This window comes from Pristiophorus japonicus, chromosome 3 (assembly GCF_044704955.1).
Source record: "Pristiophorus japonicus isolate sPriJap1 chromosome 3, sPriJap1.hap1, whole genome shotgun sequence".
Classification (NCBI taxonomy): Eukaryota; Metazoa; Chordata; class Chondrichthyes; family Pristiophoridae; genus Pristiophorus; species Pristiophorus japonicus.
The window spans coordinates 294,646,708-294,790,886 of NC_091979.1; the positions used below are offsets into that span (position 1 = coordinate 294,646,708).

The 144,179-nt window shown below is 42.8% G+C and overlaps 2 protein-coding genes across 3 annotated transcripts; both read left to right on the top strand.

Moving 5' to 3' along the window:
- Window positions 1–9,662: 9,662 nt before the first annotated feature.
- kif11 (kinesin family member 11) lies at window positions 9,663–87,342 on the top strand. Its single transcript, XM_070875046.1, has 25 exons — window positions 9,663–9,757; window positions 12,743–12,821; window positions 35,246–35,341; window positions 37,909–38,041; window positions 38,130–38,227; window positions 39,356–39,434; window positions 40,918–41,103; window positions 41,242–41,366; window positions 41,838–41,928; window positions 43,379–43,524; window positions 44,229–44,325; window positions 44,796–44,891; window positions 46,029–46,117; window positions 46,819–46,906; window positions 59,082–59,270; window positions 62,703–62,910; window positions 64,571–64,743; window positions 67,351–67,476; window positions 67,886–68,044; window positions 68,151–68,290; window positions 73,363–73,642; window positions 78,994–79,213; window positions 79,949–80,106; window positions 84,380–84,493; window positions 86,980–87,342. Exons 3-25 carry the CDS (start codon window positions 35,271–35,273, stop codon window positions 87,097–87,099), a joined length of 3,186 nt encoding a protein of 1,061 aa, XP_070731147.1. The 5' UTR covers window positions 9,663–9,757; window positions 12,743–12,821; window positions 35,246–35,270; the 3' UTR covers window positions 87,100–87,342.
- Window positions 87,343–98,654: 11,312 nt separating this feature from the next.
- LOC139259553 (hematopoietically-expressed homeobox protein hhex-like) lies at window positions 98,655–106,368 on the top strand. Of its 2 annotated transcripts, none has more exons than XM_070875048.1 (4): window positions 98,655–99,179; window positions 101,302–101,480; window positions 102,017–102,067; window positions 105,608–106,368. In XM_070875048.1, the coding sequence occupies exons 1-4, from the start codon at window positions 98,822–98,824 to the stop codon at window positions 105,845–105,847; spliced, it is 828 nt and encodes a 275-aa protein (XP_070731149.1). In that variant the 5' UTR covers window positions 98,655–98,821; the 3' UTR covers window positions 105,848–106,368. The 2 variants fall into 2 exon arrangements, with proteins under 2 accessions (XP_070731149.1, XP_070731150.1); XM_070875049.1 differs by lacking the exon at window positions 105,608–106,368 and adding an exon at window positions 105,072–105,251.
- The last annotated feature ends 37,811 nt before the right edge of the window (window positions 106,369–144,179 follow it).

The window sequence follows — 144,179 nt, forward strand, 5'->3', positions numbered from 1 at the left end:
TTCATTGGCATTGATGTACTCTACGATATCATGAAGACATGTAAGGTACTACATCAATGCAAATTGATTCTTTCTATTAAATTAGCAAAAAACAGATCTTTAAAAAAATATTCAGAATGATTATGGTAGAATCAAAGATGTTAGCAGAATTCAGGATGCAGTTGTATACTAGCCTAAAACAAAAAAGCAAAATACTGCGGATACTGGAAATCTGAATACTAGCGGTTGTAAGGCTGTCTTGCTCTTTTCGCTTTGTTGCTTTAAACGTCAAATTACATACACACTTAGTTGTACTAAAGGTAGGATCAGGTCTTTTATTTCGACATTCATACTAAACAAACCCAGTATGAAAGTGTTATGTGTGGAGAAAGAGTCAGACTGAACACTGTGAACTTAAAGTAAAGTGTGACCGTAGTCTTTTATTGCAGGTCTCCAGAGTGCCTCTCCAACCTGTGAGGCCTCCTTAAATACCTGTGCTCCCAAGGGATTATGGAATCCCTTGGGACTCCAGGGGATGAGCCCTCTGGTGGCTGTATAGAGTATATACAAGTATACATATATAACAACACTCCCCGCCCCCCCCACCCAAAGTCAATAGTGTAACTATTTACAATGTGAGGCGATCTGGGGCCCTTCTTGCCCTGGTTGATCGTCTTGGTGTGAACGCTGGTATTGGAGAATCATTTGTTGGGCCCTCGCTAGGCTGCTATGCAGCTGGCCTTGCTGGGCTGCCTGATGTGGAGGGTCCTGCTGGGCTGCTGTGGATGATGGGTTCTGCTTCGTGGCGAATTGTGGTGCCGGTTGCCACTGGTGTGTATGTTGGGGGGTCAAAGAAGGTAGGGTCCAAGGTGTGTTGCTCAAGATAGTCCGTGAATCTGAGTTTGATTTAATCCAAGTGTTTCCGGTGAATGAGTCCATTTGAAAGTTTGACCCGAAACACCCTGCTCCCCTCTTTGGCCACGACAGTGCCGGGAAGCCATTTGGGACCTTATCCATAATTCAATACAAATACAGGATCATTTATTTTAGTTCGCGTGCCAGGAAAACGCACTTTGAGCGTTTTAACCTGAGCCCCATGTGGTTGAGTCGACTAAGAACCTCCTCCAGGTTCTGCAGATGCTCGACTGTGTCCCGACCTGTGAACAAGATGTCATCCTGGAAGACCACGGTGTGTGGGACCGACTTCAGTAAGCTTTCCATGTTTCTCTGGAATATTGCTGCCTTTGATCGAATTCCAAACGGGCATCTGTTATAAATAAAAAGACCTTTGTGCATGTTGATGTAGGTGAGGCCCTTCCTTGATTCCTCCAGTTCCTGCATCCTGAAGGCTGAAGTCAGATCCAGCTTTGTGAACGTCTTTCCTCCCGCCAGCGTTGCAAAGATGTTGTCGGCCTTTGGTAGTGGGTATTGGTCCTACAGGGAGAAATGATTGATAGTTACTTTGTAATCGCCACAGATTCTGACAGTGCCGTCTCCCTTGAAGACTGGGACAATAGGATTGGCCCACTTGTTGAACTCGATTGGTGAAATGATGCCCTCTCTTTGCAGCCGGTCTAGCTTGATCTCTACCCTTTCTCTCATCATGTACGGTATTGCTCTCGTGTTGTGATGGATGGGTCGCGCCCCCAGAATTAGGTGGATCTGCACTTTTGCTCCTTGGAATTTCCCGATGCCTAGTTCGAACAGCGAAGGGAACATGTTTAAGACCTGTGCACATGAAGTGTCGTCAGCGGGCGATAGCGCTCGGACGTCATCCCAGTTCCAGCGTATCTTTCCCAGCCAGCTCCTGGGGAGCAGTGTGGGACCATCGCCCGGTACCACCCAGAGTGGTAGCTTGTGCACCGCTCCATCGTAGGTAGCATTGCCGATTACAGGAATCAGTTCTTTTGTGTAAGTTCTTACTTTCGTGCGAACTGGAGTTAAGACTGGCTTTGAGGCCTTGCTGCACCACAATCTTTCAAAAGTCTTTTTGCCCATGATGGACTGGCTCGCACCCGTGTCCAGCTCCATTGACACCGGGAGTCCATTTAGTTCAACATTCAGCATTATCGGGGGACATTTTGTGGTGAATGTGTGCATTCCATGTACCTCTGCCCCCTCGGTCTGAGGCTCTGGTTCGTCGTGATCCTCCATGGATCTGTCCTCCTCTGCAACATGGTGGTTTGCAGGATTAACGGGATTTGCAGCCCACCTGCACACTCGTTGGAGGAGTCCCATTGTTCTACAGCCCATGCAAACGTACCCTTTGAATCGGCATGAATGGAAACGATGATCACCCCCGCAGCGCCAACAAGGTGTTAATGGCCTTGCATTCATCACCCTTGATGGTGATCTCTGAGACATTTGTGGACGTGCAGCTGCAGGCATGTGTGACCTGCCCTGTACATTGCAATTTGAAAACAACATCACTTTGTTCACAGTACTTGTAGCAGCACTTGTGTTCTGAGAGATTTGCTTAGTATTGTCACTGGTGGCAATGAACACCTGGGCTATCGCTATGGCCTTACTCAAGGTTGGGGTCTCGACAGTCAAAAGTTTGTGAAGTATGGTTTCGTGGCCAATGCCAAGCACAAACATTCTCTGAGCACGTGCTCCAAATGTCCTTCAAATTCGCAATGTCCTGCAAGGCATCTTAGCTAGGCGACATAACTCGCCACTTCCTGACCTTCAGACCTTTTGTAGGTGTAGAATCGGTACCTTGCCATCAGAACGCTTTCCTTCGGGTTCAAATGCTCTCGGACCACTGTGCACAAATCATTGTACGATTTCTCCGTGGGTTTCACTGGAGTGAGCAGATTTTTCACAAGGACACACGTTGGTGCCCCACAGACGGTGAGGAGGATCGCACTTCGTTTGGCAGCATTCTCTTCTCCATCTAGCTCATTGGCTATGAAGTATTGATCGAGTCGCTCCACAAAAGTTTCCCAATCATCTCCCTCCGAGAATTTCTGCAGGATGCCCACTGTTCTCTGCATCTTTGGGTTCGCTATCTGTATCTCGTCGCCAGTTGTTATGTATGGAGAAAGAGTCAGACTGAATACTGTGAGCTTAGAGTGTGACCTTAGTCTTTTATTGCAGGTCTCCAGAGTGTCTCTCCAACCTGTGATGCCTCCTTAAATACCTGTGCTTCCCAAGAGATTATGGGATCCCTTGGGACTCCAGGGGATGAGCCCTCTGGTGGCTGTACAGAGTATATATCAGTATACATATATAACAGAAAGTTACTGAGATACTTCACAAAGGCAGCTCTCTGCTTGCTCCGATTTCCGTGGCTGCTTGTGAGTCCCACACCTTCCGAAATTCCAATGTCTGAACAGTCCGATGGCAAACTCTCATCTTTATACTGAAAAAGCCTTTGAACTAGTACATTTAGACAATTAACATCTAGACGATGTAAAATTGTCCTGAAATCACGGCTAACTGCTTTCTGAATTACTATACACAAACCAGATCGTTTAACATACAGATGATGTCATCAAATTATTATTCGCATAATAACAAGGTACACTCAAATACAGACAATGTCATGAGTTACTATTATTAATCACATAGTAACAAGTTACACTCAAATACTCAACATACAGATAAATGACCCCATATCGTCTAGCAGCCTGCTTTAATCCAATCTTGGATCTTCCAGTGGCCGAAGCAAGGCGTTTCAGAAATGCGTGCTTGTGCTCCCACATTCCCCCACTTTTCTTTGCCTCTCTGCAGGTCTTATCTGGGTAACATTTTCCAAAGTTGTGCGAACATTCTCACTTTCCGCAGTGTGATGGTTAATGTCCACAATTGCTTGATTCAAACTCCGTAGCTGTTGAAATCCTGTACACCATTTCCGCATTTCCTTCTTCCGAATAGTAGCACGATTAGGGTCAAAGTAGGGTTGCTGCAGACTCAGATTCTCAGGATGCCATTTTAAAGTCGGTTGGTCTGTGATCACCATATCCATTTTTACTCAAGTCAACTTTCAATTTTTCATGTTTTCTACTGAATTCTGTTTTCTGCTGTTTACATTCAGAAATGTAAACTCGCAATCGGTGTCTTTGACCAAGTCTGTTGCCCTCTGCACAGTTTTTAACAATTTCCTCTTCTTTGTGGGAGAAGTGTAACAACATAGAATAAAGGATGACAGAAATGCTGAATAGTCAGTCGAAAGCCCCAGTCGTTCTCTTTCCTCTCTCGACATTTGCAACGATCCAACTTCTATTTCGCATCCTTTAAAATCATGTTTGTAACTCCCACCTTTAAGCTCGTCACTGAACATCTCATCAGTTCTGAGACAGCCCGTTCCTACAGAAACTTTAAATGCTTCTGAAAAGGTTCTCCCACTGCTTTCATCTCTGACTGTTCAATAACTGCTCCTCGTGCATCTGGGGTGTTGGGGTACTGTCTCTGAAGAGGCGAATCCCCTTTCTCCAGGAGCACCTCAACCTTCATTTGTCCGGAAGAAACTGTGTCAATTTTCCGCTGCCCTTCCACACAAGCCTCGATAAGGATATGGCCACTCCTATCCTGAAGTAAGGGTCCAAAAGAAATGACATGTGTGGTTGAGGTACGGCATCCCTATAGGAATCCTCCCTCACCAGCGGAATCTACCCCCGACCTCACCAACTGAACCGAGGTATCATTCCTGTCTGTGACTCTAGCTTTTCTTTCCTGATTCTTCAGCTTTTCTTTTAACTTTTCTAATTCCTTAGCCCTGTCCTCTATCAACTGACCGGTTGGGATCCAGGCACCACCTGGTCCTGCTCCTTTTATGCGACTCCTCATGGGATTCATCCACTCAGGCCCTTCTGCCTTCCATTGCTGTAACCCCTGTCTCACTTCCATGACTTAAATTCCTGCAGCTGATACAAGCTTTCTACCCTTGCCGACCATTTATCAAAACTATCGTCCCCGCCCCATGCATCTAATTCCAGAACTACTGAAGGGGGTAGGAGAGTCAAAATGATCTCTCTATGTGTACCATACCCGCAATGACTGATATCAATCCAATTAATTCCCAAACTTTTACACAACTGGAATATACGTTCCCTCGCTTCCCTGGGTCCTTCCCCTGGTAGATTGCAGTTATTATTCTACCAAGCAGAGACCTGGAAATTGTTTCAAAACCTACTACCTTTCCCCAGTGATTCCCTAAAGCTTGCAGAATCATGTGAACCCTGTTCTTTCAATATGTCCCCTGACTGCCACCATCCCAGAATATGACACCACCATTGGGCAAACTTATTAAGATCCTGAAGCGGTGCAGGTCCCACTCACTAAGGATAGCTCTCATGTCCTGTAGCTTTACCACCCCTCACTCATACCAGGAATTCCCCCAAACCACTTAAGGTAGTGTTCCCTTCATGAGCTCCATAGGGAGCAGAGGAATCGTGATCCTGCTCTCGCCTCGTCCGCCCGAACGTGTTTCTCCCATTCTCCGCATTACCGGAAGGTCATGTGTAATGTTGCGGGGTGTTAAGCGTCTGAGGAACCGAAGAGGTATCTTACTGTTCCGCCTCAGTACCTAACGTTGCCACGCGAACCACATGGGTTCGAGTATCCGAAGTTGGAGAAGGCAACGGAGCTGCGGAAGGGAATGGTGGGCATTCTCCCTGTCCCTTAATCCCCTTTGCAACTCTCAGACCCGGGGAATCCTCCAAATACCACCCAGCTTTATCAATTTCTGTCTCCACTGGGCAACCTAATACCACCATCTGCTGCAGCTTAGATATTCTTTTCTCTAGATCATGATTACGGTTCTGTTCATCAGCAAGATGCTGATCCAGTGTCAGAACAGTCTTGGCTGCCCCAAATGCCTGAAATCGCCAGTTCTATATTTCTTTCTTGGCTATGTTAGCTGCTCTGTGAGTTCTGAAACTTCTCTATCTCTAGCCTCAGCCTCTTCTCCTAACTTTTGAACCCCCAGCATTAGACACTGCAACACTAACTCTTTTTACCACTTTTTAACCCAAACACTTTACTCTTTTTTAACTGGACACTCTCCACTAAAGACTGCCGTGTCTCTCTCCATCCTCCTGTCATTGTTTCCTGCCTTATCCCATAAGGTTGCCCTTTCGACTCAATCCACTCATTAAGAAATGACAGGACCTCATCTGGAATATTCCCTGATCCTCCCATTACTAACTGGAGATCCCTATAAGTTATGACCACTGAAAGAATATTCACCCCTCGAACTGATGTGTGGAACACTTCTTTGAACGACTCAGCCAACAAACTTTTGAAAATCTTCGAACAACTCAGCCAACTTTCTGCTTCACGTCGGGGTCTTCGAATAAGCCAACGAACTTTTGAAAATCACGTCGGGGTCACCAATATGTTGTAAGGCTGTCTTGCTCTTTTTGCTTTGTTGCTTTAAACATCGAATTACACTCACACTCAGTTGTAGTAAAGTTAGGATCTGGTCTTTTATTTAGACATTCATACTAAACAAACCCAGTTTGAAAGTTACTGAGATACTTCATAAAGGCAGCTCTCTGCTTGCTCCAATTTCCGTGGCTGCTTGTGAGGCCCACACTGTCCGAAATTCCAGTGTCTGAACAGCCCGATGTCAAACTCTCACCTTTATACTGAAAAAGCCTTTGAATTAGTACATTTAGACAATTCACATGTAGATGATATAAAATTGTCCTGAAATCACAGCTAACTACTTTCTGAATTAGTATTCACAAACCAGATCGTTTAACATACAGATGATGTCATCAAATTATTATTCGCATAGTAACAAGGTACACACAAATACAGACAATGACATGAATTACTATTATTATTCGCATAGTAACAAGTTACACTCAAATACTCAACATACAGAGAAATGACCTCATATCGTCCAGCAGCTTGTTTTAATCCAATCTTGCAGGCCAGGACCGCGCCCTTATCACCAGCAGGTCGGAGCCAATAGAGGTGCAGCGTGTGGCAGCCCGGCCCAGAAATCGGCACAATCCCGGCTTGCAAGACCATCGACAGGCCGGGGCCATTAGAGGGAGCAGCGTGTGGCAGCCCGGCCCGGAAATCGGCACAATCCCGGCTTGCAAGACCATCAGCAGGCTGGGGCCATTAGAGGGAGCAGCGTGCGGTCGCATGCCACTTCAGGGAGCAGCACGTGTTGCCGCAGGAGGGCTATGGCTGACTGCAGTGCAGGCACGTACAGCAGAGGTGGCGAAGTCGGGGCAAAGGAGTGGCAAGAATTCGTAGAGGGATGTGATCGGGGCCCAGGAGAGGCGAGAGTTCAGGGCCCAGACAAGGAAAGGGTCCGGGGGCAGCACGGGCCAGCCCACACTGCGATATGTGTGTGCACTAGGTCCGTGCAACAAAGCTGATCTCCAGTCATCTTGGTTAATACTTGTTACTGGACCAAGACCTTGCTCTGGCAAGCCCGTGTGGTGGCTGGGGTGCAAAGACCACCACACGTTAAAAAAATCCATGCACAGGCATCCTCCACCCTTCAAGATATAGTTCTGGATCTGGAATATTAGGTCCTTCATTGAAACACCTGTGAACTCATCCCTTTTTGGTGTGGAAGCAAGTCATCCTCGTTTCGAGGGACTGCCTACGATGATTATCCACAGACATGGAATCAGCTTCCACGTGTATGCTCATGTCACTCAGCTCTACCTCCACATCTCTCTTGACCACTCCACTGCGGCTATGTTGTCAAGACTACATTCAGTCTGGAATGAGCCACAATTTCCTCCAGTAAAACATTAGGAAGACAAAACAAATTCTGCACCCTTACTTCCGATTCCGTGAACAAAACTGTTCGCAGCCTTGGTGTCTTATTTGACCCGAGCTGTGTGTTCAACCGCATATCCTATTCATCACGAAGATCTATTACTTTCACAATCATAACATTGTTTGCCTCCACCCCATCTGCTTCGAAAATCCATCCATGCCACTGTAACCTTCAGACGTGACTATTCCAATGCTCTCCTGGCTAACCTCCCATTTTCCTCCCTCCATAAACTTCAGATTATCCAACACTCTGCTGCATCATGTCCTGCTCACCCATCACTCCTGAGCTCATTGATCTACATTGTCTCCCGGTCCCTCAACGCCTCCAATTTAATATTCTCATCCTCATGTTTCATTCCCTTCATGGCCTTGACCCTCCCTATCTGTAACCAACAGGGTCCAATAACCCTCTGAGAACTCCACATATCTCCAACTCTGGCCTCTTGTGCATCCCCCTCTCACTTTGCTCTGCCATTGCAGGCCATACCTTCATCTGTCTTGCTTTTTATTCATTCATGGGATGTGGGTGTCAAAGCAAGGCCAACATTTATTGCCCATTCCTAACTGCTCGAGGTCAAAAGGTGGTGATGAACTGTCTTCTGGAACCACTGCAGTCCGTGAGGTGAAGGTAATCCCACAGTGCTAATCCATGCTAATATATTACCCCCAATCAGGTGAGCCCTAATTTTGCATCATAATCTCTTGTGTGGCACCTTATCGAATGCTTTCTGAAAATCCAAATACACTACATCCCCATGGATGCAGAGAAGATGTTTCCACTGATGGGGGAGACTAGAACTAGAGGGCATGATCTTAGAATAAGGGGCGCCCATTTAAAACAGAGATGAGGATAAATTTCTTCTCTCAAAGGGTTGTAAATCTGTGGAATTCGCTGCCTCAGAGAGCTGTGGAAGCTGGGACATTGAATAAATTTAAGACAGAAAGAGACAGTTTCTTAAACGAAAAGGGAATAAGGGGTTATGGGGAGTGGACAGGGAAGTGGAGCTGAGTCCATGATCAGATCAGCTATGATCTTATTGAATGGCGAAGCAGGCTCAATGGGCCGAATGGTGTTCTCCTTTCTTATGTTCTTATCCCCCTTATAACCCTGCTTGTTACAACTTCAACTTCTATTAGATTTGTCAAACACGATTTCCTTTCATAAATCTGTGTTGACTCTACCCAACCATTTTCTAAGTGCCCTGTTACCATGTCCCTAATAATTGATTCTTGCATTTTCCCTACTACTTCAGAATTTTGTCTCGGCCTTGCGCTTTGGAATTATCTTCCAAAACCCCCACCTCTTCTTCCTCCTTTCAGGCCTTCCTTAAAACCCAACTTTGTTGAAGCTTTTGGCCACCCCTTCGCTCCTTCTTTTGCTTGGCACCCATTTCTGTCTGATTACGCCTCAATAAAGCAAGTTGGGATGTTGTTCTACCTTAAAACTGAATACAAGGTATTGTTTACCTTTTGCTTATATTTCTATGTGACACTAGATGCAAAAGTCCCTCAACTTAATGCAGACACAAAAAAATCCTCTTCTACGTGAGAAAGTGAACAAAAATGCCGCTTATATCCCATGGGGATGATATAAAACGTAAGGAGTATTAACAAATAAATGCAACGTTGCATCTTACGGCCTAACCTCCTGCGGGATAATGCTTAGACCCGTTCGGTTTTTCTTTTAAAATTTCGGGGGCAATGTCCCAGATACTACGCCGGATAAATGTGCCCTCATCAACATGGCTGCCGGAGTGCCCGGCCTTTCATTTCGGCTCTGAATGCAGTACCAAATCTCCCGGCGCGCCTCGCGACTGAAGGGAACACGGACCAATCGTATGGGCGAGCGAGGCACTGGCGTGTTCTGATTGGACGTAGCTTATGGAAGCGCAACGTTTGAATGTACAGCTGAGGCCAGCCACGGGATAGACGGAGCCTGCTGGCAGCTGGGACTGGTCTGCGTGAATTCGGGCGGCTGGCAAATACTTTCTGCCAAAGAACTGATAACTTTCTTTCCGTTTTGGTAAGTTACATTTTGGCACGTACCTAAAAACGTTTGATGCGAAGCCTCCAAGTCTGAAATGATTAATTGAGGATTGGTTTCCGCGACCGCCTTTTGTGTTGTTTTCAAGTAATTACTGTTAAACTTGTTCGGAACACAGGAGTGACTTTCATAAACTGTAATGTGGACGTTTCCCCACACCACTGCCCGCGTTGACATAAAGTGACAAAATTGTAGTCATCTCTTATTAAAGTCTGTGTCTTAAAAGGCTGAAGTTTCGTTCTTGGAAAATGTTCAATTTCCCCACCTTTTTATTGCGGAAGCCTTAGCGCCAAATATGATGGATTAGTGATCGATAGCTTGTTCATAAACATCACTTGTGATTGTCTGAACAGATTAGCATCAAGGACAGATTATCTGCAACTGGAATCTGAGGGATTTTAAATTTGGCAGCAACGTTTTCCTTTCCCCATGCTGGTATACGTCCATTTTAAAAACAATATTGAGATTACTTTATAGTAAAATGCTAATTGCCATATTTTGGCAGCTTACGGAGACGTGGATATTTCAACATTTTTGTGTTGTTCGCTAGCTAACTAATTACAGAAAAATCCGGAGTATCTACATGGCATTTCAGATTAAACAATCTACTCTTCAGATCTTTTACATCCCTGAAGAAACTGAGATTCCAGTTTCTTAAAAGCTTCTTCGATTCTATCAAACATATTGTTTTTCCTCAAGTGAAATTAATGAAAACACTAAATTGACTGGGAAGGAAGTAAATTTTCTAGAGTATACCATGTAATCCTTGCTCAAACGACATATCTGTGCATTAAAGGTTCTGGTTGATAGTGCTATAACAATTCATATTTAAGAATGAGGAACTTGTTTAAAAACTTTTTAATAACAAATGAAACTCATCAATATAATTTAATGTAAAATTAGTTTTAATTTTTAAAATTTCACTTACCTAGATGTTGAAAGCGTAAGCAATTTTGAGTGTTTGTCAGGAGACACACACATGCTGAGATGGAGCCCAGAATTGTCAGGTGCTCATATTGACATATTTTGGATGTTCTCATTTTTGAGAGATTTCCAGCAATTGAGTAACTGATCTTTGCAGCGTGACAGCTGCAGGAAAAATGCAGGGAGCAGCGCCAGCCATTATGCATGACCGCCTTCGACCTTACAAAGGCCTTTGACACTGTCAACCGTGATCTATGGAGCATCCTCCTCCATTTCGGATGCCCCCAAAAGTTTGTCAACATGCTCCGCCTGCTCCACGGCGGCATGCAGGCCGTGATCCTTGCCAACGGATCCATTACAGACCCAATCCACGTCCGGACCGGGGCCAAATAGGGCTGCGTCATCGTCCCAACCCGCTTCTCAATCTTCCTCGCTGCAATGCTCCACCTCGCAGTCACCAAGCTCCCCGCTGGAATGGAACTAAAATACGGAACCAATGGGAACCTGTCAACCTTTGCCGTCTCCAGGCCAGGTCCAAGACCACTCCAACCTCTGTCGTCGAGCTACAGTATGCGGACGATGCCTGCGTCTGCGCACATTCAGAGGCTGAACTCCAGGACACAGTCGACTTGTTTGCTGGGGCATATGAAAGCATCGTCCTTAGGCTAAATATCCGTAAGACAAAGGTCCTCCACCATCCTGTCCTCTCTGCCCCCCCCCAGATCCACGGTGCGGCCCTGGACAATGTGGACCATTACGCATACCTCGGGAGCCTAACAAAAGCAGACATTGATGAGATTCAACACTGCCTCCACTGTGCCAGCGCAGCCTTTGGCCGCCTGAGGAAAAGAGTGTTCGAAGACCAGGCCCTCAAATCTACCACCAAGCTCATGGTTTACAGGGCTGTAGTAATACCCGCTCTCCTGTATGGCTCAGAAACATGGACCATGTACAATAGACACCTCAAGTCGTTGGAGAAATACCACCAACAATGCCTCTGCAAGATCCTACAAATCCCCTGGGAGGACAGACGCACCAACATCAGCACCCTCGACCAGGCCAACATCCCCAGCATTGAAGCACTGTGACTGCACTTGATCAGCTCCGCTGGGCAGACCACATTGTCCACATGCCAAACACGAGACTTCCAAAGCAAGTGCTCCACTCGGAACTCCTTCATGGCAAACAAGCCAAAGGTGGACAGAGGAAACATTACAAGGACACCCTCAAAGCCTACCTGATAAAATGCAACATCCCCACTAACAACTGGGAGTCCCTGGCCAAAGACTGCTCTAAGTGGAGGAATTGCATCCGGGAGGGCGCTGAGCACCTCGAGTCTCATCGCTGAGTGCATGCAGAAAACAAGTGCAGGCAGCAGAGAGAATGTGTGGCAAACCTGTCCCACCCTCCCTTGCCCTCAATGACTGTTTGTCCCACCTGTGGCAGGGACTGTGGCTCTTGTATTGGACTGTTCAGCCACCTAAGGACTCATTCTAAGTGGAGGCAAGTTTTCCTCGATTCCGAAGGACAACCTATGATGAATCGTCTTCAAAAACAGACCATTCCAAATCGGCAGGTTCTCCAAAATTAAAACAGAAGGAACCAGTAAATAAGAAATATAGGGCTGAATTGTCTTGGTGCAAGTTGGATTGGATGTATCAAAATTAAGTTTTTTTTTAATATCCACATTAAATGTAGGTGCGTTTGCTATAAACCTTGTTGAATTATATTATTGTGATGAGGTTTGGATGAAAATACTGTATGCATTAATCTCTCAAAGGAGGCGTCTATAGAAATAACACACACATGCAGAGGATGAACATTTACTGGTAAATTGGTTGTCTTGTGATGTTTTCCCTTAAACCGTAGAAAAGCATTCTTGATTTGATGAAGGAGTACCAGCACGTTGTGGAATGATTGAATTATTGTAAATCCAGTGGGGCTAGATAAAATGCAAATGTGTGAGTTTAGAAAACATACAGATGACGATTGTATTTATTTTTATCTGTTGAAATTTTAATTTGCATTTTGTATTGACAGAAACAACATCTAAGGAACAAGCTGAGACCAGACAACTTGGTTGTAATAGAAACAGAAAATACTGGAAAACACTCAACAGGTTAGACAGCATCTGTTGAGATAAAAACAGCATTAAAGGTCATTGATCAGAAACATGATCGAAATTGGTTGTAATGTGCTTGAAGGTGCGAATTGCTTAGGCAAGCACAGTGGGATTTCTAAGGTGTGAATTGCTGGAGCCATTACATTCAATCATGGACACTCGTCATTGTCAAATATTAGCTATCTACTCAGTATTGATGAGAGAAATGCAGCTGAGAGTTGATCTGAGATACAGTACAACAACTTGTATTTAAATAGGATGTGTTTATTTGTAACACTTCAAAGCTATGATTTGGGTCTCCTTGATCACATGGCTGGTTGCTGATTGATCTCCTTGGAGGGTAAGAGACACCCAGCAATTTCTCTGGAATGTGTGATTCGAACCGCAAAGCCCACATAAACAGTAACTTTGCAAAGTATGATTCGTGTCATTTCGACTGACTCCAGACAGAATAGAGCCCACTCACAGGTTAAGACCTTTTCCCACCTCCCCTGTGATATTTTACAGAGCACAGCACACACAGCTTTCTAACATGGCAGGCAGCTCTGTCAGAAACCTCCGGAACATGCCTGGTTCTGTTTATTATTAACTGAGGTTGCAGTACACAATACGTCCACATCCACAGTGTGGCGCTACAAACATTACAAGCTTACAGACATTACACTTCTCCCTCCTTAATGAAGACATTATTATAACAAACATCATACATAACTTGCATGTTTATACATAACATAGGATATAGACTCTTTTTTTCCATATTTACAAATTTAACTTAACCACTTGTTTTCTGTTTCGAAGAGGATACCTTCGCTCTCGAACAGACCCTTCCAAACCTGGTGTCGAATCTAAACTCCTTTTGAGGCTCATCCAGAGGAATGTTTTCCTCCACTGCATTTCCATGATTTTCATTTGAACACACTCTACCTTCAGGCTGTTTGTTTTCCTGACTCGGACTCAGACTTATATTCTGATTTTCTCTTGGATTTGTTTCCAGTACATTGGATTTAGGATTTGCTACTGGTATATCAAAACTATCTGAGTCAAAAATAATTGAATCATTCCCACCTTCAACTCCTTCCATGTCTGTAGGTAAAATATGATCAATGTGAACAAACCTAACCTGCCCATTATCAAACATCTTTACCAAATATGTGCGAGGACCACATATCTTCACCAGTCTTCCTGGTAACCACTAACCATTTATGGTGATTGTTCTTCACTCTCACCACCTGGTTTAATTTTACACTTCTTTCTTTTACTCTTTCTCTATCATGATTCTCTTTTTCTGTCTTAATCATGTCTCTTCTACAGACTGTGCCAAATTTGGTTTGAACAATGCGAATCAGGTTCGTGGCTGTGTTGAGAAACAACTCTGCTGGTGTTCTGCCAGTAGTTGTATGAGGAGTATTACGACATGTAATTAGAAAATTTGCCAATTTGTGATCCAATGACAACTGTCGTTTCCTTGGATTTGGATCTAACATTTGTTTTATGAGGGCATGTTTTACTACTTGTACAGTGCGCTCTGCTGCACCATTCGAAACAGGGTGGTATGGTGGAACCTTGGTATGTTTCATACCATTTTTGCTCGTGAATTGTGCAAATTCTTCGCAACGAAATTGTGGTCCATTATCCAAAACAATTTCTTCTGGGAGGCCAAATGGAGAAAATAACCTTCGCAGAATATCTAATGTTTTACTTGTTATTTTCCACATTGGAAACACCTCAACCCACTTCGAATGACTATCAATCACAATGAACAATTGTTGTCCTCCTAACTCAGCAAAATCAATATGTAGCCTTTGCCACACCCTGGGAGGCCAGTTCCATGACTGTAATGGTACCGGTGGTGGTTGCTTGCTTACCGATTGACATGTTGTACACTGACTCACAATGTACTCTATATCTTTATCAAGACCTGGCCACCATAAATAACTGCGTGCAAAACTCTTGGTCAAGCACATTCCCAGGTGCTTGGAGCATGGAGGTCTCCTAATAATTTGGACCTGAATTTATTTGGTATAACCACTCTTGAACCCCACATGATACAATCTTTATCGGCTGATAATTCATTCCTTCGAATGAAGAATGGATGAATATCTTTGTTACCTGGTTTGGCCATCCATTTGCAATATAATCATACACCTTTGACATTACTGGATCATGTTTGGTTGCTGTACCAATCTCTTCAGCTGTGACTGGCAGCTCATCAATGTATGAAAAATAAAATGCTTGTTCTCTATCGGGTGTAACTTGTGATGGGGAAGGCAATCTAGACATTGCATCAACATTACTGTGATCAGCTGATCGTCTGTATTCAATATCATATGTATATGCTGACATTCAAAGCCCGTCTCTGCATTCGGGCTGCAGCTAATGTTGGAACTTGGGACTTTGGATGGAGAATTGCTGTTAGGGGCTTATGGTCCGTAACAATGGTAAACATATGACCATACAAGTATTTGTGAAACTTCTTGACCCCAAAAATTAATGCCAAAGCTTCCCTTTCAATTTGCGCATAATTATTCTCACTGGCACTGAGTGCGTGAAGCAAAAGCAATTGGTCTCTCCTCCCCACTACTTAATCCATGAGAGATTACTGACCCAACTCCATACGGAGAGGCATCACACGCTAGCTTAATCTCCTTAGATATGTCATAGTGAACTAACATGGTGCGCTCTCCCAATTTGCTTTTACACTCCTTGAATGCGGTATTGCATTCTTTTGACCACTTCCAATGGACATGTTTTTTCAAGAGTTCATTCAGTGGATGTAATGCTGTAGCCAAATTTGGTAGGAACTTCCCATAATAGTTCAAAAGACCCAAGAATGAACGAAATTCAGTGACATTCCTGAGAGTGGTTGCATTTCTGATTGCATCCAGCTTTCCCCTGGTTGGATGTAAACCATCTTTGACTACTCTGCCTAAGTACTCCATTGAGTTTTGAAATAACTCATACTTACGAGTAGACACTCGTAATCTGTGCTTCTCTAGCCGTTTGAGGATTTCATTCAGTATGTTCTGAATTTGCCTATTTGGTGCTGAAATTAGTATGTCATTTAAATAACATACTACCCCTTCAATGCCTTGCAAAATCTGGTTCATCATGATTTAGCTGAAGGAATTGAGTGTAATATCTCCAAGTTTGCAGATGACGCTAAGCTGGGTGGCGGTGTGAGCTGCGAGGAGGAAGGGTGACTTGGACAGGTTGGGTGAGTGGTCAAATGCATGTCAGATGCACTCTAATGTGGATAAGTGTGAGGTTATCCACTTTGGGGGCAGAATATTATCTGACTGGTGGCAGATTAGGAAAGGGGGAGGTGCAACGAGACCTGGGTGTCATGGTTCATCAGTCATTGAAAGTTGACATGCAGGTACAGCAGGCGGTGAAGAAGGCAAATGGTATATTGGCCTTCATAGCTAGGGGGTTTGAGTATAGGAGCAGGGAGGTCTTACTGCAGTTGTACAGGGCCTTGGTGAGGCCTCATCTGGAATATTGTGTTCAGTTTTGGTCTCTTAATCTGAGGAAGGACGTTCTTGCTATTGAGAGTGCAGCGAAGGTTCACCAGACTGATTCCCGGGATGGTGGGACTGACATATGACGAGAGACTGGATCAATTGGGCCTTTATTCACTGGAGTTTAGAAGGATGAGAGGGGATCTCATAGAAAATATAAGATTCTGACGGGACTGGACAGGTTAGATGTGGGAAGAATGTTCCCGATGATAGGGAAGTCCAGAACCAGGGGACACAGTCTTCGGATAAGGGGTAAGCCATTTAGGACTGAGATGAGGAGAAACTTCTTCACCCAGAGAGTTGTTAACCTGTGGAATTCCCTACCGCAGAGAGTTGTTGATGCCAGTTCATTGGATATATTCAAGAGGGAGTTAGATATGGCCCTTACGGCTAAAGGGATCAAGAGGTATGGAGAGAAAGCAGGAAAGGGGTACTAAGATCAGCCATGATCTTATTGAATTGCGGTGCAGGCTCGACGGGCTGAATGGCCTACTCCTGCACCTATTTTATATGTTTCTATCACCCCTTGGAATATAGCAGGGGTGGAAGACACTCCAAATGGTAACCTATTAAATTGATACAGGCCTGGATGAGAATTTATAGTCAAGCATGACTTGGATTCCTCATCTAGTTGAAGCTGTAAGTAGGCATTTGTAAGATCCAGTTTTGAGAAGATCTGATCACCTGTCAGTGTTGTGAACAAATCTTCTATATTTGGCAATGTATTGGGGACATTACTCTCTAGAACCTGGTTTACGGTTACTTTATAATCACCACACAATCTTAGCTTACCATCAGACTTGGGTACAAGAACAATGGATGTAGTCCAATTACATCGATCTATCTTACAAATAATGTTCTCAGTCTCTAGTTTTTTTGAGTTCTTGCTCAGCTTTCTCCTTGAGTGCATATGGTATGAACATGGCTTGTAGTAAACCGATCCAGCGTCCTTCTGTATCCTGACACTTGCCTTGAAGCCTTGGATCGGACTGCCCGTTTCGCAGAACACCTTCGGATAATTTTTGATAACATCATCCATTGATGCAAATCTCACTTCCACACAGAAAATCACACTCCAATCCAGTGAACTCAACCAATTTCTTCCTCGTAAAGCAGGCTTGTCTCCTTTCACTACTATCAGGCAAGTTCTGAAATTGATCCTTGTATTTCACCAGTACGGTGATACGACCTACCACAGGAATTTTCTCTCCCGAGTAGCCTCGCAGCTTTATCTTGGCTTTCTCCAATGGGAAATCCCGCAATTTGTCTAGATATAGCGGCTCCGGTACTACACTCACGATGCACCCATGTCGATTTCCATTGGTATCTTGAATCCCGCAACCTCTATGTGGATTTTGATACTTTCCGAATCGCTGTCCATTAACCTCGTGCTCCTGATAATGTGTAACTCTAACATGTCCTCGTCCTGCTGCTGTTCTTCTATGCTATGTAGTCTCTGGGGATTTCTACTCATAGCTTTGAAAGCTGGTTTACCCTTCAGTCGGCATGCCTTCGCAAGATGCCCAGTCTTTCTGCAGAAGAAACACTTTGCTCAAAGTTGTCCATATGTGAAGGCAATGTGTTGTCCCAGGCACCTATAACACGACTTTGACGCTCTTAGAATTTCCAATTTCTGAGACTTTGGGCCCCCACTTACTTTTATTTTGAATCTTCAGGCGATTTACCTCAGTTGACTGACAACCGTAATTATTATGAAATTCTCGGGAATATTGTTCGGCCATGCCCATCGACCTTGCTGTCTGACAAGCAAGCTCAAAAGTCAAGTCATCCGTCGTCAATAACTTTCTTCTGATCGCATCATTTTTCACCCCACAAACAAAACGATCCTGCAATGCTTGGTTTTGAAAGTTTCTGAAATTACAGACAATAGATAGCTTTTTTAATGCTACAATGTAGTCACTGATACTTTCATCATCTTTTAGATTTCATATACCGAAATGATAGCATTCAGCAATTTCTAACAGTTTGGGGTTATAGTGTTGCTCCAGCTTTGTTAAAATCTCTTTAAGCGTTGTGTCCTTTGGTTAGGCAGGCACAAGCAGATTTATCAGTGTTTCATACAATGCCGGTCCAGCTGCAGATAAGATAACTCGCTTCTGTTCCAATATCATCTGATTCTGGACTGCATTCTCTGGAACTTTGACTATGTTATTTGAAGTGAAATACATTTCTAGCCAATCCACGTATGCTTTAAAACGTTCCTGGTCGTGTCTATATTCACCCAAATGTCCCATTACACATGCGGGCGCTGCCATTTTAATTTCTAGCTGTTCACACAGTGTGCTGTATTTTACCTCGGATTTTGTAGCTTTTTCCAAAGACAGAAGCTTCCAAAGTCTCTCTGTCGGCTGGCTGAATCCTTCACCAACAAAATTTCAGCGTTAAATCATCCGAAAAATCCCATCTCTCCACCAAATGTGATATTTCACAGAGCATAGCACACACAGCTTTCTAACATGGCAGGCAGCTCTGTTGGACACGTCCGGAACATGCCCTGGTTCTGTTTATTGTTAACTCTGTAGTTGCAGTACACAATACGTCCACATCCAGTGTGTAGCTACAAACATTATAAGCTCACAGATATTACACTCCAACACGTTCCTGCCAAACCCCCTCGCCCAAGATCATGACCTAATTCCTTCCCCCCCCCCCCCCCCCCCCAAGCCCAAGTTGCTGACATACACTCCCTCCCCCAAGCCCAGAGTTCGTGACCTAGTAATCCCCCCTCCAGCCCAAATTCCTGACTTAATCTCCGCACACGTTTCACTCGTTCGCGCGTGCCACACACACACACACACACACACACACACACACACACACACACACACACACACACACACACACACACACACACACACACACACACACACACCACACGTGCCACATTATGGTCGATGGGTGTTTTTGTGACTGGAAGGCAGTGTGGTTCTGCAGGCTCGGTACGAGGTCCCTTGCTTTTTGTGATCTTAATCAAGTCCAAATCATTGATATATAAGTTTGCAGATGATACGAAAATTGACTGATGAAAAAGAAAGCTGTAGACTGCAGGAAGCTATCAATGGACAGAACAGTGGCAAATGGAATTCAATCTGACGAAGTGTGAGGTAATGCATTTGGGGAGGGCTAACAAGACAAGGGAATACACAATAAATGGTAGGACACTGAAGTGTAGAGAAACAGGGGGACCTTGGAGTGCAGGTCCACAGAAGATAGCAGGACAGGGAGATAAGGTGGTTAAGAAGGCATACAGGCTACTTGCCTTTATTAGATGAAGCATAGACTATAAGAATGGGAGGTTATGCTTCAACTGTATAAAACGCTAGTTAGGCCACAGCTAGAGTACTGCGTGTAGTTCTGGTCACCACTTTACAGGAAAGATGTGATTGCACTAGAGAGGGTACAGAGGAAATTTACAAGGATGTTGCCTGGACTGGAGAATTTTAGCTGTGAGGAAAGGTTGGATAGGCTGGGTTTGTTTTCTTTGAAACAGATGAGGCTGAGGGGAGACCTAATTGAGGTGTATAAAATTATGAGGGGCTGAGATAAAGAGGACAAGAAGGACCTATTCTCCTTAGCAGAGTCAATAACTAGGGGGAATTTGAAGTAATTGGTAGGAGGTTTAGAAGGGATTTGTGGAGAAATTCTTTTCATCCAGAGGGTGGTGGGGCTCTGGGACTCGCTGCCTGAAAGGGTGGTCGAGGCAGAAACCCTCATAGCATTTAAAAACTACTTAAATATGCACTTGAAGTGCTGTAACCTACAAGGCTACAGTCCTGGAGCTGGAAAGTGGGATTAGGCTGGATTGCTCTTTGTTGGCCGGTACAAACACGATAGGCCGAAATGACCTCCTTCCGTGCTGTAAATTTCTATGATTTTGTAAGGAGAAATTAGGGAGGGTGACCAAAAGCTTGGTCAGAGGTAAGTTTAAAGGAGCATCTTGAAGGAGGAAAGAGAGGTTTAGGCAGGGAACTCCAGAGCTTGGGACCGAGGCAACAGAAGGCATGGCTGCCAATGGTTGAGCGATTTATAATCAGGGATGCTCAAACAGTTCTCCTTTTGCTTTCTTTCAATTTAACTTTCGGTTAACTTGCTTGAGAAGGTTGTCTACATTCAGTCCAAATGCAAAATACTATGGATGCTTGAGATCTGAAATAGAAACAGAAAATGCTGGGAGTACTCCGCAGGCCAGAGGAGAGGAAAAGAGTTAACATTTTAGGTCGATGACCTTTCGTTAGAACTGGAAAATGTATCCGATTTTAAGCAAGTACAGAGGCAGGGGAGGAGAGGAAAGAACAAAAGGAAAGGTCTGTGATAGGGTGGAAGGCAGGAGTTAGTTTATACAAGATAGTTTTTTTGATCTGTATGTTGAGGAACCAACGAGGGCATAGGCTATTTTAGATCTAGTATTATGCAATGAGAAAGGGTTAATTAATAACATTTGTAGTAAAGGGGCATTTAAGGAAGAGTGACCATAATATGATAGAATTTTATATTAAGTTTGAAAATTATTTATTTAAGTCGAAACTAGGGTCTTAAATCTAAACAAAGGAAACTATGTAGGTATGAGGGGCAAGTTGGCTAAGGTAGATTGGGAAACTACATTAAAAGTTATGACGGTAGACAAGCACTTAAAGAATTAAAACATAATTTGCAACAAATATATATTCGTTTAATTCACAAAAATCCCACAGGAAATGTGGTCCAACTGTGGCTAACCAGAGAAGTAAAAAATAGTATTGGATCAAAGGAAGAGGTTTATAATGTTGCCAAAAAGAGCAGTAAGCCTGAGGAATGGGAGGATTTTGGAATTCAACAAAGGAGGACCAAGAAGTTGATAAGAAAAGAGAAAAAAGAATGAGTAAATTAGCAAGAGACATTAAAAACAAATTGTAAATGTTTCTATAGCTATGCAAATAGGAAGAAATTAGTGAAAGTAAATGTGGGGCCATTAGAGGCAGAGACCAGAGAAATTATGGGTAATAAGGAAATGGCAGAGACATTAAACAAATAATTTGTATCCGTCTTCATGGTAGAGGACACGAGACATTCTGAAAATAATGGGGAAACATGCGTCTAGAGAGAATGAGGGACTTAAAGAAATCAGTATAAGTAAAGACATAGTATTGGAGAAATTAATGGGATTAAATGACGACAAATCCCCTGGACCTGATGACATGCAACTTTTGGTTTTAAGAGGTAGCTGCAGAGATAATGGATGCACTGGTATTAATCTTCCAGAATTCCCTAGATTCTGGAACAGTTTCCAAGGATTATAAGGAAACAAACCTAACCCTGCTATTTAAGACAGGAGGAAGAGAAAAAAACGGGGAACTATAGGCCAGTTAGCCTGACATCAATACAGGTTGAACCTCAGATCCGACACTCTTTGGTCCGGCAACCTCCCTGGTCAGACATCATTCCAGCAGAACGCGGCCGAGTTGTTGTCAGCAGTACTTGGTAAGGTACTGGTAAATTTAAATTGTTATTTAGTTACTCATCATGAGACTGCAAGGCTGAGATGAGAGTAACATCACAGGGACAAGGAAGAGGATTTCTGAATGAGAACAAATTAACAGCCTTTTACTGTGAAATGTGTACAGGTATAATGGACAGAAGACTGTCGGATGAACACATTATGCTTTCATCTGCCAGTCTCACGAGTGATTCTGGACCAAGTGCTGCGCAGTAGTCTTCTGCGCAGCGCATGCGCAAATCCAGCTTCGGGATTGGGACGCCATCTTGTCAGCCAACGTTCAACAAAGCAGCACTGAGAAGGAGCCTGAGCGTGGCAGAGGCCGTGCTCTTGCCCCCGACTGTCATCAGTAAGTCAAGGGTCGGCATGACCTCCCGTGGTCTAGCAAATTCTCTAGTCTGGCACAGGCCAGGTTCTGAGGGTGCCAGATTGAGAAGTTCAACCTGTAGTAGGCAAAATGCTAGAATCTATTATTAGGGGCATGGGAACAGGGCACTTATTTTTTTTTTAAACTGTAATATGATTAGGCAGAGTTAACATGGTTTTATGAAGGGGAAATAGTGTTTAACAAATCTCATTTGAAGATGTAACTAGTAGGATGGATAAGGGGGAACCAGTGTAGTGTATTTGGATTTTCAAAAAACATTCGATAAAGTGCCACACAAGAGGTTATTACACCAAATCAGGACTCTGGCGATTGGGTTCAAAATATTAGCATGGATTGAGGATTGGACAGAAAACTAAGTGTAGGAATAAATGGGACTTTTTCGGGTTGGCAGGCTGTAATTAGCAGGGTACCGCAAGGATCAGTGCTTGGACCTCGGCTATTTGCAATCTATATTAATGATTTGGATGAAGGGATTGAGTGTAATCTATCCAAGTTTGCTGATGCAAAGTTAGGTTGGAAAGTAAGCTGTGAGGAGGATGCCAAGAGGCTGCAGAGAGAAATAGACTGGTTGACAGAGTGGGAAAGAACATGGCAAATGGAATACAGGACCCAAGTTTCGAGCCGCGCCTAGAACGGCGCAGTCCCGACCTGGACGCCCGTTTTTCGCACCACAAAGTGCGCCTAAAAAAAGCCTCCAGATTCTCCAGCTCCCTGCAGGTCTTCTGGCCCTCGGCGCAGCACAGCACGAGCTGTAGGGGGCGGAGCCAGGTCCCTGTGCTGAAAACAGTGCCGGGACCTCGGCACATGCACGCTACAGTGGGCGCGCAAGTGCAGTAGCTCCAGGCGCCCGAAACTGTGTGGGAGGGGCCCGAATGGCCTCACTGGGGCTGCGTGAATAAGGCTCCTCCCACGGCCAGCTCCTGCTTCCTCCCGACTCGACTCTCGCTTCCCGCCCCCCGCCTCCAGACCCGACCCGACTCCTGCTTCCCCCCCGCCCCTGACCTGACATCCCCCCGCCTCCGGACCGAACCCGACCCGACTCTTTTTCCCCCCCCCCCCCCCCCACCAGACTGGATCCGATCTGACCTCCCTCCCCCCGACCTGACCTCCCTCTTCCTCCCTTCCCCCGACCCGAACCGAACCGACCGACCTCCCACTACCCCCCCGACCCGCGCTCCCCCCGACCTGACCCAACGCCACCTACCTGTAAATCTGGTGCTGGGGACGGGCCCTGCCCGAAGTCTCGGAGCCCGGCCCGTTCAGCCTCCCTCCCCCTTCTCCTTTCCCCCCCCTCCCGCCCCATCTCCTTCCCCCCCTCCCGCCCCCCCCCCCCCATCTTCCATCTCCCTTCTCCCCCTCCCCTCGCTGTCAGAAACACAGACACTGACAGACAGAGAATGAGACACACACAGACAGACAGAGTGATAGAGACACAGACAGAGTGATAGAGACACAGACAGAGACACACTGGGGGGGGGGGGCATCCCAGCACGCTGTTGGACGGCTCCCGGTGCTGCAGTCGGTAAGTAGAAAATGTTTTGTTTTATTTATTGATTTAAAAAAAAATTATTTCTTATTAATTTTTTTTGATTGATTTATTGGTTGATTTATTGATGTATTTATCATTTATTATTGATGATGGCTCTTTATTTGTAAAACTGAAGTGTTTAATGTTTGTAAACTTCCCTTTAAACCCCCCCACCCATTCCCTACGCCTGATTTGTAACCTACGCCTGATTTTCTCAAGTGTAGACAATGTTTTTTCGAGCGTACAAAAATCTTCACTTACTCCATTCTAAGTTAGTTTGGAGTAAGTTTTCACTGACAAAACTTTGAAAACAGGCGTAAGTGGCCGGACACGCCCCCTTTTGAAAAAAAAATTCTGTTCCAAAGTGAAACTGTTCTAACTGACTAGAACTGGAGCAAACTAAATGACGAGAATTCCGATTTCTAAGATACTCCGTTCTACACCAGTTGCTCCTAAAAATCAGAAGCAAATCATGTGGAAACTTGGGGCCACAATGTGGGGAAGTGTGAAGTTATCCACTTTGGTAGGAAAAATAAAAAAGCAGAATGTATTTTGAATGGTGAGAGACTGGAAAATGTTTGCAATTCAGAGGGATGTCCTTGCACATGAATCACAAAGTTAGCATGCAGCTACAGCAAGCAATTAGGAAAGCAAATGGTATGTTAGCTTTTGTTACAAAGGGATTCGATTATAAGAGTGAACAAGACTTACTACAATTTTACAGGGCATTGGTGAGGCCACACCCTGGAGTACGTGTACAGTTCTGGTCTCCTTACCTAGGCAAAGACATACTTGCCTTAGAGGGAGTGCAACAAAGGTTCACTAGACTGATTCCTGGGAATAAAGGTATTGCCATATGAGGAGAAATTGAGTAGACTCTGTCTATAGTCCCCAGAGTTTAGAAGTATTTGGGAGGGGAGGGGAGTGGAGTGTTTGTGGTTTGTTTACCTGTTTTATTTAAATAAAACCATTTGTTGGTTCAGAGCTTGACCTTCAATATGGTCAAAGAGAGAAGGATTGTATGGCATATGATGCCAGTATAGTTCCCTTATGATCCTTGGGTCTTGTTATTTACATATATCATCATAGGCAGCCCCTCAGAATTGAGGAAGACTTGCTTCCACTCTAAAAATGAGTTGTTGGGTGACTGAACAGTCCAATATGGGAATTATAGTCTGTCACAGATGGGACAGTAGTTGAAGGAAAGGGTGGGTGGGACTGGTTTGCCGCACGCTCTTTCCGCTGCTTGTACTTGTTTTCTGCATGTTCTCGACGACGAGACTCTAGGTGCTCAGCACCCTCCCGGATGCACTTCCTCCACTTAGGGCGGTCTTTGGCCAGGGACTCCCAGGTGTCGGTGGGGTTGTTGCATTTTATTAAGGAGGCTTCGAGGGTGTCCTTGAAACGTTTTCTCTGCCACCTGGGGCTCGCTTGCCGCGTAGGAGTTCCGAGTCGAGCGCTTGCTTTAGGAGTCTTGTGTCAGGCATGCGAACAATGTGGCCCACCAAACGGAGCTAGTTGAGTTGGTCAGTGTTTCGATGTTGACCTGATCGAGGACGCTAACATCAGTGCGTCTATCCTCCCAGGAGATTTGCAGGATCTTGCGGAGACATTGTTGGTGGTATTTCTCCAGCGATTTGAGGTTTCTACTGTACATGGTCCACGTCTCTGAGCCATGCAGGAGGGTGGGTATCACTACAGCCCTGTAGACCATGAACTTAGTGGCAGATTTGAGGATCTGATCTTCAAACACACTCTTCCTCAGGCGGCCGAAGTCTGCGCTGGCGCACTGGAGGTGGTGGTGAATCACGTCGTCTAGAAACACAGAAAATAGGTGCAGGAGTAGGCCATTCGGCCCTTCGAGCCTGCACCACCATTCAATAAGGTCATGGCTGATCATTCACCTCGGTACCCCATTCCTGCTTTCTCTTCCTACCTCTTGATCCCTTTAACCGTAAGGGCCATATCGAACTCCCTCTTAAATATATCCAACGAACTGGCATCAACAACTCTCTGCGTAGAGAATTCCACAGGTTGACAACTCTGAGTGAAGAAGTTTCTCCTCATCTCCGTCCTAAATGTCTTGCCCCTTATCTTAGACTGTGACCCCTGGTTCTGGACTTCCCCCAACATCGGGAACATTCTTCCTGCATCTAACCTGTCCAGTCCCATCAGAATTTTATATGTTTCTATGAGATCCCCTTTCATTCTTCTAAACTTCAGTGAATACAGACCCAGTCGATCCAGTGTCTCCTCCTATGTCAGTCCTGCCATCCTGGGAATCAGTCTGGTGAACCTTCGCTGCAGTCCCTCAATAGCAAGAATGTCCTTCCTCAGATTAGGAGATCAAAACTGAACACAATATTCCAGGTGAGGCTTCACCTAGGCCCTGTACAACTGCAGTAAGACCTCCCTGTTCCTATACTCAAATCCCCTAGCAATGAAGACCACATGCCATTTGCCGCCTTTACCGCCTGCTGTACCTGCATGCCAATTTTCAATGACTTTGTCTGCCCTTGCTGATACTAGGCTCCCAAGGTATGGAAAGTGGTCCACATTGTCCAGGGCTACGTCGTGAATCTTGATGACTGGGGGTGGGGGGGGGCAGTGTTGTGTGGTGGGGTCAGGTTGGTGGAGGACCTTTGCCTTATGGATGTTTAGTGTAAGGCCCATGCTTTCATATGCCTTAATGAAGATGTTGACTATGACTTGGAGTTCAGTCTCTGAATGTGATGTTACATAGATAATGAGGCATTAAACAATGCTCTGGATTGCTTACAGGAGTTCATTTCCCTGTCCTTTCCTCATATCCGTTTATATTTTTCCACTTTCCCTTTTTAAAAGTGATCATGAATTCTACTTCCGCCACTGGAACATCCATGTCCCAGCATCCCTCTGTGTATTACCAAAAAAAAAAATTGTCCTAATCCCTCCGTTTGTTTGGTGGGGATCTTCAATTCATGCCTTTAATTACATACACTCAGATTAGTGGAAATAGTTTTCCCATATGTACCCTATTGAAAGCAAAAGGATCTAGGGTTACAGATACACAAATCATTAAAAGTAAGACCAATTAATTATTAAAAGAAAGCAAACCAAGCACTAGGATTAATTTCTAGAGGGATATAATTAAAAAGCTAAGAAGGTATGTTAAACTTGTATGGAGCTTTGGGTAGACTGTACTTGGAGTACTGTGAACAGTTCAGACTAGAAAGGCACTGGAGAGGGTGCAAAAAGATTCAAAACTAATGCTACCAATATTTTTACTATCTCTTTTTCATCCGTTTTCAATTTTTCTAGTACCTCCTTTACTGTGACATTGGCAGCATCATCTTTAGTGGAGACCGATGCAAAGTGCTCATTTAGTATCTCAGTCATTCTCTCTGCCGCCACTAAGCTATGGGAAAAATAACTTGCGGACATTCATTGTCTAAGCTCATGTATGAAGCATGATCCCTCGGCTGAAGTACCAGGAGGTATCACTTACGTTCTAAATAAACTGGTCATGTTGGCAACAGTAATTATTTCTGAAAACCAAGTCTAAGTTAGAAAACATAGGATCCAGTTAATCAGAAATTGATTGTTGTTTGGTCAGCGAACTTTTATTTTATTCATTCCTGGGGTGTGGGCGTTGCTGGTGAGCCCAGCGTTTATTGCCAGTCGCTAATTGTGCTTGAGACGGTGGTGGTGTGCCGTGCCTTGAATCGCTGCAATCAGTGTGGGGAAGGTATTCCCACAGTGCTGTTAGGGAAGGAGTTTGACCCTGTGACGATGAAGGAATGCTGATATATTTTCACGTCAGGATGGTGTGTGTGTGAAGAACAACATGGAGGTGATGTTTCCATGTGTCTGCTGCCCTTGTCTTTCTAGGTGGTAGAGGTAATGGGTTTTGGAGGTGCTGTCGAAGAAATCTTGGCGAGTTGCTGCAGTGCGTTTTGTTGAAGCACATGATGCGGTCGTGGAGGGAAGGAATGCTTAAGGTGCTGGATGGGGTGGCAGTCAAGCGAGCTGCTTTGTCCTGGATGGTGTCCAGCTTCTTGAGTGTTGTTGAAGCTGCACTCATCCAGGCAAGTGGAGCGTATTCCATCTCGCTCCTGACTTGTGCCTTGTAGATGGTGAAAAAGCTTTGCGGAGTCAGGAGGTGAGACATTCATCGTAGAATACCCAGCCTCTGACCCGCTCTTGTAGCCACAGTTTTTATGTGGCTGGTCCATTTACGTTTCTGGTCAATGGTGATCCCCAGGATGTTGATGGTGTATATTTGGTGATGCTGTTGAATGTGAAGTGGCGGTGGTTCAATTCTTGCTTGTTGCCGATAGTCATTGCCTGGCACTGTGTGGCATGAATGTTGTTAGCCCACGCCTGAATGTCATCCAGGTCTTGCTGCGTTTGAGCACGGACTTCATCAACTGAGTAGTTGCGAATGGAAATGAACACTGCAATCACTAGCGAACATCCCCACTTCTGACCTTATGATGGAGGGAAGGTCATTGATGACGCAGCTGAAGATGGTTGGACCGAGGCCCTGAGGAACTCCTGCAGTGATATCCTGGGGCTGTGATGATTGGCCTTCAACAACCACAACCATCTTCCTTTGTGCTAGGTATGACTCCAGCCAGTGGAGAATTTTCACCCTGATGTCCATTGACTTCAGTTTTACTAGGGCTCCTTGATGCCACACTCAGTTAAATGCTGCCTTGCTGCCAAGGGCAGTCCCTCTCGCCTCACCTCTTCAGCTCTTTTGCCCATGTTTGGACTAAGACTGTAATGAGGTCTGGAGCCGAGTGGTCCTGGCGGAACCCAAATTGAGCATCAGTGAGCAGGTTATTAGTGAATAACCTGGTCCCCTGGAGGATGAGACTGGGGAATTAATAATGGAGATCAGGGAAATAGCAGGGACGTTGAACAAATATTTTGTATCGGTCTTCACGGTAGAAGACACTAAAAACATCCCATTATTGGATAATCAAGGGGCTTATATGTAGGGAGGAACTTAATACAATCATTATCAGTAGTACTAGGTAAAATAATGGGACTAAAGGCTTACGCACTAGGGTCTTGAAGTGGCTGCAGAGATAATGGATGCATTGGTTGTATGTAATCTACCAAAATTCCCTGGATTCTGGGGCGGTCCCAGCGGATTGGAAAACCGCAAATGTAACACAGAAAATAGGTGCAGGAGTAGGCCATTCGGCCCTTCTAGCCTGCACCGCCATTCAATGAGTTCATGGCTGAACATGCAACTTCAGTACCCCATTCCTGCTTTCTCACCATACCCCTTGATCCCCTTAGTAGTAAGGACTTCATCTAACTCCTTTTTGAATATATTTAGTGAATTGGCCTCAACAACTTTCTGTGGTAGAGAATTCCACAGGTTCACCCCTCTCTGGGTGAAGAAATTCCTCCTCATCTCGGTCCTAAATGGCTTACCCCTTATCCTTAGACTGTGTCCCCTGGTTCTGGACTTCCCCAACATTGGGAACATTCTTCCTGCATCGAACCTGTCTAACCCTGTCAGAATTTTAAACGTTTCTATGAAGTCCCCTCTCATTCTTCTGAACTCCAGTGAATACAAGCCCAGTTGATCCAGTCTTTCTTCATAGGTCAGTCCCGCCATCCCGGGAATCAGTCTGGTGAAACTTCGCTGCACTCCCTCAACAGCAAGAATGTCCTTCCTCAGGTTAGGCGACCAAAACTGTACACAATACTTCAGGTGTGGCCTCACCAAGGCCCTGTACAACTGTAGCAACACCTCCCTGCCCCTGTACGCAAATCCCCTCGCTATGAAGGCCAACATACCATTTGCTTTCTTAACCGCCTGCTGTACCTGCATGCCAACCTTCAATGACTGACGTACCATGACACCCAGGTCTCTTTGCACCTCCCCTTTTCCTAATCTGTCACCATTCAGATAATAGTCTGTCTCTCTGTTTTTACCACCAAAGTGGATAACCTCACATTTATCCACATTATACTTCATCTGCCATGCATTTGCCCACTCACCTAACCTATCCAAGTCGCTCTGCAGCCTCATAGCATCCTCCTCGCAGCTCACACTGCCACCCAACTTAGTGTCATGCGCAAATTTGGAGATACTACATTTAATCCCCTCGTCTAAATCATTAATGTACAGTGTAACCAGCTGGGGCCCCAGCACAGAATCTTGCGGTACCCCACTAGTCACTGCCTGCCATTCTGAAAAGTCCCCATTTACTCCTACTCTTTGCTTCCTGTCTGACAACCAGTTCTCAATCCATGTCAGCACACTACCCCCAATCCCATGTGCTTTAACTTTGCACATAACTCCTTATTTCAAAAAAGAGGCAGACAAAAAGCAGGAAACTATAGATCAGTTAGCCTAACGTCTGTTATTGGGAAAATGCTGGAGTCCATTATTAAGGAAGCAGTAGCGGGACATTTGGAAAAGCATGATTCAATCAAGCAGAGTCAACATGGTTTTATGAAAGGGAAATCATGTTTGACAAATTTGCTGGAGTTATTTGAGGATGTAACGAGCAGGGTGAATAATGGGGAACCAGTGGATGTGGTGTATTTGGATTTCCAGAAGGCATTCGATAAGGTGGCACCAAAAAGGTTACTGCGCAAGATAAAAGCTCACTGGGTTGGGGGTAATATATTAGCATGGATAGAGGGTTGGCTAATTAACAGAAAACAGAATTGGGATAAATGGGTCATTTTCCGGTTGGCAAACAGTGACTAGTGGGGTGCCGCAGGGATCAGTGCTGGGTCCTCAACTATTTACAATCTATATTACTGACTTGGATGAAAGGACCGAATGTAATGTAGCCAAGTTTTCTGATGATACAAAGATGGATGGGAAAGCAAATTGTGAGGATGCAAAAAATCTGCAAAGGGATATAGACAGGCTAAGTGAGTGGGCAAAAATTTGGCAGATGGAGTATAATGTGGGAAAATTTGAAATTATCCACTTTGGCAGAAATAATAAAAGCAAATTATAATTTTAATGGAGAAAAATTGCAAAATGCTGCAGTACAGAGACCTGGGGATCCTTGTGCATGAAACACAGTTAGTATGCAGGTACAGCAAGGAATCAGGAAGGCAAATGGAATGTTGGCCTTTATTGCAAGGGGATAGAGTATAAAAGCAGAGCAGTCCTGCTACAACTGTACAGAGTATTAGTAAGGCCACACCTGGAGAACTGCGTACAGTTTTGGTCTCCGTATTTAAGGAATGATATACTTGCATTGGAGGCTGTTCAGAGAAGGTTCACTAGGTTGATTCTGGAGGTGATGGGGTTGACTTATGAAGGTAGGTTGGGCCTATACACACGAGTTCAGAAGAATGAGAGGTGATCTTATTGAAACATATAAGATAATGAGGGAGCTCAATAAGGTGGATACAGAGAGGATATTTCCACTCATAGGGGAAACTAAAACTAGGGGACATAGTCTCAGACTAAGAGGCCACCCATTTAAAACTGAGATGAGGAGGAATTTCTTCTGAGGGTTGTAAATCTATGAAATTCTCTGCCCCAGAGAGCTGTGGAGGCTGGGTCATTGAATATATTTTAAGGCGGAGATCGACAGATTTTTGAGTGAGAAGGGAATAAAGGGTTATCGGGAGCGGGCAGGGAAGTGGAACGGAGTCTATGATTAGATCAGCCATAATCTTATTGAATGGAGGAGAACGCTCCAAGGGCCAAATGGCCGCCTCCTCCTATTTCTTATGTTCTTCTGAATAGCACTGTCGCAGACACCTTCCATCACTTTGCTGATTGAGAATAGATGGAGAGAGCGGTAATTGGCCGGATTGGATTTGTCCTGCTTTTTGTGGACAGGGCATACCTGGGCATTTTACCACATTGTCAGGTAGATTCCAGTGTTGTAGCTGTACTGGAACAGTTTGGCTAGAGATGCAGCTTGTTCTGGAGCAGAAGACAGGATGTTGTGGGGACCCATAGCCTTTGCGATATCCAGTGCGTTTAGCCGTTTCTTTATCACGTGGAGTGAATCGAATTGGCTGAAGACTGGCTTCTGTGATGGTGGGGACCTCAGGAGGGAGACTGAGATGCATCATTCACTCAGCACTTCTGGCTGATTTATGGTAGCAAGTGCTTCAGCCTTGTCTTGCACACTCGTGTTGGAGTTGGACTCCACCATCATTGATGGGGAGATTCATGGAGCCTCCTGCTGTTGTTTAATTGCCCCCCACCATTGATTGGATGTGGCAGGATTGTGGAACTTTGATCTGATCTGTTGATTGTGGGATTGTTTAGCTTGGTCTATAGCATACTACTTATTTTTTTATCATGCATGTCGTCTTGTGTTGCAGCTTTCCCAGGTTGGCACCTCATTTTTAGGTTTGCCAGGTGCAGCTCCTAGCATGTTATTCTACACTCATTGAAGCATGGTTGGGCCCCTGGCTTGATGGTACTGATAGAGTAAGGGATATGCCGGGCCATGAGGTTGCAGATTGTGGTGGAATACAATTCTGCTGCAGCTGATGGCCCACAGTACCTTATCGATGCTCAGTTTTGAGTTACTAGATCTGTTCTGAATATATCCCATTTAGCACGGTGGTCGTGCCAGACAACACGATGGAGGGTGTCCTCGGTGTGAAAGGACTTCGTCTCTACAAAGACTGTGTGGAGGTCACTGCTACCAATACTGTCATGGACAGATGCATCTGTGACAAGTAGATTGGTGACAACGAAGTTACGTAGGTTTTTCTCTCCACCTGCTGCAGGCTCAGTCTGGCAGCTATGTCCTTCAGGGCTCGGTCAGTCGTGGTGCTACCGGATCACTCTTAGTGATGGACATTGAAGTCCCCCACCCAGAGTACATTCTGTGCCCTTGCCACCCTTTTCCAAGTGGTGTTCAACATGGAGGAGTACTGATTCATCAGCTGAGGGAGGGCAGTAGATGGTAATCGGCAGGAGGTTTCTTTGCCCATGTTTGACCTGAAGCTATGAGACTGTAATGTGCTCATTGGGATCAGGCTGAAGCTCAGTTTATAAAAAAAATTAACAATATTTTAACACTGTTTTATGTGTGGCATTTGGAGTATGATGTCTGCACATGCAAGATGTCTTTTTTTAATGTTTTAATTAGTTAAATATATAATAAAACATCTTGCATATGTTTGCACTTTCCTTCTACAAATCTTGCCCTCTGTTGTGAACTTTTAAATTTATAGATTCCTATGACCACATGCAAAGGAAAAGGCCTATGTTAACTTGCAGCATTGTAATTGCACCCTCTGGCCAGTGATGGCATTGTAGCACCCCCATTTCACATCTCCCTGCTCCTGAGCCTGTACTGCAGTCAACTTTGCAAATTGTGATTATGTTCTGCTATTTAACTATAAGGATGTAGCTGCACTGGAGAAGGTGCGAGCATTATTTACCAGGATGATACCAGAACAGAGAGGTTATAATGATCAGGAAAGACTGCACAGGCTGGCTCCTTCCTCCAGAAAAGAGATGGCTCCGGGGTAGGGTAACCTGAGAGGGTTTTAAGATTATGAAACAGTTTGATAGAATAGATGTCGAGAAAATGTTTCCACTTGGAGTCCAAAACTAGAAGCCACAAATATAAGATGGTCATTAATCAATCCAATAAGAAATTTGGGAGATTTTTTTTTTACGCAGAGTAGTTAGAATGTGGAACTTGCTACCATACAAGGTAGTGGAGGCAAATAGCACAGATGCATTTAAGGGGAAGCTAGATTGGTACCCGAGAGAGAAAGGAATAGGAGAACTTGCAGATAGCGTTAGATGAAGTCTGGTTGGAGGAGGCTTGTGTGGAGCAGTTGGAACAAATTACCTCTTTCTGTACAGTAGCCTCGATGGCCTGTTGCTGTGCTGTTAATTCTATTAAAAACCTAAAATCAAAATATCGTACAACAATTGGGTCAGAGTGTGTGCCTTTTAAAATGGGGACTAAGTTAAATCTGCATGCCCAGGTCCTTTTCATCAGAAAGAGTACAGTTGGCCGTGACTGTGCAACATCTTGAAAGACTGATGTATAAATAAATCTCCAATGACTGCCCATGGTGAGTCGAGGCTGAATCCTGAATTTTATTCTTGACGTCGCCCACTTTTTTTGAAGGCCTGTAAGAAATCTAAATTCTGCACACATTCTGGAAATCTGTCCGAGGTTGGTAATTCTCTCTGACAAGAAATAGTTCTTGGCATCTATAATCCCTTAATTTGGACAATGTCTGCAGTCATCCTCCTCGACCTTTTATAGCTCCAACTCTACTCAAACAGAATCAATTTCCTTTGTTATTTTACAAACCTCAATCATATCAGTTTCTAAGTCTACCTTTATCTAGTGAAAAAATGTCCTCGTTCCTTCAGCCAGTCTGATTAATAAAGAGCTGTACCAAGGCTTTGTATAAAGCAATGTATTTCTAATTTTTCTATTTTTAACTGTTATAGTAATATGCCCCAGCGCCATATTCATTTTCCTTATAACTTTGTGACATGTGTCATGGGCCTTCAATGTTTCATGAACCGTGACACCCAGGCTCCTTTCTACTCCGCAGCCATAAACTGATAATCCTAACTTGGTGTTTAGACCAGCTGAAATGCATCAGCCTGAAATGTATCTGCACTGAAGGACACCTGCCACACGGTGCATTCCCCAATGTATCACCGTCAGCTTTCAGTCTAAAGTACTCGCTACCGCACACTGTCATCAGAAAACTTGAGAGTATTCCCCCAATGTCTTTATTCAAATCAAATATCAAGGTAAAGAGCAGCGGTTCTGACATGGATCCCTGTGGGGCTCTACTCGTGACTGGACCCTCAGCAGATCTGTTACCATTAATAACTACCCTCTGACTAGACAAATGTAACCACCAATTTCTAAACGCTCTCCATCAGATTTCCTCTCCCTTTGTACTCGTGTCCCTCTGCTACCTGTACTTTGCTGCTTACCCCTATGGTTGTTGAAACAGGAGGAGGCCATTCAGCCCCTCGAGCCTGCTCCACCATTCAATCAGATCATGGCTGATTGACACATCAACTCCATTTTACCTGCCTTTGATCCATATACTTGATACCCTTGGCTAATAAAAATCTATTGATCACTGTCCTGAAAGCTGCTGTTGCCCCAGAATCCACAGCCTTTTGGGGGAGAGAATTCCAGATTTCTATTGCCATTTGTGTGGGAAAAAGTGCTTCCTGATTTCCCTCCTAAATGGCCTGGCTCTAGTTTTAAGCATACAATCCCCTCATTCTTGATTTTCCCCCCCACCCCCCCCCCCCAACCAGATGAAATTGTTTCTTTGCATCTACTCTATCAAATCCGTTTAACATTTTAAACATCTCTGTGGGGGAGAATTGTATTAAGGAAGTGCTCTTTAACTCCTCTAGAGATGTGAAAAATAATACTGTGCAACTTGCAGTCGTAATCGATGCATAAAGAATACGTGCGTGTTCTTGGGAATGGCCCAACTTTGTACATGAGAAATGTGAACTTGCAAATATGAATTTCTCTCACGCAGGTACTCTCATAAACCAAAACTAAAAATGGCATTACAAAACTCGGGCAGTAAAAAAGAAGAAAAGGGCAAGAACATACAAGTGGTTATACGATGCAGGTAAGGAGATAATCATGATGTGTTACCCACTGTTTGCTTAGTAGGACTCCAGATCCCAAAGGAAACAAAGTGTGTAGACAAATCACTGAGTGGATAACTGGAGAAGGCATTCAGCAGGGGTTCCACCATGTTTTGTTTCAGCATCCTCTGTTTTAAGGTGCTGTATCATCGAAGTGGCTGGGCTCCTGTCTCACCTGAATCTAGGCTGATCGGCTGTGAATGGGACTAATTTTTAAGATACTGTCCTTCTAAGAAACTTGACCAGTGCAGATACTAAAATGTCACATGACCATAATATGGTGGAATTCTGCATTAGGATGGAGAATGAAACAGTTAATTCAGAGACCATGGTCCAGAACTTAAAGAAGGGTAACTTTGAAGGTATGAGGCGTGAATTGGCTAGGATAGATTGGCGAATGATACTGAAGGGGTTGACTGTGGATGGGCAATGGCAGACATTTAGAGACCGCATGGATGAACTACAACAATTGTACATTCCTGTCTGTCGTAAAAATAAAAAAGGGAAGGTGGCTCAACCGTGGCTATCAAGGGAAATCAGGGATAGCATTAAAGCCAAGGAAGTGGCATACAAATTGGCCAGAAATAGCAGCGAACCCGGGGACTGGGAGAAATTTAAAACTCAGCAGAGGAGGACAAAGGGTTTGATTTGGGCAGGGAAAATAGAGTACGAGAAGAAGCTTGCAGGGAACATTAAGACGGATTGCAAAAGTTTCTATAGATATGTAAAGAGAAAAAGGTTAGTAAAGACAAATGTAGGTCCCCTGCAGTCAGAATCAGGGGAAGTCATAACGGGGAACAAAGAAATGGCAGACCAATTGACAAGTACTTTGGTTCGGTATTCACTAAGGAGGACACAAACAAACTTCCGGATATAAAAGAGGTCAGAGGGTCTAGTAAGGAGGAGGAACTGAGGGCAATCCTTATTAGTCGGGAAATTGTGTTGGGGAAATTGATGGGATTGAAGGCCGATAAATCCCCAGGGCCTGATGGACTGCATCCCAGAGTACTTAAGGAGGTGGCCTTGGAAATAGCGGATGCAATGACAGTCATTTTCCAACATTCCATAGACTCTGGATCAGTTCCTATGGCTACCCTCCACTCCAATGTAACCCCACTTTTTAAAAAAGGAGGGAGAGAGAAAACAGGGAATTATAGACCGGTCAGCCTGACCTCAGTAGTGGGTAATATGATGGAATCAATTATTAAGGATGTCATAGCAGTGCATTTGGAAAGAGGTGACATGATAGGTCCAAGTCAGCATGGATTTGTGAAGGGGAAATCATGCTTGACAAATCTTCTGGAATTTTTTGAGGATGTTTCCAGTAGAGTGGACAAGGGAGAACCAGTTGATGTGGTATATTTGGACTTTCAGAAGGCTTTCGACAAGGTCCCACACAAGAGATTGATGTGCAAAGTTAAAGCACATGGGATTGGGAGTAGTGTGCTGACATGGATTGAGAACTGGTTGTCAAATGGGTACTTTTCAGAATGGCAGGCAGTGACTAGTGGGGTACCGCAAGGTTCTGTGCTGGGGCCCCAGTTGTTTACACTGTACATTAATGATTTAGACGAGGGGATTAAATGTTGTATCTCCAAATTTGCGCATGACACTAAGTTGGGTGGCAGTGTGAGCTGCGAGGAGGATGCTATGAGGCTGCAGAGTGACTTGGATAGGTTGGGTGAGTGGGCAAATGCATGGCAGATGAAGTATAATGTGGATAAATGTGAGGTTATCCACTTTGGTGGTAAAAACAGAGAGACAGACTATTATCTGAATGGTGACAGATTAGGAAAAGGGGAGGTGCAATGAGACCTGGGTGTCATGGTACATCAGTCATTGAAGGTTGGCATGCTGGTACAGCAGGCGGTTAAGAAAGCAAATGGCATGTTGGCCTTCATAGCGAGGGGATTTGAGTACAGGGGCAGGGAGGTGTTGCTACAGTTGTACAGGGCCTTGGTGAGGCCACACCTGGAGTATTGTGTACAGTTTTGGTCTCCTAACTTGAGGAAGGACATTCTTGCTGTTGAGGGAGTGCAGCGAAGGTTCACCAGACTGATTCCCGGGATGGCGGGACTGACCTTTCAAGAAAGGCTGGATCAACTGGGCTTGTATTCACTGGAGTTCAGAAGAATGAGAGGGGACCTCATAGAAACGTTTAAAATTCTGATGGGTTCAGACAGGTTAGATGCAGGAAGAATGTTCCCGATGTTGGGGTAGTCCAGAACCAGGGGACACAGTCTAAGGATAAGGGGTAAGCCATTTTGGACAGAGATGAGGAGAAACTTCTTCCCCCAGAGAGTGGTGAACCTGTGGAATTCTCTACCACAGAAAGTTGTTGAGGCCAATTCACTAAATATATTCAAAAAGGAGTTAGATTGAAGTCCTTACTACTAAGGGGATCAAGGGGTATGGCGAGAAAGCAGGAATGGGGTACTGAAGTTGCATGTTCAGCCATGAATTCATTGAATGGCGGTGCAGGCTAGAAGGGCCGAATGACCTACTCCTGTACCTATTTTCTATGTTTCTATGACATGCTGTTTTTCAGACCTTTCAGTTTAACGGAGCGCAAGTCAAACTCTCCCTGTGTGGTTGACTGTGACCCTATAAAAAAAGAAGTCGCTATGCATACTTCCGGACCAGGAAGTGAAAAAGGAGTTAAAAAGTATACATTTGACATGGTAAGAACCTTGGTGTTTGCCTCAAGTACAGAGATCATCATGAAAATATCTAAATGTGAATGCTTAACATATTTGTTTTTAATTCCAGGTATTTGGACCCTCTGCAAAGCAAATTGATGTGTACAAAAGTGTGGTGTATCCCATCCTGGATGAAGTAATCATGGGATATAACTGTACCATTTTTGCGTAAGTTGAGTCATTTTCCAACACCAAAAAGTGGAAAATGTGAAATGAAATTTCTCTGCTTCAGATGTTACCATGAGCTATTTTTAACGTTTCAAATAAATAGGATTCTTTATTCTTAGTTAATCTCATCATCTCAGCCAAAAAATGTTTCAATATAATATTTAGATGTTATTATTTGCTCAGTTATTACTGTGTTCCAAATTCATATAATGCAAAGTTGTGAATCTAGGTTACCTCTGCATTCTCATTTTAAGGGAACGTGTTTCCCTTAGCAGAGGGGTCAATAACCAGGGGAATAGATTTTAATTTTAAAGTAGTCGGTAGAAGGATTAGAGGGGAGACGAGGAAACATCTCTTCACCCAGAGTGTGGTGCGAGTCTGGAACACTCTGCCTGAAAAGGTGGTCGGGGCAGAAACCCTCATCACATTTAAAAAGTACTTGGATGTGCACTTAAAGAGCCGTAATTAGCAGGGCTACGGACCTAGGTATGGACATAATGGGCCAAATGGCCTCCTGTGTCGTAATTTTTCTGATTTTCGCAACTTTAAGGTGTCGCTCCTCAAGAATCCACCAGTCTCCAGGACAACAGTTAGTGATCAGTAGAAATGAGGACTTATCTGCTGACTGACTAAACATAAATTAATCCGAAGTAGTATCATTCAGTTGATATCTACCAATGAGAGCGCACCAGAATACTGACAAGTGAAAGCTCTTTTTTTTTTCCTTTCCAAAGGTACTGTTCATTCAGTACCCAGAATACTGAGCCGCTCAAATAACTTCAGTTTTCATCTGCCAATTTGCTCAGTTGCGAGTATACTGTTGGAAACTATGCTTTTATAACAGCCAAGCCTAATCCTGTCCTCACCAGGAGTCTCTATACAGACTTTCCAAGTAGCGGTTGCTGTTCAGGAGCAGGGACCCTTGCCAGCTTTCCCCTCCCTGACCTCGGTGACTGGGCACTTGTACCGCTGCTCCAACTGAGATCAGCTAGCTTGGCTCAAACCTGGGACGACCTCCTGGACTATGTTGTCCGCAGACCAATCACTGTGAGGGCTTTTGAATGTGTGTTTCTAAACGCCTGTCGGGAAACTTCCTAAATTAATTTCTCCATTTTGAATTTGCCTCAGATATGGACAAACTGGCACCGGGAAAACCTTTACTATGGAAGGTGAAAGATCGCAAAAGGAACAATACTCCTGGGAAGAAGTAAGTGACAGAATAGTCATTATAGTTTCACTGATAAATGTATGGATTTATTTTGTATTCTGTTCCTTCTAATTGTGAAATACTGGGCATTTGCCAGTTAATAATTGTTTTACCTAAAGTATTTTTTGTAAATGAATATACATGCAGCTGACTTTTTTCCCTGAAGTAGTGGTGACATGTGATTTGAGGTAATTTATGCTGCCATCATACTCAAAGTTAGAACTTGCTTCACTTGAATAACATGGTTAGTAGAAATGTAATTGTTTTTTTTTACAGTAACCTGAGAATATCTGCTATTAGAGCATAGAATACAATTTATTTATTAGTGGATTGATGGACTTAAACATCAGAAAATCTCCATGTCGCTGCTGGAAGGAATCTTGTATAAATTAATACAGGAACTAAAGAAAGAACTTGAGTTATATAGCGCCTTTCACAACCTCAGAACACCGAGCACTTTACAGTCACTGTTGTAATGTAGGAAACATGGCAGCCAATTTCAGGAGATTGAAGGTCAAGATTATCAAGCGATCATGTAACATGGAAGAAATGCCAGTACTGTGAAGAATAGAGCAGAATTAAAGATTTAAAAATGTGAAAGTTGCCTTTTATGGACCAAAGAAATTGACAAATTTTGGACTTCTCGAAATTCATCTAGTCATGGGGCAAGAGGACCTCCTGTGGTGTTTCTAATTGCACAATGCTGTATGCCATGGGATGACCGGACGTGGGTTTGTGCACTTAATTAACTCTTAATCTCATGGGGAGGGGGCAGGGCCTTGGTCGCATCTGGGTAAATGATCCCTGACTACTTTTACTTTGGTGCTGAGTGTTCACTGATATAGCCGTAAGTTATTTTTGGCACACTCTGGCTAATTGATTTCAGAGGAGAGGTACTAATTTATTTAAGGGTACCGATATTCCTACCTATTTTAAACATTCATGTGGCTGGAGGTTTGCCAAAAGCAGTAAAGGAAATGTAACTTTTAAACAGTGACCTTTCTTCACGCACCAGTGTGTGCCGTTGATTCAGTCAGACTGGATAATCTATTCGAGAGATTCTGGGGTACCTTTTTTTTTGCATACCAGGAAATTGCTGATGTGTTGACCCACAGATAAAATATTTTATCTTGAGGCCTTGTGGAAAATGAAGTCAAGCTGTTAAATTCAAGAGCTACTGATGGATAAGCAGAGCAATTCACCCTGTTTGGTCACAGACCACTGCCTCCTCATTTCCTAAGCTCGCTCTCTTTTAGAGATAGCAATCCTTGATTTGTTAAAATAAGATTTTGTGGGAATATTGTGGCATCATGGTCCCTTAAGTGCAACAGTAACTACCTTCAAAAATACTTAATTGACTAAAGCATCTGGTAGGACCCGAGGTCATGAAAGGCGCTATATAAATGCAAAAATTTTTCCCCCTAAGTGTCTCTCTTTATCCTCTGCCATTAACATGTTTCTCCAATTTTTCTTCTCTCCGTAGGATCCTTTGGCGGGAGTTATTCCACGTACACTGCATCAGATTTTTGAGAAGCTGGCATCACAAGGTATTGAGTTCTCGGTGAAAGTCTCTTTGTTGGAAATCTATAACGAGGAACTCTTTGATCTTCTGAGCCCCTCTTCTGATGTTAGCGAGAGACTGCAGATGTTTGACGATCCCCGCAATAAGGTAACGTCCATTTGATTTTAGTAATTGGGCTATAAAAAGTGCAGTAACCTGATGCTCTTTAAGAAGATTGCTTTTCTCTGGAATATAGAACTTGATGAAATACTGCTTTGTTTTTGTTCTTTCCTTGTGGCATGGCAGAGGGGAGTTATAATTAAAGGACTTGAAGAAATTTCTGTCCATAACAAAGATGAAGTTTATCAGATTCTGGAGAGGGGAGCAGCAAGGAGGACGACTGCAGCGACTCTGATGAATGCGTACTCGAGGTATGGGTGGCTGGCTGGCTGGTTGAGTCTTGTCTGAAATTCATAAAACTGGTTGCAAAATAAACTATGTACACAAGGGGCCGAGTTAAATACTCCAGGGTGAGGCCTTGCAATAGAAATGTCTGCATATTCTTTAACAAAATAAAACCTGACATTTTAACTGTTTTTAGTTTCATATGTAGTTGGCTTTACAATTGGTATTGCTGAATCTTGGGTTTAGGGCATTTGGAAAGACTTATCTGCAGCAACCCTGCAATGTACTGCTAATACCTTTAATATTGTCCTTCACAACAAACTGGTTTCAAATGGCAACACCCAGATTAAATAAACCAAGATCATCTACTCCAAAGATGATTCGCTGTTGAATTTAAGGCAACAATAATTCTAGATTTGAGAACTTGCTCCAAAGTGAAGTGAAGTGTTATTTATAGAGGCTTATTTATATTTTGTAATTTACTATTTTTTTCCCAGTCGTTCCCATTCAGTCTTTTCTATTACAATCCATATGAAGGAGACTACACTTGATGGGGAGGAACTAGTAAAGATTGGCAAACTGAATTTGGTGAGTATCATTTTATGCAAACGTGTCTTAAATAATGCATCTCCTTTTGTTCGGGCCGAGAGCTGGTGTTGGAGCTGCAAATCCTGCCCCCCAATCTGTTGGCTTTGTATAAACCTTGATCGCTTAATATTTTAAGTTGGTTTGAAAAAATATGCTCCAAGCAAGGCCTTGGTGGAACCATAGCCCTGTAAACTGACCTGTCGGAGGTTGGCCATTTCTTTCTGGTTGAATTCTATCTGTAGAATAGGTAACCTATAATGGCGGTGGGGCATTCTGTCACTTTTTACTTCCAGGGAATGTTCGATTCCTTTTTGTTACTTTCCGTTTCCTTCACACCGGCTACTTTGTAAGCACGCTTCATTTCCTAGCTTGTGCTGGCAGTGATCCAGTAACTGCATGGAAACATTCCATCAGGGTGGTGTTAGGCAGCATCAGATTAGAAACTGGAAACTGAAAAGACCAAGGACATTCATTTAGTGATCTGAAGTACTGCAGTGAGAACGTAGATAAATTAATCTTCTGGTTTTCAATATTTGACTTCATCTTAGATTTTGTTTAATTTCTTTTCTCCATTTCTTATCTATCCAGTTAATATGATTTGCACATTTTCCCAATTTGAATTCCAACTAATGATATTACTGGTTTCCTTATTACTACTGAAGTAACAAACTTAGCACGTTTAACTTATTTTTAAACATGGCTTCTTTGATGGTTCCCCAGGTTTATTCAGTGAGTATCTGAGCTGTACAGGTCCCACGTTCCATCCCTTGTCTTTGCCAAATTCGCTGATCTCTGGTGGGACTTCATAATTTGGTTTCAAGTCTTGAGTTCAGAAGTGCATAATATGCAGAATCCATATTCTCTTTCAGCCCTAATGCAACGGTGAGTTAATGAGTGACATCCTGTCAGGATTAGATCGGACTTGGTTGCAATGGCTTCTTGGGTCAACTAATCTATGATGCCTTTTGAAGCTTGCATGAAAAATGGCTGCTCGGGTGAGATGCTGTAGGATACCTATGGAACTAGGGGAACGGGATAAAATTGGTGGGGATAAAAACTTTAGAAAAAGTATTCTTGATACAATATTTTAACTCTTGAAGCTGCATTGCAGTACATTTCAAATGTAATGTTATTTAAATACACCCTTTGAAAATATTGACCAATAATTGACTATTAAAGCTATCAAATGTCACTTATTTGCTCAGTTCACAACATGCAACTCTCCATCAAAAACAGAACACACGGCAATGTTGTATACAGTTTTATTCTAGAATATGTAACCAAACAAATCATCTTGGCAGTTGAAAGCATATTATGCCTTAAGATCCTGTAAATTGTGCCCAACCAAATATAAAAGTAGAAACCAGTGTCTCAAAACTACTGTTGGTCTGCAGCCATTGAGAATGGGCAAGGCCATAACTGGATCCAATTGTTTCCTGATTCTGCAAAGGTGGATCTTGCTGGGAGTGAGAATATTGGCCGATCCGGAGCTGTTGATAAAAGAGCTCGTGAAGCTGGCAATATCAATATGTCACTGCTTACTCTGGGCAGAGTAATCACTGCGCTGGTGGAGAGAACCCCTCATGTGCCATACAGGTAAATACTTAAATTGTCATTCAATGGCTTTTATTCCTCTACTAAAGGCTCATTAGAATTTACTGTCTAGGAAACCTGCTCAATCAGAAATGTTCTAATATGTGTGCATGAAAGCTGATGGCTGGGATATTTTTGAAGTAAGCTATTGATGATTGGCCTTTGGTTGTAATTTTATGAAATGATTGATGAGTAATAATATCCATTGACCACTATCTTAATCGATAAGGGCAACTGCACAGAAGAATGAACATGTCCAACATTACTGCAGTATCCTAGATCCAGGTTATGTGTACGGGCTCCAGACACTTGTGAAGAATGACTTTCTATGGTGGGAAGATAATGGGATCCAACTTCTATTCCTGGGATTCCTGTCCACCACTAGTCCAAGCATTTCACTGTTTTGTGACTGAATTGTAAACTTTGAGTGCACTAAAACTAGCTTCATAAACCTTTTTTAGAATGGATCTTACTCGAACTTTTCAATTTGAAGTGAAGATGGGCAATTTGGAATAAGATACAGAAACTATCAATTCCAGTATGTTGCTGCTTGTTGGAAATACAAGCATCTTTCTACAAACTCTCGGTATCTGTTTAAGCTTGGCCATTTTCTGTGATCGATCACCATATAATATTGGGCAGGGAATACTTGGACCAATTCAAGTTTTCTCCAATCATTGACTCGCTTTCTTTCTGTACATTTTCAGGGAATCAAAGCTAACTAGGATCCTCCAGGACTCTCTGGGAGGACGGACTAAAACTTCCATCATCGCCACCATCTCCCCTGCTTCTGTGAATCTTGAGGTTAGTATAACCTAATTTGTTGAAGTAGTAGAGTGACAATTATCCCAGATAGGGCAAGTTTTAAATCCTGTTGTTCTCATGTACTGTTTGCCACTAAAAGTAGTTTTCAAAACTGTTAACGAACTGGTTATCTGATTTTATAAACACAAAATGTTGGAAATACTCAGCAGGCCAAGCAGCATTTATGGAAAGAGAAACAGAGTTAACATTTCAGGTCAATCATCTTTCGTCAACTGGAAAATGTTAGAGTTGTAAGCAGTTTTAAGCAAGTACAGGAGCATGGGAAGGGGGCAGGAGGGATGAAAGAATAAAAGGGGTAAGGTCTTTGATGGGATGCAAGACAGGAATGATTAAATGACAAAAGGATGATTTTACAAAGCAATTGCATGATTGTTCATGATGCACGCTTGAGTGGAACTGACAAGTTTGTGCTTAGTTCAGTAATCCAGTCCAATGTCTCTAAATGATAGGAAACCATCAGCACTCTGGATTATGCTTATCGAGCAAAGAACATTTTGAATAAGCCTGAAGTCAACCAGAAGCTCACAAAGAGGGCCTTGATTAAGGTATTCAACATGATGATTCAATCAAAGTAAACATTGATGTGCAGCCTTAGTATATTCATTCGTGAAGGTAACCATACAAAAGAAACACCAGAAATATCTCTACAACCATCATTTTGAAGTGATTTTTAATGCTGGTTGGAGGGTATATCCTGATCGCCATTCCTTGATACTGAAAATTCTAATTTGTGAACAAAAAGTGTAGACTCTTTGAGCACCCTAGCTAAGTTATACCAGCTTTTCTGTCCGCAACATAATTGTTGCTGTGGTACAACTGCTGACCTCTGCACTATCTCGATGAAATTCTAGTGACTCTCCACAATTCCATTCCAGAAGCTGTGTGGACGCATAGCAGAACCACACAACTGTCTTTAAAGAAATTGTAGCACTGAGTATAAATGCGATAATTCGGATATCCCGTCAATCAAATTATAAATTCACTTAGAGCATTAGAATTTGACACACTGGGTGATTACAAAGTACTTAATGTCAAATATCAATAGTAATTAATGTTTTTGCAAAGCATAGAATTAAAACTCATTCATTGATGTGCTTTCTCCTGGTAGTCTTATTTTTAAAAGCAAATGTACACGTATGGCCACAATTTTCCTTTTAATGTTACTTTCCAACTGGGGGTACGGTAACCAGTAATCTGGAGGCCAGGACTAATAATCCGGGTACGAGCTAGTATCAGTAATGGTGACCATGAAACTACCAGATTGTCAGAAAAACCCAACTGGTTCATTAATGTCCTTTTAGGGAAGGAAATCTACTGCCTTACCTGGTCTGGGCTATAGGTAACTCCAGACCCACAGCAGTGTGGTTGACTTTTAATTGCCCTCTGAACTGGCCTAGCAAGCCACTCCAACAGTCACTGGGAGTACCTTCACCACACGGACTGCAGTAGTTCAAGAAGGCGGCTCCCCACCACCTTTTCAAGGGCATTTGGAGACTGGCTATAAATCCTGGCATTGCCAGCAACACCTACATCCCATGAACGAATTAAAAAAAATTAAACTGGCCATAATATAGATGTGCAGGTTAACAAACCATTCCCTTTGCTGTACTTTCAACTCATATTTCCTTTTGAGTCCCAATTACTGTGTACCTGGTGCAATCGGATAACTGCATTCATTTCAGGAGTACACTGAAGAGATTGAAAGACTGAAGCGGGATCTTGCTGCATCACGTGAGAAAAATGGAGTGTACATGTCTGCAGAAAACTACGGGTGAGTATATCATTTGTAAGAACAAATGGAGTCTGAATTGCCATGGAAACCAGGCAAGCACTTGAGTTTTAACTTTTTATTATCATATTTTGTTTTATATTTATATACTCGGGTAATTTTTGCACACTGTGCAGAACTTTGCTCAGTCCGAATGTGGATTGGAGAATTGGGTATGGAGATCTGCAATCTCCATTTACAGTGACCCCAATTTCCTGGTGATTTCATCTCTCTCAATCCAATGACTCGTGCAATGTTTCGCTACTGAAATACAAGTTGTGGTTGATGACTTTGCATATTGTCATATTGAATAATGCATTATGACTGATCTGACAAATACCACTTCCATACAGATGAAGTTTTCATTACGCACAACCTTGCATCTCGACGCTGTTATATGTACAGTCAATGACTGGTGTGCTGTAACTGGCCAGGGCAAGTTGCAATTCAAGTAGGCTGGGTGACCATCACTTTCTCCGTCTTGTACAAGAATTAAAATGTTGAGCTTGATCTTGTTCCCTCCTGGATGGGATTGAATTGCTCAAACTGTTTGCGCTGCCACACTGCTTATCTTCAAACTATAAAAAGTAATAAAAGTATCCGACAAAGCAAGTGGTGCATTGGGGCACAGTTTAAATATTTGATATGGAGCAGCTGCTCCTGATTCTGTAAACCAACTACATAGAATGTTTTTTTCCTTTTAGATTTATGCAAAGCAAGGTGGCGGTTCAGGAAGAGCTGATTGGTAACTATGAAGAAAGGATTGCTGCTATGGAGGAGGAGCTGAAACGGGTAAGGTGGTGTCATAGAATATTCCCAGCTTGCGGTTATATAGCACATTTAACATAGCAAAACGGTTCAAGGCATTTCACAAGAACATTATCAATCAAAATTTGACACTGAGCCACAAAAGGAGGTATCTGGACAGATGACCAGAAGTTTGGTCAAAAAGGTAGATTTTAAGGAGCATTGTCAAGGAGGAGAGAGAGAGCGCCATAAGTGGTTAGGAAGCAAATTTCAGAGCTTGGAACCAAGATGGCTGAAAGCACGGCCTGCAATGGTGGATGATTTAAAATCAGGGATGCACAAAATGCCAGAATTCGAGGAGCACAGAGATCTCAATGACTTGTTGGACTAGAGGAGGTTACAGAGATGGAGAGGAGTGAGGCAATGGAGAGATGTAAAAACGAGTATCAGAATTTTAAAATTGAGGCATTGCCAGACTGGGAGCCAATGTAAGTCAGCAAACACAGGTGATGAAAGGAACTTTGGACGAGTTAGGATATGGGCAGCAGAGTTTTGGATGAACTCAAGTGGGGAAGATGGGAGGCAGGCGGGAAAGAATTAGAATAGTCAAGTTCAGAGGTAACAAAGGCATGGATGAGGGTTTCAGCAGCAGATGAGCTGAGGCAGGGGCGGAGTCGAGTTATGTTGTGGACTTCGGTCTTCCAATATTTAGTTGGAGGAAATTAGGATGTCGGAAAGCTGAGTGACAAATCGGAGACAGCCAAGGCATCACGAGGTGCTGGTAAGGTAGAGCTGAGAGTTGGTGTACATGTGAAACCTGACCGTGTGTTTTTGGATAATGTCGCCGAGGGGCAGCATGCAAATGAGAAACAGGAGGGGGTTAAGGATCGATTGGGGTGGGGGGGGTATCTCCAGCGTATGGCAATGAGCAAGGTCTAATTATTTTGCTATTACAGGTCCGACCTCCGAAATCCAGAATTCCAAAATCCGGAATGTTCCGAAATCCGGACATCGCGCAGACGGTGGAGGGGCCGTCCGAAATCCGGAAATATGTTCTGAAACCAGACTTTTTTTTTTGAGGCGCCAGCTGCTCCCCTTCTCCCCGCTGCCTCCGATGTTTTCTCCACGGTCAGGTCGCATTGTGTCCTGGGGCTAGCTGCTCCCCTTCTCCCCGCTGCCTCCGGTGTTCTCTCCACGGTCAGGTCGCATTGTGTCCTGGGGCTAGCTGCTCCCCTTCTCCCCGCTGCCTCCGGTGTTCTCTCCACGGTCAGGTCGCATTGTGTCCTGGGGCTAGCTGCTCCCCTTCTCCCCGCTGCCTCCGGTGTTCTCTTCACGGTCAGGTCGCATTGTGTCCTGGGGCTAGCTGCTCCCCTTCTCCCCGCTGCCTCCGGTGTTCTCTCCACGGTCAGGTCGCATTGTGTCCTGGGGCTAGCTTCTCCCCACTGCCTCAGGTGTTCTCTCCGATGTCGGGTCGGCGCGTGGACCTGGGGCTAGTTGCTCCCCTTCTCCCTGCTGCCTCAGGTGTTCTCTCCATGGTCAGGTCAGCGCTGTGTTCTGGGGCTAGCTGCTCCCCTTCTCCCCACTGCCTCAGGTGTTCTCTCCTAGGTTGGGTCAGCGCTGTGTCCTGGGGCTAGCTGCTCCCCTTCTCCCCGCTGCCTCAGGTGTTCTCTCCACGGTCAGGTCGCATTGTGTCCTGGGGCTAGCTGCTCCCCTTCTCCCCACTGCCTCCGGTGTTCTCTCCACGGTCAGGTCGCATTGTGTCCTGGGGCTAGCTGCTACCCTTCTCCCCATTGCCTCAGGTGTTCTCTCCTAGGTCGGGTCAGCGCTGTGTCCTGGGGCTAGCTACTCCCCTTCTCCCTGCTGCCTCAGGTGTTCTCTCCTAGGTCGGGTCAGCGCTGTGTCCTGGGGCTAGTTGCTCCCCTTCTCCCCGCTGCCTCAGGTGTTCTCTCCTAGGTCGGGTCAGCGCTGTGTCCTGGGGCTAGCTGCTCCCCTTCTCCCCACTGCCTCAGGTGTTCTCTCCGATGTCTGGTCGGCGCGTGGACCTGGGGCTAGCTGCTCCCCTTCTCCCCTCTGCCTCAGGTGTTCTCTCCACGGTCGGGTCAGCGCTGTGTCCTGGTGTTAGCTGCTCCCCTTCTCCACACTGCCTCCGGTGTTCTCTCGCTGGCGGATCTCTCGGGCTCTGAGGGAGGGAAATGCAGGCCGGCAGCTCCAGCTCTTATTTATTTGAGCATTGAATGGTGCTTTAAACATTATCGAAGCGAGCAGGTAAACCCACGAGGATTTCAAGCCCAACGCATTAACCCTTCGGCCATCGCAACTGCGAACAGTTGATGCTACATGGCCATAGAGCAGACTGGTGCGGTTTTGCTGCAAAATTTCACTTTCCAGTGTCTGAACCAATGTATCATGTCCTAGAAGTGGACTTTGGTGGGACTCCAATCGATAATCTTTGAATAGAATTCGCGAGAGGTCCAATGCGCGAGTCATTGTGCCACTGATCACAAAAGTCTCCAACATGTTCAAGAGAATCCTTGTTTCTGTTGAACATGGTGTAGGTAACCTGAGTGTTTACACATCTTCCCTTTTGTGATACACTTATTTTCAGTGTTGGAATTGAGTCTGTTTCTAGCATATAATACTTTACAATAGAGTTACTGGTTCTACTGCCTCTACTCACGATCAAATGCATGAGCTGCTCTAGGTGAGGCTCGAGCTCTCAACCGTAGCATTTCCTGAGTCTGCACTATCATATAAGTATCGCGCGCTCCTCTTCTCGCTGTCTCCGATGTTCTCTCCGATGTTCCCTCCGAACGAGGCCCGGGTTTTCTGTCCCAAAATCCAAAAAATACTCGAACCTCGGCCCAGGCGTTTCCAAATTCCGGACGTCGGATTTCATCTCCAAAATCCAGAAATACCCAAACCTCGGCCCAGGCGTTTCTGGATTCGGGACATCGGAAATACGTTCCGAAATACCCGTAATCCGGAATGGCCTTGGTCCCGAGGTTTCTGGATTTGGGAGGTCGTACTTGTATTGTAACCCTTTACATATTTTAAAAAGGTTAGAGGAACATTTTTTTTGTTTGAAGTGGGTGGTTCGGTAGGTTACGCCACTCGGCAGCATGTTGAAATAAGAACGTAAGAAATAGGAGTAGGCCATTTAGTCCCTTGAGCCTGCTCTGCCATTTAATAAGATCATGGCTCAGCTCCACTTCCCTGCCCGCTCCCCATAACTCATCACTCCCTCATCGTTCAAAAATGTGTCTGTCTCCATCTTAAATATGTTCAATATGTTCTGTGGCCGCAACCAAGACTCCAGGATGGTATGTTGCCTCCCTGGTGCAAGGGTCAAGGATGTCTCTGGGTGGGTGCTGGACATTCTGAAAAGGGAGGGTGAACAGCCAGTTGTCGTGGTGCACATTGGGACCAACGATATAGGTAAAAAAAAGGATGAGTTCCTACGAGACGAATTTAAGGAGCTAGGAGCTAAATTAAAAAGTAGGACCTCAAAAGTAGTAATCTCGGGGTTGCTACCAGTGCCACGAGCTAGTCAGAGTAGGAATCGCAGGATAGCTCTGATGAATACGTAGCTTGAGCAGTGGTGCAGCAGGGAGGGATTCAAATTCCTGGGGCATTGGAACCGATTCTGGGGGAGGTGGGACCAGTACAAACCGGACGGTCTGCACCGAGGCAGGACCAGAACCAATGTCCTAGGGGGAGTGTTTGCCAGTGCTGTTGGGGAGGAGTTAAACTAATATGGCAGGGGAATGGGAACCAATGCAGGGAGACAGAGGGAAACAAAATGGAGACAGAAGCAAAAGACAGAAAGGAGATGAGCAAAAGAGGAGGGCAGAGAAACCCAAGGCAAAAAACAAAAAGGGCCACTGTACAGCAAAATTCTAGAGGGTCAAAGTGTAATAAAAAGGCAAGCCTGAAAGCTCGGTGCCGCAATGCGAGGTGTATTCGGAACCCAGGAGAGGGCTCTGAGCTAGTTCGAGTGGGTGAGAGATCAGATGAACAGGACCCCAAGAAAGAATGCAAAAGGCAGGAGGCAACAGAGCAGAGTAGCACTGGGGTAAGTGTAAACCACAAGGTGATAGGAAGGGACAATATGTATGAATATAAAGGGACTGCAGGAGGGGTCAAAACTAAAAAGTATGGTTTAAAAACTAATATTAAAACGCTCTACCGAAACGCACGCAGCATTCGAAATAAAGTAAATGAGTTGACGTCACAAATCATTACAAATGGGTATGATTTGGTGGCCATTACAGAAACGTGGTTGCAGGGTGGCCAAGACTGGGAATTAAACATACACAATTTGGAAAGATAGACAAGAAAGGAAAGGAGGTGGGGTAGCTCTGTTAATAAAGGATGATATCCGGGCAGTTGATGAACAAAATGTTGAATCATTGTGGGTGGAGATTAGAGATAGTAAAGGGAAAAAGTCACTGGTGGGCATAGTTTATAGGCCCCCAAATAATAACTTCACGGTGGGGCGGACAATAATCAAGGGAATAATGGCGGCATGTGAAAAAGGAACGGCAGTAATCATGAGGGATTTTAACCTACATATCGATTGGTCAAATCAAATCGCACGGGGTAGCCTTGAGGAGGAATTCATAGAATGCATACGGGATTGTTTCTTAGAACAGTATGTTACAGAACCTACAAGGGAGCAAGCTATCTTAGATCTAGTCCTGTGTAACGAGACAGGAATAATAAACAATCTCCTAGTAAAAGATCCTCTCGGAATGAGTGATCACAGTATGGTTGAATTTGTAATACAGATTGAGGGTGAGGAAGTAGTGTCTTAAACGAGCGTACTATGCTTAAACAAAGGGGACTACAGTGGGATGAGGGCAGAGTTGTAGACTGGGAACACAGACTAAACAGTGGCACAATTGAGGAACAGTGGAGGACTTTTAAGGAGCTCTTTCATAGTGCTCAACAAAAATATATTCCAGTGAAAAAGAAGGGCGGTAAGAGAAGGGATAACCAGCCTCGATAACCAAGGAAATAACGGAGAGTATCAAATTAAAAACCAATGCGTATAAGGTGGCCAAGGTTAGTGGGAAACTAGAAGATTGGGAAAATTTTAAAGGACAGCAAAGAATTACTAAGAAAGCAATAAAGATAGATTACGCAAGTAAACTTGCGCAAAAAATAAAAACAGATAGTAAAAGCTTTTACCGATATATAAAACGGAAAAGAGTGACTAAAGTAAATGTTGGTCTCTTAAAAACTGAGAAGGGGGATTTAATAATGGGAAATGTGGAAATGGCTGAGACCTTAAACAATTATTTTGCTTCGGTCTTCACAGTGGAAGACACAAAAACCATGCCAAAAATTGCTGGTCACGGAAATGTGGGAAGGGAGGACCTTGAGATAATCACGATCACTAGGGGGGGGGGTAATGCTGGACAGGCTAATGGGACTCGAGGTAGACAAGTCCCCTGGTCCTGATGAAATGCATTCCAGGGTATTAAGAGATGGTGGAAGTTATAGCAGATGCATTCGTTATAATCTACCAAAATTCTCTGGACTCTGGGGAGGTACCAACGGATTGGAAAGCAGCTAATGTAACGCCGCTGTTTAAAAAAGGGGGGCAGACAAAAGGCAGGTAACTATAGGCCGGTTAGTTTAACATCTGTAGTGGGGAAAATGCTTGAAGCTATCATTAAAGAAGAAATAGCGGGACATCGAGATAGGAATAGTGCAATCAAGCAGATGCAACATGGATTCATGAAGGGGAAATCATGTTTAACTAATTTACTGGAATTCTTTGACGATATAACGAGCATGGTGGATAGAGGTGTACCGATGGATGTGGTGTATTTGGATTTCCAAAAGGCATTCGATAAGGTGCCACACAAAAGGTTACTGCAGAAGATAAAGGTACGCGGAGTCAGAGGAAATGTATTGGCATGGATTGAGAATTGGCTGGCTAACCGAAAGCAGAGAGTCGAGATAAATGGGTCCTTTTCGGTTTGGAAATCGGTGGTTAGTGGTGTGCCACAGGGATCGGTGCTGGGACCACAACTGTTTACAATATACATAGATGACCTGGAAGAGGGGACAGAGTGTAGTGTAACAAAATTTACAGATGACACAAAGATTAGTGGGAAAGCGGGTTGTGTAGAGGACACAGAGGCTGCAAAGAGATTTACATAGGTTAAACGAATGGGCTAAGGTTTGGCAGATGTAATACAATGTCGGAAAATGTGAGGTCATCCACCTGGGGGGGGGGGGGGGGGGGGCGGGAAAAAACAGTAAAAGGGAATATTATTTGAATGGGGAGAAATTACAACATGCTGCGGTGCAGAGGGACCTGGGGGTCCTTGTGCATGAATCCCAAAAAGTTAGTTTGCAGGTGCAGCAGGTAATCGGGAAGACGAATGGAATGTTGGCCTTCATTGCGAGAGGGATGGAGTACAAAAGCAGGGAGGTCCTGCTGCAACTGTATAGGGTATTGGCGAGGCCGCACCTAGAGTACTGTGTGCAGTTTTGGTCACCTTACTTAAGGAAGGATATACTAGCTTTGGAGGGGGTACAGAGACGATTCACTAGGATGATTCTGGAGTTGAGGAGGTTACCTTATGATAAATTGAGTAGACTGGGTCTTTACTCGTTGGAGTTCAGAAGGATGAGGGATGATCTTATAGAAACATTTAAAATAATGAAAGGGATAGACAAGATAGAGGCAGAGAGGTTGTTTCCACTGGTAGGGGAGACTAGAACTAGGGGGCACAGCCTCAAAATACGGGGGAGCCAATTTAAAACCAAGTTGAGAAGGAATTTCTTCTCCCAGAGGATTGTGAATCCGTGTAATTCTCTGCCCAAGGAAGCAGTTGAGGCTAGCTCATTGAATGTATTCAAATCACAGATAGACAGATTTTTAACCAATAAGGGAATTAAGGGTTATGGGGAGTGGGCGGGTAAGTGGAGCTGAGTCCACGGCCAGATCAGCCATGATCTTGTTGAATGGCGGAGCAGGCTCGAGCGGCTAGATAGCCTACTCCTGTTCCTAATTCTTATGTTCTTATAACCCAGCCTCCACAGCTCTCTGGGGCAGAGAATTCCACAGATTTACGACCCTCTGAGAAAAATTCTTCTTCCTCTCAGTTCTAAATGTATGACCCCTTATTCTGAAACTGTGCCCCCTAGTTCTAGATTCGCCCCCGAGTTCTACATTCCCCCACGAATGAAAACATCCTCTCTGCATCTACCTTGTGAAGCCCCCTCAGTATCTTGTAATAGTAGGGATCTTAATTATCCTAATATTGATTGGGACAAATATAGTGTGAAGGATATAGAGGGTGCGGAATTCTTAAAATGCATTCAAGAGAACTTTATTAGTCGGTATGTAACAAGCCCATCATGAGGGATTTTGGATTTAGTTTTGGGGAATGAAGCTGGGCAGGTGGAAGGGGTATCAGTGGGAGAGCACTTGGGTGCCAGTGACCATAATTCAATCAGATTCAAGTTAGTTATGGATAAGGACAAGGACAGACCAGGAATAAAAGTCCCAAATTGGGGGAAAGCTAATTTTGCTAAGTTGAGTAGTGATTTGGCCACAGTGGACTGGAAACAGCTACTTGTGGGTAAATCAGTGTCGGAACAGTGGGAGGCATTCAAGGAGGAGATCCGAAGGGCTCGGGCCAAACATGTGCCCTTAAAGAAAAAGGATGGGAATAACCATTTTAGAGCCTCCTGGATGTCTAGGGAGGATAATGAAAAAAAGGGAAGCTTGTGTCACATTCTGACGGCTAAATACTGTAGAATCTTTTGGAGGAATATAGAAAGTTCAGAGGTAAAATTAAAAAGGATATTGGGAATGCTAAGAGACAGCATGAAAAATTCTTGGCAAGTAAAATTGAGGAAAGATATTAAGAGCAAGGAGATAACGAAAGAAAAGGTCGGGCCTATTCGAGACCATGAGGGTAATCTTTGTGTGGAGGTGGAAGATGTTGGTATGGTTGTTAATGAATACTTTGTGTCTGTTTTCACAAAGGAAAGGGGCAATGTAGATACTGCTATCGAGGAGTGTAAAAGAGGAAATAGCAGAGGCCTTGCTGGAGGACTGCTAATGTTTAAGAAGGGAGAAAGGCATAGGCTGAGTAATTACAGGTTTGTCAACCTAACCTCAGTGGTGAGATAATTATTGGAAAAAATCCTGAAAGACAGGATAAATCTACATTTAGAAAGGCAAGGATTAATTAGGGACAGTCAGCGCGGATTTGTTATGGGAAGATAGTGTTTGGCTAACCTGAGAATATTTTGAGGTGGTAACCAGGAGGGTTGATGAGGGTAGGTCACAGGATGTAGTGTATATGGACTTTAGCAAAGCTTTTAATAAGGTCCCACATGGTAGACTGGTCACGAAGGTTAAAGCCCATGGGATCCAGGACAAAGTGGCAAGTTGAATCCAAAATTGGCTTGGAGGTAGGAAGCAAAGGGTAATGGTTGATGGATGTTTTTGTGACTGGAAGGATGTTTCCAGTGGGGTTCTGCAGGGCTCAGTACCAGGTCCCTTGCTTTTTGTGGTATACATCAATGATCTAGATTTGAATATAGAGAGTATGATTAAAATGTTTGCAGATGACACTAAAATTGACTGTGGGGTTGATAATGAAGAGGGAAGTCATGGACTAGGAGGATATCAATCTACTGGTAAGGTGGGCAGAACAGTGACAAATGGAATTTAATTTGGAGTGGTGCACTTGGGGAGGGCTAATAAGGAAAGGGTATACACATTAAGCGATAGACCACTTAATAGTGTAGATGAACAAAGGGACCTTTAGAGTGCTTGTCCACAGATCCCTGAAAGTAGCAGGCCAGGTGGATAAGAAGGTATACGGAATGCTTGCCTTTATTGGCCGAGGCATAGAATACAAGAGCAGGGAGGTTATGCTTAAATTGTATAATACTCTGGTTAGGCCACAGCTGGAGTACTGCGTGCAGTTCTGGTCGCTGTATTATAGGAAGGACGTGATTGCACTAGAGAGGGTACAGAGGAGATTTACGAGGATGTTGCCAGGAGTGGAGAACCTTAAGCTATGAAGACAGATTGGATAGGCTGGGTTTGTTCTCATTGGAACAGAGAAGGCTGAGAGTATACCTCATTGAGGTGTATAACATTTTGAGGGGCCTGGATATAGTAGATAGCAAGGGCCTATTTTCCCTTGGTGGAGGTATCAGTTCCGAAGGGGCATAGTTTTAAGGTGGTTGGTGGAAGGTTTAAAGGGGATTTGAGGGGAAGCTTCTTTGCGCAGAGGGTTGTGGGGGTCTGGAACTCACTGCCTGGAAGTGTGGTGGATGCAGAAACCCTCACCACATTTAAAAGGTGCTTGGACAGGCACGTGAAGTGCCATAACCTGCAGGGTTATGGACCTAGAGCTGGTAAGTGGGATTAGACTGGATAACCTCTTGGCTTGCGCAGATACAATGGTAAGTACTGCAGGGAATCCAGTACGGCCAGAGTAATCTGGACTAGTTTCAATCGCCTGGATGGGTCGGAGAGGAATTTTCCCAGATTTTATTTCCCCAATTGGCCTGGGTTTTTTATCTTTGTGTCTCCCAGGAGATCGCATTTCTCCGGTTGGGGTGGAGTGTAGAATGTTGCGGTGCAGGGGGTGTTGCATTTGTGTGGGGTGGACTGGTTGGGCCGGATGCTCTTTACCTTTCCGTCATTGTTCGTAGGTTTATATATAACCTTCAGGGCTGCTGACCGAGGGCCATGTGGCTCGTTGTTGGCCGGCGTGAGCACGATGGGCCGAAATGGCCGCCTTCTGCGCTGTAGATTTCTATGTTTCAATAAGATCGCGTCTCATTCTTCTAAACTCCAAAGAGTATAGGCCGAACCTGCCCATCCTTTCTTTATAAGTCAACCTCTTCATCTCAGGAATCAACCTAGTGTACCTTCTCTGAACTGCCTCCAATGCAAGTATATCCCTCCTTAAATAAGGAGACCAAAACTGTACACAGTACTCTAGGTGTGGCCTCACCAATAAGCCTGTACAGTTATAGCAGAACTTCCCTGCTTTTATACTCTTCCCCCTTTCAATAAAGGCCAACATTCATTTGCTTTCCTGATTACTTGCTGTACCTGCATACTAACTTTGTGTTTCATGTAGGAGTTAGATGTAGTCCTTACTACTCGGGGGATCAAGGGGTATGGCGAGAAAGCAGGAATGGGGTACTGAAGTTGCATGTTCAGCTTGAAGGGCCGAATAGCCTACTCCTGCATCTATGTTTCTATGTACAAGGCAGCCCAGGTCCATGTCAAAGTGGCTTTCCCACATTATGCTCCATCTGCCATATGTTTGCCCACTCACTTAGCCTGTCTATGTCCCTTTGCAGATTCTTTGTGTCCTCCTCACAATTTGCTTTCCCACCCATCTTTGTGTCATCAGCAAACTTGGCAACATTACACTCGGTCCCTTCATCCAAGTCATTAATATAAATTGTAAATAGTTGACCCAGCACCGACCCCTGCGGCACCCCACTAGTCACTGTTTGCCGACTGGAAAATTACCCATTTATCCTGACTTTGTTAGTTAGCCGATCCTCTCCATGCTAATATACTACCCCAATTCCGTGAACTTCTATCTTCTGCAGTGACCTTTTATGTGGCACCTTTATTGATTGCCTTCTGGAAATCCAAATACACCACATCCACCGGTTCCCCCTCATCCACCCTGCTCATTACATCCTCAAAGAACTCCAGCAAAGTTGTCAAGCATGATTTCCCTTTCATAAAACCATGCCAATCTGCTTGACTGCATTATGATTTTCCAAATGTCCTGCTACTGCTTCCTTAATAATGATGGACTGCAGCATTTTCCCAACGACAGATGTTAGGCTAACTGGTCTATAGTTTGCTGTTTTCTGTCTCACTCGTATGATGGCATTCTCTTCCTTCAGCTGCCTGGGCCATAAATTCTGGAATTCCCTCCCTAAACCCCTCTCTCTTTCTTGCTCTCCCTTTCTTTTTCTTTTTTCTCTTCCCCTCTTTCTTTCTCGCTCTGTTGCTCTCGCCCTCCTAGCACGCTCTCCCTTTATTTTAAGACGCTCTTTAAAACCTACCTCTTTGACCAAGCTTTTGGTCATGTGTCCTAATATTTCCTTTGTGGCTTGCTTGATGTCAACATTTGTCGGATCATGCTCCTGGGAAGCGCCTTGGGATGTTTTGCTGTGTTAAAGATGCTATCTACAAGCAAGTTGTTGTATGGATTCTGTATGAATTGTTCAGGCCATAAGCACCATTACTATTGCCTACAGTACAAAAAGGATCAAAAGCCTTTCTTTAGGGGTTTCCAAAAGCTGTCTCGTGGGGGGCAGTGGAGAAGGCACAAGATGTTCTCAAAGTGCTACTGGGACACACGGTGGCTGTAAAAAGGAACTGCACAAAATTCTCATCACTTTGGAAAAGCTAATCTTGATGACTGATGATAAATGTTAAAGGGCGATGCTGGTCGGGATGCGCATTCTCCCTTTATTAATATGTAGGGTTATGTATGTTTCAGAGGAATACACTTCATGCCATAGTTGTTTAAAAGAAAAACAATGGAATGTTAATCACTTGGATTTTTATTATTCTGCTTTGTCATGTTGCAGCATAATATGTTATGTACAGTTCACTATAGTCACGATTATTACCTGATTATTAAATTGAGAATTCACCAACTTGCTATCAATTCCAGTGCATTATCGTATCTGATAACTGCATGGAGAGTTAGTATTTTGCTGAGCCGCACAATCCCAGTTTCATTGCTGAAGTGGCTTATTTCAGCGGGAATGAGGATGAATGTAATTAGCCTCGGTATTCCTGTTTTTAAAAGGAATAGTTGTTTTCCATCATCGTTCACTACTTTCAGAAAATGGAGGCGCAAATGGGTTTGGAGGGGAGATGAGGGTAAAGTTAATGCATAATCAATAGGCTAAAGAAGAAATTGCATTTATATAGCACCTTAATTTTGGGATGTCTCAAACCACTTCACAGCCAATGAATTCCTCTTTGAAATATAGTCACTGTTGTAATGTAGGGAAATGTGCAACATACCTCAGATCATCCAACCATAAGATCAGAGATCTGGGCCTGACTTTTATATAAAAAGGGCTGGCTAATATATTTTAATATTTCTATATATTTGACCATTTATCTGATCCTACTGTAGAATTTCTTGAATGTAGATGTCATTTTTTCCTTTTTTTATTCCAGGCCAATGAGCTATTTATGGATGGTAAGAAAGAGCTTGGACATTATGTGTCTGAACTGCAGCAGCGAGAGGAAGTGCTTCAGGAGACTCAGCAAGATTTGGAGCTGACCAAGGGAAAGCTGTCTGAAGAAGAATTTGTTTGCGGTGCCCACGCTCTCACTGAAGAAAAGCTCTACAGTACAGCCACTGAGGTAGGAGGCAGTTCGATTCCTAGTGTAACTTTGACCAGGCCGACCGCTACAGGTTCTTCCTTCCCTCCTGTTCCCAACCCCCCCACCCGCTCCCTCCACAGTAGAAGGTTCCACTCTCACTGCAAGCTCGCCTCATGGCAGAACTGAGTGATGAGTTGCTCCAAATGACGCCAGGTGGCTGTGGAATCTCTTGCTTCCTGTAGTAGTTGTGTATTTTGCAAAAATAAAAAAAATATTCGATCAGGGATGTGGGCGTCGCTGGCAAAGCCAGCATTTATTGCCCTTCCCAAATTGCCCATGAGAAGGTGGTGGTGAGCCTTGAACTGCTACAGTCCTTGTAGTGAAGGTACTCCCACAGTGCTGTTAAGGAGGGAGTTCCAAGATTTTGACCCCGTGACTGTGAAGGAATGACTTATATACTTCCAAGTCTAGATAGTGTGTGACTGTGAGGGGAACTTGCAGGTGATGTGTTCCCATGCACCCGCTGCCCTTGTCCTTCTAGGTGGTTGAGGTGCTGCCAAAGAAGCAGTGCATCTTGTAGGTGGTATACACTGTAGTCATGGTGCATTGGTGGTGGAGGAAGTGAATGTTGAAGATGGTGGATGGGGTGCCAATCAAGCGGGCTGCTTTGTCCTGGATGGTGTCGAGCTTCTTGTGTTGTTGGAGCTGCACTCATCCAGGCAAATGGAAAGTATTCCATCATACTCCTGACCTGTGCCTTGTAGATGGTGGAAAGGCTTTGGGGAGAAAGGAGGTGAGACACTCGCTGCAGAATACCCAGCCTCTGACCCATCTCTGGTCCAGTTATGTTTCTGGTCAATAATGACCCCCCTCCCAGGATGTTGATGGTGGGGGATTCGGCGATGGCAATGCTGTTGAATGTCAAGGGGCAGTGGTTAGACTCTTGCTTGTTGGCGACAGTGGTTGCCTGGCACTTGGGTGGCATGAATGTTGCTTACCACTTATCAGCCCAAGCATGACTGTTGTCCAGGCCTTGCTGCATGTGGGCATGGACTGCTTTATTATCTGTGGAATTGCGAATGGAACTGAACACACTGCAATCAACAGCAAACATCTCCAATTCTGACCTTATGATGGAGGGAAGGTCATTGGTGAAGCAGCTCAAGATAGTGGGTCGAGGACATTGCCCTGAGGAACTCTTGCAGTGATGTCCTGGGGCTGTGGTGATTGACCTCCAATGACCACAACCATCTTCCTTTGTGCTAGGTATGACCCCAGCCAGTGGAGAGTTTTCCCCCTGATTCCCATTGACTTCAGTTTTGCTAGGGCTCCTTGATGTCAAGGGCAGTCACTCTTGCCTCACCTTTGGAATTCAGCTCTTTTGTCCATGTTTGGACCAAGGCTATAATGAGGTCTGGAGCCGAGTGGTCTTAGCAAAACTCAAACCATCATTTTGCTGATGATTGAGAGTAGACTGATGGCGTGCTAATTGGCCGGATTGGATTTGTCCTGCTTTTTGTGGATAGGATATACTTGGGCACTTTTCCCACATTGGTGGGTAGATACCAGTGTTGCAGCTGTACTGGAACAGCTTGATCCTATTTCTGCTCTGGTTTCATCTTGATTAACAGCACACCGTTTGCTTGCAATAATCTTGTGTTGAGGTAGATGTGCCTCAGTTATTTTTTTTAAATCCTGTTTTTTTTCTAAACTAGATTTCTTAAGCTGACTAGCTCCATTGGTGCCTGTATCTGTCTGACTTTGAATGCCACCCACCGCACTTTCCATTTTTCTTGACTGCCAGTAGAAACTCTTTAGTTTAGAACCTATTCATATCCTACATTTTATTAACTTTCTTTCAGTCCTTGGGCCCATTTGGATAGCACTAGCTTTAATTTTATTTAAATGTTAGATTTTATTTTTTTAAACTTGACGACAAAAAATGGATTTCAACCTGTCAAATTTTTAACTTGCTCTTATTGCTGGAAGCAACACGTGGGGGGGTTGAAAACCCAGTCATGGGTGGCTTTTCCTTTGAGAAGTCCCATGAGCTCAGGGACCAGGCAGGCTGGCTGAAGTCGGCTTCACGAGTAGCAAATTGATGAGGCAAGCACAAGAGGAAGACCAGGTTGCTAATTTTGTGATAAAAACAGAAAATGCCATTCAACTGATCGGGCAGCATCTGTGGAGAGAAGCAGAGTTAATGTTTCGGGTTGATGACCTTTCCCCTTCACTGTTGTTAAATGGCCCCCGATTTTTGCATTGCATGGTGAGCATCATATGCCATTGATTATGCATTTAATATTGATGGTCGAAAGGCAGTCTTTTGTTTCAATAGATCTTTGCTGGATGTTGAATGATGTCGAGGGATGGGTAATAAATGCTGGCTTTGCCAGCGATGCTCACATCCCTGAACAATTTTTTAAAAATGTGTCTGCGTTGACAACCTAATAGCTAATATTTGGCTTTTCATCCAGCAAAAAGGTTCAGCCTTTAAATTTGTGTGGACTGGCAGAGAAATTTAGCCAGTTTGAAACTATAGTATGTTCCATGGCATCAGCAGTGAGCTTTTGTATAGAGACAAAGAGTGGTGGCTTTATTTTATGCATCAGAGGACTCAAGTGCATGGTTGACTGTATTGTACTACATACTGTTCTCTTGCCTGTTCTATTTAAATAAACACTGCTGGTTTAGTATATAAGCCTTGATCTGTTGGTGTCTATTCAGTTTGCATTTCAGAGACGGGAGAATCATGACACCATCCAGTAGCTGGAGGACAGGTTCTTTGCTCTGACCGCTGGGTCTTGATATTGTTTACAGAGATATCGGCCAGAATACGATACACTTCAGATCGTAGGAGCGGTCAGAGTATCCGGTGATGCTGAGCCCGAGAAATGGTCTAGTTTTTTTTTTAAACCATGTGACTCCTCCATACCAGATATCCTAAACTGAGCAAGACCTGAAGTGATTTATAAATATAGTCTGAATACGGAGATGAAGTTGGTATCTGATTTTTGTATCAATTTTAAAATACATGGGCAGCTGTTGTCTGACCGACGTCAAATACACACATGCTGTTTGCCAAATTGTGTGACTTGTCGATTGGTGTATAGACTGTTTCAGCCCCGTTGGCCCTAAGCTCTGGAATTCCCTCCCTAAACCTCTCCTCTTCTCTCTCTCTCTCTCTCTCTCTCTCTCTCTCCTTTTTAAGCCACTCCATAAACTTACTTCTTTGGCCAAGCTTTTGGTCACCTGCCCTAATGTCTCCTTTGGCTCAATGTCAAATTTGTTTTCTCTGATTACACTACAGTGAAGCACCGTGGAACATTTTTTTACTGCGTTAAAGGTGCTATATAAATGCAATTTGTGTTGCTAAATTCACAGGTGTGAATTTCTTTCTCTGCTGCATGTTTCAGTCGGGTGTTTTCACTACTGTATCCTTGTTTGAAAAAATGTGTTAATTTGTTTCAGTTGCTGCAAACAGTTGAAGACACTACAACAGATGTGTCTGGTCTCCATGCAAAGCTTGACCGCAAAAAAAAGGTTGAATTTCAGAACTGCAAAGCACAGGGCGGCTTCGTAAAGCAGATGAATGATCAGTTCACTGAAATGCAGAGGAAAACCGATGAGGCCCGCGTAAAGCAACAGGGAATGCTTGATTTCTATGCAACGTCAGTTGGTAAGTTTTTGTTCAATTTTGTTTTCAATTCATTTGATAGTAAAGCTACGAATTCTGTGCGCAAGTATTTGGAATGAATATCTGTTTGTGTGACTTGACTGAATTTAAACCATTTATTTTATTTTGAAATCTTAAAGCTGTTTATCGTACTTTGTATGTTCCAATAATTTCAGTTTAAAATGATTGACCTACAATTATGTGCATTAAACCCCAGTTTAATTTTTTTAAAATCAAACCCTTCAAAGCAATGGAGGTGAAACAAAACTGCGCTGATCCTTTTTGCATTACAGGTGCAGCGTCCCAAATCCGGAACCCTTGGGACTGAGGCCGTACTGGATTCCGCATTTTTCTGGACTTTGCAACATCTTTCTGATGTCACGAATCCGGAAACACCCGAGCCCAGGTTCGGGTATTTTTGGATTTCGGAAGGTCAGAAGGTTGGGGTGAGGGCCGGGGTGCTCGCTGAGGAGCTGTTCGGGGGGTTGCCAGCCCTGTCGAGGAGGTGTTCGGGTGGAGGCCCCACCCTCGAGAGGCCCCGAGGTAAGGGCGGTGAGGCGAGGCCCAAGGTCAGGCAGCAGCGGGACCTCGGTTGGCAGGGTCGGTGGGTCCGGATTCCAGAACATTTTGCGGATTACGGAACTCCAGATTTTGGACGCTGCACCCCTAACTATCATTTAGGGCTGATCATACAGTTTGTAGGCAACGTTGGTAACCTCACATGGTAACTTCAAATTCAAATGTAGATGAAACCATAGAATACAAGTCCAAGGAAGTCCTGATCAGTTCTGCTTAGACCCCAATTTTGAGTATTGTGTCCAATTCTGGTTACCATAACACAAGGGAGATATTCTACATTGGAGGCTGTGCAGAGGAGGTCTGAGTTTGATCCCTGGTGTCAGAGGTCTGAGTTATCAGTAAAGAAAAAACATTTTGAACTCTGTGACTTGGATAGGAGACATCTGAGAGAGGATCTTACAGGGGTAAATAAGATTGTATTTGTAATGAAATGAGCAAATTTGGAAAATTACTTTAAATTACAAGAGTAGAAGGGAACACATTTAAACTAGTAAAAGGCAAATTTAGGACTAATAGCAGGAGCTCTTCAAGTGCTGTGCATGGAATGGACTTCCAGATGGAGTAATGGAATCAAATTAGAAATTCAAAATTTTTTTTTTGAAGGTTTGTGTGAATCCGATGCAGATTTCCCCCATTTTTACGCCCATGTTGGGATGTTGCAATTTTATAATAAAACATGATCTATTTATGACATTCTTCCACTAGCCAAATGAAAATGATCTGAATCAAATCTATAATGTACCTAGTATCTGGTCAAGTCTGTTCTACATTTCCATTGGGCCAAGGGTGTGAAGTCAGTGAAATTAGCTGTACGGCTACAGAGCTGGCTTTAGATTGCTAATATTTCCCTAGGCCGCTGATGGTCTCCAGTTATGGGAGGGGAGGGAAGTGAACTCCTGTAGATCACTGAGGCCCTCTTGTGAAAATTCTTGGCACTGTCAAATTATACTGAGGCAGTCCTCTGTGAAAATGCTCTAAGACTTGAAAGTTAATTGTTCCAAGACAGGAATGCTGTCAACAAAAGAAAGTTTTCTTCTGGTCTCTTCCGTTTCTTAAGCAAGCTTCTGTTTTTTTTTGTTTTCAGGTGACCTCCTGAGTGCAAATGCCTCCTCATTTAGTTCTACCATATCTGCAGTGGCCACTTCTTTTGCATCAGTCAAAGAAATGGTTTCTTCCGAGGTATCGGAAAGTCTTCAGGAATTCCTTAAACAGGAGAATCTGACTGAGCAGTCGGTAAACCATATGCAGAAGGCCCTGGTAAGTTCATACAGGGACGTGTGGAGGGAGGGAGGAAGTGTTCAGTCAGGATGCTCAATCCATAATGAGTGTGGGCAGGCTTGATGGACCAGCTGGTCTCTTGCCTGTCACTTTTGTATGTGCCACAATACCCCCTGTATTTTTTTTTCTTTCTTCCCCTCCCCCCCCCCCCCCACCATCTCTCCTGAAGAGACTTTTTGTGGAAGCACAGTTCCACAGCAGCTGGGCACTTTCTGCTGCCTCGCTTGAGTGGCTATTTGTACACTAGCTCTGACACCCAAGTGTTGGCAAGCTGTTGAACCATAGCATCACATCCGAGCCTAGTCTTGGCGGCACCGTGGCTAGCTTCCCCCTCTTAACCCGAAGGCATTGAGGCTAATCCAGTCCAAGACAACTGTGAGCATTGTATAAACATTTAGACATTGACAATTTTGGCAGCTTTCTTACTGCGAGTCTCTACATCACATTAATTCAACGCCGTAAAATAGATGTTCCACTCACTGACCTGTTGAAAGTTGGGTGCATCTTGCCTGAAATATCTGACTTGTAACATGGTTGTGTCCTCCTTGACCACTCTAAATCATGGTTATCCAAATGTTGTCTTCATGGGGTGCATACCTTGGAGCACGTATCCAGCTTTTTACTGATTTTTTTTTTTTTTCTGCCAATAAAACAATGGTATTCATAACAGCCCTTCCCAAACCACCAGACCTGCAAATTTCAGACAGAACAAACTAGTCAAATAAGAAAATTTAGGCACAAGCTTGAGTTAAAAATCACTCACGCCCAAACATTATGGGCCCAAGTTTCCACATGATTTGCACCTGATTTTTAGGAGCAACTGGTGGAGAATAGACTATCTTAGAAATCGCAATTCTCCACATTTTTTTTTCTGCAGTTCTAGTCAGGTAGAACAGTTCTACTTTGGAACAGAATTTTTTCTTCAAAAGGGGGCGTGTCCGGCCACTGACGCCTGATTTGAAAGTTTCCACAGTGAAAATGTACTCCAAACTAAAGTAGAATGGAGCAAGTGAAGATTTTTGTAGAACTGAAAAAACCTGTTCTACACATTAAAAAAATCAGGCGCAGGTTACAAATCAGGCGTCCAGAACGAGGTGGGGGGGAGGGGTGGGGTGGGGAAAGGAACTCATTAAATTCTACAATCAATCCTTATTTATACTTATACAAATATTATACAAATAAATCCAACCTGAATAAACATTTATAAGCAAGGAAACGATTAAATAAACCATCTTCTTACCTGTGCGAAAGTGCTTCAGCCAGGAAGAATGGTGCAGCAAGCCTCACAAAACGAGGGAGCCGACTGAACGCAGGCGGCGGGGGGGAGGAGGGAGGAGGGAGGAGGGAGCCGACCGAACGGGGGGCGGGCGGGAGGAGGGAGGGAAGGGAGCCGACGAACGCGGGAGGGAAGGGAGCCGACGAACGCGGGGGGCTGGGGGAGGGAGCCTACCGAACGCGGGGGGGGGGGGGGGGGAGGGGAGAGGAGGAAGGGAGCCGACCGAACGCGGGGGGGAGAAGGGAGAGGGGGAAGGGAGCCGACCGAACGCGGGAGGGAGGGAGCCGACCGAACGCGGGGGGGGGGGAGGGGGGGAGCCTACCGAACGCAGAAGGGAGAGGGGGAAGGGAGCCGACCGAACGCGGGAGGGAGGGAGCCGACCGAACGCGGGGGGGGGGGGGGAGCCTACCGAACGCGGGAGGGAGAAGGGAGAGAGGGAAGGGAGCCGACCGAACGCGGGAGGGAGGGAGCCGACCGAACGCAGGGGGGGGGGGGGAGGGAGGGAGCCTACCGAACGCGGGAGGGAGGGAGCCGACCGAACACGGGGGGTGGGGGAGGGAATGGAGCCGTTCCAGACCGCTGGCGGGAAAGAGAGAAGGCTGCAGGAAGCCTCAGAAATTGAGGAGCCATTTCCCGACGGCAAAAGGCGGAGGTCGTCGGGAAACGGCTGCCTCAACTTTCTGAGGCTTCCTGCAGCCTTCTCACTGCTACAAGAAGCCTCTGTGCTGATGGCAATGTACTTTTATTAAAACATTTTTAAAAACTAAACAGCTACAAAGAACTTCAAAAATGGCCGAGTGCCAATGTTTTTTTCACACTGAGCATGCGCGGAGGGGCGCCCGTTTTTTTTCTTGTGGAAACTTGGGCCCTATAAATGGAGAAATCCTATAAACCAGTTTCCTCCTTCAGACTGAAAGTTTACTTTTTGGGACATGGACATTCTGCTCATGAACACCAAAGAAATTGGGACGCTTCCTCAGAAATTGGAATCGATTGCACTCTCTTTATCTGATATTTGCTTCAGCTGATGTATTTGTTCTTGAAGAGTAGATCCACTGGTGAAGGAAACCACTTGAGTGTCGTGTCTTGATTGTAACTTGGTTGTCTTGCTGGCTTGTCTGCTCAACCGGGCAGGCCATTTGTCTAACTATGCAAATTCTAGATTCTTTGTCAAGCAGTTAATTGTCAATGCAGAACCCATTGCTATTGTAGGTGGGACAGGTAGCTAGCAGGGAACTGTGCAGGCTGGTTTTATAGTTCAAGGAGGGATTACATGTTGAAGTTTTTCAAAGCTGTGTTTTTATTTTCAGGAGGAACACAAAGTGAAAATGGAAAAAGTGCTCAAGAAGAATTTACAACCCATGATTGTCTCCGTAATGGAGCTGAACAACTGTCTCAAACTGAACTTTCGTACCTATTCTGGAATAGCTGAGAAGGTTACTGATACTTTTCTCTCGCTCTGTCTAGTAACATGAGATTCTCTTCTTCCAACCACCACCCCCCCACCTAGTCTCTAAAATATTTTGAAGCTACTGTGCTAGTTTAATTTTTATCTTTTTGGAATTAATCTGGAATTAACTTGCTTTCCATAGATGCTACTGAGCTGTGACTCAGTTAAGAACACCCTTGTTTGAGGGGATAGAATAAGATTAAAAGCAATTTTATTTGGAGTAAACTAGCAAGACCATAGACAGCCATTTTTCTTTATACCTTAATTTACTAGAGTTCCAGATTAATGCAAGCTGTAACTATATAGGCTTGCTGGTTAAGATCTATTGCAGTGATGATGCTTTTAACTGGTTTGCCAGATTCAATTTGTTATACTAATGTTTTAAATTGTTTCAGATGGAAGTCATGAAAACAGATACCAACGCGTTCTTCGGGCAACACAGTGAGACGCTTGGCAAATTAAGAGAAACCACTTGCACGGCTCTGGGCGTCATTCAAAATGAGAATGAAAAACTCGAGCAAGAACTACAGAAATTACAGCAAGAACAGATGGAGGTTCTGAGATTATTTATTGGCTCTGAAAACATTTTGCTTTGTTTTTTTTCTTGTTTGCTTGATTGACTGATTCAATGACGATTCAACTCTGGCTTTTTCTAAATAGGGTATTTCAAGTGTCATCTCCAATCTACAGAGTCAGCTTGGTGTGTTGGTCCAGCAAACTCAGCAGAGCTTTGATGGTGTTTTAACACAGAGTGGAAATGTCCATCTCTCGTTGACCATGCTTCGGGATAATGTGCAGTTGTAAGTAGCTGGATTTTTATTTGCTGTTGCATATTCCATTAGTTTTAAATCTGCTGAAATGCGCAAATCTATCCCATCGTTTAGATTCTGACAGCAGTTCGAATGGTGTTTTATTGCCTGTTTTAAAACTTCAAATTGTACATTGCTGGGGAATGAGACTGGGGACTCAATGGAGAACAGGGAAATGGCAGAGATGTTGAACAAATATTTTGTAACGGCCTTCACGGTAGAAGACACTAAAAACATCCCAATTGTGGATAATCAAGGGGCTATAAAGGGAGGGAGGAACTTAATACAATTACTATCACTAATGAAATAGTACTCGGTAAAATAATGGGACTAAAGGCGGACACGTCCCCTGGACCTGATGGCTTACATTCAAGGGTCTTAAAAGAAGTGCCTGCAGAGGTTGTAATCTATCAAAATTTCCTGGATTCTGAGGAGGTCTCAGCGGATTGGAAAACCGCAAATGTAACGCCCCTATTTCAAAAAGGAGGCAGGCAGAAAGCAGGGAACTTATAGACCAGTTAGTCTAACATTTGCCATTGTGAAAATGTTGGAATCCATTATTAAGAAAGCAGTAGTGGGATGTTTGGAAAAGCATAATTCAGTTAAGCAGCGTCAGCATGGTTTTATGAAAGGGAAATCATGTTTGACAAATTTGCTGGAGTTATTTGAGGATGTAACGAGCAGGGTGGATAAGGGGGAACCAGTGGATGTGGTGTATTTGGATTTCCAGAAGGCATTTGATAAGGTGCCACATAAAAGGTTACTGCACAAGATGAAAGTTCACCGGGTTGGGGGTAATATATTAGCATGGATAGAGGATTGGCTAAGTAACAGAAAACACAGTTGGGATAAATGGATAATTTTCCGGTTGGCAAACAGTGACTAGTGGGGTGCCATACGGATCGGTGCTGGGTCCTCCACTATTTACAATCTATATTAATGATTTGGATGAAGGGACTAAGTGTAATGTAGCCAAGTTTGCTGACGATACAAAGATTGGTGGGAAAGCAAATTGTGAGGAGGACACAAAGAATCTGCAAAGGGATATAAACAGGCTAAACGAGTGGGCGAAAATTTAGCAGATGGAGTATAATGTGGGAAAATGTGAGGTTATCCACTTTGGTAGAAAAAAATAGAAAAGCAAATTATAATTTAAATGGAGAAAAATTGCAAAGTGCTGGAGTACAGAGGGACCTGGGGGGGTCCTTGTGCATGAAACACAGTTAGTATGCAGGTACAGCAAGTAATCAGGAAGGCAAATGGAATGTTGGCCTTTATTGCAAGGAGGATAGAGTATAAAAGCAGAGAAGTCCTGCTACAACTGTATAGGGTATTGGTGAGGTCACATGTGTGGAGTACTGCATACAGTTTTGGTCTCCGTATTTAACAAAGGATATACTTGCATTGGAGGCTGTTCCGAGAAGGTTCACTAGGTTGATTCCGGAGATGAGTGGGTTGACTTATGAAGGTAGGTTGGGCCTATTATACTCATTGGAGTTCAGAAAAATGAGAGGTGATCTTATTGAAACTTATAAGATAATGAGGGGGCTTGACAAGGTGGATGCAGAGAGGATATTTCCACTCATAGGGGAAACTAAAACTAGGGGACATAGTCTCAAAATAAGGGGCCGCCCATTTAAAACTGAGATGAGGAATTTCTTCTGAGGGTTGTAAATCTGTGGAATTCTCTGCCCCAGAGAGCTGTGGAGGCTGGCTCATTGAATATATTTAAGGCGGAGATAGACAGATTTTTGAGTGATAAGGGTTATGGGGAGCCGGCAGGGAAATGGAGTTGAGTCTATGATCAGATCAGCCATGACATTAAATGGCGGAGCAGGCTCGAGGGGCCAGGTGGCCTACTCCTGCTCTTATTTATGTTCTTATTTCGCCAAACATTTAAAAAATTCCTTGTGGCTTGCTTTTTGACTTTGACATAAGAATCACTATTACATGTCTAATTCATTTCGAAAATAATTTTTATTTCCTAAAGCCATCCAAACTAATATAGCAGAGGGATGGGAACCTATGCAGGGAGACAGAGGGAAATAACATGGAGTCAGAAGCAAACGATAGAAAGGAGAATAGTAAAAGTGGAGGGCAGAGAAACCCAAGGCAAAAAAACAAAAAGGGCCACATTACAGCAAAATTCTAAAGGGGCAAAGTGTGTTAAAAAGGCAAGCCTGAAGGCTCTGTGCCTCAATGCGAGGAGTATTCGGAATAAGGTGGACAAATTAACTGCGCAGATAGTAGTTAAGGGGCATGATATAATTGGCATCACAGGGACATGACTCCAGAGTGACCAACGCTGGGAACTCAACATCCAAGGGTATTCAGCATTTAGGAAGGATAGACAGAAAGGAAAAGGAGGCGGGGTGGCGTTGTTGGTTAAAGAGGAAATTAATGCAATAGTAAGGAGGGACATTAGCCTGGATAATGTGGAATCGGTATGGGTGGAGCTGCGGAATTCCAACGGGCAGAAAACGCTAGTGGGAGTTGTGTACAGACCACCAAATAGTAGTAGTGAGGTTGGGGACAGCATCAAACAAGAAATGAGGGATGTGTGCAATAAAGGTACAGCAGTTATCATGGGTGACTTTAATCTACATATTGATTGGGCTAACCAAACTGGCAGCAATGCCATGGAGGAGGATTTCCTGGAGTGTATAAGGGATGGTTTTCTAGACCAATATGTCGAGGAACCAACTCGAGAGCTGGCCATCCTAGACTGGGTGATGTGTAATGAGAAGGGACTAATTAGCAATCTTGTTGTGTGAGGCCCCTTGAGGAAGAGTGACCATAATATGGTAGAATTCTTTATTAAGATGGGGAGTGACACAGTTAATTTGGAAACTAGGGTCCTGAACTTAAGGAAAGGTAACTTTGATGGTATGAGGCGTGAATTGGCTAGAATAGACTGACAAATGATACTTAAAGGGTTGACGGTGGATATGCAATCGCAAACATTTAAAGATCACATGGATGTACATCCCTGTCTGGAGTAAAAATAAAACTGGGAAGGTGGCTCAATCATGGCTAACAAGGGAAATTAAGGATAGTGTTAAAGCCAAGGAAGAGGCATATAATTTGGCTAGAAAAAGCAACAAACCTGAGGACTGGGAGAAATTTAGAATTCAACAGAGGAAGACCAAGGGTTTAATTAAGAGGGGGAAAATAGAGTACGAGAGAAAGCTTGCAGGGAACAGAAAAACTGACTGCAAAAGCTTCTATAAATATGTGAAGAGAAAAAGATTAGTGAAGACAAACGTAGGTCCCTTGCAGTCGGATTCAGGTGAAGTTATAATGGGGAACAAAAAAATGGCAGACCAATTGAACAAATACTTTGGTTCCATCTTGATGGAAGACACAAATATCCTTCCGATTGTACGAGGGGATAGTAGGTCTAATGAGAAGGAAGAACTGAAGGATATCCTTATTAGGCGGGAAATTATGTTAGGGAAATTGATGGGATTGAAGGCTGATAAATCCCCGGGGCCTGATAGTCTGCATCCCAGAGTACTTAAGGATATGACCCTAGAAATAGTGGGTGCATTAGTGATCATTTTCCAACAGTATCGACTCTGGATCAGTTCCTATGGACTGGAGGGTAGCTAATGTAACCCCACTTTTTTAAAAAAGGAGGGAGAGAAAAAACAGGTAATTATAGACCGGATAGCCTGATATCAGTAGTGGGGAAAATGTTGGAATCAATTATTAAGGATGAAATAGCAGCGCATTTGGAAAGCAGTGACAGGATCAGTCCAAGTCAGCATGGATTTATGAAAGGGAAATCATGCTTGATGAATCTTCTGGAATTTTTTGAGGATGTAACTAGCAGAGTGGACAAGGGAGAACCAGTGGATGTGGTGTATTTGGACTTTCAAAAGGCTTTTGACAAGGTCCCGCACAAGAGATTGGTGTGCAAAATCAAAGTGCATGGTATTGGGGGTAATGTACTGACGTGGATAGAGAACTGGTTGGCAGACAGGAAGCAGAGAGTCGGGATAAACTGGTCCTTTTCAGAATGGAAGGCAGTGACTAGTGGCGTGCCGCAGGGCTCAGTGCTGGGACCCCAGCTCTTCACAATATACATTAGTGATTTAGATGAAGGAATTGAGTGTAATATCTCCCAAGTTTGCGGATGACACTAAACTGGGTGGCGGTGTGAGCTGTGAGGAGGACGCTAAGAGGCTGCAGGGTGACTTGGACAGGTTAGGTGAGTGGGCAAATGCATGGCAGATGCAGTATAATGTGGATAAATGTGAGGTTATCCATTTTGGGAGCAAAAACACAAAGGCAGAATATTATCTGAATGGCGGCAGATTAGGAAAAGGGGAGGTGCAACGAGACCTGGATGTCGTGGTTCATCAGTCACTGAAAGTGGGCATGCAGGTACAGCTGGCGGTGAGGAAGACAAATGGTATGTTGGTCTTCATAGCTAGGGGATTTGAGTATAGGAGTAGGGAGGTCTTACTGCAGTTGTACAGGGCCTTAGTGAGGCCTCACCTGGAATATTGTGTACAGTTTTGGTCTCCTAATCTGAGGAAAGATGTTCTTGTTATTGAGGGAGTGGAGCGAAGGTTCACCAGACTGATTCCAGGGATGGCTGGACTGTCATGAGGAGAGACTGGATCAACTGAGCCTTTATTGACTGGAGTTTAGAAGGATGAGCGGGGATCTCATATAAACATACAAGATTCTGACGGGACTGGACAGGTTAGATGCAGGAAGAATGTTCCCGATGTTGGGGAAATCCAGAACCGGGGACATAGTCTTTGGTTAAGGGTTAGACCATTTAGGACTGAGATGCGGGGAAACTTCTTCACTGAGTTGTTAACCTGTGGAATTCCCTGCCGCAGAGAGTTGTTGATGCCAGTTCATTGGATATATTCAAGAGGGAGTTCGATTTGGCCCTTATGGTTAAGGGGATCAAGGGGTATGGAGAGAAAGCAGGAAAGGGGTACTGAAGGAATGATCAGCCGTGATATTGAATGGCGGTGCAGGCTCGAAGGGCCGAATGGCCTACTTCTGCACCTATTTTCTATGTTTCTATGTTTCTCTTCTAGACAATCTGCAAAGGCTATGGAGAATGCTACTTCTCACCAAGAGAAGCTCACCACCTCTTTAGACAGCTTTGCATGTGAAATCAGAAAAACGTCCAGTGAAGGGAAAAAGGCTGCAAATCAGTCAAACATTGAGTGCCAACAGCTAACCTCCGGTATGCTGGCAGTTTGCCAGGAAAGCAGCCAGTGGTGTGACTCGACAATGGACACTGTCAACTTGTTCAGTCAGGATCAACTGTCTTTCCTCAACGGTAACAAGCGGATGTTAGAGAACCTTGAGCAGGTAGGTAGTTGTGACTGTTGTCATAAGAACATGCATAGGAGCAGGAGTAGGCCATTTGGTCCCTCGAGCCTGCTCCGCCATTCAGTAAGATCATGGCTGATCTTCTACGTCAACTCCACTTTCCTGCACTATCCCCTTATCCCTTGATTCCCTTAATATTCAAAATTCTATCGATCTATGTCTTGAATATACTCGACGAATGAGTCTCTGGTAGAGAATTCCAAAGATTCACCACCCTCTGAGTGAAGAAATTTCTGCTCATCTCAATCCTAAATGGCTGACCCCTTATTCTGCGACAATGACCCCCTGGTTCTAAACTCACCAGCCAGGAGAAACATCTTCCCTGAATCTATTCTGTCGAGCCCTGTATGTTTCAATGAGATCACCTCTCATTCTTCTAAACTCTAGAGAATATAGGCCTCGTCTACTCCTCATAGGACAACCACCCCATACCAGGAATCTGTTTGATGAACCTTTGTTGCACTCCCTCCATTGCAAGTATATCCTTCCTTGGGAAAGGAGACCAGAACAGTACACAATACTCTAGGTGTGGTCTCACCAGGGCCCTATATAATTGCGGTAAGACATCTTTACTCTTGCACTCAACTCCTCTTCTAATAAAGGCCAACATACCATTTGCTTCCTTAATTGCTTGCTGTATCTGCATGTTAACTTTCAGTGATTCGTGTACAAGGACACCCAGGTCCCTCTGAACACCAACATTTCCCAATCTCCGTGTAAAAAATACTCTGCAATTCTATTTTTCCTGCCAAAGTGGATAACTTCATATTTCTACACATTATATTCCATTTGCCATGTTCTTGCCCACTCACTTAGCCTGTCCATATCTCCTTGAAGCCCCCTAGCTTTGTATCCTCAACAAACTTCAATATATTACATTTGGTCCCCTCATCCAAATCATTAATACAGATTGTATATAGCTGGGGCCCAAGCACCGATCCTTGCGGTACCCCTCTAGTTACAGCCTGCCAACTCGAAAATGGCCCGTTTATTTCTACTGTTTTCTGTCCATTAACCAATCCTCAAATCATGCTCATATATAGTATATTACCCCCAATCCCATGAGCCCTAATTTTGTCTAATAACCTCTTGTGTGGCACCTTATCGAATGCCTTCTGAAAATCCAAATACATCACCTTCACTGGTCCCCCCCCTTACCGATTCTGCTTGTTGCAACCTCATAAAGCTCTAACTGATTTGTCAAATATTATTTTCCTTTCATAAATCCGTGTTGACTTTGCCCAATCCTATTATTTTCTAAGTGCCCTATTACCACGTCCTTAATAATAGATTCTAGCATTTTCCCTACTACTGATGTCAAGCTAACTGTTCTGTAGTTCCCTGTTTTCGCTCTCCCTCCTTTCTTAAATAGCGGGGTTACATTGGCTACCTTCCAATATGCGGGAAACTTTCTAGAACACCCCTCCTGCCCTTCGGAAGTGCACTCTCTTAATTTCCTGGCTCCGAGATGCTCTCCCCTTCCTCAATTCAAAGAGCCACTTGTTCTCGTTCATATGCTCCTTTCTGCTGGTCCTAACTATAGCCCCTAGTGGGTGATCCTGCCCCAATATGGAATGACAAATGGGGATGGTTAATTATGAGATTAGGAATTCCCACTTGTAGTACCTGAGGTGCTGGAACGAGGCAGCAGCATACGTAACAACATGCGTAACAATCCGGAAAAGGAACGCAAGGCTCTCCCAAAAAAAGTTAATACTACCCCACAAAAACCTGGGCATTCCAACAGCCCTGAATGTAAATGTCTGACATGCAATTACACTGGGTGTACTGGACACGGATTAGACATAACTTAGCCTGTTGGTTCATCCAGCGTTCCATCACTTGTAATAGTGAAAGATTGTGATGATTTTTCCCTCACTACTTCGAGAAATTGCAAATATGGATTAGTCTTCTCCATTACAAATGCTTTGACCGTTGTCATTGTTGATACAGAAGCATTCATCTTGGCTTCTTTCTCTCCTTTCCATCCCATTCCATAGAGCTGCTGCCTTTTGCTTCTCAGTTCATGCATCCTCCCTCTCTGATCATCTTCTCCTACTCCTCTGTTCATGTGTTTTTCTTTCTCTCTCTCTCTCTCTCTCTCTCTCTCTCTCTCTCTCTCTTTCACATACTACCTTCTGCTCTGAAGAATGCTATTGGCAGAAATTCTCAATAGTTTTGAGATTATTGAGAATTCCTGTCCATGGAACTGACTGGTGGAGAGCAGGGAAGAGTGCTCATTTTTGTTGCCCCAGGAAATTAGAAGTCCGCAGCGCTGGTCGGATTAGAGCAAGTAACTCTCAATTTCCAGTAACATTCTCTTAAATAGAACTGCTGAGAATTCCATATTTGTATAAATAAAAGGAGTAGTGATCCCATTCAGAACGTTTCAGGTAAATTGGAAGATTGAGTCAAATGCAAAACATGTAGTGCACAGAACTCTCTGGGAAATGAAATCTGCAAAAACCAGTACAATCTAAGCTCCATAAATCTTATTTTTGTAAATATCTTCATTCTCATTCTGGGTATCACCAATGAATAATGCAGCAGTTTTTTAATTTATAAAGAATGGGTTGACATTTTTCTATTCAACATTTAGGAAGGATAGGCAGAGAGAAAAAGGCGGCGGGGTGGCGTTGCTGGTTAAAGAGGAAATTAATGCAATAGTAAGGAGGGACATTAGCCTAGATGATGTGGAATCGGTACGGGTGGAGCTGCGGAATACCAAAGGGCAGAAAACGCTAGTGGGAGTTGTGTGCAGACCACCAAACAGTAGTAGTGAGGTTGGGGACAGCATCAAACAAGAAATAAGGGATGTGTGCAATAAAGATACAGCAGTTATGGGCAACTTTAATCTACATATTGATTGGACTAACCAAACTGGTAGCAATGCGGTGGAGGAGGATTTCCTGGAGTGTATAAGGGATGGTTTTCTCGACCAATATGTCGAGGAACCAACCAGAGAGCTGGCCATCCTAGACTGGGTGATGTGTAATGCGAAGGGACCAATTAGCAATCTTGTGCGAGGCCCCTTGGGGAAGAGTGACCATAATATGGTAGAATTCTTTATTAAGATGGAGAGTGACACAGTTAATTTGGAAACTAGGGTCCTGAACTTAAGGAAAGGTAACTTCGACGGTATGAGGCGTGAATTGGCTAGAATAGACTGGCAAATGACACTTAAAGGGTTGACGGTGGATAAGCAATGGCAAACATTTAAAGATCACATGGACGAACTTCAAATTGTACATCCCTGTCTGGAGTAAAAATAAAACGATGAAGATGGCTCAACCGTGGCTAACAAGGGAAATTAAGGATGGTGTTAAAACCAAGGAAGAGGCATATAATTTGGCTAGAAAAAGCAACAAACCTGAGGACTGGGAGAAATTTAGAATTCAACAAAGGAGGGCTAGGGGTTTAATTAAGAGGGGGAAAATAGAGTACGAGAGGAAGCTTGCAGGAAACATAAAAACTGACGGCAAAAGCATCTATAAATGTGAAGAGAAAAAGATTAGTGAAGACAAACTTGCAGTCAGATTCAGGTGAATTTATAATGGGGAACAAAGAAATGGCAGACCAATTGAACAAATACTTTGGTTCTGTCTTCACGAAGGAGGACACAAATAATCTTCTGAATGTACTCGGTAATAGTAGGTCTAATGAGAAGGAAGAACTGAAGGGGGAAATTGATGGGATTGAAGGCCGATAAATCCCCGGGGCCTGATAGTCTGCATCCCAGAGTACTTAAGGATGTGGCCCTAGAAATAGTGGGTGCATTAGTGATCATTTTCCAACAGTATCGACTCTGGATCAGTTCCTATGGACTGGAGGGTAGCTAATGTAACCCCACTTTTTTAAAAAAAGGAGGGAGAGAAAAAACAGGTAATTATAGACCGGATAGCCTGATATCAGTAGTGGGGAAAATGTTGGAATCAATTATTAAGGATGAAATAGCAGCGCATTTGGAAAGCAGTGACAGGATCAGTCCAAGTCAGCATGATTGACGAATCTTCTGGAATTTTTTGAGGATGTAACTAGCAGAGTGGACAAGGGAGAACCAGTGGATGTGGTGTATTTTGACTTTCAAAAGGCTTTTGACAAGGTCCCGCACAAGAGATTGGTGTGCAAAATCAAAGTGCATGGTATTGGGGGTAATGTACTGACGTGGATAGAGAACTGGTTGGCAGACAGGAAGCAGCGAGTCAGGATAAACTGGTCCTTTTCAGAATGGAAGGCAGTGACTAGTGGAGTGCCGCAGGGCTCAGTGCTGGGACCCCAGCTCTTTACAATATACATTAACGATTTAGATGAAGGAATTGAGTGTAATATGTCCAAGTTTGCAGATGACACTAAACTGGGCGGCGGTGTGAGCTGTGAGGGCGACGCTAAGAGGCTGCAGGGTGACTTGGACAGGTTAGGTGAATGGGCAAATTCATGGCAGATGCAGTATAATGTGGATAAATGTTATCCATTTTGGGGGCAAAAGCATGAAGGCAGAATATTATCTGAATGGCGGCAGATTAGGAAAAAGGGGAGGTGCAACAAGACCTGGGTGTCATGGTTTATCAGTCATTGAAGGTTGGCATGCAGGTACAGCAGGCGGTGAAGAAGGCAAATGGCATGTTGGCCTTCATAGCTAGGGGATTTGAGTATAGGAGCAGAGAGGTCTTACTGCAGTTGTACAGGGCCTTAGTGAGGCCTCACTTGGAATATTGTGTTCAGTTTTGGTTTCCTAATCTGGAGAAGGATGTTCTTGCTATTGAGGGAGTGCAGCGAAGGTTCACCAGACTAATTCCAGGGATGGCTGGACTGGCACTGGATCAACTGAGCCTTTATTCACTGGAGTTTAGAAGGATGAGAGGGGATCTCATAGAAACATATAAGATTCTGACGAGACTGGACAGGTTAGATGCGGGAAGAATGTTCCCGATGTTGGGGGAAGTCCAGAACCAGGGGACATAGTCTTAGGATAAGGGGTAGGCCATTTAGGACTGAGATGAGGAGAAACTTCTTCACAGAGTTGTTAACCTGTGGAATTCCCTGCTGCAGAGTGTTGTTGATGCCAGTTCATTGGATATATTCAAGAGGGAGTTAGATATGGCCCTTAGGGCTAAGGGGATCAAGGGGTATGGAGAGAAAGCAAGAAAGGGGGACTGAGGTGAATGATCAGCCATGATATTGAATGGCGGTGCAGGCTCGAAGGTCAGAATGGCCTACTCCTGCACCTATTTTCTATGTTTCTATGTAAATCCATCTATGCAGTGTTTTCAACATTCAAGAACAGTTCGATGTTAATTACATTTTTTTCTCTTTTTAAAAAAAAAAAATAGGCTGCCAATGAGAATTGTGACTCTCTAGTCACCAAGGTCACAGAACAGTTGAAAGGAACGTGCGATGCAGAGGAATCTGCGCTCTCCACCATATGTGAACAGGTTAATGATGATAAAGGGGAGATGACGCAGCACATAAAAGAGCTAACTGAACGATCGCAGGCAGGACTAAATAAGGTTTTTAACTTCTTAAATGAACTCCAACAGGACACCCCCACAGGTATGATCAATCCCTTTAATAAAAAGAAGTGACTAGGATGATTAAATCCAGATATTTGAGGTTGTTAATAAGAACAGTGGGAATAGGAAATGTACAAGTCAATCAATGAAGGGACTAACTGCTTATGAACAGCACTGCCTTCAATTAAACTTGCAATCTAGTGTAGAAATAAGTTATATCTCAATAGCTATTAAAAGAAGGGGAAGGACTTCCACGTGCAGGATGTCTAAATTGCACTCCCAAATTAATAAAATATGTTACTGTGGCGCAGTAACTAATTGGAATAACTTTTCTCAACTCAGTAGCAATGTTAAAGGCTTGCATTTGTATAGTGGCTTATCTCAATCTGAATTACTTTGAATACAGGCACAGCAAGATCACACACATATTAGAGATGAATGATCAGTTTGCCTGTTTCTGTTTGCTTTGGCAGAGGCTAGGTCACCAGGAGAACTCTGTTCTTCTACAATATTGCTCTGGTATCTTTACACCACCCAGACCATCCAATTAGACGGTTTAATTTCTCATTCGAAAATCAGCTGGCAATGCAGTATTGCACTGGAATGTTCACTTTTTATGTGTGCTTGTGTCCGTCTGTCCAAATAATGGTAAGAGATTGTCGACTGGTTTTGGCCTCGTACCCCAATGATGAAATTGTAAGCGGAGGAAAGCATTTTATTCAGAAGGAGCTGGAATGGTTCTACTCGTTTGTGATAATTGCACTTTGATTTTTAGGTACCACTCCACAACGCAGAGAATATCCTCATCCGCGAACCCTCTCGAGAACTGAGCCACGTGATGTCTTGGTTGTTCAGCACAAAACTCAGCAGCAGGAATTGCAAGGTTTTCTGGATGCTGTCCTATCCATCCAAGAGGAACCGGTCATTGAGCAGGTAAATATTATAGAAAATGTTAATATAGTTTGTGACACGCCCTAAACCTATCTCTTTACACTGCGCACAAGTTGCATGTTAGTGACACATTAGATTTTAAATTAAAATACTTTCTTTTGCATGCATCTGGTAGTGCTTCAAAAGTTAGGGGTCTAATGGGAAATTAGTGTTTTCACCTTGGGTTAAGATCCAGCTGGTTTAAATGCTATAGCTGCCTTTTCTACATTTAACAAACTTTCTATTATCTTCCTCTTTGAGAAGGGAATCTGACTGGATCCATTGTGGTATTGATTGTTGGGCAGTGGCAAATCGAACAAAACTAATAACCAAACCTATTTTTCTCCCTTTTTGTGTTTGTAACAAACAGAAAGTAAGTTTTTCCTGCCAATGCTCTTTTATCCCTGAAGGTGCTAATTCCTTGCTAGGCAATGATTTATTGAGTACTGAGTGCCTTACAGAACCATGCCAAGTAGCTGTTGTTCCTGTGTCATCATCGGCAGTCCCTTGGAATCGAGGAAGACTTGCTTCCACTCTTTAAACGAGTCCTGAGGTAGCTGAACAATCCAATATGAGAACCACAGTCCCTGTCACAGGCGGGACAGTTAGTCGTATAGGGAAAGGGTGGGTGGGACAAGTTTGCCGCACGCTCTTTCCGCTTCCTGTGCTTGATTTCTGCACACTCTCAGCGACGAGACTCGAGGTGCTCAACGCCTTCCCGGATGCACTTCCTCCACTTAGGGCGGTCTTTGGCCAGGGACTCCCAGGTGTCAGTGGGGATGTTGCACTTTATCAGGGAGGCTTTGAGGGTGTCCTTGTAATGCTTCCGCTGCCCACCTTTGGCTTGTTTGCCGTGCAGGAGATCCGCGTAGAGCACTTGCTTTGGGAGTTTTATGTCTAGCATGTGAACTTCCCACCGGAGCTGATCAAGTGTGGTCAGTGCTTCAATGCTGAGGACGCTAATGTTGGTGCGTCTGTCCTCACGGGATTTGTAGGATCTTGCAGAGACATCGTTGGTATTTCTCCAGCGACTTGAGGTGTCTACTGTACATGGTCCCATGTCTCTGAGCCATACAGGAGGGCGGGTATTTCTACAGCCCCGTAGACCATGAGTTGGTGGCAGTTTTGAGGGCCTAGTCTTCAAACACACTTTTCCTCAGGCGGCCAAAGGCAGCACTGGTGCACTGGAGGCGGTGTTGGATCTCGTCGTCAATGCCTGCTCTTGATGGGAGGCTCTTGAGATAGGGGAAGTGGTCCACGTTGTCCAGGGCCATGCCATGGATCTTGATGACTGGGGGGCAGTGCTGTGCAGCGAGGACAGGCTGGTGGAGGACCTTAGTCTTACGGATGTTTAGCGTAAGGCCCATTCTTTTGTACACCTCAGTGAATACGTTGACTACTGTAGCTCAATGACAGAGGTTGGGGTGGTCTTGGACCTGGCCTGGAGACAGCGAAGGTTGAACAGGTTCCCACTGGTTCTGTAGTTTAGTTCCACTCCAGCGGGGAGCTTATTGACTGAGGTGGAGCATGGCGGTGAGGAAGATTGAGAAGAGGGTTGGGGCAATGACCTTCTTAATCTTCCTCCTGTGTAAGCCTTGAGTGTTGGCAGGATCTTTGACCAGGTGTGCACTTGAAGCACATGCCGGATTTCTATCTAGTATGGGAATAGAAATCAAGGCTGGGAAACTGGCTATCCTTTTTTCTAGAGTCCGTCTGTCACCACCCCACCCCCCATTAAATAGAAATCGGAGCTGGCTGCTTTTTGCTGAATTTGCTCCCATAAGGACTCTGAGGCCAATTGTAATGTTCCAACTGCCATCCTAGTTAAGATCAGCTGGTCTATATGGCTCAGATCTATTTGCTATTGGGAACTATTTTTCCAAGAATAAAAATTAATTATTTTTTTTTGAGGGGGCCATTCTTGGTTGTTGGAGCCAAAAACCTTTTATAAGCATAAGCAGCTTTGGGTATGGGTTGCTGAAGTGTTGCTGTAACTTTTTTTGTTGTAGTTAGCTAAAGTGAACACTGGTGCAATCTTGTGATGTATGACTGGTAAAACACTACTGGATTATCAATTTGTTTTGATCATACTATGAGTAATGATCCTGCATCATCGTCGTAGGCAGTCCCTCGAAATGAGGATGACCTGCTTCCACACCGAAAAGTGATGAGTTCACAGGTGTTTCAATGAAGGACCTAATATTCCAGATCCCGAACTGCATCTTGAAGGGTGGAAGATGCCTGTACATGGAATTTTTATCGTATGGTGGCCGTTGCACACCAGCCATGGGCTTGACCGAGCTTGGTCTTGGTCCAGTGGCATGGATTAACCAAGATGACTGTAGACTAGCTCTGCTGCACGGACCTAGTGTGTGCACACATCACACTGTGAGCTGGCCTGTGCTCTTCTGGGCCCCAAACTCGACCCTCTCCTGGGCCCCGATCACATCCCTCTACGAACTTTTGCCGTTCATTCGCCCCGACCTCACCGCTCCTGCTGTACGTGCCCGCACTGCAGTCAGCCGTCGCCCTCCTGCAGCAGCACACGCTGCTCCCTGAAGTGGTATGCTGCCGCACGCTGCTCCCTCTAATGGCCACGGCCTGCTGATGGTCTTGCAGGCGGGCGCGACCATCAATGATCCAGCATGAATGTACTCTTGACGTTTCAGGTGCTTGTCCCTGCAAGATCATATTTGTGAAGTCTTTAGTATGCCTGACCATTTCTAGAAAGATTCAAGCTTTATGAATTTCCACTTCTGAACATTGCAGGAAGGCTCTAACTTTTGCCCCAGTGATCATGGCTGATGGTACCTGTACTTTCCATTCAGTTGCAGCTTTGAATGATGCTAATTAGGGTGTTAAATATTGCAAGTCCCAGGACTGAATGTTGACCTGACTTGTCTTGGACGAGATAATGAGTTTATACATCATCTAGTGTTACATCCTTGGATAAGTAGAAAACGAATATTGAGTGTTCTGTAATCGCTCAGTCGATAAATACATTAACCATAGAGCGTGATGTGATGCTGAGCTATATAGACTGTGAAGGCTCCAGGTTCAATTGCTGGTCTGTGCTGTGCTAACTGATATTAACTGGGGAAGTAATTGGGTGCAATAGTTGGCTTCCATGTCACCAGGCTTGGGGTGGGGGTAGATGACAACAAAACAATCTGGCTTCCTGCCTCTCACCATGGTTAGAAGGTGCATGTGTGTGAATATCCGGTGAGGACAGGATTGAACTTCTGGGTGATGCCCCAGGCTTTTGCTTGCAAAATGGCCACTTGGGTGAGAAGTGCCTGCTACCAAGATCTAGAACTGTATCCCAACTTGTCATCACTTTCAAGAGAACATGAAGGGAGAGCAAGGGGTGTGGAGTGAGAGAAAAAAATTTATATTTTTAGCTAGATCATCAAAGGTAAGTAATGTCATATTGAGGTAAGGAACTGGGAAAGGTGATAGCTGTGTTAATTTCTGTCCTAAAGGCCACTTTCTTCTCTGTGATATGGAACCTGAAGAATTGAACTTTCTGATCCATTTGGAACTGGCAGATGTTTTCAATATTAGCCCATTCCTTGAACAAAAAACCATTCTGGTGTGAAAGCTCCTCCTCCGGACCAGCGCAAAGTCAAGCATGCTGGGTCAGGATTTCTCCCTCAAATTTCGAGATGTTGAATTTGCCAAAATTCTACACCTCAAGCATATGACCATCCTATTTGATAGCAATAGTCAATTCCTTCAGCAGCTTTTGGTACATTGAGAGGAACTGAATTATTGAAATTTGCCTGTGTATCCTAAGCAGATACAGGAACCCTTCAATATGGGAGGGAGTTGAAAATCGTAGTGGTTCATAATATTTTGATCGGGTGTTTAATTTTAAATATTGTGGGAAGTTTGTACTCTTTGGCTGTCATCTGAGTCTTAAGGTTGTAGGATCAAGTCCTACTACAGGACCTGAGCACCTAATCGAGAGCAATATTTCACTCTGGTACGACAGAAGTGTTGCACTGTTCAAGATGCCGTCTTTCAGGTGAGTTTTTCAACTGAGGCCCTGCCCATTTGTTCAGGTGGATGTTAAAGAACCCATGGCACTTTTTGAAGATGAGCAAGGAGTTCTTGTGTCCTGTGCCAACAATCTTTCCTTGGCCAATACCAAAACAGATTAACTGGTCATTCATTTCACTGCTGTTTGTGGGATTTTGCTGTGTGCAACTTGGTTGCTGCATTTACCTTTCTTTACAATCTGCTATTTAGGAAATCACATTGTGGTTGATTTCAGGACTCTGTGGAAAATGATCAAGTAAGCACCAATACTGACAGTATTGCCAGTGAGAAAATGAGTACTGAAGAAGATTTCTACCTTAGTAGTAGTGGCGGCACCCCATTCTTCAAGGTAAATCGAAGTTGTGCCATTAAACTTGAGTTGGTGGGTTCATTTTCATTAGTGTAAAATAGGTGAATTGTGAGAAGTGAAAATAGTGCAGTGTGGACAACTATTTTATCGCAGAAACTTTATAAAATCTTGTGCTGATCTCAGAACTAGACACCTGGAATGCTATAAACAAATGCTTTGTGTGCAATCAGTGATCCGGGCGCAAATTGCACTAGTTTTCAGAAGTGAATTCCTTTGCACAAGTTTCTGCTCAAACATATTTGCATATCGCTGAATGTAAAATCTTCAATGAACCTGTGCCATCAGGCAGTGTTTTAGAATGTAATTTTTTTTTAAACTTATGTTTGCATTTAAAAAATATTCCTTGATACATTTAAGAGTGGTAATCTGGTAGTTTTATTACTACAATTGGAAATGGGTTTCAGTGTCTAGTCCACTACCTGTGATTAACCCAATTTTATATAACTGAAAATGATTAAGAAAACTATACAGAACCATTTCAAAAAGGAGGCAGACAAAAAGCAGGACTCTATAGACCAGTTAGCTTAACATCCGTAGTTGGGGAAAATGCTGGAGTCCATTATTAAGGAAGCAGTAGCAGGACATTTGGAAAAGCATGATTCAATCAAGCAGAGTCCGCATGGTTTTATGAAAGGAAAATCATGTTTGACAAATTTTCTGGAGTTCGTTGAGGATGTAACGAGCAGAGTGGATAAGGGGGAACCAGTGGATGTGGTGTATTTGGATTTCCAGAAGGCATTTGACAAGGTGCCACACAAGATAAAAGTTCATGGGGTTGGGGGTAATATATTAGCATGGATAGAGGATTGGCTAACTAACAGAAAACAGAGTCGGGATAAATGGGTCATTTTCTGGTTGGCAAACAGTAACTAATGGGGTGCCGCAGGGATTGGTGCTGGAATCGATGTTGATTCCGGAGATGAGGGGATTATCCTATGAAGATAGGTTGAGTAGGTTGGGCCTATACTCATTGGAGTTCAGAAGAATGAGCGATGATCTTATTGAAACATACAAGATAATGAGGGAGCTCGACAAGGTGGATGCAGAGAGGATATTTCCACTCGTAGGGGAAACTAAAACTAGGAAAAACAGTCTCAGAATAAGGGGCCGCCCATTTAAAACTGAGATGAGGAGGAATTTCTTCTGAGGTTTGTAAATCTATGGAATTATCTGCCCCAGAGAGCTGTGGAGGCTGAGTCATTGAATATGTTTACGGTAGAGATAGATAGATTTTTGAGGATAAGGGTCATGGGGAGTGGGTAGGGAAGTAGAGCTGAGTCCATGATCAGATCAGCCATGATCTTATTGAATGGCGCAGCAGGCTCGAGGGGCCAAATTGCCGCCTACTGCTCCTATTTCTTATGTTCTTATTCACTAGTTGCATTGGTGTATAGAAGTGAGTTTCTTGCTAAATTAAAAACTATTCTTAAAAGGGGTCAATTCGTTCCCTAGCACCTAGAGAAATCAGCTTAATTTTAAGAGCCTCTTCGAAGGCCCTCAAACGACAGCATTTAGCGAAAACTTGGCATGGTGATTAATTTGAACTGGGGGTGTGGCATTTAGCGAAAACTTGGCATGGTGATTAATTTGAACTGGGGGTGTGGCCAGCTTTGAAGATGGGGCCAGCTTGCAGCAGCATGTTTTTTACACCAGCACAAAAGATTATGGAAATTCTGTTTGGATAGATGTAATTTGCACTTGAAATTCCTCATCTTTTGTCTGGGTTGGCTGATTTTGGGGAAATTGGGCTGAAAAGAACGGAAACTCTACCCCATGTAATTTTTTCAGAAATATCAATACTGTGGACTTTGAAAATATGTTCAGAAGAAACTATGTTATAGTCTTGAAAGAATTTAAATAAATATATTGTAGCCAGCATTTGAAACTCTCCGATCAAGATGCTTGAGGTGTTGTAGGTGAATAATTTTTAAATTGACCATGAAACCTCAATGCTATAATGTGGTACACAATGTGATAAGTATAAAGACCATCAGATAAGTGAATTTGAGGTTCAAATATTGTGGGATCAAAACTATATGGGGAAGCTCTGATAATCTCAAATTAATACTGAATCTCAGATCCTGATGGTTTATCTCATTCATGTATATGTAAAATAGTTTTGATTTTCATAGGTGAAATAGCCATTTACACCCCAAAATTATGCGATTTATTACCTCATAGCCTAATATCCAAGTAGCACTCCATGATGTGCTAATTGGATCTTGAATCTTTCAGTGCTGTACATTAAATAAGATACTGTACTTCATTAGCAAGTTAAAAGTGAACATAATTTTTTTTGCTTGAATTTATATAAATAGACTGCAATATCTTTGAAGCAAATCTTTGTCTGCAGTGAATAATTAACGGCTAGCTTTTTTAGTTCCAAAATAACCTGTTCACTTGATGTATGCAATCTGTTAGTATACGATATGTTGGTAATCATTGCTTTATTTAATTTTTTTTAGCACAAGAAAAGCCACAAAAAGGACAAAGAAAATAAAACTGCTGTCAATTTTGACAAGTTAAAGTCTGTGGAAGACAGTCAAGTATCAAAATCTAAGTTGCCACTCAGAGTTCAGAAGTAATATTGCTATGTAACTTTAATTACATCTTCTACACCAGGGTTTTTATGCTTTCATGTATTTTGCTGTCTATTTTGGTTTTTCACTGCCTCAAAATTCCAATGTTCGAAGTATTGTGTTACCCGATCATTCCCTTTTTCTTGTACACTGAATCATTTCAAAGTTTCATTCAAATAATGTTCCATATTTTCCTTTCTTAATATTGTTTAAAAACTTTATATGCCCTGCATTTACAATATATGTAAATCTTATGCTGGATAATCATAAAACATTGTATAGGCTTATAAGATATAAGATTATATCTTAATCCCAATGTATTTGGTTGTATATACTTATTTCTTAATAGAAAAAAATAAAAGCTTAAATACTGATTCAAAAAATATTTTATGTAAAGGTGCAAATGGCATACAGTAGATCCCCTCCTTTAGAAGTGTAGTTTTTTTTGTTAAACATACAACAATAAACATGCAACAAACAAAGCATCCCAAAGGTTCACAAACAGTCTTGTCCAACTTTCTCACCTGCCCTCCAGAAGCAGCTTAAGGAAGGATGCTGAGATGTTCGAGAGGTTGCAGAGGAGATTTACTAGAATGGTACCAGGGATGTGGGACTTCAGTTATGTGGGGAGACTACATAAGCTGGGTTTATTCTCCTTGGAGCAGGGAAGGTTGAGGGGAGATTTGATAGATGTGTTCAAAATCGTGAATGATTTTAATGGAGTAAATAATGAGCAACAGGATCAGTAACCAGGGGACACAGATTTAAGGCAATTGGCAAAAAAAGAGACAAGATGAGAATTTTTTACTTGTGAATTATGATCTAGAATGTACTGCCAGAGCGAGTGGTGGAAGCAGATTCAATAGTACCTTTCAAAGGGAATTGGATAAATACTTGTAGGGGAATACTTTTCAGGTCTACTCCAGGGCAAGAGCAGGGGAGTGAGACTAATTTGATTGCTCTTTCAAAGAACTGGCACAGGCATGATGGGCCGAGTGGTCTATCATACTATGATATACACCGAAGAAACGTGTAAAATGTCGGTGTGTTGCACCAATTTGCTGCTTAAAGCAGAGACATAACTCTTAGAACAATTTCAAAGGATTGAAGGTCATGATGGTCAAGCCTCATAATGCGTGGAGAGCTAGGATGGGAGTGAGAAAGCTAGGTCTCAAACTAGTATCCTGAACTTAAAACGATCACTAAATAAAAAGTACTAGGCATACTAATGGGACTAAAGGGGAACAAGTTCCTTGGACCTGATGGCCTGTATCTTAGGGTCTTAAAAGAAATGGCAGGAGAGATAGTGAATGCATTGGTTGTAATCTACCAAAATTCCCTGGATTCTGGAGAGGTTCCAGCAGATTGGAAAACAGCAAATGTAACTCCCCTATTTAAGAAAGGAGGGAGACAGAAAGCAGGAAACTATGGACCAGTTAGCCTAACATCTGTGGTTGGGGAAAATGTTGGAGTCCAATATTAAGGAAGTAGTAGCAGGACATTTCGAAAAACATAATTCAATCAAGCAGTGTCAGCATGGTTTTATGAAAGGGAAATAATGTTTGACAAATTTGCTGGAGTCATTTGAGGATGTAATGAACAGGGTGGATAAAGGGGAGCCAGTAGATGTGTATTTGGATTGCCAGAAAGCATTCGATAAGGTGCCACATAAAAGGTTACTGCACAAGATAAAAGTTCTCTGGGTTGGATGTAACATATTAGCATGGATAGAGGATTGGCTAACTAACAGAAAACAGAGTCTGGATAAATGGGTTATTTTCAGATGGGCAAATTTTAACTAGTGGGATGTCAGAGATCTGTGCTGGGGCCTTAATGATTTACAATCTATATTAATTACTTGGATGAAGGGACCGAGTGTAATGTAGTCAAATTTGCTGCTGATACAAATATAGGTGGGATAGCAAGTTATGAGGAGGACGCAAAGAATCTGCAAAGGGATATAGATAGGCTAAGTGAGTGGCAGCTGGAGTATAATGTGGGAAATGTGAGTTAGGAAAAATAAAAAAACAAATTATTATTTAAATAGGGAGATTACAAATTGCTGTGGTAGAGGGATTGTGAGGGTCCTTGTACATGAAACTCAAAGTTAGCATGCAGGTACAGCAAGTAATTAGGAAAGAAAATGGAATGTTGGCCTTTATTACAAGGGGGGTGGAGTGTCCAAGTAAGGAAGTCTTGCTGCAACTGTACAGGGTGTTGGTGAGGCCACACCTAGAGTACTGCATACAGTATTGGCCTCTGTATTTAAGGAGGGATATACTTGCATTGGAGGCAGTTCAGAGAAGATTCACGAGGTTGATTCCTGAGATGAAGGGGTTGTCATATGAAGAAAGCTTGAGCAGGTTGGGCCTATACTCAGAGTTTAGAAGACTGAGGTGATCTTAATGTATAAGATTCTGAGGGGGACTGGACAGGGTAGATGCAGAGAGGATGTTTTCTCTTGTGGGGGAATCTAGAACGAGGGTATAGTCTCAGAATAAGGGGTCACCCATTGAAAACGGAAATGAGGAAGAATTTCTTCTCCGAGGGTCATTATTCTTTGGAATTCGCTATCCCAGAGAGCTGCGGAGGCTGGGCCATTGAATATATTTAAGGTGGAATTAGACAGATTTTTGAAGGATAAGGGAGTCAAGAGTTAGGGGAGTGGGCAGGGAAGTGGCATTGAGGCCAAATCAGATCATGATCTTATAGAATGGCTGAGCAGGCTTGAGGGGCCAAATGGCCTACTCCTGCTCCTATTATGTTCTGTTCTTGTGTTTGGAGAGTTGTCCTCTCTCATGAATGCATTCCCTGTTCACAAGTGGCAAAACTCTTGATGACTTGCTGTTTGATTATTTCATCAATGTAGTTCATGTATTGCCAGAATTCTGTGCATTTCTAAGGAAATTATGGCCCAAGTTTCCAATCTTTGTTGTCTTTGATATCACAGTGGATTAAAGCACCATGTGATGCATTGAGACTAGAGGTTCTAGGTTTGTTCTTTGATCTAGACTGAGTTAAGGGAGTTATCTAGAGCAACAATGAGTGCTCTTGAATTATTTCGATTTTCCTACCTAGTAAGGTTCTTGCTGGGTTGGAAGATATGTTTATATTTATCTTCCACTGGACTTCATCTATATTTATTTTGTATGTATAATCAGTTTCTTAAAATATGAGACGGGGTTGTGTGGTTGGCGGGGCGGAGTGGCGACTGAGGAAAACATGAGTGCTGTGGTTAAGTACATCATGGACCAATACACACTTAAAAGAATGGTCATTTGAGCCAAATCATCAAGGTTGCTGTATTGAGCATAGCATAAAATAGTGTTCAAAAGTGAAGATAAAATCGATAGAAACGAAACGGAAAAAAGGCTTTTTTTTTTAAAGTGTGGTGACCGATAAAAGCAATCTTAAAACCCCTGTGGAATATGAACGCAATCTTAATTAATTTACCTCATTATACTGGGATGAATGACATTTTGTCCATCAATCGCTGAGGGGGTAAGTAACATGCTGTTACAATATTCAGATATTTGCTGGAAACTTGCCGCCAGCGAGACGGACGCCACCCACGCGATTTCCTTGCACGGGTCCCTGATAAACTCATCGATCTGCTACTTGTAAATATTGGTTATTTGACATTTATCTTTCTGAACTGAATGTATGGCTGCTCTTCTCTTCACTTGACGGCCTTGTGCTACCCGTCAAGTGGCCCAGGCTTGTTTCCTCAAATCCAATGATTCTCAATCTGTTTATTGTCTAATAATCGCACTGCTACAGAAGAACTGGTGCTAGAGGAAGTGCCAAGTGTAAAGGAACGCAGGTTTCTGTTAGTTTGATGATAGGTATATCATTAGAAAGAAAAGACTTGGATTTATATAGACCTTTCACGACCACCGGACATCTCAAAGCGCTTTGCAGCCAATGTAGTACGTTTGGACTGTTGTAATGGAGGAAACACAGCAGCCCAATTTGCGCACTAGCAACCCACAACCTTCTGATTCAAAGACCAGAGTGCTACCCACTGAGTCACAGTTGACACTAGATTAATTTCCGATTTCTTAAAACTCCCCAAGAAAAAATATTGACTGAAGATTTCGTTCATAAATTATGCGGCATTTTATATGTAATTCCATTGTACAGTGGGAGTGATGACAAATGTAAAACAATTTCAAAAGCGGGCGGAGGATTTAAAACTATATGAAGTATTCAACTAATTTGGGTGTTATTTTAATTGCCTGTTTTGAATAGAATTGCTTGGGGTTTACGACTTGCGCCAATGGCTTAAAAGAAGGGCAATTATTCTGGATGGATTTTATTATGGGAGGAGGTTGAAGCGATGTCGCTTTAAATAATTAGCAAGGTCTTGATTGATAAAATGAGCACAGCAAAGCCTCTTCCTGTGTGTACGGTCGATGTGACATTGAGCTATGGATACAACACAATGCAGAATTCTTATTTGGAAACATGGTTCCGATCATAGGTGTTTTACGTGTGTTCATATTAGACATGGTTAAATCCGTTGTTTAATATGTGCGCATTTTATAGTTCACTGCAATCCCGAATCATTGAAGGTCTGTCATTAAATGCACAATATTACCACGAGGTATTGCTGATGAACAACTGATCTCCGATAACAGGGACATCTTACATAAGAACATAAGAAATAGGAGCAGGAGAAGGCCATACGGCCCCTCCAGCCTGCTCCGCCATTTAATCCGATCATGGCTAATCCGATCATGGACTCAGGTCCACTTCCCTGCCCGTTCCCCATAACCCCTTATTCCCTTATCGTTTAAGAGACTGTCTATTTCTGTCTTAAATTTATTCAATGTCCCAGCTTCCACAGCTCTCTGAGGCAGCGAATTCCACAGCTTTACAACCCTCTGAGAGAAGAAATTTCTCCTCATCTCAGTTTTAAATCTTATTCTAAGATTATGCCCTCTAATTCTAGTCTCCCCTATCAGCAGAAACATCCTCTCTGCACCCACCTTGTCAAGCCCCCTCATAATCTTATACGTTTCGATAAGATCACCTCTCATTCTTCTAAATTCCAATGAGTAGAAGCCCAACCTACTCAACCTTTCCTCATAAGTCAACCCCCTCATCTCCTAGGGAATCAACCTAGTGAACCTTCTCTGAACTGCTTCCAATCGGCGCGGTCCTGGCCTGCAAGACCATCAGCAGGCCGGGGCCATTGGAGGGAGCAGCTTGCGACGGCTACGAAGCCAGGTTGCTGATTACAGTGCGGGCAGGCACAGCAGGAGGGGCGAAGGAGCGGCAAAAGTCCGTAGAGGGAAGTAACCAGAGCCTAGGAAAGGCGTGAATCTGGGGCCCAGAAGAGGCTAGGGCCCAGGGGCAGCACAGGCCAGCCCACACTGTGATATGTGTGCGCGCTCGGTCTGTGCAGCAGAGCTGGTCTTCAGTTAGTCTTGGGTAATCTTTGCCACTAGATCAAGATCTAACTCTGTTAAGCCCGTGTGGTGGCTGGTGTGCAACGACCACCACACGTTAAAAAAATCCAAGCACAGGCATCTTCCACCCTTCACGATGTAGTTCAGGATCTGGAATATTAGGTCCTTCATTGAAACACCTGTGAACTCATCCCTTTTTGGCGCGGAAGCAAGTCATCCTCGCTTCGAGGGACTGCCTATGATGATGATGCCTCCAAAGCAAGTATATCCTTTCTTAAATATGGAAACCAAAACTGCACGCAATCATCCAGGTGTGGCCTCACCAATACCCTGTACAACTGTAGCAAGATTTTCCTGCTTTTATACTCCATCCGTTTTGCAATAAAGGCCAACATTCCATTGGCCTTCCTGATCACTTGCTGTACCTGCATACTAACCTTTTTTGTTTCATGCCCCCAGGCCCTGCTGTAGTGCAGCACTTTGCAATCTTTCTCCATTTAAATAACAACTTGTTCTTTGATTTTTTTCTGCCAAAGTACATGACCTCACACTTTCCAACATTATATTCCATCTGCCAAAATTTTGCCCACTCACTTAGCCTGTCTATGTTCTTTTACAGATTTTGTGTGTCCTCCTCACACATTGCTTTTCCTCCCATCTTTGTATCGTCGGCAAACTTGGCTACGTTACACTCAATCCCTTCCTCCAAGTCGTTAATATAAATTATAAATAGTTGGGGTCCCAGCACTGATCCCTGTGGTACCCCACTGGTTACTGATTGCCAACCCGAGAATGAACCATTTATCCCCACTCTCTGTTTTCTGTTCGTTAGCCACTCCTCTATCCATGCTATATTACCCCCAACCGCGTGATCTTTTAACCTTTTATATCTTGCCAGATATAAATTCATACCCAGAATATGTAAATAGTAAGACGGATTTTTGTGGATGCAATATGATACATGGAGTGACTGACTAACATGTTCCAATTAACCCCATCAAATCATGCTGCAATTATTTATGGAATTAATCCATGAAAAATCTAACTTCTTGAGATTATTACCACCATATCTTATTATTCCGTCCCAATTTTCTTGTAAATGAATCTTCATTCTCGATTTCAATCTATAAGCATATTTATTAAATAATATTTATAAAATGTTCTCTTATTTACCTCATGGGAAACTAACCATATAACGTCCCGCAACAAAAATGAGCGCTTAAAAAAACATTTCTGACAAACTCCTAATTTACAGAAGCAAAAAACTGGGGATGCTGGAATCTGAAATATAAACGGAACATGCTGACCCCGAAACGTTAACTCTGTTTCTCCCCACAGATGCTACCTGACCTGCTGAGATTTCCAGCACTTTCTGTCCTAATTTACAGTTCTTCTTTGCATTGGATTGCAATTAGACCTCAAAAGAGGTGTTAACCAGGACACACTGTGTATTCACTTCAGGTTCCCATCGAAATAGGAACTCGAATGTAATCAATTAATCTGCATATATATTGGTGTTTTGACAGAGAGCTGGATGATTTTTGTAAGTGTGCTTTTGATGAAAGGAGCTGTTTTCCTGTCTCTCATTTCCATTGAATTGGTTGACCGAGTGCAAGCGGGCGCTTCGGATGCGCCCGAACCCCAGCAATCCAGCCCGGAAGCCCTGCAGATCAATCCGAATAATTTCTCTTTTACTGATTTGTTCCGTTGAAATTTTGTGGGTCTAAGATTTGGAAAGAGCTCTTTCCAGCGCTGTGCTTCATTGGCGGATAAACCTCAATCGGAACACCTAGATCTGTTTTTATCAGCAACTTGGGATATGTGCAAATTCAATATAACCTTATACTCTCCCTTCCCTACGTTGTGCACCTATGGGGGCCTCCATAACAACAGCTTGGGCACTCTTATGGATCTGTTCATTACTAAACAAAAATAATTATAGATTTGAATATATATATATATTTATTTATATGCATATGCAGATGGCTATTTCATTACAATACTTCATGGAGTTACTGATCCACGTTTTGTCTTGTAGGGCACTGAAACCTGATTAAGTGTTGACAATGTATAACCGTGGCCTCTCTGCATTTTACAACGCTTCACATGTTATATGGCCCCCAGCAGTCTTCCATTCAGAATAGATTACAGTTATCTTTAAGAGGCTGATACAACCTCGTTTAAACACCGGCGTGTTTTACCAGTGGCGCCGTCCTGATCATCCATCCTGTTGCCGACTTGGAATCTTCAGCACGAATATTCTCAGATCTTTGATTTGGAAAGACTTCAATATAATTTATTTTATCTGTCAAGAGCCGTTCTAGCGGCAGGTGCCCATTACGGCGCCAACAGGCGGAATCATTGAACGCTAAGAGTGTTGTAGGGTTTTAAAGAGGTCTTCAAAGTGATTCGCCATATCCAGATTTGAAATTCAAAATAACATAAATTGTCCTGTGTTTTATTAGCATCAAATGACGTGAAGTGACCAGTGTTGAGAAGATTCGTAAAAGGCCGGCTGATTACAAAGTCCAGCAGTGTAAAAACATAAAAGGACATCGTTATGGTGAACGCTCCCAGTATAATATTAATAAATTGTTGCCAATCTCACCAGAGCATCAACGAGCAGAATTCGATATCCGCTTTCGATCACAGTTATTTACCAGTTTATGCTTAATATCACTAAACAGTACTTTGTTCTATCGAGGGTCCCGAGCATGACTCATTCGGAGTCACTAATACAGAAATCTGGCTTAGTCCTGGGACACAGGCCAATTGTAGTACGCCACAATTTCCCCAGCTAAATAGTATTTACATCAGTACAGATGGATTTTAAGGCCTTCCTGGTCTGTGTGCGTCGGGACAGATAGTATTAATCCAACGCAGTTTACAATTTACACAAATTGACTATTTCACTGATTTTAATGCAGCGATTATTTGAGGGTTAAGATTATTCATTGAAAATATTAGGAAGGCGCATTAACTGCCAATCTGTCGCAACAACCCAAGTGCTCCGAAGTTAATAACTTTTTAATATTTTCAGTTTTTCAAAATTATTTCCTTCTGTTATTTTTGCTTCTCGAGTTACTCAGCTGAAATCAATTGAACACATAATTTATGTGCTTGCAAGTCTCAATCATGGAAAGTCAATGGATGAAAGAATCTTAATAACAATATACCAAGCAATAACTTAGTGCCAGCATCTCCGTTTATGATTTCACTTTTAAGAAAAGTAGCTGCAATTGATAATTTCCCCGTCTCTAGCATCTTGTTCTCCTTGACCTATAGTGATACCGTCTTTTATTTCAGTATCAGGCTTAATATGTAATTTTAAAAATCTTCTGATCGGTCATAAAATGTTTGCGCCAATTGTGTCACTTTTGAGCATCTCTTGCTGCTGTTCACTCCAGTAGCACATGTGACTGCTGAGTAGCTGCGGTAATTCGGTTCTGTTTCCAGCCTGCTGAAACTAGCAGCCATTATTATTCACCTTTAACAAAAACAACTCTTGTCATCACAAGATGAACAATGAGCTAAAAGGCAAATATCGTCTGATGTATTAGTTGGGTCATTTGACTAATTGAGTGATTTGATTGCATTTATCAATGCATTGTCTGATATAATATAATCACTATAGAAAACACGTACTGAGAAACAGCCATCGGCGATAATCACCAGATTAGGCAATTATTATTAACTACATCAAACCATAAGACAATGGCCGAGTTAAAAAAAAAGTTTCAACGCTTTATTTTCATCAGTTTAACGGTGGGTCAGAATAATCGGTCCAATGTTAAACTAGATTAGTTTTATACTTTTCAAGTTGCTTTGTTTCTTATCATATACACTCCAATTTACAAGTGGATCGGTGAGTATTGGACAATACAAAGGGTTACAATATCGGGCAGTTTATTTTGGCAACTAAATTGTTTTTCAAGATTGTGTAAGTAATCGTTTAAAAAAAACATAGCCGGTATCATCCACCAAACAGTACTGCATAATATTTCGATGATATTCGCTTCCATTCAGTCTCTGCACGGCTTTCAGTGTCAGTAAACGCTGTAAACAGCGAGGTCCTGTTAAAGCAACATTGCGCCGTATCAATTCAAAGACGCCATTAGTGCCCCTGTAGAATGTGCATTGAAGCGTGTTACATATTCTTACCTGTCAACCGCGTCCACATGTTGAATAAAGCCAACATGTCGCGCAGGTGGCATATTTCCACACGTAGTTGCTCAGAATAATTCCCACCCCGAAGATGTGATGGGACAATGCCATTCCGGCAGAATCGTAGTAATGTTTGAAATACAGCCCGATAAATAAACGTGTACCATTAACATATTTATTATTGGAATTTGATGGAAACGTTTTACAAGAAATGACGAACTAATTAAACTAGCCAATTGTGATTTTATCAGGGGATAATGTATGCAATCTTTTATTTTGTGAATCGCTGTGGAATTCAACGCTTTTTCTTTACTAACGTAAAAATATCTTCAGGTTCCTCGTGCGAAATATGTAAATAAAACAGGGAAAGCATCCACGGGTGATAATTCTCTTTGGTTTTTCGCTTGCCATTTGCACAGTTTCCCAGATGTTTAAAAGTATTTATACTACAACTCGTCTTGAGTATTTTGAACGTCTTTCCCGATCAATAATTTAGCACGATACCAAAATGTTCAAAATGTTAGTTTTGTTTGTGCAAATGTGTTTAGTAAAAAAAATAAACAAATGTGTATTGGAACTTCGAAGTGTTGGAAGCTACTTGTTATACATTTAACGCTATTCCACAAACATTCCTTGTAATACACATTCCTCTTGAAGTATTGCTAACCCGCTAATGGAGAAGTGAGAACACTAATTTAAAATGGATGCCTCAGTCCCTAAAACAATTTGTCACGGTAAGCTGCAAGGCCGTTCAGTATCCAGGAGCGAAACGTGAATCTGACCACAATCCTTGAAAAGTCTGCGCAATTAACTAGCATTGCTGATGTGACGCTTGGTTCTGACACAACTGTATTCTTTTCCCAGTTAGATGGGATGGTCACTGAATAACACACAATACCATTTATGTTTAAAAAAAGTTTGGGCATTAGACAAATCATAAAAAGAAAGAAATAATGACTTTAAGTGTCAACAATTTAATCAGAGTTTCAGAATATTTTATTTTGCTCAGGGCACCGGTCGGTTTATTTTTCCTCCTACAATTTTAAGCATTTATTGATCGGGTCTGCTGAAATCGTCAGAATGGAAGCGAAGATTGCGTTGAATTCCAAGCAGCCACACCAATATTAATGGTGATGTTAATAGTAGTTGCCACTTGTGGCGGCAAACGAGTATTTTTTCCTACAACTTTTATTCAAATTGTCCAAATTCCAAATGAAACATAGGTCACTGTACTAATGTAAATGGAATCAACATTTCACTGCAGAAACTTTGCAAACCCTCGGGTCAAATTAGGTTGTTTCTTCAAATCGTACAATGTTCCAATTTCTGTTGAGAATTTTACAGGAACTGTGACCCAATTAGCCTGCCACATAACTTGAGTGTTACAATTCTAATACTAAACCAATTTGAGGTTCTGCACAAACTAGAGTAAAGGAACCCAATAATTCATGTGGTTGTTATTTAATCCTTCTCAACCGCTGTCTGAACACAACAGCTACCGCCATCTACAGGAATAGAGGATGCCAGGATTCTGCCGATCCGATGGTGAATTGGATAGCCCCGGTTTTGTTTGCTCCAAATGTGACCTTATTTTGAGATGAAACGATTGCCGGGGTTGGGTGCGGATACTGAATGTTACAAAATGATCCATATTTCATAGGATAAACAGCATTGACAGTAAATAGACGGTCGCAGTATCTGTTTTCGCACAAAGTCCTACGGTAGGCTTTATATGTGCTGACTGCCTACACGGCTGGTTCTCTCTGGGTTTACCTGGGCCAATGCATTTTCATCTCCCTTGCCTGTCACCTGCAAGGAGCTCCCACAGTGCGGCTGCCCATCCGGACAAAGGGGCGGGTCGACAAGTCTGAGCACGAGCTTAGGGAGCTGCAGCCAATCGCCGAGCGACTAATGAAGGGAAATTGACAGGGACCCAGAGGCCCCGCCCACGCCCATAGAAATCTGTGGCTGGCTGGAGTTTTGCGAAGTTTAAAGTAGCTCTTAAAAGTTCAGAGCAGGAATCTCCCGTCCGGTCCGCCAGCCCTGAGCCCGCACCGGTATCCATCTGCTCCCCGCTCCCTCGTTAGCAACTAGCCGAGCCGAGCTGAGCTGAAGGAGTTCTCCCGGGAGAGCACTGGACAGCGGCCGTCATGCAATACCAGCACGCCAGCTCCTCGGCCATGAGTGTCAACCTGCCGCTGTACGCGCCCACCCCGATGCAAGCTGTGCACCCAACCCCGTTCTACATCGACGACATCCTGGGGCGCAATGGGGCTCCTCACCCCACTACAGTCAACCCCGGCCCGGCTCTGCCGTCTCCAAATTCGTCCTTCACCAGCATCGCTTCCCCGTACCGGACTCCAATCTACGAACCAACTCCAATCCACCCCGCCTTCCACCACCCGGCTCTGACACCGTACGGCAGCAGCGCCTTCGCCGGACCCCTATATCCCTTTGGCAGGACTGTTAGCGACTACACGCACGCATTCCTCAGACAGGACACTCTGGGTAAGAACCAGTTCGGTTTCCCATTTCTTCTCATTGCGATGAACATGCTGCAGTTTTAATGTCAGTTCTGTTTTTGTTTTGCTGCAGCAGATAGGGGAATTCTGCAGCGGGAGGGAGTCGTTTCCTTCGTCAGACACCATTTCAACTGGGCGTTTAAAAATATAATCATCCCGAGTAAATGCGGTTTATTGCTCGAGCTGCACTGAACTTACAGGGTTAAAAAAAATAGTGCGAAATTCGATCGCCCGTTTTCATTCGGTGATTTAAATGTAACATTTAAAAGTTGTTTGCCATAATTGACACCAGTTGGCAATTCAATTGCAGGGACAATTACAATTTTTCCAGAGCTTGTGGAATTATAGCTTCGAGCACAAATTCCGAAGCTAACTCTATGTTGCCTTGTATACATCATCCCGTGATGCGATTACAGAGCTAAATGTTTTCCATTGAAATAAAATGCATTATGTCCTTTTCTTCAAATAATATACTGCACGAATATCCGAATACTGCTTTAAGGAGCCGAAAACGAAAATGAAAGGACTCTATGTGCTGATTATTCTTTTACACATTAATTCTACCCGACAAACTCCCTTGCAGAAGGGAATTGTCAGAAATCTTCACCAAACCCAACATCGGCCGTAGATTATTATATTTATTTTTCAAGTTGTGGCCAAGTCATATTTTTAAATAGCCATTAAAATAATAAAGTACATTGTCCCATAAATGTAAGAGAGATTCGCTTTTTAAAATCCATTCACTGATCGGTCACACTCTGTAGAAATTGCACCTTGGGCTAATGTAACAGCTTGTGCGCTGAAAGTCTGACCTTTTTCCGTTCATACAGGAAATCTTGAGTTCTCGATAGGAGTAAATCTGGTTACAGAGCTGTTAAATGTTTTCCTCTAAGTCAGAGGCAGACTCTTCCCCGGGAGTCGTGCACACAGCTGATTATTTTATCGACATCCTCAATACAGACATATACAGGAAACACTCGAGTTCTGATAGCCGGGATACGTTTTTCTGATATTGTTCATTTCCTCTGTGTGGGATGTGACTTTATGGCAGCTAAAATAACCAGTTGCTTCCTATTTTTGTGGCTGTTTTGTAGCAATTGAAGTGGGGACTGACGCAAGCGAAACTCGCGGAAAATAACAACTACGCGGAATTTAGAAAGATTTAATTGGGGTTTGATTCTGGCTAAAGTAAATTTTTGAATGCGCATTAATTTAACATTCTAGTTGGGGCAATTATCTCGGTAAAGTGGACGAATATTTCGTTATTTTAATGCAAACAAATGGGCACTTTTAGGGAATAAAACAGTAAGAACTGAAATCAATGCGAGGTAATTTAATCAGCATAAAGCAGCACATGATATATTTATTCGGAGTTCGCTGGAATGTAACTAAGATTACATTACTTTCTAGTTTCTATTCAACCAGACATCACGCTAGAAGTGTATAGTAAATAGCCCAGCTACAGAATTTTAAGAAAATACCGTATTTTAAAGGTCACTTTTACTACAATGAACTGTTACATAGAAACCATAAAGAAGTCTATCTCGGCTTCCTTGACTCATTTTTGTCAACGAGCAGAAGGAAATAACAGCCCTTTTGCAAGATAGACCAACAGGAAACACATTGACGGAAATGTTGCCATAGTCCTGAATTGGTAGGTTTCACACAAACCTTCAAGGCTTGCATGAAATCAATGTTGCATTGTGAGAAAGAAAAAGCGACCCCGGACCTTTTATTTCCGGGTCCTTTTCCTCATTTGCTGTAGGAGTTTTTATAATACAGTCTATCAAGGGCATCAAACATAAATCAGAACAGATCCTCAACATTTTATAATCGACGAATAAAAGATCCAATTAAACCCTCTGTGAATATATAATTCTATAATAATAATGAGATTAAATAATTCTGGATTCCCATCTTCTGCTTTATTTTTATGTAGATATTTTATTTAATATATGATGAATATAAGTCTATACGACAGACTGATTTTGCAATAGCGAACTACTGAAATAACATTCCAATGTAAGTTTAATCCCTTGATATAATTAGCACTTTGTGATATGATCACACATTGTCATTCCTATTGTTTTGGCTGACTTTTCCTACAGGAAAACCGTTGATATGGAGCCATTTTATTCAAAGGCCGCCGCACAAAAGAAAAGGGGGACAAGTTCGATTCTCAAACGACCAGACCATTGAGCTGGAAAAAAAATTTGAGACTCAGAAATATCTTTCACCCCCTGAACGAAAAAGACTCGCCAAGATGTTGCAGCTAAGTGAGAGACAGGTACATGGAAAGTATGATAAATGGTTGAAAGTACGGTGTTAAATACTTTCCATGCCAACAGATTTATTGCTGTAGAGATTTACAAACCCAGCACTGGTACATATATTCTAATTGCACCTAATATATAAAAAGTTTGATCATGAAAATGTTCAATATTTTTAAAATTGAAATTTTATATTTTTATATATGAAAACACAAAAACAAAATTAACGCAACTGGTGTTTTCCACGGGTATGATTTAGAATAATATTTATTCTGATCTTTCTGTTTATAGAGTGCTTGATAAGAATGAGTCCCTGCCGCAATTTATTAGTGTTTTATTCGATTAATATTTCTTTATATCTAATTCTTCATATTTAATTAGCTCTTTGTCCTCCTCATTTTTGAGCTTTTGTTAATACTGGGTAACAAGTTATTTAAGATTTTTTTTAAACTCTCAAAAAATGTTTTCCATACTTTAATCCTCAAAACAGCCGTTACACTCGATGTTATGTACACATTTCATGCACAAATCTCAGTGTGCTTTTTTTTTGCAGGTTAAGACTTGGTTTCAGAATCGCAGAGCTAAATGGCGGCGGCTGAAACAGGTACGGAGATTCTGTCCCATCTACCCTCTGTGGAGACTGAGGTTTTGGTTGTCATAGTAATGAATGTCCTAATGAACTTATCTTTAATGTCAGAACCTATTATATTTTGTGTGCTAAAGTCATTTGAAAGGTTATTTAACCTCTTTACCTTGATTGTAAAGACAAATAGTCATTCTGGAATTCAGGATGAGCCACTGGAGCTGCACAAATGTTAAAAGCTTCTAATGTAGTTCCTATACCAATTATTTTGGCCGGTTTAACGCTCCCCGCATTAGGAATCTATTAATTCTTCAGCAATCCCATATGTTGTTTGTCCAATTAATGCTTGCAGACCAACGTAAATGTCGGCAAAGTATCCATGTAATTCAAAGAATATTTATTGTTCCAGCATCCATACAACACATGAGTAAACGCATTTATTAAATGATTGACATTACGTACTACACCTGCCATATTTTCAGCTTCAAACATTAAGCTGCACCTAACCATTGGCAGCAGGCTATAAAAGCAAAGAGCACTATAGGAACTGCGAACATGTATCGTTTTGGAAGTTTAGCCCATGAAGGAAGTGTAATGCATTCGTTACAAATATATTCACTACTTTTCTTTGTTTACCTGCAAGCTTAAAAACGTTTTGTTTCGTCCAGTTTAGAAGGAAGTTCGAGGCATTGTGGCCCTAAGTCTTGAAAAGAAAATCAAAAGGAAACTTCATACAGTCTTGTCTGATTAAAATCGACAGTTTGCTACTTACAACCTTATTCTTTCTAGTCGGAACTACATTTTAAACAACTAGACTTTTAATATTTTTAAAGTTATTTTTTAAGTTCAGAAGAATCAAGATGGCAAAGTTTAATAATTGAAACGGATCAATCCCATTGGCTGACCAATGGACTCTTCATTCTCACTGGAGTCTCAAGTTGGCGGCCATTAAGTTAAATATCAAAAACAAATAAATGGACATGTTCTTAAAGGGACCGCACGCTGCTGACAGCACAGATATAGCCCACACCAGGAACAGTCTATTACACAATGACATTCCTGATATAGTACAAATACTTTTATCTAGTCCATTTTTGATTTAATTAGTAGTAGTGTTTAGCTATTCCTGTTCTATAAGAGTCAGTTGTAAGCAATATGTTGAGGTCCAGATCTTTTAACTGTAAATATAATTATATGGTAAACACTAATGCTCAGAAATTGCTCTCAAAGTAGAAGTGTATACTTTTAATATTAATTATAATATAAAGTGACTATGATTTCTCAGTGGTCAACTGTGGCTGTAGATAAGCTTACAGCGATAACATCACCATCATTAATCTTTCAGATTTGCATGACATTCGCAACTAGCCAAAGAGGAACTAATAAAAAAGAACAACTCCACAAAATATGCAGTAGAGACTAGAGTTGCTTTGATATTATGGAGTTGCAGGCGTGTGGAAGCAAAGCAATCAGGCCTGAACTCGCTCTATCGCTTTGCTATGGTACCTTTGCTGCACTTTGCAACTATACAAGCGGCAGCTATTTGTGCAGGGTCAGCTTTTCAAACTGTTCCATAACAACTATTCCCTTTTAACTTGTGCAACTCCTGTCAATTCACCAAGGACTGCAGAAGTATTATACAGTTCGATTGCTAGCCAGCTAAGTTCATTCCCCAGGCAAAGGGGAGAAGAAACATTTTAGTTACTCATTCTGGGCACACACATTGTATGCTGCCTTCACCCAACTGGCAGGAGTGTTTGAGTTGAATTTGCAGACCGACACGAATGCTTTTCAGGGAAATATCAAAGGTGTACCGATGGATGTGGTGTATTTAGATTTCCAAAAGGCATTCGATAAGGTTCCACACAAAAGGTTATTGCAGAAGATAAAGGTACGCGGAGTCAGAGGAAATGTATTAGCATGGATCGAGAATTGGCTAGCTAACAGAAAACAGAGAGTCGGGATAAATGGGTCCTTTTCGAGTTGGAAATCGGTGGTTAGTGGTGTGCCACAGGGATCAATGCTGGGATCACAACTGTTTACAATATACATAGACCTGGAAGAGGGGACAGAGTGTAGTGTAACAAAATTTTCAGATGACTCAAAGATTAGTGGGATAGCAGGTTGTGTAGAGGACACAGAGAGGCTGCAAAGAGATTTAGATAGGTTAAGCGAATGGGCTAAGGTTTAGCAGATGGAATACAATGTCGGAAAATGTGAGGTCATCCACCTTGGGGGAAAAAAAACAGTAAAAGGGAATATTATTTGAATGGGGAGAAATTACAACATGCTGCGGTGCAGAGGGACCTGGGGGTCCTTGTGCATGAAATCCAAAAAGTTAGTTTGCAGGTGCAGCAGGTAATCAGGAAGGCGAATGGAATGTTGGCCTTCATTGCGAGAGGGATGGAGTACAAAAGCAGGGAGGTCCTGCTGCAACTGTACAGGGTATTGATGAGGTCGCACCTGGAGTACTGCGTGCAGTTTTGGTCACCTTACTTAAGGAAGGATATACTAGCTTTGGAGGGGGTACAGAGACGATTCACTAGGCTGATTCCGGAGATGAGGGGGTTACCTTATGATGATAGATTGAGTAGACTGGGTCTTTACTCGTTGGAGTTCAGAAGGATGAGGGGTGATCTTATAGAAACATTTAAAATAATGAAAGGGATAGACTAGATAGAGGCAGAGAGGTTGTTTCCACTGGTCGGGGAGACTAGGACTAGGAGGCACAGCCTCAAAATATGGGGCAGCCAATTTAAAACCGAGTTGAGTGTTGTGAATCTGTGGAATTCTCTGTCCAAGGAAGCAGTTGAGGGTAGCTCATTGAATGTATTCAAAACGCAGATAGATAGATTTTTGACCAATAAGGGAATTAAGGGTTATGGGGAGCGGGCGGGTAAGTGGAGCTGAGTTCATGGCCAGATCAGCCATTATCTTGTTGAATGGCGGAGCAGGCTCGAGGGGCTAGATGGCCTACTCCTGTTCCTAATTCTTATGTTCTATGTTCTTATGTTTGCCCATCCAGTGCACCAAAGGGTTTCTATTGAGAGCTTTCTGCCAGTCTCTGCAGTAGCATGGCCCGCAAACCGTCAATGTAATTGGGCCTATAATAACACCTATAGTAACACCTATCTGGGAGTAATTTAACAAGAACATCGGATGTATCAGTGCATTTTTCAAGCACCCTGCAATCAAAATGTACATCATGAGATATCCGTAAGTGAATGTAAAAACTGAAGTGATCTCATTTGGATGTTCAGACCATGATTAGAAACGAAAAGCATTGTCCTCACACTATAACTATTAGCTGAACTCCTCTAGTGTGTTGTGTTAAAACACATGCTAGTTTGAAAGGAGGTCCAGTGAATTCTTAAACTGGTCAATATTCTCAAACAATGTGCTGCATCAAAGTGTATTTATTTATACCATAATGATGAATCGGAAAGGTTATTTGAAACGGTATGAAATACAATAAACCACGAGCTTTCAGACACAGTAGTTATCTTGCATATCTTACTCCTGCTATTCTTAAGGTAATAATAGAAAAACAATTTTTTACAGGAAAATCCTCAAGGAACCAAAAGAGAAGAATCGGACAATTCGGATCAATCCATCGAAAGCCAGTGCGAGAAGGGACGCGAGAGCAGCTTGAGTCCCGGTCAGAATAAAGCGGTGTTATTGAATGGGTCGCATTGCTCGACCTCCCCGGCTTCTCAGCAAAATGAATCAGAAGTGTCAGAGGATAGCGATGAAGAGGTGGACATCGACGACGACAGGAGTACATATCCTGCAAATGCATAATAAAACACATAGAGACACAAGTCGGTTGGAGAATGGAAGGATAGTGGTTTATCCTTGCACTTTACTGGGAACCGGACTGGGAGGTAGGATCAATTTCCTAAAACCACAACATTAGGAAGAATATATAAGGTGGGAGACTCACAACTTTTTTGCATGGGTTAATGTTTAGTGAACAGGCTCAGATAAACTATCCATCTCTAAAGACGATGGAATGGAGAGTTGTGTTGAATTCAAAATAGCACACTGTGTTATATTTATGTACAGGACATAATTTTTGAAATTCGAATGTTTTAATACGTGTGTACAGACGTGCTTTTGTTGTAATATTCCATTTTGTAAGAAATTGTTAGACTGGAAAAAAAGTCGAGTAATTTATACATTCACACAAGGCTATGGCAGCCGCGTATTTGACCAGTAGCTTTCAGTAAACGTTCGTCAGTGGTTATATACCTCATATTCCAAAAGTATTGTGTATATTGTGTAAATACATGTTTTGTTGATACGCTCACGTGGTTAATAAATGCAGAAAAAACATGAAATAACTTATCAATTCAAATGTGTACTTTATTATCGCAAGTTTACACATTTACTGCAGGTGTCAATCACCAAACAGATATACAGCCTTTGGTCTTACTGTTTCTTATCTTATACCTTGTAATAAAACATGACTATGGTATATTATACAGCATTTACATATATATGTATGTAGATCCAATCGTAGATTATTTGGTAGAAGACTAACTGGGGCGGTGGATTGAACGGCAATCTAACAAATCAACACACACATTCCTATTTTTAATAAGGGCCTCTAATATTGTTCCAGTTTAACAGTAGTTACCAATTATGCATAAATATTGACCAGAAGGTGTATCAGATTTATCCTATGGATAAACTATATCTGCGGTACATATGTGTAGCTCAACATAAGTCCGCTTTCAACATCTAAATAAAATGAGGTTTGGTTTGATTTGAAATCACATCATCAAGTATTGGCAATTCCATGATATACATATTACATATTCCATCGCAATGAAGAGGGATTAGAGGGCCAGGCAAAAGTATTTTTTAACTTTTATTTGCTGCAATGCAAAATAATTGACTTTTGCTCGTTAAGATGAGGTTATATAGTATTACATTGTATACACTGGAGGTTGGCAGCATACCCGTTTATTGTTAGTGCAGTCCGAATGTTGTTCTCATAAAGGATGTATTGGAAAGCTGGAGGATCTGTTTATTTGATAGAAAAGCAAAATACTGCAGATGCTGGAAATCTGAAATAAAAACAGAAAATGCTGGAAATACTCAGCAGGTCAGGAGAGAAACAGAGTCAATGTTTCAGGTCGAGATGAAAGATCATTGACCTGAAACATTATTCTCTCTCCACAGATGTTGCCCGACCTGCTGAGTATTGCCAGCACTTATTGTTTATTTTATTGGTTTGTCGAAGATCAGAGACTGTTTTAAAAAATGTGAACTGTAATTTGTGTCTGCTCTTTCCCTGAAGCATTCTTTTTGACAGTGTAAGATGTCATGCTAAAATCTCATGTTCCGTTTAGAAAGAAAAAAAGAAACACTTGCATTTCTATAACGCCTTTCTCGACCACCGGACGTCTCAAAGCGCTCTACAGCCAATGAAGTACTTTTGGAATGGAGTCACTATTGTAATGTGGGAAACGCAGCAGCCAATTTGTGCACAGGAAGCTCCCATAAGCAGCGATATGATAATCTGTTTTTGTTATATTGATTGAGGGATCAATATTGGCCAGGACACCGATAACTCCCCTGCTCTTCTTCAAAATAGTGCCATAGGATCTTTTACATCCACATCAGAGAGCAGACAGGGCAGGGCCTCAGTTTAATGTCTCATCTGATAGACGGCACCTCCGACAGTGCAGCACTCCATCAGCATGGCACAGGAATGTCAGCCGAGATTTATGTGTTTAAGTCTCTGGAATGGGACTTGAACCCACAACCTTCTGACTCAGAAGCAAGGATGCTACCAACTGAGCCACAGCTGACACTCTAGAGAAAAAATTAGACTTTTCAACATTTTCCATTCTTTATTAACAGATATAGTACAAGTTTCCAGACAGGATGACGATAAGATGCTCATAAATTAGAACTATTACTGCTCAGAACTGACCAGAAGTTAGGAGCATTTGAGCTGACTATTAACATGCATCATAGAAAAGGATTCACTCACCAAAATTAAAGAACTATTTCTTAGACAAACACTGATCTGAATTTATTTAATTCATTTAAATCTGAAACGTTTGCTCCATTCTAATGTAGTATCAATTCAAGTCCCATCTTATATTTATTCTGGGCATCATAAAGTTACAATCATCTTTTTCAATGTCAATATTTATTTAATTGAACATATTACAGAAAATCATTATTTTTTTTTACTGGTATTCTATGTCAACAGTAACTTTTTGTTGTCTTTTTATTCACATAGAAGGAGGGGTTCCAGTGCAGGCATATTCTCACCACTCTCTGGGTAAATAAGTTTCTTCTGAATTCCCTATTTGATTTCTTGGTGACTATCTTATATTGATGGTCTCTAGTTTTGCTCTCCCCGCCCCAGTGGAAACACTTCTCTGTGTCTACTCAATCAAAACCTTTTCATAATTTTAAAGAATTCTATTAGGTTATTCCTCAGCCTTTCTTCAAAATTTGCAAGCAGTTCTGGTATCATCCTTGTAAATCTTTTTTACACCCTCTCCAGTGCTCCATGTCCTTTTTATAATATGGAGACCAGAACTGTTCACAGTACTTCAAATGTGGTCTAACCAATTTTCTATACAAGTTTAACATAACTTTTCTGCTTTAGACCAGGATTGGACAATATAGGTTATAAGTATAGATTGAAATGATAAAATACTCCATAGTTGGACTTATTTTAGTGTCCATTATGCCCCCAAACCAACATAGAGTGTAGTGGACCAGGAATTTGGATGGAAATCTGTTCCGCATGTTTTCTGCCTTGTTTGTGTTCTGTTGGATTTCTGGATTGGATTTGGGATGGGAGTTGATATGTCCTATCATAACCAGGCCAGAACCCTAATAATATCTATCAATTGGGGTAACATTTCATCATTCAGATGTAGACACAATTTCTCGTTGTTTATGCCTCCACAATACCAGTTCTGCTCTTGTCCACACACTATGGGCATTCCTTCAATTTAGGTGGCAGACTTGAAAGTGAATTTTCTTAATTGCCTAGCAGCCTTTCTTTTATTCGTTCATGGAATGTGGGCGCCGCTGACAAGGCCAGCATTTATTGCCCATCCCTAATTGGCAAAGGTACTCCCACAGTGCTGAAGGGGAGGGAGTTCCAGGCTTTTGACCCAGCGATGATACTTCCAAGTCAGGATGGTGTGTGACTTGGAGGGGAACGTGGAGGTAGTGGTGTTCCCATGAGCCTGCTGTCCTTGTCCTTCTAGGTGGTAGAGATTGCAAGTTTGGGAGGTGCTGCTGAAGAAGCCTTGGCGAGTTGCTGCAGTGCATCTCGTAGATGGTACACACTGCAGCCATGGTACGCCGGTGGTGGAGAGAGTGACTGGTTTAGGTGCTGGATGAGGTGCCAATCAAGTGGACTGCTTTGTCCTGGATGGTATCGAGCTTCTTGAGTATTGTTGGAGCCACACTGATCCAGGCAAGTGGAGAGTATTCTATTACACTCCTGACTTATGCCTTGTAGATGGTGGAAAGGCTTTTGGATCAGGAGGTGAAACAGTTACCGCAGAATACTCAGCCTTTGACCTGCTCTTATTGCCACAGTATTTATGTGGCTGGTCCAGTTAAGTTTCTGGTCAATGGTGACCCCCAGGATGTTGATGGTGGGAGATTCAGAGATGGTAATGCCGTTGGATGTCAAGTTAGACTCTCATTTGTTGCAGATAGTCATTGCCTGGCACTTTTGTAGCTTGAATTTTATTTGCCACTTATCGGCCCAAAGCCTGAATGTCATGCAGGTCTTGCTGAAGAGTTGCAAATGGCACTGAGCTCTGTGCAGTCATCAACGAACATCCCCACTTCTGACCTTATGATGGAGGGAAGATCATTGATGAAGTAGCTGAAGATGGTTGGGCCTACGACACTGCCGTCAGGAACTCCTGCAGCAATGTCCTGGGGCTGTGATGATTGACCTCCAACCATCACAACCGTCTTCCTTTGTGCTAGGTATGACTCCAATCAGTGGAGAGTTTTGCTCCCGATTCCCATTGACTTCAGATTTACTAGAGCTCCTTGATGCCACACTCGGTCAAATGCTACCTTGATGTCAAGGGCAGTCACTCTCACCTTGCCCCTGGAAGTCAGCTGTTGTATCCATGTTTGGACCAAGGCTGTAATGAGCTGAATGGTCCTGGCAGAACCCAAACTGGGCATCGGTGAGCAGGTTATTGGTGAGTAAGTGCCATTTGATAGCACTGTCGATGACACCTTCGATGGCACTTTGCTGATAATTGGGAGTAGACTGATGGGGCAGTAATTGGCCAGATTGGATTTGTCCTGCTTTTTGTGGACAGGACATACCTGGGCAGTTTTCCACATTGTCAGATAAATGCCAGTGTTTTAGCTGTACTGGAGCAGCTTGGCTAGAGGCGCGGCTAATTCTGGAGCACAAGTCTTCCGGGATGTTGTCGGGGCCCATGGCCTTTGCTGAGTCCAGTGGAGTGAATCAAATTGGCTAAAGACTGGCTTCTGTGATGGAGGGGATATCAGGAAGAGTCTGGTATGGATCATCCATTCTGCAGTTCTGGCTGAATAAGGTTGCAAATGCTTCAGCCTTGTCTTTTGCACTCACGTGCTGGACTCCAGCATCATTGAGGATGGGGACATTCATGGAGCCTCCTCCTCCCGTTATTTGTTTCATGGTCCACCACCATTCACGACTGGATGTGGCAGGACTGTAGAGCTTTGATCTGATCTATTAATTGCGGGATCGCTTAGCCCTGTGACATGCTACTACTGCTTTTGAGCATGCATGTAGTCCTGGGTTGCAGCATCCCAAGGTTGGCACCTCATTTTTTTATTTTAGGTACAACTGGTGCTGCTCCTGGCATGCTTTTCTACACTCCTCATTGAACTAGGGTTGGTCCCCTGGCTTGATGGTAATGGTGCAGTAAGAGATATGCCAGACCATGAGGTTACAGATTGTGGTGGAATACAATTCTGCTGCTGCTGATGGCCCATAGCAGCTCATGGATGCCCAGGGATTGCACTTGCCTGGTTCCATTCTCATCTTTCCAGTCGTAGCCAGAGAATCACCTGCAATGGCTTCTCTTCATGCTTCCACATCATTACCTGTGTTCCTAGCCATACCTTTGTTACCTCTAGACTTGACTATTCCAATGCACTCCTGGCTGGACTCCTATCTTCCACCCTCCATAAACTTAAGGTCATCCAAAACTCTGCTGTCATATCCTAACTCGCACCGTCCCATTCACCCATCACCCCTGTGCTCACTGACCTACATTGGCTCCCGGTTAAGCAATGCCTTGATTTTAAAATTCTCAACCTTATTTTCAAATCACTCCATGGCCTCACCCCTTCACATCTCTGTAACCTCCTCCAGCCTACAACCCTCTGAGATATCTGCGCTCCTCCAATTCTGGCCTCTTGTGCATCCTGATTTTAATCATTGGCGGCCGTGCCTTCAACTGCCGAGACCCTAAGCTCTGGAATTCCCTCCTTAAACCTCTCTGGCTCTCTACCTCTCTTTTCTCCTTTACAGCATTCCTTAAAACCAACCTCTTTGGCCAAGGTATTCTAATATCTCCTTATGTGGCTCGGTGTTAGTTTTTGTTTGATAACGCACCTGTGAAGCACCTTGGGATGTTCTACTATGTTAAATGCGCTATATAAATACAAGTTGTTGTTCTTAGAATCCATTTTTTCACTGCATACAACGGCTTTCTAGACATTTTTATGTGAATGGGTATAAGAAGGACAATTGCATTAGCAAGGTTTGGTTAGGCCATTGTTGCAAGCAACCTACTCTGCACATAGAGAGGTCCCTCTGGGAATAGGATTATATTTGGCCTACTTGGAGGAAGAGGCAGAGGAGGAAACAGGGATGCTGCTTGAGCTATATGATATGAGAGAAGGATTGGTCGCACCCATCCTTACCCTCCCAACTGAGTGTGCAATTCATGACGCGGCTCTCAATAAGAGACTTGTGTTGTCTGCTCCAATTTGATCTGCAGCCAATCTCCAGGGCAAGCACCTCATTGCCTATTGCAGTCAAGATCTCAACCTATTTTGTCTCCAACACCTTTGAGACTGCCAAAGGAGACAGCAGTAACATCAGCCAATCTGCAGTCCATACAGATTTCATGCAGGTGACAGATACCTTGTCTTCAACAGCAAACAGAGTTATCACTTTTTTATTAACATGTAGAAGCAACAGGTGAGGGTCTTGCACAGATTTCAGGATTCCTCAAAGTTCAGGGCATCATAGAATGCACACAATGCCTTTTGTGCTCCTTACCACAACACTACAGTCTTCATGAATCACAAGGTATTTCAGTCCATCAAAATTCACTCCTGTCACCATCTGCATAGGTCCAGGCCGGTCACTGCTTGCTTTCGTGGCAGGTGCCATCATGCCTTTCTCTTATGTCAGTCCTCCATTCTTCCATTATTTTACCCTGGACAATAAGTGCAAAGTTGACTCCTTGGAGACCAAGGCTATCTATTGCAGTCCTAGTTAACACACACGTATAAAATCCACATACTCCTGCTGAACAGGGGCACAATGAGGCCTATGTTTCTATAGGAGCCTCATCAAGCACGCTATAGGAATCGTGAACATAAGAACATAAGAAATAGGAGCAGGAGTAGGCCACCTGGTCCCTCGAGCCTGCTCCGCCATTTGGCTGATCTGATTATGGACTCAGCTCCACTTCCCTGCCCGTTCCCCATAACCCTTTATTCCCTTATTGCTCAAAAATATGTCTATCTCCGCCTATATTCAATGACCCAGCCTCCACAGCTCTCTGGGGCAGAGAATGCCATAGATTTACAACCTTCTGAGAGAAGAAATTCCTCTTCATCTCAGTTTTAAATTCTGAGACTATGTCACCTCGTTTTATTTTCCCTTATGAGTGGAAATATCCTCTCTGCATCCACCTTGTTGAGTCCCCTCATTATCTTATATGTTTCGATAAGATCACCTCTCAAATTTCTGAACTCCAATGAGTATAGGCCCAACCTACTCAACCTATCTTCTTAAGTCAACCCCCTCATCTCCTAGTGCACCTTCTCTGAACAGCCTTCAATGCAAGTATATCCTTCCTTAAATACGGAGACCAAAACTGCCGCAGTACTCCAGGTGTGGCCTCACCAATACCCTGTACAGTTGTAGCAGGACTTCTCTGCTTTTATACTCTATCACCCTTGCAATAAAGGTCAACATTCCATTTGTCTTCCTGATTACTTGCTGTACCTGCATACTAACTTTGTGTTTCATGCCCAAAACCCTCAGGTCCCTCTGTACTACAGCACTTTGCAATTTTTCTCCATTTAAATTATAATTTGCTTTTCTATTTTTTCTACCAAAGTGGATAACCTCACATTTTCCCACATTATACTCCCATCTGCCAAATTTATTTGCCCATTCACTTAGCCTGTCTATATCCCTTTGCAGATTTTTTTTGTGTCCTCCTCACAATTTGCTTTCCCACCCATCTTTGTATCATCAGCTAACTTGGCTACATTATACTCGGTCCCTTCATCCAAGTAATCAATATAGATTGTAAATAGTTGAAGACCCAGCATCGATCCCTGCGGCACCCCACTAGTTACTGTTTGCCATTTATCCCAACTCTCTGTTTTCTGTTAGTTAGCCAATCTTCTATCCATGCTAATATATTACCCCCAACTCTGGGAACTTTTATCTTGTGCAGTAACCTTTTATGTGGCACCTTATCAAATGTCTTCTGGAAATCCAAGTACACCACATCCACTGGTTTCCCCTTATCCATCCTCAAAGAACTCCAGCAAATTTGTCAAACATGATTTCCCTTTCATAAAACCATGCTGACTCTGCTTGATTGAATTATGCTTTTGCAAATGTCTCACATGTTTCTGATATGTTAACTCCACAGATGCAGACTCATGATGCGAGTTTCCAGCATTTTCTGGTTTTGATTCACATATCTTGACAGATCCAGTACAGCCCAGCCAGAGTATCATGCATCATCATAATTTGTTGTATGCACACAACTTTGCTGTGGAATTAGGACTGCTTATGTAGCTTTCAGCCAGGGAAGACATACACAACACTAAGGCTATCAAGAATTCTTCTGAGAAACAATTCTCAACTACTGTTCAACAATATCTAATTAATGAAGAAGTCCTTCATATAATGACTTCCTAGCATTAACAATCCTGGTAACCACCTTGTCCAGTTCCTGCAAAGATGCACCTTCCACATCTCACACATCTACTCCACTACTGCCAAGAAACAAGGCCAATGAAGACCCAGCTCATTTTATTGCCCTGTATTTCAGTCTTGCTATTGATTTCTACCACTGACTGCACTGTTGCAGTGCCTAATCTGGTGCTTCTTTCTCAGTGGGTGGAGCATGAGAGGGGACTAGTTGCTATGTCTTAGTTAAAGCTCCTGAGGTGGCGAGGGCGAGGTTATGATTATTGATCCCTATGAGCACAGATCTGAGATGTCCTGGCAGCAGATTGCTGCACTTTGGACTGCCGGGTAGTTGGACCCTGCACATTTCCTGGCTCGTGTGCAGACATTGCTGTTACTGGTGTTATTTTCATCCAGAGAAACAGCAACATGGGTTGCTCTTCCTTCGATACAACTTATCTTTCTTAATGGCAGCCTTCTCCTGCAGGATGTGTAGAAAGGGATAAATAATCAGCTTTCAGCCTACACCATGTGTGTTAGCCTGCTGACCATAGTGTGTAAGATTACAGGTCATGCTTTTACAACAGGTAAAGGAGTTGGCAGAGGTTCAGAGTGCAAAGAAAAGCAGAAAAGAGATTGTGAAATTTTCCTTTCTTCTTAATGGGCAACAACATGATTGTTTAAGGTGAGACAAAGGTATGGGCCATGCCCTGCACAGTCGAAACAATGAAAGATACAAATGGGATTTCCTACCTTAGCGAATCTGTTGAGGTCATTGGATTATTTCTGCCCTACAGCCAGATCTGATGGATTGCTGCAGCATTGACAAGGTTGATGACCAACTGTTAAGCCTCTTCTCCAGCTCTCTGGAAAATGGCACCCACCTGAGGGGAACAAAATGTCCCTCTTCTCCTGAATTTTGTCCAACATGATCTGCAGTGTCCAATCCAAAAAGAGGGGTGTTCTGCCACTCCCCTGACTATACATGGACACTTTGATGAACCTGGAGACACTTGTTCCTGTTCTATGGTTAGGCAAACTGCAATGTGCCTTTATGTTGCTGCAGGACTTTAAAATCATTGAGCTAGAGTACAGCCACATACACCATTTACCCACCTCCAACCACACAATCTCCTGGGAAAGGCAAAAGAAACAGTGGCCATTTAAAGAAATAATTTGGGAAACTCTTCTGTAACTCCCTAAGCCAAGCTCCAATAACCCATTATTCATCATCCCAGCTGATGAACAATGTTCCTTTATAACTGGAAATGTCCTTCTCATCTCACTCTTTTTAAGTACTACAGTGGGAATACATCTCTATTCTATGTTTTGGTAGTCTGTTCCAAAGAACAATGAGTCACTGCACAAAGAGACACACAAAAAGGTAAGTGCTAACTCGCCATGTCAACCAATCTCTCAGAAAGGCCTTTCGTTCTATTATAATTACTTTTAAACAAAATATACAACTTTTAACTCCTTTAAAAAGGAACATCAAAATCAATATCCTTTCATATATTAGATTTCAGATATTTCTATACTCAGTTGAAATGACTGAAGTACCTCAGATTAATGAATATTAATTGATGTTCATTCTACTCCTATACACTATCAAACTAAATAGCTCCCTGGTATTATTTACAACATTGTTATCAGTGTATTCACTCTTTAAGCACAGATTTTCAAATTGACAGAAAAATGCATGTTCAATTTAACTTGCCCTTTGGAAAAAAAGTCTTAAAAATCGGTGCAGATAGCGAGATTCATCAGATAACCTCTGATCTGACGTAAAATTTCGAATTATAATGAGTTACTGGGTACAGAAACACTTTGGTAAAAACTTGGTTTGATTTTATATATACATATATATTAGATACATATATATCAAATAGGCGGTGATATTTGATAAGAACCCATTTTGCTTGTCTTATTCTGGCACTGCCAGTGCCAGTGACATGGGCAATTAATAATGCTTCCTAATATATAAGTGCGAGAAGAACAAGTTACAGTGGCGTTTGAAACAGAACAAAACACATAGCATAGTGCACAGGTTTTCATGACTGTAAATATGTACATTTATTTTGAGTTGCTCTTTACTTCTCTCACAATCCGTAACAATCAGGCACCACGTTCACTGGACTTAAAACGCCGTAAAGTGCAAATATGTTGGACATTCGTTGAAGATAACTATAAGTTAAACTATTTTGTTCCTTAGGTTTTTTGTTAATATCCCGCGTGATTGTTCTGTCTTTGGCATTGTATATGTAAAAAATTATAAATTAGTGGGAGTTTCGCTTGAAACTTGAACTTAATATTACTGCAGAAGGACTTAATATTAATATTACTGCAGAAGGACTGTGTTAATGATGAGTTAAAGGATTCACAGATACCTCGATCGGATAGTAAAGGTACTGGCATCTTCAGGGACACCTTATGAAATAACTACCTTATGCTTTAAATGGCAGTGTCTTGAAAGTAACTTTAACATGTTCAACATATAAAAAACTAGAAGCAGGTGGTTTCCCTGATTCAACTTTGAGAGATCGTGCAGAAATGTGTTGAAACTCTGGCCTACGAAAATACACCAAACTGGCTGTGAAAGTAACACACTTAATATGATGCAGTGTTTGGAAAGTTTGTATCGGTTTACGAACATCAAAGAATTAAAAAAAAGGTTGCACAGATTTTCCACGAAGTTTCAGCCAACATTAATGGACATACAATACGGCACTAGGTACAAGCTACAGATACTAAAGGACATACACGGTACTAGTTGATATTCTATACAGTGCGAGGTACAGATACTAATGGATATTCTATACAGTGCGAGGTACAGATACTAATGGATATTCTATACAGTGCGAGGTACAGATACTAATGGATATTCTATACAGTGCGAGGTACAGATACTAATGGATATGTTGTGCAGCACGGAGTACAAGTTGGAAACTTTGCACAGCCAAATGGTAACTGAACACAGCAAAATCAAAATTCACCAGGAGTCCAAATTCTCCAAACGTTGCACCCCGTTCAATATGTCATTTTCACAGCCCATTTGGTGTATTTTCGTGCGGTGTTCCATACTCTCAGCTAGATGGCAATTTCTAAAATGGCATTACAGTATTTTGAAACGAACACATAAAAAAAAAATCGACTACTCAGTTTGAATAAAAAGCTTGGCTATGGTAGCATTTGGGTGACGTCAGCCTTCAGTTGCTTTCTTTCTTTTGCTAACACCTGCCATTATTAATCAGGATTCTTTGAAAAATAGAAGATTTGATGGAAGACAAATTCGTGATGTTGGCCTACGTAGCTTGTGCGGTGAGATGTAAATAGCTTTCTATATACAGGAGCGTCTGCTATTAGTTCAGCATTTAATTCTGGTTTCCTGTACAGCAGCCGAACATTGCCACAGTATCTTAGATTTTTTTTCCAAACTGAAATTGAATGAAAGGATTATAAGGATGTAATCCGCATCTCCCCACGATACCACACGCAGTAACCTGTATTTCAGTTCCCGTATTAATGATAATTAGTGTTTAGATTCTGTGCGATATGCAATACAATATATATCTAAAATGACGTGGGAACATTCAGCAGGCCAGGCAGCATCTGTGGAAAGAAAAAACAAAATGAACGTTTCTGACATGTCAGTCTTCGTCAGAAAACAACACATTTGACGAATGTGTTTTGTTAAATTGTATCTATTTAAACAGACTTGCCAAATTTGTAGAAAGTCAAATGAACCTGCCAGTGATTGTCATTTCCACTGCAACAGAAACAAATCTACTTACAGTCAATTCAGAAGGGTCTCTCTTTGGCCGAGTTAGATTTTAATAAATTGAAAAAATAAACGAATATCACATATAAAAGATGCGTGTAAAATCCAGACCTAATTCACACACAACTTCAGACAGGGGAGATACAGGTATACGGAAAAGGCAATGTCAATGGGCTAGTCGGTGGCTATTTTATCCTGTAATTTCCAACAGTAAATGGGTTGCTAGCTGGTTGTATTATTCACTACAACAGGCATACACTGTGCAAAAGATGTGTTGAATTGGCTCAGAGTACTGTTATCGACCCATGTCATTCCTCTCACTGTCATCGACCTTGAACAATTGCAGTTCTATTAACTATTCGGTCAATCTGATTGCATTCCGGGAATAAAAGAATGATCTAACTGAAGAGATATGTTAGTTCATCCTTTACAAGACAGATTGTTCCATGTATTAAGGTTTTTGATTACTGTTGGACAACGGTGTTTGGAGAAGATTAGAATAAATACAAGCAAGTACACCGCTGTCGGTTAAAAATTAATAGAATTACAAATGTTATCTCATACAAAATGTTGGATTACTGATTAGCAGTGAGTTGTTGGACTTCATAATGCCCATTACTAATGTTGCGCCTGACAGTAATGTGTACAGAAACTGGAAACGCAACTGTTTGTTTAAACACTATCCTTACAACATGCTGCTGTAAAAAGGGCCGTGCTCAATAGCAGCGAAAAACAAATATCAGAATTATCTCAAAAAATTATTCGTTACAATTTATGATTTGGTCGGGATATAGGCAACTTTCTTCATAATATACGACTGTGGCCAGAATGACTGTGTATAGAAAGTAAGTTTTACAACATGGAATGAAAAGACATTAGTTGCAAAAGCCGTACACTTTGCGGTGAATGTACTCACCCAACCGTATTCTCTATTTGCAGATGCTGCAGTGTATTTCTGTTTTTATTTTAGATTTCCAGCACTTGCACTTTTTATTGACAAGTTAAGATCTACTGTCGTAGCTTAACTGGATACTAGATAACATTTTGAAAATTCATTTAGCAGGGCGATAATCATGCCACATGCTACGAGTTTTACTACTTAACCAGAGAAACTGAGAAACAGCTTCACATATTCCAGATTCGTTCAGTCCCTTGTCCACTAACCTTATTAAGGGTGGGTAAGTAATTCAAATTTTCAGAGATCCAGGGAGCAGTGAAATTGCTACTTCATCCATGCCACTTTGGTGTTTTTACATTATAGGAAATTGTTCGAGACAACCACACTATTCTCAGGTTAACTTGCAATTCATCAAATTATTCATTCCGTTTCATATACAAAAAATCCAAACAAAGGAACATAGGAACAGGAGTAGGCCATTCAGCCCCTCGAGCCTGTTCTGCCATTCAATGAGAGCATGGCTGATCTGCGACCTAACTCAATGCCTTTGGCTCATATCCATTAATACCTTTGGTTAACAAAAAGCTATCAATCTCCGATTTAAAATTAACAATTGATCTAGCATCAATTGCCATTTGCGGAAAAGAGTTCAAAACTTCTACCACCCTTTGTGTGTAGAAGTCTTTCCTAATTTCACTCCTGAAAGGCCTGGCTGTAATTTTCAGACTATGCCCCCTACTCCGGGAATCTCTAACCAGCAGAAATAGTTTCTCAATATCTATCCTATCTGTTCCCCATAATATTTTGAAAACTTCGATCAGATCACCCCTTAAATTTCTAAATTCAACTCTAATTTGTGTAATCTCTCCTTGTAACTTAAACCCTGAAGTCTGGGTATCATCTGGTAAACCTATGCTGCACTCTCTCCAAGGCCAATATATCCTTCCTAAGGAATGGTGTTAACAGGGTTTTGTATAGCTGCAGCATAATTTCTACTCCCTTGTATTCTCGTCCTCTAGATATAAAGGCAAACATTTCATTAGGCTTTTTAATTATTTTCTGTATCTGTTCATGCTATTTTAATGATCTATGTACCTGGATTCCCAAGTCTCTTTTGAACTCCACTGTTTTTAGGTTTTCACCATTTAGAAAGCACCCTGTTCTATTCTTTATAGGTCTAAAGTGGATGACTTCAAATTTGCTTACATTGAAATCCATTTGCCACAGTTTTGCCCATTCACTTAATCTATCAATATCCCATTGTAATTTCATGCTTTCATCTACACTATCTACAATGCCGCCTATCTTTGTGTCACCGGCAAATTGGGATAAATTACTTTCTCTACCATCATCTAAGTCGTTTATAAATATTGTGAGTAGTTGAGGCCCTAACACAGATCACTGTAGGACACCACTTGTCACATCCTGCCAATTTGAGTACCTAACCATTATCCCTACTCTTTGTCCCTTGCCGCTCAGCTAATTTCCTAACCAGGTCAATAATTTGCCCTCAATTCGATGGGCTTCTATCTTAGCTAATAGTCTCTTATGTGGTACTTTATCAAATGCCTTCTGGAATTCCATATAAATAATACCCATAGATATTCCCCTGTCCACTACTTTAGTCACCTCTTCAAAAAATTCAATCAGGTTTGTCAGGCATGACTTACCTTTCACAAATCCATGCTGGCTCTCGCTGATCAACTGACATTTTTTGAGGTGCCTGTCACCCTATCCTTAATTATAGATTTTAGAAATTTCCCAACAACAGATGTTAGGCTAACTGGTCCCTGGTTTCCCTCTCTCTTCATTCTTAAATAGCAAAGTGACATGCGCAAATTTCCAAATTAAAGGAACAGTTCCTGAATGGAGAGAACTTTAAAAGATTAATGAAGGCATTTGCAATGTGCTCACTTCCTTCCGTTAAAACCCTGGGATGGAAACCATCTGGTCCCAGGGATTTGTCATTCTTTAGTGCCATTATTTTCTTCATTACTGTTACTTTACTTACGTTAATTTTATTGAGTTTCTGTCCCCTATTAAATACTCATTTCAATATTAGCAAACTTTCATAATTTACAGTGAGCCAGGGACCTTTTGTTCTGCCATAAAACTATAAGACCAGTTAGCCTAACATCTGTGGTTGGGAAAATGTTGGAGTCCATTATTAAAGAAGCAGTAACAGGATATTTGAAAAAGCATAATTCGGTCAGGCAGAGTCAGCATGGATTTATGAAGGGGAAGTCATGTTTGACAAATTTTCTGGAATTCTTTGAGAATGTAACGAACAGTGTGGATAAAGGGGAACCAGTGGACCAGGTGTATTTGGACTTCCAGAAGGCATTTGACAAGGTACCACATAAAAGGTTACTGCATAAGATAAAAGTTCACAGGGTTGGGGGTAATATATTATCATGGATAGAGGATTGGCTAACGAACAGAAAACAGAGAGTTAGGATAAATGGTTTATTCACGGGTTGGCAATCAGTAATTAGTGGGGTGCCACAGGGATCAATGCTGGGACCCCAACTCTTTACAATCTATATATTAATGACTTGGAAGAAGGGACAGAGTGTAACGTAGCCAAGTTTGCTGACGATACAAAGATGGGAGGAAAAGCAAATTGTGAGGAGGACACAAAAAATCTGCAAAAGGACATAGACAGGCTAAGTGAGTGGGTGAAAATTTGGCAGATGGAGTATAATGTTCGAAAGTGTGAGGTCATGCACTTTGGCAGAAAAAAATCAAAGAGCAAGTTATTATTTAAATGGAGAAAGATTGCAAAGTGCTGCAGTACAACAGGACCTGGGGGTACTTGTGCATGAAGCACAAAAGGCTAGTATGGATGGCGGTGTAAGCTGTGAGGAGGATGCTAAGAGGCTGCAGGGTGATTTGGACAGGTTAGGTGAGTATGCAAATGCATGGCAGATGCAGTATAATGTGGATAAATGTGAGGTTATCCACTTTGGAGGCAATAACATGAAGGCAGAATATTATCTAAATGGCAGCAGATTAGGAAAAGGGGAGGTGCAACGAGACCTGGGTGTCATGGTTCATCAGTCATTGAAAGTTGACATGCAGGTACAGCAGGCGGTGAAGAATGCAAATGGTATGTTGGCCTTCATAGCTAGGGGATATGAGTGTAGGAACAGGGAGGTCTTACTGCAATTGTACAGGACCTTGGTGAGGCCTCACCTGGAATATTGTGTTCAGTTTTGGTCTCCTAATCTGAGGAAGGACATTCTTGCTATTGAGGGAGTGCAGCGAAGGTTCACCAGACTGATCCCAGGGGTGGCTGGACTGACGTATGAGGAGAGACTGGATCAACTGGGCCTTTATACACTGGAGTTTAGAAGGATGAGAGGGGATCTCATAGACACATATAAGATTCTGACAGGACGGGACAGGTTAGATGCGGGAAGAATATTCCCGATGTTGGGGAAGTCCAGAACCAGGGGACACAATCTTAGGATAAGGGGTAGGCCATTTAGGACTGAGATGAGGAGAAACTTCTTCACTCAGAGAGTTGTTAACCTGTGAAATTCCCTGCTGCAGAGAGTTATTGATGCCAGTTCATTGGATATATTCAAGAGGGAGTTAGTTACGGCTAAAGGGATCAAGAGATATGGAGAGAAAGCAGGAAAGGGGTACTGAGGTGAATGATCAGCCATGATCTTATTGAATGGTGGTGCAGGCTTGAAGGGCCGAATGGCCTACTCCTGCACCCATTTTCTATGTTTCTATGTTTCTATGCAGGTACAGCAAGTGATCAGGAAGGCCATTGGAATCTTGGCCTTTATTGCAAAGGGGATGGAGTATAAAAGCAGGTAAGTCTTGCTACAGTTATACAGGGTATTGGTGAGGCCACACCTGGAATACTGCGTGCAGTTTTGGTTTCCATATTTACTAAAGTATATACTTGCTTTGGAGGCAGTTCAGAGAAGGTTCACTAGGTTGATTCAGGAGATGAGGGGTGACCTATGAGGAAAGGTTGAGTAGGTTGGGCCTCTACTCATTGGAATTCAGAAGATTGAGAGGTGATCTTATCGAAACATATAAGATTATGAGGGGGCTTGACAAGGTGTATGCAGAGAGGATGTTTCCACTGGTGGGGGAGACTAGAACTAGGGGGCATAATATTAGAATAGGCGACCGCCCATTTAAAACTGAGATGAGGGGAAATTTCTTTTCTCAGAGGGTTATAAATCTGTGGAATTCGCTGCCTCAGAGAGCTGTAGAAGCTGGGACATTGAATAAATTTAAGACAGAGATAGACAGTTTCTTATCCGATAAGGGAATAAGCGGTTATGGGGAATGAGCAGGGAAGTGGACCTTAGTCCATGATCGGATCAGCCAAGATTGTATTAAGTAGTGGAGCAGGCTCAAGGGGCTGCATGGCCTACTCCTGCTCCTATTTCTTATGTTCTTATGTAAATAGTACCCACTAACATTTCCCTTGAAATCTCTGTTATTTAGTTGCACATTTTGGTTTGGGAGAAACTTTCTGTTTGGAACATAGAAGAGACCGTCAGACAACTCCACTTGGTTCACGTACAGCAACAAGGAAGCCTCCTTGTTAAACTCTAGTCCCATTGATCCAGCCATTATTCCCAACTTCTGAACGGTCAGTAAACTGAAGATTGTTCATTTTCTGCTTAAGCTTTTTAAAGTGTTATTATAACTAGGGGGCAAAAACACCTGGAGACAGATTTTAGCAATGGCAATAGATTTTGGCATTGTGGACTTTTAACAAGTCACATTCATATGGCCTTCCACCAAAGCTGTGTTGATAACCATCTAGTTTCTTCTCAAATCACTCTATCGGCACTGCAGTTTATAGTTAATCCTCTGACTCTTTTGACTTTAATTCAGCTGAGTTTGTTGTATCTAGCATCCTGTTCCTTCTCCATATTAATGATTTCCTCCAAGCATTATCTTTTACTGAGGATTCCACTCTATGTTCACCAACTTCGGTCAGCTCACTGTCTTATGTGCAATGGCTGGATCACTATAGGCTCCACACCCTTCAATGATGGAATACATATCTTGCTTCTTTCAGTTGTATAGTTTTGAGATGTATCCTTTACATCTGACCATGCATCTGTCTCTTATCTTTGATGGCTCACTCTTGGTCTTTCATCATCTATTGCCATTCTTGAACTCATTATCTCCTCTGACCTCAAATGGAACTCTCACACATCCCCATTTGCTAAAGCTGCCTCCAAGAAGCTTAGTTTCCTCTTTTGTGCCAAACATTTATTTTCTCTTTATAAACTCGTGATTCACTATAAAGCTCAAATCTGCCCAAGACTTGAATTCAACTTCCATATCTGGGGAGGCATATCAAGCATCTCTCTTTAAGCCTGCCGTTTAATGAGTGATGCCTCTCTCACCTTTCTCTCTGTTGCACCTTCCTTGACCTTCTCTATTTTATAAATACTAATATGGTCAGTGCTCCTCTAAACTTCTAAGCTAAAATAAAACTTCCTACAAGCTCTTCCTCTTTTCCATATCCTCACTGTGTTGAAATCAAGACACATTGAACAGTCTCTCTAACATATTCTTTCTCTTAAAACTGTGGACGTTTTTACCTCCCTCAGTTTTTCCTTGCTCCTGCAATCTTCAGACTTTTACAACCAAACTTTGGTTTCACCAAATCTCTACTTCCTGATTTACCTCATCCTGTTTGCTCGTTTCAACTTGACAATGCCTTACACTACTTAGCCCCTCAAGTTGGTTTCTTAATTAAAAAAAACAAAGTCTAACGTATTTCATGCAACTAAAGGAGAGAAAATGGACTAAAAAGTAAATAAAATAAAAGGAGATTACAGAGTGATTAAAATTTTCAGCTATGAATTTCAAATATATTTTGCACTTTCATAAGAACATAAGAAATAGGAGCAGGAGTAGGCCATAAGGCCCCTCGAGCCTGCTCCGTCATTCAATAAGATCATGGCTGATCTGATCATGGACTCAGGTCCACTTCCCTGCCTGCTCCCCATAATCCCTTATCCCCTTATCGTTTAAGAAACTGTCTATTTCTGTCTTAAATTTATTCAATGTCCCAGCTTCCACAGCTCTCTGAGACAGCGAATTCCACAGATTCACAACGTTCTTAGAGATGAAATTTCTCCTCATCTCAGTTCTAAATGGGCAGCCCCTTATTCTAAAATCATGCCCTCTAGTTCTAGTCTCCCCCACCAATGGAAACATCCTCTCTGCATCCACCTTGTCAAGCACCCTCATAATCTTATATGTTTCTATAAGATCACTTCTCATTCTTCTGAATTCCAATGAGTAGAGGCCCAGCCTACTCAACCTTTCCTCATAAGTCAACCCACTCATCCCCGGGATCAACTGAGTGAGCCTTCTCTGAACTGCCTCCACAGCAAGTATATCCATTCTTAAATATGGAAACCAAAACTGTATTCCAGGTGTGGCCTCACCAATACCCTGTACAGCTGTAACAAGACTTCCCTGCTTTTATACTCCATCCCCTTTGCAATAAAGGCCAATATTCCATTGGTCTTCCTGATCACTTGCTGTACCTGCATACTATCCTTTTGTGTTTCATGCACAAGTACCCCCAGGTCACGCTGTAATGTAGCACTTTGCAATCTTTCTCCATTTAAATAATAACTTGCTCTTTGATTTTTTTCTGCCAACGTGCATGACCTCACACTTTCCAACATTATACACCATCTGCCAAATTCGTGCCCACTCACATAACCTGTCTATATTCTCCTGCAGCCTCTTTATGTCCTCCTCACACATTGCCCTTCCTCCCATCTTTGTATCATCAGCAAACTTGGCTACATTACACTCAGTCCCCTCTTCCAAGTCATTAATATAAATTGTAAATAGTTGGGGTCCCTGCACTGATCCCTGCAGCACCCCACTAGCTACTGATTGCCAACCAGAGAATTAACCATTTATCCCGACTCTCTGTTTTTTGTTTGTCAGCCAATCTTCTATCCATGCTAATATATTATCCCCAACCCTGTGAACTTTTATCTTGTGCAGTAACCTTTTGTGTGGCACCTTGTCAAATGCCTTCTGGAAGTCCAAATACACCGCATCCACTGGTTCCCCTTTATCCACCCTGTTCGTTACAGCCTCAAAGAATTCAGCAAATTTGTCAAACATGACTTCCCTTTCATAAATCCATGCTGACTTTGCCTGACCAAATTTTGCTTTTCCTAATGTCCTGTTACTGCTTCTTTAATAATGGACTCCAACATTTTCCCAACCACAGATGTTAGGCTAACTGGTCTATAGTTTCCTGCTTTTTGTCTGACTCCTTTTTTGAATAGGGGCATTGCATTTGCAGTTTTTCAATCTGCTGGGACCTACCCAGAATCCAGGGAATTTTGGTAAATTACAACCAATGCATCCACAATTCCTTCCGCTACTTCTCTTAAGACCCTAGGATGCAAGCCATCAGGCCCAGAGGATTTATCAGCCTTTAGTCCCATTGTCTTACTGAGCACCGCCTCCTTAGTGATTGTGATTGTGTTAAGTACCTCCTTGACTATCCACTGTTGGAATATTGTTAGTGTCCTCTACCGTAAAAACTGATACAAAATACTTGTTTAAAGTTTCTGCCATCTCCATGTTCCCCATTACTAATTCCCCGTCTCGTCCTCTAAGGGACCAACATTTACTTTAGCCACTCTTTTTCTTTTTATATACTTATCAAACTCTTGCTATCTGTTTTTATATTTTGTGCTAGTTTACTTTCATAGTCTACCTTCCCTTTTTTAATCATTTTTTTAGTCGTTCTTTGCTGGCTTTTAAAAGCTTCCCAATCTTCTGTCCTCCCACTAGTTTTGGCCACTTTGTATGTCCTTGTTTTTAATCGGATACCGTCCTTTATTTCTTTAGTTAGCCACTGATGGCTCTCTTTTCTCTTGCACCTTTTCCTCCTTACTGGAATATATTTTTCTTGAGAATTGTGAAATATCTCTTTAAATGTACTCCACTGTTCATCAACCATCCCACACTTCAATTTGTTTTCCTAGTCCACTTTAGCCAACTCTGTTCTCATCGCTTCATCGTCTCCTTTACTTAAGCTTAATACACTGGTTGGAGATCCAACTTTCTCACCCTCCATCTAAATTTGAAACTCAATCATGCTATGATCACTCATTCCAAGGGGATCCTTTACGAGGAGATTGTTTTTTAATCCTGTCTCATTACACAAGACCAGATCTAGGATAGCCTGCCCCCTGGTCGGTTCCGTTACATACTGCTCAAGGAACCCGTCCCTTATGCACTTTATGAACTCTTCCTCAAGGCTACCCTGACCAATTTGATTTGTCCAATCAATATGGAGGTTAAAATTACCCATGATTATTGCTGTTCCCTTTTTACAAGCTCCCACTATTCCCTGGTTTATGCTCCAACCAACAGAGTTGCTACTGTTAGGGGGCCTATATACTACGCCCAGCAGTGACTTTTTCCCCTTATTATTCCTTATCTCCACCCAAATGGTTTCAACATCCTGATCCTTTGAGCATATATCATTTCTCACTATTGCAGTGATTCCATCCTTTATCAATAGAGCTACCTCACCTCCTTTTCCTTTCTGTCTGTCCTTCCGGATTGTCAAATACCCCTGAATATTTAATTCCCAGTCCTGGTCACCTTGCAACCACGTCTCTGTAATGGCTATCAGATCATACCCATTTGTCTCAATTTGTGCCGTCAACTCATCTATTTTGTTACAAATGCAACGTGCATTTAGAGAAAGTGCCTTTAAATTTGTTTTTTTATCCTTTATTCCTCCTTGTTTCCTCTCTCCTTCAAACTCACTTTCTTTATTTTTGCTTTCTAATTTCTGCTTTTCTCCCCTCCCTACTGAATCAACTCTCAGGTTCCCATCCTCCTGCCAAGCTAGTTTAAACTCTCCCCAATAGCACTAGCAACCCCCCCTCCCCCCAACGAGGATATTAGTCCCTGCTCCGTTGAGGTGCAACCGTCCGGCTTGTACAGGTCTCACCTCCCCCAGAAGTGGTCCCAATGTCTCAGTAATCTAAATCCCTCCCGCCTGCACCATCTCTCCAGCCATGTATTCATCTGCTCTATCTTCCTATTTCTGTGCTTACTAGCTCATGGCACTGGGAGTAATCCGGAGATTACTACCTTTGATGTCCTGCTTTTTAATCTCTCTCCTAGCTCCCTGAACTTTGCCTGCAGGACCTCATCCCTCTTCCTACCTATGTCATTGGTACCGATGTGGAACACGACCTCTGGCTGTTCACCCTTTCCCCCCAGAATGCCCTGCAGCCACTCAGTGACATCCTTGACCCTGGTACCAGGGAGGCAACATACGGAGTCACGTCGGCAGCCGCAGAAATGCCTGTCTGCTCCCCTGACTATGGAATCCCCTACCACTATAGTTCTTCCATTCTTTTTCCTCCCCCCCCCCCCCCCCCCCGGGCCGCTGAGCCATCCTATCAGGGTAGATGTTATGAATTACCAATCCTGCTCATGTGATGGCAGTACATATCGGGAGGTCAGCACTCCCTTAATGATTTACTGCCCATTTATTTTCATGAGGAAGATTGTGTGGGGAATGCCGATCTCCACAGCTGAATTCTTTGCATGCACTCCTGTTGTGTGCAGCTCTGTGCTGGGGGCACCAATTCATAACATTTACTATTACAGCAAGTTGACTTAGGGTACCAACTGGACAACCAAAACTACTTTGACTTCTTAAGTTGACTTAATTTGAAAGTAAGCCATATATGTGCATTCAATCATTATGTTACTGTTTCATTTTTGTTTCATTTGTGCCTGGACCTTATTAATAGTTTAGTCAAACTAGTTTAATTACAACATTATCTGATTTTCTTGCACTTTTTGATTCTTAAATGGAACAATAACTTTTACTGTATCTTTTCTTTGCTGTTTGGGAGAAAGTCCTGCAGTCTTTCATCTTCCAAGTCAGCATGGATTTATGAAGGGGAAATCATACTTGACAAATCTTCTCGAATTTTTTGAGGATGTAACTAGTAGAGTGAACAAGGGGGAGCCAGTGGATGTGGTGTATTTAGACTTTCAAAAGGCTTTTGACAAGGTCGCACACAAGAGATTAGTGTGCAAAATTAAAGCACATGGTATTGGAGGTAATGTATTGACGTGGATAGAGAACTGGTTGGTAGACAGGAAGCAAAGAGTAGGAATAAACAGGTCCTTTTCAGAATGGCAGGCAGTGACCACTGGGGTACTGTAGTGCTGGGACCCCAGCTATTTACAATATACATTAATGATTTAGACAAAGGAATTGAATGTAATATCTCCAAGTTTGCAGATGACACTAAGCTGGGTGGCAGTGTGAGCTGTGAGGAGGATGCTAAAAGGCTGCAGGGTGACTTGGACAGGTTACGTGAGTGGGCAAATATATGGCAGATGCGGTATAATGTAGATAAATGTGAGGTTATCCACTTTGGTGGTAAAAACAGGAAGGCAGATTATTATCTGAATGGTGATAGATTAGGAAAAGGGGAGGTGCAACGAGACCTGGGTGTCATGGTACAACAGTCATTGAAAGTTAGCATACAAGTACAGCAGGCGGTGAAGAAGGCAAATGGCATGTTGGCCTTCATAGCTAGGGGATTTGAGTATAGGAGCAGGGAGATCTTACTACAGTTATACAGAGCCTTGGTGAGCCATACCTTGAATATTATGTACAGTTTTAGTCTCCTAATCCGAGGAAGAATATTCTTTCTATTGAGGGAGTGCAGCGAAAGTTCACTAGGCTGATTCCTGGGATGACAGGACTGACTTATGAAGAAAGACTGGATTGTCTAGGCTTATATTCACTGGAATTTAGAAGACTGAGAGGGAATCTCATAGAAACATATAAAATTCTGACGGGTTTAGACAGGTTAGATGCAGGAAGAATGTTCCCGTTGTTGGGGAAGTCCAGAATCAGGGGTCACAGTCTAAGGATAAGGGGTAAGCCATTTAGGACCGAGATGAGGAGAAACTTCTTCACTCACAGAATTTGAGCATGTGGAATTCTCTATCACAGAAAGTTATTGAGGCCAGTTCATTAGATATATTCAAAAGGGAGTTAGATGTGGCCCTTACGGCTAAAGGGATCAAGGGGTATGGAGAGAAAGCAGGAATGGGGTACTGAAGTGCATGATCAGCCATGATTATATTGAACGGTGGTGCAGGCTCGAAGGGCCGAATGGCCTACTCCTGCACCCATTTTCTATGTTTCTATGTTTCATGTCATATCTCCAGAATAAGGAATAATAGGAAACCAAACTGGCAAATGTTTCCATTAAAGCTACTAAACTAGCTTATGTTGAGCACCCATATAGTAAAAGCAACTCAAACTTACCTGAAAGTACTAACTGATGGTCACATATTTTATCAGACAATTCTATTGACAATACTTAAAAAAATAACTTAATTGTCACGTCTCTTCCTCATTCTCCACGGACTAAGGGCTGGACTGTCAAAGAACTTACAATTTTTTAAAAACTGGATGTACAACTTGGATGGATCTGTGGATTCAAGTGTATGTCCACAGCTAAGTGTTATTTTCAACTGTATAGCTTTAAAAGCTCATTTACAGTTTTCCCATAATTGATCTAAGTTGCATTAAAAGTCTTGCATATAGCATGTACTGGAGTATGTGGGAAATGTATGGCACATATCACATTTGAAAGTGACACATACGCAAAGTGTGTGTTGCACTTGCAGCTGATTGGCTCAAATAAATGTGATTTGTTAAGTTAATTACACTGATTCACACAAATAAAGGCAAAAAATTTACTAATCATGAATTAGTAGAGAATTTTACTCTCACCACCGACCACAATCTACCCAAAACATACTAATCAAATTACTTTGAAATCAATTCTGATTTTATGTTGTCTAACATGTTATAAGATACAATTTATAATATAACAAACATATAAAAACTTAAATAATTTCTAAAAATGGGTTAAGTTGCTGCTGGAAGTTTGTCCACGTTTTGCTGCCAGAGGTCCTAGGTTTGAGTTTTGCTGTATTCCCAGAGTTAGCAGTTTTTACCTCCATTTTTGCTTCTGTTTTTTCTGGGTTCGACACAGGCCCAAGTTTAGTGCTGCCTTCGTCGCCCAGTGTCTGTTTTGAGGCCTCAACCTATGCAATACTGCTTTGCTCTGGACTGTCCCATTCCTCGTCAACCTGACCCGAGTCTAATTCCCAGAAGTTGCCTTCCTATGTTTAAAAATGTAAAAAGTGATCCTTACTCTAGCTGAAGCAAGCTTTTGACATATAAGTCTCTATGCAGAAATAAGTCTACTTTGACTTCTGTAATGTATGCACCTGTGAGTATGCTCACAGGTTTGTAGAGCTGTTGGAACCAAAAAAAAACCCAAAAAAGAGCTTTTGAAAACTGTTTGGAGTGTTCCCCCCCTTTTAATAAGGGGCCACTTGATTTAATGTTTATTTTGTTTTCTACAAAAAGAGTTGTAGAACTGTTGCAGGCCAAGGTAGCATTAACAGGTCCTGGCAGTGGGCGATCGAGGAGGTCGTCATTCAGCCCGACTGCCAGCCTCTCTTCTGTGCCAGGGTGTCTCTGGAGATGGAGCATGCGGTATCTACTGATACGCTCACGGTCTTCCGTGAGAGGTGGGTATCGGAGGGACAAATTTTAATTTGGTAATTTGTGGGTTCTAGTGCCTCTTTAATAAGGGCTTTATCTGTTAATTTAAAATAGTTGTAGAGCTGTTGCATTGTGAGTGGCTTAGCCAGTCACGTGATGTTTACAAGACTTAATAAAACCCTAGTCAGTTGGGTCTAGGTCATCCACAATGAGGTATGCAGTTGTGAGCCTTGTGGATGAATTGGTAATGTGTAGTGTGATTGTTAAACCTTTGTTAATAAACCATAGCAATGTGTTGCTATGAATTCTTAAACAAAGAACCCATTAAGCAAATATATTACAACTTCAATAGGTTGATTTTCCTGTGTTGAGTAATCTTCATCACCATCATCATAGGCAGTCCCTCCCACTCTAAAAGTGAGTTCTCAGGTGGCTGTACAGTTCAATGTGGGAATTACAGTTTCTGTCACAGGTGGGGCAGACAGTGGTTGAAGGAAAGGATTTGCCGCACGCTCCTTCTGCTGTCTGCGCTTGATTTCCGCATGCTCTTGGCGACGAGACTCGAGGTGCTCAGCGCCCTCCCGGATTCTCTTCCTCCACTTTGGGCCGTCTTTGGCCAGGGATTCCCAGATGCCGGTGGGAATGTTGCACTTTATCAAGGAGAAACGGTAGCTGTTAGTAAATAATGGTGGAACATCGGAAAATACACCAATGGAAAATTGACCACATTATCTGAGCATTCCTATCCCTTAACAACCGCTAACAAATGGTTAGAATATAAAACCAATATAACTTGTTAAAATTCATTAATGAGAACATTCATGCAACATTCTGGAGCTGTGCAGTTACATTGGAAAGTGAATACTGTACTTTATTCCAGGTCAAAGCTAGTGTTGGTGAGCTTAATGGAGTGAAAGATTTCAAAGTATCAGCACAGCAGTGAGAACAGTGAATAGTAGAGAGCAGTGTTCTGCCTGAGGCTATTTTAGTTGGTATATTGTGGTAGAGCAGGAGAAGTCATGGAATCTTTTACAGCACAGAAAAAGGCTATTCTGTCCATTATGCTCATGATGGCTCTCTGTAAGAGCTATTCATTTAGTGCCATTCCCTTGCCCTTTCCCCTATAGCCTCTTAAACTTTTCTTTTAAAAATATTTATCTTCTTCCCTTTTAAAAGCTATTAAGGATTCAGCTTCCAACACTGAAAAGATGGCCCAGGAATGCAGAGAACATAGGAGGCACAGAGCCCACTGGAGGTCCTACCCTCAAGTAGCAGGTCCGCCCTGCCCCTTGGGAGAGAAACACCAAGAAACAAAATCCAGTTAAACATCTTTGAATCTAATTACTTCAAGGTCTAGAGCGTATTGGCTTAGAATTATTCCAATGTAGCAGGGTCCCAATTGCACTGAAATTAAAACTCTTTTGGAGGAGGTGTTCTTGAAACCCAAGCTTGTTTTCAAGCTTTTCGAGCATCTAAGCTCAATGGGGGAATTTTAATTCTCCCCGCTCAACAGAAACCAGGTCAGGGGGCAGTTAAAATGGAGTGGGTGATTTAGCTGCTCTACACCCAATCCGTTGCAATTTTAAAATGCCTGATTTTTCAGGCATAGAGATGCCCACCTGAGTCAGGCAAGAGCCTCATACATTTATGAAAATCAAGGTCCTATTTTATCAATAGGACCCCAACGTCACCTTAACCAGAAAGTCAGTGGGGTGTCCACAGCGTCGGGTCCAACAGCAAGTGCCTTGCTCAACCACCAAAGAGGCCTTGCCCTGTAAGATATGTTTAAAACTTTCTTTTGTGCGGAAAGGAAGTGTGCTCCTGTTCCTCCTGGTCCCAAAAGGGAAGTGTGGACCTTCCCTGCTCGGACACCTCTCCCTCCCTCTTTCCAAACTGCTGACCACTCTGAAAGCTCTGTTCCCTTCCCCGATCCCCACACTTACGTGGACGGCCTCCGGGCCACCCTTCCTCCACTTCCCTCCTGGTTTGGCCGGGTAGTCGGACAGCAGAATGTTAATCAGGCCTAGCTTTTAAAATTAACTGACCCTCCTGCTGCTGCTGCCAAACAGGCCAGATGTTCACTAGGCCATTTTCCCGCCCGGGAATTAAAGTTCCCACCATGTTTAATGTCAATACCCTAAGATTATCTCACCCTGGATGGAGGGATGATGGAGCGTTTATCACAGGGGACAAGGATCGCCAACTCTGGTTGGACATATTCCTGGAGGTTTCATCACATGACCTCTTGCCTTTCCGCAACAATTGGAAAGTGAACTGAATCTTTATGGATGATTGTTAGTCAAACAATCTTTTTTCCTCCCTCCAGTACTTTTATAACTAATAAATGAACGTGTTAAAGAAAATTTTAAAAACCCACAATTTTTATAATGGTCCTCTGATTTTTCTCCAAGGTTACTCACAGCAGTGTCCTGGAGATCAATCTTTAATTTAAAATATATAAAAATGCTGTGTTTATTTTAATTTTAATATGTGCTATAGGAAGGCACAGTAGCAGTCGGTGAAGTAAAAATGGGGAGTAGGAGGATGAAACAGTAATCGGAGAGCCTGAGCATATTTAATAATGGTTTAAATGTTTCCTGCTTTAGTGAACCTTTCCTAGGAAAAACAGGACAACTCCCGATGTAGGAGCTTCAAAAGTAAGCTTGAATTATGTTTCCAGGGGCGACCGCAAATCTAAACTAAAAATAAAGTTTCAAATCTAAGTGGAAATGAATTTCTGATTCTCCGGTGAGGCTAGTCTGGTTTTTCTTTCAAACAGAAATGAATAGGAAGGTTTCCTGGCTGGATGAGGGATTAAGTGGACTACCTCTCTAATGTAATGTGATGTTGTAATCAGATAGCATTCATCAGATATAGTAAGAATTTAGTATAAAACTTTCAGTGGGTACAGTAATATTAAGAGATGATGCTGATGCGGGTATGGAACTATTAACCTTATCATGTGCTTCACTACAAGAAATTGGCTTACTTCCAAAACAGTAATTACCAAAGCATCAGTGTGATTAGCAGGTCATAGATTTTAAATTTTAAGCCATATGTTGATGTTTACCAGTTATTTAACACATATGAAAAATAAACAGTATTTAAGTACACGGTAACAACATAATAGCATTAGCTACTTGTTACAGGCTTCATTATGTATTTTACAATACAAAAAGCTTAACCCATTAATTGCTGGTTCTTGGTGGAGGCAGTTCATTTTTGATTTTTTAAAAATGTTTTCACTAATTTTGACTCAGGATCTTTGAAATTGGAAAAAAACAGATCGTGAGAAAATGCATGTGCTAAAAACGTCGCAAAGTGACGTTGTTTGCTCGCATCTCGCATAGAAATCATAGAGGGGGAAGTCACTCTGTACAAGGTGCCTGGCAGCTTTCCACATGATAGAAGGAAAGTCAGATGGCAGATCTTCTCTCAGACACCTCTGTCGGGTGTAGGCCGATGCCTGGGTGAGGTAACTGTTTGTGCACTTACCCAAGGAATTGTGCATAGTCTGTGGGAGCAAACTGATTTGAAAATGGAACATAAAAAAGTGAAGTTGCTGTGAGTATATTTATCACTGACAGTTAATTGTAAATGAAGTGTCCTTTACTGTGATGGTGAGAATTCTTAAAAATCACCCTGGTGTTGCTCAGTGACCAAGGTAGAAAAATTAATCTCTTTCCCTGCAATTCTCTTTTTGTCACTCACTTTCTAATTATTTCTGTCTTCATCTCTGTCTTTCTCTCTGCCTTCCACATGTCTGTTTTCTCTCCCTCTCTCTCTCTCTCACACACACACACACACACACCTGTTGTTGTCTCAGAGGAGCTGGGGCACTGGGTAATGATTTCACCCCCTTAGCCCAGGAGTGCTGAGGCTAATTTTAGTCTCCGCAAATAAATGCCAAAAAGTAAAGACAAATTTCAAAGTCTAATGCTAACTGGCTATAACAATGGCCACGATTGTGCCTACCAAGGCGGGTCCAGTGTGGCCAGGCTGCGACCCTGCTCCTGACTCCATCCCGCTCTGTGAAAAGAATTTAATGTTGTTAGGGCTTGTTAAGCCCACCCTGCTAGGTTCCCGGCCAATGAAAAGGAAGTGGGTCTGATGAAGTCATTTGATGATGCGTCATCAGCCAGTTTCCTTAAAGGGACCATGGCCACATTGATTTGGCAGTTATGCTCTGCAGCATTGAGGTGCTGCAAACACTGAGAAGCACTGCACAAAGGTGCATGACTACACCCAGGCTCTCTCATGACTCCCTCCAGATGCTTATGAAGGGAGTCACAACACACAGAGAGGTCTTCTTCCCTACCCATGGTGGAAGGGACTGCCCCAGGACACCAACGCAGCCTGGTTGCACATTGCACAGGAGGGCACAAGCAGGGATGTCATCAGCCGGACCAGGCTGCAGTGGTGTAAACCTTTCAATGATCTCAGTAAATCACAAAATTTTACTGTAAAGCTGCACTCAACCTCATCCTGCTGCTCCACTCATCACATCCCCATCACTCTGCCTTCGCTACCCTACTCCTGCACATCCTTACTCACACCAACTTACCTTGCACCTCCATCCATCTCTCTCTCTCTACCTACATTATCACATGCCCATCTCACTAGTTATCCCTCACACTCACCCTCATCCTTGTCCAATCATACCAACTAACAACACATAACGGTAGGGACTTGAGTCTTTTAGCCAATGTTCATGTAAAGTTTCTGCTAATGTTTTGTCAAACATTTAAATCTTTATTTTCAACACTTTGAGTTGTAGTGAATTGTGAGACATAACAGTATCCCCTGAAATGGAGATGAGTGTGAAAGGAATGGCTTGGGCATTGTAGGGATGCTTTATGGTGCTGGTGTAGGGCGGTGCCAACCTGGTGCATCATGTGGCAGCCAAGGTACACAGCGTGAAGTGAAGTAAATCTGGCCATGGTGAAGTCAACCCTGGCCTCCTGGGCAGCCATATGGTCAGGTGCTGATGCCCTGCACCTGTGTAGCATCAGGTGATTGTGGAGTTAATGTTGTTGCTACTGGTGTGCCTGGTGATGTTAGTTTGGGGCTGATCATTATGGGCTTCTGAGGACCCCAAGATTAGATTTTTTCAAGGGCACCGTTGCTGATGGAATAGAGGGCAGCTGAAGTTGAGATGACAGAAGCGATCTGACAATGGTGAGCGAAGTTGCTCCAAGGAGGTGACAGTGGATAGAGAGTTTGCTTAAAGCACTTACAACCTACAGGCAGCTCAAAAGTGTATTCCAAATCCTGAAGTCTCCAGCTTCTAAGATTCCAAAGTGAACAGCTGTGAATGTATACTCATTGAAAACCCAACCTACGTACCTGACGTGATCCCCGAGCGCCGTGAACTTCGTCACAAAACTGGAAAAATGATAAGTACATGGTAAAATGCTGTTTAAATACCTTTTAACAAGTTGTTAATGATGTCAATTGCCTCCCCCACCCTTGGAGTTGGGTCTGGAAAGTGCTGACAGACTCGACACTTGGGAAACTGACGTGGAGCTGGTTTGACAGCAGGTTACCGATCCGCTGTCAATCTTTTATATTTTGATAATGGACACTCCTCCGAACCTGCCCTCTTAGCACTGGCAAAATTCCGGCCAAACTGTGAACACAAAGTAATAGGGTTCATTTCTAGTGGAATAAAATATAAAATGTTAAAATTATATAGAACCTTGGTTATACCATACTTTGAATACTGTATGCAGTTATGGTATCCATACTACAAAAAGAATATTGAAGCACTGGAGAAAGTGAAGAGAGTCACAAGGATATTACCAGAATTGAGGATCTACAACTATCAGGAAGGACTGAGCAGGCTGTGGTCCTTTTATCTGGAAAAGGAGAAGACTAAGAAGAAGCCTGATAGATGTCTTTAGAGTTATGAACCAGTTTGATAGGGTGGATATGGAGAAATTGTTTCCACTTGTAGATTGAGTGCAGAACAAGGCCATATAAATAGAAAATAGTCACTAACAAATCAAATAAATAATTTCGGAGGAATTCCTACACACAATCAGTCAATGAGTATATTCAAGACTGGGATTGATAGATTTTTGTACACTAAAGGAATCAAGGGATAGGGGGATAGGGCAGGAAAGCGGAGTTGATGTAGAAGTTCAGCCATGATCTTTTTGAATGGTGGAGCAGGTTCGCGGGGCTGTATGGCTTATCCCTGATCCTATTTCTCATGTTCTTTTACAACACAGAAATAGGCCATTCGATCCAACTGGTCTATGCTGGTGTTTATACCCCACATGAGCCTCCTCCGAAGCTAATTACCTCTTCCCACCCTGCCCCCGTATCTCTCTATTCCTTTATCCTTCATGTGCATCAAGCCCCATCCCGCCCGTTAAATACATCAATGCTGCCTACATCAACCATTCCATGTGGCATTGAGTTTCATAGTCTCACCACTCTTGCAATCCTCTGAGTGAAGAAATTCCTCCTCATCTCAGTCCTAAATGGCCGAACCCTTATCCTGAGACTGTGACTACTAGTTCTAGACTCTCCAGCCAGGGGAAACAGCCTCTCAGCCTCTACCCTGTCCAGCCCTCTAAGAATTTTACACATTTCAATGAGATCACCTCTCGTTTTTCTATACTCCAGAGAATATAGACCCATTCTACTCAATCTCTCCTCATAGGACAGCCCTCTCACCCCAGGAATCAATCCAGTGAACATTTGTTGCACCCCCGCTAAGGCAAGTACAGTCTTCCTAAGGTAAGAAGATCAAAACTGTGCACAATACTCCACTTGTGGTCCCACCAAAGCCCTGTACAAGTGCAGCAAGACTTTTATATCCAACCCCCTTGCAATAAAGGCTAACACACCATTTGCCTTCCTAATTGCTTACTGCACCTGCCTGTGCTTTGTGTACAAGGGCACCCAAATCCCTCCAAATCCCAACATTTACTAGTCTCTCACGTTTTATTGAATATTCTGCTTTTCCATTCTTGCTACCAAAGTGAATAATTTCACACTTCCCCACATTATACTCCATCTGCCACCTTCTTGCTCAATCACTTAACTCTTTGCTGCCTCTTTGCAGCTTACTTTTCCACCTAGCTTTGTAGATTCTATGTAATTCTAATTAACTTCCAGAAGCCTGTTTGGCATTTTTACATCCTGATAGCTGGGCTTGCCTGTTCTGTGCTGTTGGGCCTTGCACTCAATGTAAGGATATGCGTGATGATGGGAAATCTCACACGTGATGTCATACCATCAATCTGCTCTCATTAGTCACCACTTCCTTTCTGGACCTTGTTCGCACCACTCTTAATGGTGGTGGGGATTGTGGAACATCGGGAAACAACTGTGTGGGTGGAGATTTGATGGAACATAATCCGGAATCAGTTTCCATCCATACTTGCCACTTGTGTAGGGGGAGGGGGACAAAATATTGTGTCTTTCCAGCATCAATGGACAATGGACAAGGACTAGTAGAGTGGACAAGGGAAAACCAGTGGATGTGGTGTATTTGGACTTTCAAAAGGCTTTTGACAAGGTCCCACATAAGAGATTGGTGTGCAAAATCAAAGCACATGGTATTGGGGGTAATGTACTGGCGTGGATAGAGAATTGGTTGGCAGACAGGAAGCAGAGAGTCGGGATAAATGGGTCCTTTTTGGAATGGGAGCCAGTGACTAGTGGAGTGCCGCAGGGCTCAGTGCTGGGACCCCAGCTCTTTACAATATACATTAATGATTTGGATGAAGGAATTGAGTGTAATATCTCCAAGTTTGCAGATGGCACTAAACTGGGTGGTGGTGTGAGCCGTGAGGAGGATGCTAAGAGGCTGCACGGTGATTTGGACAGGTTAGGTGAATGGGCAAATGCATGGCAGATGCAGTACAATGTGGAAAAATGTGAGGTTATCCACTTTGGTGGCAAAAACATAAAGGCAGAATATTATCTGAATGGCGGCAGATTAGGAAAAGGGGAGGTGCAACGGGACCTGGGTGTCATGGTTCATCAGTCATTGAAAGTTGGCATGCAGGTACAGCAGACGGTGAAGAAGGCAAATGGCATGTTGGCCTTCATAGCTAGGGGATTTGAGTATAGGAGCAGGGAGGTCTTACTGCAATTGTACAGGGCCTTGGTGAGGCCTCACCTGGAATATTGTGTTCAGTTTTGGTCTCCTAATCTGAGGAAGGACATTCTTGCTATTGAGGGAGTGCAGCGAAGGTTCACCAGACTGATTCCAGGGATGGCTGTACTGACATATGAGGAGAGACTGCTCAACTGGGCCTTTATACACTGGAGTTTAGAAGGATGAGAGGGGATCTCATAGAAACATATAAGATTCTGACAGGACGGGACAGGTTAGATGCGGGAAGAATGATCCCGATGTTGGGGAAGTCCAGAACCAGGGGACACAGTCTTAGGATACGGGGTAGGCCATTTAGGACTGAGATGAGGAGAAACTTCTTCACTCAGAGTTGTTAACCTGTGAAATTCCCTGCTGCAGAGAGTTGTTGCCAGTTCATTGGATATATTCAAGAGGGAGTTAGATATGGCCCTTACGGCTAAAGGGATCGAGGGGTATGTAAAGAAAGCAGGAAAGGGGTACTGAGGTGAATGATCAGCCATGATCTTACTGAATGGTGGTGCAGGCTCGAAGGGCCGAATGTCCTACTCCTGCACCTATTTTCTATGTTTCTATGTTTCTATCTATTTTTACGTATAAGACATAAATACCTCAAAATCTGTCACCACAAAATCTCAGATATCAAAACAGGGCTTTGTTTTGAGATAAACTAACAGAAAAGACAGAGGAATTGCTAGATACAAAAAGATCAAGGTCCATCTAGTTTGCCTTCTATCATCCTGGTAATTGCATGATACAACAATACCGGAGTTGATGACTAATCATGGCAATCAATCTCGAATCAATTATTGTATAACAGACACAGACATGAGACAAGGGAAGTCCTCAGTGGTGGAAAGCTTTGGGAACCACAGGTCCAAAGTCACTTGTTCCTCCCAAGCATGCCACACTTACCACATGATCTGTCTCAAATTACTCATATACTGTCTAATGTGATGCAGGTAATTCCAAGACCACCTACTTGGTTGAGTTTTCTCATTTCTCATGCAGGTCTCATCCAGGGAGCCCTGCCGAGAAGAGTGTTCCTCATATCAATAATAGAAAACCTACAAGCTGATATGCCTGGTTCCTAATGTAAACATGGGCATGTAGAAATGAAAGATTTGAAGGAATGAAAAATAGATTTGCATTACTGATCATATTCTGAGATCATTGCCAACATGAACTATACTGGGCCGGATCTTTCTGGAAAATTACAGCGTGTTAATGACACACGCCATTATTAATGTGCTAATTAGTCAGCACATTCACAGGATTAAGAGATATGCCGTGACTTGCGAATATCTAGAACTTGCTGGTCAATTTAAGCCGCGTCGCCATTTGCTTCACACAAATGGCACCTCACCCTTAACCTCCCCGTTATTTTTAAGAACTTGCTGGATTTACACATTAATTTTCCATTAAACTCACCGCAGAAAGTCTGGTAATTAACAGCGTAAGTACCTTTTCAACAACATGATCATTGTTAACGCAATGCCAATCAATCTCTCTATCCCAGAAATGGAATAATTCAAAGTATCCAATTTCATTCCTGAATTTATTAAATCCTTCTTTGAGATTTTTTAAGTGTAAAATCTTAAATTTTAAATTTTTTCTTACTTTTCCTTTCTGTCTCTTATTCTCTCTCTCTCTTAATCTAATCTTTCTTTTCCTCTCTTTATTTTTCTTTCTATACTTGATTTAACTCTAATTCACCCTCCTTCTCCATCATTCCTGTTTTCTTCTGAATTCTTAAATCTCATTGGTTGAGATAGACTCTTGGGCTTGCCATTTACTGAGGTCCCAGATGCCACATTGCTATCAACACACACTTCCAGCAACTTACAGGACAAATAAAAATTGAGCTGAAAGGTGCAGAAAAAAGTCCAACGTGAAATGCCTTGCTCAGCAAGATCCGATCCAATGTAGCTGTGAAAAAATAGCTTAAAGCCGATGGCCTAGAAATATGGGAGTGCCCATTTTTGGGTACGCGGGGGGCACAGGGTACGATTCCTGCACCAGAATGAAAAGGGATTAGTGTCTGGAGGCAGAGATAGGGCCTCAGGGAGGAGGGTGATTGGCCCTTGTGGGGGGAGAGATTGGGGGATGAGGGGGTGAGCAATCGGTGGTTGGGGGAATCGTTAGATTAGCAGGAGGGTAGAGGTGCCAATCGGCAGGGGTGTGGGCTAGTAGCTGTAGGCAGCCGGTGGTGACCTATGCTTTTTTAATGTGGGGTTGGGAGGAGCTCCTGCCCCTGCTCCTCCTGATTCCACATTCAGGAAAGCATTGGGGCTTTTCTGCTGGTTAGTGCCATGTTGTGCTGTGCGAGTTCAGCACATGGTGAGTGAAAATCAAAATAGATCCTGAAAGGTGTACAGTAGTCTAGTTTAAATGAACAATTTTGTAGTTAAAATGTACCCGACATGCGCTCCTGTCATGAGCGTATCTATCTTATACAATAGGACGTGTGGAGCATTTCCAAATAGAAATGTGTGCACGTTTCTTGCCTGCTATATTGGAGGTGTAGGAGGCAGTTTAGCACCCAAAAAACAGAAACTGTCCAGCCGATTTTCTAGGCCACAGTATATTATAGTAATATTTATGCAGGTTGAGCATCCTCCTCCCTGACCTCTGGCTGTCCGAGCCCCATCCCCCCTCCCCAACCTCCAGCCGCCCGACTCCACCCTCCCCCGGTCCACTACCTACCTCGGCCCAGGCGTTTCCAGATTCAGGATGTCGGAACGACGTTCCGAAATCCAGAAATATCCAAAATTCGGAACGGCCTCGTTCCTGAGGTTTCTAGATTTTGAGTGCTCCACCTGTAGTATAATGCTCATTTGAACAGTATGTTCATATAATGAATTAGGAATCAAAGAAAGATTCCAATAAAGTTAGATTTTAGAAATAATAGTTGTTCATCTCCTCTTCCTGGAACTTCCTGGCATAGATTTTGTTTGTGTAAGGACTGGCAGAACAAATGAGTTTGTATTGGGACTTCAAGTGAAACACTTAAAAATTTCTCTGTAAACCAGTTCTTTTCCTTTGTTTGCTTGTTGGCTATTTACTGTTGAATCAGCATCTATATGACCTTTACAGCACAACTTTGCTCTTGTCTTTGACTCTTTTATCAGAAATTTGACTTGAAAAAGGTTATCATTTAGCAGAAAGGTAAACAGAGAAGAGCTTTTTGGTAAGCAAAATGTTAATGATTGGAAGACCTACACTGAATCCAGTTCGAGAGTGTGTGAGTAATCTATTATTTTATGTACCATTATTTTGAGTCACTCGGTTTGTGACCTTTGATAATCAGAACATCCTCTGAGTTATAGTTGTGTGATACACGTTTTGGATTATGTAACGGGCATTTTGTACAAATTAACTTTAATTTATTAAAATAAATCATCATTAAATGGAGCTCCTAGAATGATTCAAAACAAATCATGTGGAGAAATAATTGATCATGTTCTGTCTTAAAAGGAAAGTGCCTTTATCTGAATTGCTACAGAACTCTAAAGCCTCAAAATTCCACGTTGCAACATTATCACAAGAATGCATAATGCTTTTGTATCATAATCCTCTGTCTGTGAATTTAACAGACATTTACTGCCGTTTACCGCCGTTTTTGAGTGGATAAAGTAATTTACTGCCATTTTACTGCCGTTTTACTGCCATTTTTGGGTGGAAAGTGCGATGCACAAAATTTATAGCCGCGGCGGAAAATTTCCCAGTGGTTATCCGCCAACGGTAAAAAATATCGCCAACCCTCTTTTATCACCGTTTTTATGACGTCAATCTCTGTGCAACGCTACGCTATTTCTGCAGATGGTAAATTTGCTGATACCGCCATTTTTACTGCCGGCCAAAAAATCCACCGTGAAAACTCAAGTCTTACCTGCTTGGACCCACGACGCACCCAGCGCTAACGACACCATTTTGAAAAATGGAGCAGAGGTTCAGTGCATAAAAGGATTTTGAGAGAAGGAGTTCATAGTTCGTTTTTAAGGCTATTTGAGGCTATTTGAGCATATTGGAGGATATTTGAGGATATTTGAGGACAATTGAAGACAGTTAGAAGAATGGGGCCTATAATATCTCTGCCAATAATGTTGGCTACTTTTTTAATGCAGAATAGAGCTGGAAGAATGCTTATTCATGAGCATTATGAGCGTAATCATAGAGCTCGCAGACTTATGGGGAGGAGGCCTTACTCCGAACAAGTTTTCAGGGGATAGCGCTCATACCTGTCTGAGGCACAGTGCATTAGAAGGCTGCGCTTTCGAAAAGAGGTGGTCACGGAAATATGCCAGCTCATAAAGGCAGACCTACAGCCTACAAGCAGGAGGAGGATTGCACTGCCCGTTGAGGTGAAGGTGACTGCAGCATTTGCCTTCTATGCCTCCGGCTCCTTTCAGGCATCAGTAGGGGACATATGCTCCATCTCGCAGCACACTACACATCACTGCATTTGCCAGGTGACTACTGCACTGTACGCACGCCAGGATGGACTTTATAAACTTCCCAATGACCAGGGAGGCACAGAATGAGAGAGCTGTGGG

What these genes read in the sequence shown, in the direction of transcription:
- kif11 (XM_070875046.1), top strand. Translation starts at nt 35,271, where the DNA reads ATGGCATTACAAAACTCGGGCAGTAAAAAAGAAGAAAAGGGCAAGAAC. An exon ending in ATGTCTGCAGAAAACTACGG is followed by an intron (nt 46,118 to 46,818) that starts GTGAGTATATCA and finishes TTTTCCTTTTAG; the next exon opens with ATTTATGCAAAGCAAGGTGG. An exon ending in GCGGCACCCCATTCTTCAAG is followed by an intron (nt 84,494 to 86,979) that starts GTAAATCGAAGT and finishes AATTTTTTTTAG; the next exon opens with CACAAGAAAAGCCACAAAAA.
- LOC139259553 (XM_070875048.1), top strand. Translation starts at nt 98,822, where the DNA reads ATGCAATACCAGCACGCCAGCTCCTCGGCCATGAGTGTCAACCTGCCG. An exon ending in TGCAGCTAAGTGAGAGACAG is followed by an intron (nt 101,481 to 102,016) that starts GTACATGGAAAG and finishes TTTTTTTTGCAG; the next exon opens with GTTAAGACTTGGTTTCAGAA. An exon ending in AATGGCGGCGGCTGAAACAG is followed by an intron (nt 102,068 to 105,607) that starts GTACGGAGATTC and finishes AATTTTTTACAG; the next exon opens with GAAAATCCTCAAGGAACCAA.